At 47.6% G+C, this 121,896-nt stretch overlaps 1 protein-coding gene and 1 long non-coding RNA gene across 3 annotated transcripts; one reads left to right on the forward strand and one right to left on the reverse strand.

Moving 5' to 3' along the window:
• Nucleotides 1-60,349: 60,349 nt before the first annotated feature.
• On the reverse strand, nucleotides 60,350-69,943 carry LOC139083301 (uncharacterized). Of its 2 annotated transcripts, XR_011539918.1 has the most exons (3): nucleotides 69,693-69,909; nucleotides 66,262-66,568; nucleotides 60,350-60,548 (listed from the first exon to the last, which is right to left on the reverse strand). It is a non-coding gene; the product is annotated as an uncharacterized lncRNA (long non-coding RNA). The 2 variants fall into 2 exon arrangements; XR_011539917.1 differs by lacking the exon at nucleotides 60,350-60,548 and having other exon boundaries at nucleotides 66,194-66,568; nucleotides 69,693-69,943.
• Nucleotides 69,944-70,058: 115 nt separating this feature from the next.
• On the forward strand, nucleotides 70,059-121,619 carry TWIST2 (twist family bHLH transcription factor 2). The gene is made up of 2 exons (XM_070618793.1): nucleotides 70,059-70,755; nucleotides 120,882-121,619. Exon 1 carries the CDS (start codon nucleotides 70,238-70,240, stop codon nucleotides 70,718-70,720), a length of 483 nt encoding a protein of 160 aa, XP_070474894.1. The 5' UTR covers nucleotides 70,059-70,237; the 3' UTR covers nucleotides 70,721-70,755; nucleotides 120,882-121,619.
• The last annotated feature ends 277 nt before the right edge of the window (nucleotides 121,620-121,896 follow it).

A 121,896-nucleotide genomic window follows, 5' to 3' on the forward strand; every position in this document is an offset into this window, starting at 1 on the left:
TATAAGAGCTATTATAAAGGGTCAATACTCTGGTTACATTTATGCATACTCAAGTGACATTATAATAAAAATAATATGAGACCATCCCAGGCCTCCATAGACATTGTTTTTCCTTAAATGAATCCGTATATTCTTCAAGTTTGAGAAACCCTGATCATTATTTTTTTTAAAGATTGGCACCGGAGCTAATATCTGTTGCCAATCTTTTCTTTTTCTTCTTCTTCTTCTTCTCCCCAAAGCCCCCCAGTACATAGTTGTATATTCCTGGTTGTAGGTCCCTCTGGTTGTGTGATGTGGGATGCCGCCTCAGCGTGGCTTGATGAGCAGTGCCACGTCCGTGCCCAGGATCCGAACCAGCGAAACCCTGGGCTGCCAGAACAGAGTGTGCGAACTTAACCACTCGGCCACAGGGCCGGCTCCAGCCCTGATCATTTTACTTTTCTTTTTAAAAATAATTGCATCTATATACCATAACACTAATATGCCATAACATTTTGCTTTCTCCTTATTTTTTTCAGCGTTTAAAACTCTGCTTTTCATTATCAAAAAAGTCAGGCTCGTCTCTCCTCAGATCCACACTGTAAAATAGAGAACATAACATTCCGTTAAATTAGGCTTCATAAAATGTTGCAGCACAGTTTTTTTTAAAAAGATGATGAAAAATGGGAAAACATCAATGACTTTTTATCAGAGAAATTTCCTTCACCTCTGCAAAAGACTGGAATTAATTTACGGGGCCCTGAAAGTACAAAAGGGATACTGAACCGGCCAACTTGTTTTTCAAGGAGCAAAACTAAAACTCTTAACGGCGAATTTTTCTCATAGTTCTCATGCTGACAAAAGTAACCTCACAGACCCACACCGCACTCTCGAATCTGGATAAATCACGTAGCTGTCAGGTGAGCAATCAGTGGAGGTGGGCGTGTTTAAGAATCAGCTCACCCTGCGAATCGAGCGGGTTTCACTTAGAAGTCATTCTAGCTTTTCAAAAGGAGATTCTGTCCCTTTGAAAATTCCCGACAGAAGAAATGCCATCTCTGCTTTTCATTATACTATTGCATTAAGTCTTGTATTAGGATAAAAAGAAACATATTCTGTTCTTTAAACAATAGAAAAAGTCATTCTCCCCAGTCTCCTCTTTTTTTTGGGAATTCAAACGTGTTCGTATCCTCAAAGGCATTTTCATTCTTTGGGGGAGATTTGAGGGCCAGTTAATATTGGTCTCTTGGAAATAGAGTAAGAGTCTTCATTTCCACGCCTTAAAAACCACCCACACTTTTTCAGTTTTATTTTCATAAAGACACAGATGCCATTTAAGAAGCTTGGGATCCAAATGGACAGAGGCAAAGAATGTTGAGGCAGTTTTGTGTAGAATTGTCTGGAAGGAGAGAATGTGTGGCCCAGGGGGACCTGTCAGTCTCTGCTGCTATAAACCAGCCTGGGACTGAGGACACGGTGGCTGCCACAACGTCTCCTCAGTTTGATGGGGAGCCCTGATGGCCATTGTGGGCGTGGGGGATATGCAGGCAGGAAGCATATTCTGTTTTGGTTTGGGGTAAAAAGTTCTTACTAAGTCAATCCTCATGTGCCTAAGTGAGGACTGAAGCCTTCAGCATGGAGTCTTGATTATCGTTACAAGAATAAGCAAGAACTTTTTGAATTAGAAAACTAGTTTTGAATTAAAAGCTCAGAGAATGACTGTGAAGAAAAGTGGGTGATGTAACATTATTCCTCAGTCACTGTTTTACTGGCAGTAACACTCTCTTTTGCTTTTAAGTACACAGCTTTCTGTATATGTTTTCTAATCACGCTCTGCATTGCCATTACAGTTTCTAGAAATATTTGTACTGAACATCCAAAGCACAAGCTAAGCCATATCAATGTATTCTCTTATCTAGTATATTGTTTACTGTAAAAATTTGTAAGAATATGTCATAACTAATTTTTGAGAAATTCCGTCAGTATTATGATAGCCAGAAGCATTGATATTAGGTTCCCTATCAGAATAGCCCCGGATGGGATTACTGCATGGACTGAAATTTATTGATGAAAGTCTTCTTGTTGATCAACTGAGCTACTGAGATTTACCAGGCAATGACCTTCATAGATTACGATCTCATGATCAACTACATCTCATTATTGTGTCTGCCTGCCTTCCATATCAGATAGCACAAAAAGAGATGGTATGGATACGCTCTGCAAAATGTCACAGGTCTGTGAAACAGCAGCGACATTGCTGTCGTTATATTTATCTCCATCTTATCCTCATTCTCTTTTTTATTATTCAAAGGACAATGGGGAGAGTCTGTCTGACCAACTTTACTCTCCACTTTCACTTACTATGCCTACCAGCACCAGCCAAGTAATTTGTTGGTAAATAAGCCATATATCTGGCTTTTATTACAGTAGTACCTAGGTTTGATCCAATTTGCAAGAGAGTATGAAGCAATATAACTCTGAGAACTAAAAAGTACAATATCTGAAGTGAAAACTTAACTGGGTGGGATTAACAGCAGACTGGAGTTGGCAGAATAAAGATTGGTGAACGTGAAGAAAGATAAATAGAAAAGATTCAATCTGAAGAGTAAAGAGAAAAAACAGAAAAGAATGAACAGAGTCCGGTGACCCGTGGGGTGTAATAAATCTATGAATAACGGTTTCCAGTGCACACTGTCAATTCTTTTCTATCGCACCATCCTTAAATTGCACTCTTCTCTTTCTTCTACCTGCCCAAGGGCTCTATAAAGCCTGGATCCTCACTGCTCTTTTATTCCCAACACCAAGCACAGCATATACCATATATTCAACACTCAATAAATGCATAGCAATGGGTATTGTTTGCAGAATTACTTACAACTGTGAAGCAATCCAAATGCCCCAAAGTAGTGACATGGTTAAAGTATGTACACCTGTATAATGGAGCAGATCACAAACACTGAAAATTTTATTTTTGAGGAATATCTAATGACGTGAGAAAATTCTCCTGGTATGGTATTAAACGAAGATAGGAAAATCCACAATTTTATACACAACATGATCTAACATGATCTTGCTCTTCCTTACAAATTATATGTCTTTTTTCATTCATTCAACAGATGTTTATTTATTTCCGTTATTGCTGAGCATCACTGTTCTAGGTGCCATCTACATGTGTATGTACATTTGTGTATGTGTGTAGATGTATGTGGGTGGGGAAGGGTGTGTATATGTATATACAAAACAAGTCATGTCCTCGTGGAGTTTATATTAAAGACAGGGTAGACAGAAAACAAAATAAATTACATATTTAATTAGGTGACAAGTACTAGGGATAAAAACAAGACAGGAAAGGGATATAAGTGGTTACCAGGGGGACTTTTATAGGATTATCAGGATAATCATGCAAACTTTGAAACATGACTTGAAGGAGGTGAGAGACCAATCCATATGGATATCTGAGAGAAGACCATTCCAGAAAGAGTAGGAACCTTAAGAGCACTGAGCCAAGAGGAGACTGGTGTGTTTGAGGACCAGCAAGGAGGCGAGTGTGGCTGCAGCAAAGGGAATAAGGCAGAGCGGCAAGGGATGAGATCAGAGAGGCCCCGAGGGTCCAGCACATGGACGACTGGCAGGTCATTGGAAGGACTTAGGTTTTTTACTCTCAAATAGGACAGTTTTGAACAGAGAGGTGACATGATCTGACTTAAGTTTTGAAAGAATCATTCTGGCTGCTGTGTTGGGAAAAGACTCAAAGAGACCACGACTGGATAGGTGTGCGTGTGTGTGTGTGTGTGTGTACCTGTCCTGTGACTCTAGGCGAGGTGTGAGACACTCAGCTTCAAGAGGAAGTCTTGATCTCGTCATCTATGAAACGGGTATTTTAGCTTATAAATTTCTTCTGGGAAAAGAATTTGAGGAAGCCCACCGTGAATTGTAAAACAGTATACATTTTAAGAGGTTACAGAGTATCAGTTACCTATGTAGTTGAAGGGGAGCTATGCTGATACTTTCTGAAACATGCATTCTTCAGGTTTTTTTCCTGAGATTAAGACCAGGTAGTAGGGTAGAGGGTAGTTGGTGGTGGTTCAGAGTAACCCTATCTTAGGATCCAAACCACCCTGAAATATGGCAAATGGTTCAGAGAGCTTGTTAGAAACTATGCCCATGTCCACCATACATTATGGCTATAGATGCGTGTGCTTCCATAACATGTTCTGGGCTATATGTCGATATTTATTGAGTGTTCTCAGGTCTTGCACAGAGTGGGCACTTGATATGTTGTTTTTCAAGTCTGTAACCTCATTGCCAGGGGAAATGGCTTAAGGAAAAAATCTAACTGCCCATCACATGATTCTGACAGTTTGTTAATTGAATGCCGTTTCCCAGTCTACAGCAAATTGTATTTATTATCATTCCATGGTATTAAGAATGTTAAATTATTTTTTTCACTCCTCTCTCTCACCACTCTAAGCATGTAAACTTGTGAACATCTTCATGGAGTTCCTTCTGTGAATTTTAGCTTGAAATTAAACCTGACGTAGAGGTTTAGAGTGACTTCAATATTCCTCTCAATTGAAGGCTGATTAAGACTCAGTCCTTTCATTCTGTCCTCTGCCCTTCATTGAGCATCACTGCCGGTAAAGTGAGGAGCATGTGCTCTGATTACACGCGAATACACCCAGCATAACTGTGAGCTCCCTACTGCTGAGCAACGCCCAATTACTTAAGCCTGTGCACCTCTTGGTTTCATGGGTGGCTTTGCCTGATGCAGTCTCGACGATGCCAACCACAGTGACAGATTCTCTCCAACAAGGTAGACATTTAACTCATAGTCAGGAGGACCCTCTTGGAAGTCAATAAAGTAATTCATTATGGATAATTCATCTATGATTTGACCTCATTTGATTTTGATTTCTGGGGCTAGAGGGACCCAAACTCTGGACAGTGGCCATATCAGGGGAACTACTCTCCCTTTGATTGCCATTCTGGGGTGGATCAGCTGGATCCCTGGCCTGAACACCCTTGTCTGCCCATCTTTTCTGAAAGTCAAGCTGCGTTCCAGATCTGGGTACCCATGCCTTACTGCTGGAGAGTAGTGCTGAAGAGGACAGCTCCCCGTGGGCCCCTTTGTGGGATGGCAGTCCAAGCCATCAGAAGCTGGTGCCTCCCTCCCAAGGTGCAGAGGTGAGGAGCAGCCAACATCAGGGAGAGGAAGTGAGCACTCAGCATCAGCTCTGCCTTCCATGAGCTGAGAGGCCATGTTCTGACCTTTCCATATGAAAAATGGCCCTCTAAAATCAACACCCTCCATTGCATTGCTTTACTCAGTGACATCCTCATCTCAGGCTCTGATCCCGGATCACACATGGATGAGTGTGTGAAAGATGGGTACAAGTGTCAGAAGAATGCCATCTGGAACACGAGGGGTGAGTGTGTCAGTATTTCAGGACTGATCATGGTTCTGATGCTGGTTCACAAATGTCAGTCAAAGTCATGTAAATAAAGCTGCTATGGAGAAATTTAACCATTCAAGCTTAACGACGGTAACAGTTTAAGTGCTATTTCAAAATAATATCCCATGGAGGGAATAAATTGTATTAGGTGAAAGTACAAACCGATACATTTTATACATTATTAGAAAACGAGTATAAGTCATTGATTTGAGGGCTATAAAAAAATAACTCCTATTTGTCTTTGCTTTTTTATAGACTTTATAAACTTAGATTTAAAAGGTCTTTACAATTCAAATAGAAAATTAACAGGGTATATTTCAATGTAGATGGTCTGGAGGTTTTGTTCTTTGAATTTTCATCAGCTTTAGTGAAACAATGCCCTGCACTGGAATTAATGGGCTATTTATGCTTGTTAGCAGAGAACAAAAGTTGGAAAAGCCCAGTAGAAAGATTGACTAGGCTGATCGTTTGTGATACATTATTCCACTTCTGAAGATGCTGGCTGCCTGTACTTATTGGTTTTGTGACTAAAACAGTTTTCAGAACAACAAAAATGGGAGCTGATATCTCTTTCCGGCTAGACAGTAGTTACTGACTGTTTGTGGTCAGTTTGCACCGAGATGCCATTAATGCACTAAATTCTTCAGGCTGGTGGCCTTCAGAGGAGCGCTCAGTTGACTTGTTAAATTAGCACGGAAAACATTTAAATGAAGTCATTTTGTCTTTTCTCTGTTTAGTTAAGCTCCTCTTCCCTTTCTCCTCCGACTCCCTTCACTATGCAGATCTGACAACCCGCCTACCTGTCCTGGATCACAGTGGGATTAAAGAAACCGTGAAGAAACAAGATTCTGGGGCAGAGCAGCGGCTGTCAGTCTCACTTGCCCAGGGTGGGGCGGGGCCTCTGGGCAGAGGGAAGGTGGAAGGAAAGTACCCAGATCTGGGAAGAGACCCAATTCTGCCTTGGTGTGTTTTCTTGGCTTTTCATTTTTCAGGTTCCTTTCCTCTCTTGCTCTCCTGGATGGCCCTCATTTCCATAAGCTCACAAGGCAGCATCTTCTCTTTGTATTTGTATAGTTCCTTCATATTTGAACTATAATGTCAACCATAGTGTCTTTTAATTTAAACTTCCTCATAGGAATCCTGAGAGATAGATAATAAAACTGAAGCTGAGCATCTGAGGGTTACTGTAGATTCCCGATAAGAACATGTTTGCATTTTGACCTTGTTCCCAGCACAGACGTACATGGATCTTGTCAATTTGCTGTTTTCTGGTTTAACTTGAGGGATGACTCAGAGGTCTCGAGGACTGGTGAGTTTGTTTTGCAGAAGAAAGAGAAAGGCTTCAGGGAGGTTGTTGTCACCAGATGGCGGGCCCCCAGCAGCTGTTGAAACCCAGAAGTCAGACTGCTCAGGGGCTTATCGGGAATGGCCTCTTTGTTTCTCTGAAGCTCCTCCTGCCAAGCCCCTTAGCTTTATGAAAGCCCCCTGCTTTCTGTTCTTGGGGAGAGGGATTTGAGAGAACCCACTGTAGGGGAAGAAGAACATTTCCTCTACCCACTCTAGGTCCTTCTGGCCAGGCTGCGAATTAAATTCACATGAGACGGAATAACAGGAGAAAATCAAACAAAGCTTTATCACATGTATACATGGAAGAAACCTGGAAAACTGAGCAACTCACCAAAATGGTGGAGGTTTTCATCTTAAATACCATCTTCAGCTAAAGACAAAGAAGGATGTTGGGGGAGGGGGTGGTGGGGAGTCAGTTACGGGAGATGACCAGAAAAGCACAGTAAACCAGAGTCAGGTTATTATGCAGATTTAAGTCCTTGCCTTCCACATTGATAAGAGTTTCTAGAGATAAGGTCATCCCCTTCTTCCTGGTACAGAAAAGGAGACACATGTAGAGATGGAGATTTCCTTTATAAATGTAAGTGTCTCTCAGAAAGGGTAACTTCTACTTTTCAGAGCTTCTCCCATGTCTTCAGTTTTTAAAAGCAACCAGCCCAAAATAATCCTCATGCCAAAGAGACACATTTTGGGGTGGCCAGTTCTGATTGGTGTCTGGTCTGCTGTGCGTCGGGCTCACAAGCTTGAGATTAAGAGGTTCGGTATCAAAACCTTTATTTTACAGAAGTTGGGGAGGTTCAATAACTCAAGTTCTTGTCATCCCCCAAGTCATGATGTGCTTTCAGAACTTTCCCTGGTCCCTCCCCAGCCTCACTGTCACAGTTCATCACCGTCATCCTGCCTAACTCACTTCCTTTGCCCTTCTCGCCTGTCACTGTCTTCACTTGCAAAGCCCATTATCTTCACCCCCTCCCCTGGGCTGGCCACGATGCATGTGTCCAGAGAAAAACACACTGACTGGTCTCTCTATGTTTGTCCCCACCAATGCTAGGTGGGCCCCGAGGCTGCCCAACCATGCTGTTTCCTCCCTCCCATTGGTTGCTCACCTATTCCCTGAACTGCGACTTCACTGGTTACTTTCCTGTCTTCTCAGACTGTCACCACACCTCCTAGCCCCAGCACTCTCCACGAGGAGTGCAGACAGCCCGGAAGCTCCGCATGTCCTGGATAAGACTCCCCCTTCCTTGGCCTCTACACACTACCGGCGGGAGTGAAGAGGGGGCCCAGACTTTGGCAAGCCCCCAACCAGGCCCACGGCCTCATCCCTCCCCACCTTTCACCCTCCTTATACACTTTGTCACAGCTCTGACCACCTCTAGGGCTCGCCCCAGGATGCTCTGTCTGTTTCTTCAGCCATGCGAGGAGCCCAGGAGCCCAGGCCATCTGCAACCCCCAACTCTCCTTTCCACACCACTCTGCAGGGAGCGGGGCATGTCCCCCAGCACGCCTTGTCCCCTAGTCCAGCTTCCTTTGCCTTCACAGCACTTAATCACCGTGAACTTGTCACTGTTTGTCTGTCTAACTCCCTAGAATCTATGCTCAGAGGGGGCGAGGAATTTTGCCTGTGTTTCTCCTTGCTGTCTCCCCAGTCCTCAGATCAGAGCTTGCACGAGCCTGTGGTCATGGTATTTATGCAATGGGTGAACAAATGAATGCTCACTCTGCACTGATGACCTTGCTTCCTATTTCTTGAGAAAATAGAAGCAACTAGATGAGAACTTCCACACGTCCCACCTCCTCGACCACGATGTAGCTGTACCTGGCTTCTCTCCATCTATGTTGAATAGTATTCCATTTTATCTGCTTTGTTGCTCATTTGCCATAAATCTATGTTGTTATTTTAGGGTTTATAGTATGCATCATTCTTTGTAGGACATTTGGTCCTGTCTAAAATGTGCATAAGATATTTGGTCTATGCCAAAAGGTCCTTGACATTTGGTCCTATCCAAAATGTCCATGAGCATATCTGATCCATGCCAAATGATTTTGGACAGGACCAAATATCAAGGACGCTTTGCTTCCATGGATGTTTTGGATAGGACCAAATATGACTAGATATCAAGGACCTTTTGGCATGGCTTAAATGTCTGATGGATGTTTTGGACAGGACCAAATTTCGCAAATATCAAGGACCTTTTTGTGTAGACCAAATACCTCCATGGACGTTTTGGACAGGGCCAAATGTCTGGTAATGTACATTGTTGTATTATACTCTACCTAAGGTGATGTTATACCACTTCTTCACTAATCGAATAAGAACCTTACGTCAGTAGACTTCTATTTCTCCTTCTCAGTCTTTGTGCTGCTGTTGTCATGCATTTTACTTCTACATTTATTATAAACCCACTATACAGTGTCATTGATTTTAATGACATTAAAACACTTTAAAGACATCAAAATAAGAAAAGAGTATTTTATATTTACCCACATAGTTACCATTTTTGACATTCTCCATTCCTTTTCAAAGATTTTGATTTATATCTGGCATCATTTTCCTTCTGCCTGAAAATCTGAGACACTCTTTTTTTTAATTTAGAGTTAAAATTGGTCAGGAACAGAAATCAGCAATTCCAAGAGTCCCATGCACCCCTATGTTCATTTCAGCATTGTTTACAATAGCCGAGATGTGGAACCAACCTAAGTGCCCAGCAACTGATGATTGGATAAAGAAGATATGGTATATATACACAATGGAATACTACTCAGCCATAAAAAAGGACAAAATCGTTCCATTCACATCAACATGGATGGACCTTGAGGGTATTATGTTAAGTGAAATAAGCCAGACAGAGAAAGATGAACTCTATATGACTCCACTCATAGGTGGAAGTTAACATATAGACAAGGAGAACTGATCTGTGGTTACCAGGGAAAAGGGGGGGGGTGGGGGGAGGGCACAAAGGGTGAAGTGGTGTACCCACAACATGACTAACAATAATGTACAACTGAAATCTCACAAGGTTGTAATCTATCATAATCTTAATAAAAAAATTGGTCAGGAACAATAAGTTGTAAATCGATATGTATTCCATGTTTATAAATAATTACTTTGTGCTGGACCACTAGTATTTATACAAATTAGTTTGTTAGGAATTAAACCAAAATGGGTAATATAAAGACATCACACTTTTAAAATGTTCACATGTACAAAATACTCTTAAAATTCAACCATAAGAAAACAAACAACTGATTAGAAATGAGCCAACGACCTTAACAAACACCTCACCATAGAAGATATGCAGAAGGCAAATAAGCATGGGAAAAGATGCTCCACATCACACGTCCTCAAGGAAATCTAGATCATGAGATGCTACTACACACCCACTAGAAGGATCAAAATCCAAAACACTGACACCACCAAGTGCTGGTGAGGATGTGGAGCACCAGAAACTCTTACCCATTGCTGATGGGAGTGCAAAATGGTACAGCCACTTTGGAAGACAGTTGATGGTTTCTAACAAAACCAAACATTCTCTTACCAAACCATCTGATAATTGCACTCCTTGGTATTTACCCAAAGGAGATGAAAACCTATGTCTACACAAAAACCTGCACACGAATGTTTATAGTAGCTTTATCCATAATTGCAAAATTTGGAAGCAACCAAGATGTCCTTCAGTAGGTGAATGGATAAATAAACTGTGGTCTATACAGACAATGAAATATGATTCAGCGCTAAAAAGAAATGAACTATAAAGCCATGAAAAGACATGGAGTTACCTTAAAGGTACATTACTAAGTGTAAGAAGCAAATCTGAGAAGTGTGCATACTGTATGATTCCAACTATACGGTAGTTTGGAAAAGGCAAAACCATGGAAACAATAAGATCAGTGGCTGCCAGGGATGGGGTCAGGGAGGGGTGGATAGGCAGAAGACAGAGGAGTTTCAGAGCAATGAAACTACTCTGTATGATACTATAATGATGGATCTATGACATTATACATTTGTCTAAACCCATAGATCATACAAACACCACGAGTGAACCCTAATGTAAACTATGGACTTTGGGTGATGACAATGTGTTGATGTAGGTTCAGCCTTGGTAACAAATGTACCGCTCTAGTGACTGATGTTGGTAATGGCGAGGGTTGGGGGAAGCTATGCATGGGTAGGGGCAAGGGAGATGGGAAATCTCTGCACCTTCCTCTCAATTTTATTGTCAACCTAAAACTGCTCTCAAGAAACAGTCTTAAAAAAAGATCAGAAAAAAATGTTCATATGATTGCTTAATAATAATATTCTAACAGAACGATGATATGATTGAGTTGTAAATCAAGAATGAAGGCAATGATAAAATGGTACAGCCTCTGTGGAAAATAGTAAGGCATTTCCTCAAAAAATTAAACATCAGGGCAGGCCCAGTGGAATAATGGTTAAGTTCACGCACTCCACTTTGGCAGCCCTGGGTTTGCTGGTTCCTGGATCCTGGGCACAGACCTACACACCGCTCATGTAAGCCATGCTGTGACAGTGTCCCACATGCAAAAACAGCACAGATGTTAGCTCAGGGACAATTTTCCTCAAGCAGAAAGAGGAATATTGGCAACAGATGTTAGCTCAAGGCCAATCGCCCTCACAAAAAAAAAAAAAAGAAGAAAGAAAACTAGAATTACCATATAGTCCAGCAATGCCACTTCTTGGTATATGCCTGAAAGAATTGAAATCAGGGACTTGAACAGGTATTTGTACACCCATGTTCATAGCAGCGTCACTCACAATAGCAAAGGGTGGGAGTCACCCAAGGGTCCACCTGCAATGGAATATTACTCAGTCTCAAAAAGGTGGCTCTTCTGACAAGTGCTACAACATGGATGAGCCTTGGGGAATTTTATGCTAAGTGAAGAAAGCCAGTCACAAAACGACACATACTGTAGGATTCTACTTATATGAGGTATTCAGAGTGGTCGAGTTCACAGAAACAGAAAGCAGAAGGGTGGGTGCCAGGGGCTGGGGGAGGGGGCTGGGCAGTTAATGTTTAATGGGGACAGAGTTTCAGTTTGAGAAGATGAAAAGAGCAATGCAGTTGGATGGTGGTGATGGTTGCCCAACACTGTGAATGTACCTAATGCCGCTGAACTGTGCGCTTAAAAATGGTTAAGACGGTAAACTTTGTTATGTGTATTTTACCACAATTAAATTTTAAAAAGATAGATAACTCAAAATTTTTTAAAAAAAGAATTAAAGCAATGATTTTTCTGTTCTATTCCCGAGTCCCGAAGTCCCCGGGCAATGCATCCATTCTTGCCCACTTTGCATATTCTCTTGGCCACAGGCTCCCGGATGCTCACAGTTGTGGTGCACGCTGCTGTCTTTCTGCCCAGGGGTGGGTATGACGGATGCTGTACTGGAATTGAGGAAAGCAAAACTGGGCACCCAGCTTAGAGAGGGGGGACGTTTCTCATCGGCTTTGACCTCCACTGCCCTTCCCTTGGGTCTCTGGCATTCCCTTTAATTAAGGATGGGCGTCCAGGATAAGCATCATATCTTTTGTCATATCAGTTTTTTTTTGTGATGGTAAAGCTGAGGCCCTTCAAATTTTCCCTGTGAAATGCTGCACTTGCCCTTAAAAAAAAACCCAAAAAACCCACACAGGGTTATGAAAGCATGGCTCAGGAGCAGTATTGATCTTGGGGGACAGAAATGTTCTGAGGTCTTAGTTGATTCAGGCTCTGTCTCAGGCTCGGGAGTGGATCCCTCGGGAAGAAAAGGCAGCCTGGCCATCTGAGCACAGAGTGGATGGTGGTGTGGGGTGGGATGGAAGGCATCATGGTAGCCTCGCCAGGCTGGCACGGTGGCCTTGGGTGACATGCAGTGCCTAGGTCCAGCCATGGTTCCGGAGAGCAGGAACAGCAGGTGCTGCTGCTAAGCTGGTCAGCTCAGGTGACGAAACCCACTCCACTGGGCTTGCCTCCTCGACAGGGCTGTGGCCCTGCTGCTGTCTCTGTGGCCCGGGGCGGGTGAGTGGGGCTTGGCTAGACCGCAGCCAGGCGAGCCCTGCCACTTCTCCAGGAAGCCAATGTCAACACACACCCCCGAGCAGCCCTGTGCCTGGTCCTGTCCTCATCAGCTGGGGAGACCACGCAAGAGGAGTTTTCTCCTGGACACGGGCCTTTCATGGGGTGGACTAGCATCCTGGGCTGCTGTAACAAAGCACCACACAGTGCGTGGTGCACACAACAGAGATCTATGTCTCAGTCCTGGAGGCCAGACTTCCGAGATCGAGGTGTCGGCAGGGCTGGTTCCCTGAGGCTGTGCGGGAGGATCTGTTCCAGGCCTCTCTCCAGCTTCTGGGGGTTTGCTGCCATCCTGGCTTTCCTTTGCTTGGGGATGGCTCACCCTTATCTCTCCCTCTTCCATGACCTCATCCCTGTGTGGATGTCTGTGTCCAAATTTCCCCTTTTCATGAGGACACTGTCATATTGGACTAGGGCCTACCCTATTCCTGTACGACATCATGTTAACTTAACTAATTACATCTGCAACGACCCTGCTTCCAAATAAGGTCACATTCTGAGGTAGTGGTGGTTAAGGTTTTGACATATGAATTTTGGGGACACAATTCGACCCATAACGGGTGGTGTTTCTGGCACAGGAGCAAGTTGTTCTGGCATTTTCTTCTTTCGTGTCCCCACCTGGCTCCCCCAACAAAGCAGGCTGGAACAAAGGCTGTGGGTATGTTGCTAGGCAGCTGGGGACGGGGACATCGGGATGGGTCTGCCCCTCCACACCCTCGGAGCTTGCATCAGCACCAGTTCCGTCTGCGGAAAACAAGCTGTTCCGTGGTGTTATTGCCTGGAGATCTCTCCTCTCCCTTAAGCTCTTTAAAGAAAGGATAAATGGAGTGGAAACCTTTCCTGTGCATTAAAAAAGTACATTCCCTTTGCCCCACGATTTCCTCAAGCCACCTACCCTCTTCTGAGGGTATGAGGACAATATGACGAACGACCTCACACCTTTCTCCGGCGCTGGAGAACACCGGGCTGCTTGTCACCTGTGTGCACATAATACTTTTCATTCAGCCTCTTTCCACACCAGCCCCACCTCCGTCCTAACCACCCCCCCCCGCCCCAAGCCCGCTGCTTTCTCCGGTAACACAGAGCCCCGATCACTTCATTAGCCTTCATTACGGAACCAGTGGAATTTGACCTCTGGCCTTCAACTCCGCCCACCCCGGCTATCAGGCCAAATTCTAATTTCAGCCACGGAAACTGCTCAACACTGCCAAAAGGGAGTCCCTCGCCCTGGCCCCCTATACAATTATAAATACTTCAAAAGACCATAAATGTTTTCAGAAGAAATCACAGCCAATCAAGACGCCATATGGAGAGCCTTGAGTTAAAAGCATCACCCTTAAATGATCCTAGCAGCCAAGTTCACCCTCGGCTCCGTCCCCAGGACGTTGCAGCCTGGTGGGAGGTGGCACGCTACCCCTTCCCTGCCTCCAGGACTCCCGCCTTTGTGTCTTGGGTCCTCCAGAGCACCCCCACCCCAGACCCCCTTGGCACATGTTTCCAAGGTGTGGACTGCGTTGGGCATGACTCTGAGCACTCAGGAAGGCAAGTGTTCACTCTGCATCCTCAAGGACCGAGGCAGCCACAGCCCAAGAGAGGCTCATGGGGCCTTGCCCACCATCACCTCTGGCCTCCAAGACCTGGGAAATCTGCAGACCACCATCTTCCATGCAGTGGACGTTAACAAAGCGCTGGCATCTCAGCTGAAGGCTTCCCAGGCCCCAGACAGACGTGTTGCTGGATTCACCATCTTAGGAGCTGCCTCTCTGGTGGAAACTCAAAAAGCAAGAATTCTCATTTCCAGGGCTCAACAGAAGAGCAGGGAAAGCGATGAGAGAGGGCCATTGATGGATGACCAGGGGACAGCCTGGAAGACTTCCCAGGGGAGGTGATCTTTAAGAAGAATTCCAGGGGCCGCCCTGGTGGCGCAGCCGTTAAGTTCGCACATTCTGCTTCAGCAGCCCGGGTTTGCCAGTTCGGCTCCCCAGTGCAGACTTACATATTGCTCATCAAGCCATGCTATGGCAGGCGTCCTACATATAAAGTAGAGGAAGATAGGCATGGATGTTAGCTCAGGGCCAGGCTTCCTCAGCAAAAAAGAAGAGGATTGGTGGCAGATGTTAGCTCAGGGATAATCTTCCTCAAAAAAAAATTTAAAAATTTAAAAAAAGAATTCCAGTGGGCAGAGAATCACGGGAAGAGATTCGAATAAACATGAGCAAAATCGCAGGGTTTTAGACATAACAGACTATTTCAGGAATTCATTCATTTGGTCCATAAGTCTTTCTTGTGCCGAGTGCATGCAGCGCAGAAAGCTAGTGCTGGGGTAGAGGAAATAGACCAGCCCTGGCCTTGAGGGGTTCATAATCTTGTAAGAAGAGACCCAGTTAAGACTAGCGACTATGAAAGTAACTAGGAGTGATAAATTGCGAGGCGCTGCTGCCAAGAAACAGACAAATGGGACGTATAACAAGGAATAATGGGGTGGGAGCTCCTACTGAGATGGAGAGGTCACGGAGGCCATCTCGAGGAGCAGAGACCAAAAGTCTGGGGGCTGGAGGAGGGCGCCGGAGAAATCGAGTCATGGAGTCAGCGCTGGAGCCAAGAGGGAAGGGATGTGGGGAGCAGGGCTGTGTCTTTCAAACTCCTATCAGTCGAGGAAAACAGCGTGGACTTTGCCCTAAGAGTGCAGGGGCACCACTGGAGCGTCTTAAACACAGGAGCAATGTCACCCTGTCTGGGTGTTTAAGTCACACTGGCCGCAGTGGATGTGGACCAAGACGGACAGACGGACAGTCGGAAACTGTGGTTGTCCAAGGCCAGAGGGCCCCTGGACGTGGAGAGAAGCAAAGGGCACAGGTCTGCCATGGGTGAGAAGTGGACGGCACTGGCACTGATTGGATGTGGGGACGTGGGAGGAGGAGGAAGCGAGTTGCCCTCCCGGTTCTGTTCCAAGTGGCTGGATGGATGATGGACCATTTAAAGCGATGGATCACAGCGCATGGAGTTGGAGATGCATCTGGTCCAGCCAAGTGGAGATGCTAAACCAACAGAGGAACGTAGGAAACTGGAGCTGGGGGCCAGAGCCTCCCATCCAGGAGCTACCTGGGTGTATTTAACTCCACGGTGGAAAGAGGAGAAGGGGACTAGGACTGAGCCTGGGGATGGTGGGAATTTAGAAAGAAGAGCCTGCAGTTGGCTGACATGGAGCCACCAGAGAGCTGGGAGGGAAGCTGGGAGTGTGCAAGGTGAATTGTCCAGCGTGACTGAAATGATGGTTAAATGTCATGGCACCCCTGATCTGAATGTGGACTAGCCTATCCTCTGGGGTGCAGGAAGCCCTGTGGCTACCGAGTGCCACACCCGAAGCCTGCTTCCCTCCCTTGAGAGCTGAGACTCATTCTCAGCTTTTCTCCTGATGCTCGGGACACCTGAGGAGGTCCAGACCCTCCCAGGAAAGGTTCCCAAGAGACAGTGTCTGTCGGAGGCGTTATTCAATGGCACAGTACTTTGAAGCTCCTGGTGAGCTATAAAAGGCGCATCCGTGTGTGAAATCATGGTCATGATTCTCCTATTATGCTAATTTCTGAAAAGGCCAGCTTCCCCAGGTCTGTGTCCTGCAGCTCTTGGCTCCAACACAATGTCAACGGCACCACCAAAGACAGTGCTGAACACTCGGAGCCTCAGAACCTCTGAGCCAAGGCCGGCCTTTCCTCTCTCCAGCTCCAAGGCCTGTCCTGGGAGTGGGGTCAATGCAAGTCTGAGATGGCATAGAACATTCCAGAAAGTCGGACATGGTTCCTCACCCTTTCTCTAGACTCTAGTCTGTTTCAAGCATTTTCGCTTTTTGTAGTCACATGTCAGCAGGTTGCTTTCTTTTAGGATATTTGTTTCTTTTGCCAGCAACTTTGTGCAGAAGAGAGTCGGGGAGAACACAGGAAGCCCCCATGTGGGAAGTGACAGGCTCCTGGCTCCAGAACCCACCTGGGCCTCCGGGCAGCACAACATGATTAATGAAAAACACGCCCAGTGTTTCCGGCTAATTTGGTTTCCTGCCAAGACAAATTAGCCCGAGTCTCTCCCGCTTCCCTGGGGCCATGTGGCTGGCCCTTTGGTCTTCTTGAAGCCGTAAGCCCAGCTCAGCCATTAGGCCACAGCACATGAAGGGAGGCTGGTCCCGGCCGTGACCATACAGGGCAGCTCTCCTTTGATGATCAATCAGGGGTTTTGCTAAGTGGAGTGGTACAGAGGGAGTTAGCACCAGGGCTCCTGGCCCATACCTGGCCACCCCTCTGACACACTGGGGTGAGGAAGGGTCTAAGAGAGATGGAGTTGTGAATTAGCACCACCTCACAGGAGGGGAGTTCCACAGAAGACAGCGTGGCGTGGAATGACGATCTCCATCTTCCACTTCACCTGAGGCCCTCTTGTTTTCACTTGACCCCAGAAAACCCTTCATGTGCCCAAGACAGGGCAGAGCTGTACCCTAGGGCCGTGCCCTGCCACTCTGGCTCTACACACATGCTCTGCAGCAGAGAGCAGGGGAAGGTGGCCTACTCAGTCCAGCAAGTCCTGCGATCCCCATGTGGGGCTCCAGCCTGCAGCCCTAGCAGGGCTGTAGTGAATAACCCCTATGGCTCCTCTGAGGAGTCTGAGGCTCAGTACAGTCACTGTCCTCGCATAGAAGCCCGAAAAGAACTGAGTTCCAGTCTCCTGTTGAGCCAAGACCAGTTCAGAGCCTCGTTCATTTGCAAATACTGGTGTGGCATCATCTACCCCAGTGCCCTGCTGGGGCAGGAGGGCAAGTTCAGTGAGTCTCACAGTTGAACTCCATGGAACTCCATGGCTGCACCCGATGATTGCAGGTCTTTTTGTGAAGGACCCCCAGACCTGAGGGTGTGAGCTCAGGCTTCAGACTCAGACAGACAGATGCCCCTGAGCTTGGCTGCCAGCCCCAGCACGTGCAGCTGTGCGGCCTGACCCTGCCCCAAACCTCAGTTACACGTCTCAGAATGGAGACCCGAGTGCTGGCTGAGAGTACGGAGGATAAACTGATGTGACTCCATCCGTGCTGGCCTGGGCCTTTGAATGCCAGCAGACTAGTCAGGAGGTCACTGAAGGCAGAATAAATAGCCTGAACAAGAATAAAGAAGTGGAGATATACCTGGTGTGCCGGGGAACAATGAGGCCAGATGCAGGCGGTCCCAGCGACCAGTCTTTGATGACCACGGTTCGAACCAGGAGGAGACAACGCCATGGTCTGGGTGGACAGACCTGGCAGAACAGCACCGCAATTGGAGAAGACAAAGCTGAGGTCAGAGTTCAAGGTCGGGATAGAACACAGGACAAGATGAAGAGTTGACCTAGAGCCAGGAATGAATGAGCCACGTCTCTGGGCAGAGGGTGGCACAGGCAGAAAGGGCATTTTTTATTATCAACTTATTCACAGCCTTCTTTGTAGAAACTCTATTTTCCTGAATTATGTTGAGACTACAGAAGACACTTCCTAAAATTAGCTTCTTCATCCTAGAGTAAATAGTTTCCCAAAGTCTTTCTTTCACCACCTCTCGAGCAATCTTTTCTCCTTCTGTTCTCCTGGCAATTCTTTTCTGGACCGCCATGTCTACAAAGCCCTGGCAGTTTTGCATCAACAGATCCTCTGCGATCCGTGGCTGAGGCCTGGTGGGTGGATGGCAGCACCTTCCGAAAATATGGGCGCCTGGGAGGCCACGACCTGGGACAGTTTCTGGGCTGAGTGGAGACCTCTTGTTTCTGCAGCCTGGTTCTCTTACTTTGGGCAAAGGGTTTCATTTGCGGCTAATCCAGATTCCAGTGTATGTTATCTGTCGTCCCTTTTCCAGAAATAGTGAGCAAAAATCTTGAAACTCCAGACCCTTCTACCCAGGATCCTTCTCATTCCAGCCTCCACAGTTACAGAATCCATTTCTTGAGACGTAGGAAGCTTTCTCCTTTTACACTCGTCGTCTTTGTTGTTGGAAGAGAATTCTTGCATGACTCTTGATAGTTTGTGTCTTCCAAGGATTGATCCATTTCCTCTAAGCCGTGGAATAGATTGGCATAAAGTTGTTCATAATATTCCTTTATTCTTTTAGTATCTTTCATATTAAGGATTGCCATGTCCTCTTGATAAACAGACCCCTTTATCAACGTGAAACAATCTTCTTTATCCCTGGCACTATTCTTTGCTTTGAAATCTCCTTTGTCACATATTAATATCGCTGCTCTAACTTTATGTACATTAGCGTTAGCATAGCACGGTTTATCTTTTTTTCTATCCTTTTACCTTTAACCTATTTTTCCCTTACGTTTGAAGGGGTTTTTATGTAAGCAGCATAGAGTTTGGGTCTTGCTTTTTATCCACTATGGCAACAGCTGCTTTTTAATTGAGGCATTTAGACAGTTTACATTTAATGTGATATTGATACAGTTCAGTTTAAGTCGACCAACTTGTTATTTGTCCCATCTGTTCTTTATTCTCCCGTTTTGCCCTTTTTTGGATTAATTGAATAGTTTTTGTGACTCCATTTTATCCCCTTATAGGGCTTATTAGCTACAGTTCCCTGGTTTGTTACTTCACTGGTTGGTTGCCTCAGGGTTTACGGGATGCGTCTTTGATCATCACTGTCTACCTTCAAGCGATGCTGTCGAATAGTCTACTTCAATTTCTCCACTCTAGCCTTTATGTTCTCTTGAATGTTTCTTGTATTTTGGGTCTGCTGGTGATAAATTCTTTCAGCTTTTGTCTTCTGAAAAGAAAAAAGGTTTTGTTTTACCTTCATTTTTGGAAGATGTTGTAGTTGGGTATGGAATTTTTGGTTGACAGCTTTTATGTTTTTGTAATTTAAACATGTTGCTCTACCCTCTTCCCACTCTTGTTTCCGGTGAGAAACATGTTCTCCTCTTATCTTTGCTCCTCTGTGCATAAAGTGCCTTCTTTCTCTGGCCACTTTCAAGATTTTCCTCTCCATCACTGGCTTCGAGCCATCTGATGGCAATGTGACTTGGTGTAGCTTTCTTCACATGATTTCCTCATGATTAAAGCTCATTGACCTTCTTCAGTCTCAGTTTTCACGTCAAATGTGGAAAATTTTTTGACTATTATTTCCAATTTTTTTCCAAATATTTTTCTATCTTCCATGTCTTCAGTTAATCTTTTGAACATATGGAATACAGTTAGTATAACTTTTAATTTCTTTGTCTGCTAATTCTAACATCTGCATGAGTTCTGGGTCCATTTTGGTTTATTGATGATTTTTCTCCTCATTGTAGGTCCTATTCGTTTCTTTGCCTGCCTGGCAATCTTTGTTTGGATGCCAGATACAGTGAATTTCCTCTTGTAGGATGCTGGGTGTTTTTATATTCTTGTAAATATTCTTGAGCTTTCTTCTGGGATGTAGTTAAGTTTCTTGAAAACATTTTGATCCTCTTGAGACTTGCTTTTGGTGGGACCAGAGCCTCGTTTAAACCAGGGTACTTTCTCTCCATTACCGAGGCAGGTGCTGGTACCAACTCCAGGGCCCCATGAGGCCCCATCTGGCTGGCTGGAACTGTCGCTACTCCCAGATGTGTGAGTACCAGGCACTGTCCCTCTAACCATTCAGGAGATTCTTATCTCGGTCTTGGGTAGTTTCCCTCACACACATCTGCTGATCTGAAATCAGCTTAATACTTCAGGGTGAGCATCTCAGACCTTCAGCGTTCTCTCCTCCCTGGTATGATGCCCTGCACAATATGGCTGCATTAGTCCCCCAAAAACTCACCCTACCTTCTCAACTCTGTGAGTCTGCTGGGCCCTGACTGGGCTCCCCTCTCTATGCCAAAGCCGGAAAACTCAAGGCAGGAAACTGGTCTGTCGTGGGGCTCACCTCGTTTCTTCACCACCCCACAGGGATCCCTGTCCATCACTGCCCGATTCCAGTGTCTTGAAAACCAGTGTCTCCTCTATTTGGTCTGGTTTCTGTTTGTGTTTCTTTCACGGGGAAGGAAGCGGCTAGTAATACAATAAGACTTTTATTGTATTTCGACTCTCTCTATCCCCACTAGGTCTGTCTTTTTCCTCTTAACACCCGGGTGCCTGGAACAGTGCCTGGCTCTCCGTGGGAACTGAATACGTGTTGATTACATGAATAAATGAGTCTGTGACTTAACCCGGGAGTAACAAAGCAGGGAGCAGGCATTTTCACGATCATAGGAAGTAAACCACTATCTTGTGCACTTATTTGTATTTGGGTCTTCCTTCTTTTCCATGATACTCTCAGGGACAAGGAGCCTGCTGAATTTATCATTGTAACACCCCTAGGACTTAACAACTTTGTCTGGCCTACTTTAGGTTTTTGATAAATATTTGTTCAATGAATAAGTGAGCAGGAGACATTTGCGTGTGTATAAACAAATCTGGGTTGAGATATGAACACATCAACTTTGCCTTTAAGCCCAGCAGCTCTGTGTCTTTTTTCTGTGCCCCAGCACTGCGCCTGGCGGTGCCAGCCAGCAGCCAACCCAGCCAAACGGGGATTTGAAGGAGGAAGCGATCCATTGCAGCATTGACTTTCTTACGTGATGTCTTAGTCTTTTCAAGGCTGTCAGATTGTTTTTAGATGGCAAGAGTGAGGGACAGGGAGAGTTAAAGCAGAAACGCTGGCTGCCTTTGAAAATCGCAAGTAGAATTGTAAGAAAAGTCAACTGGAAAATAGAGTGAGTCTTCACGGATGCAAAACCCAGGACAGGGGCTGGCAGATAGGAGCTGCCCACAACATCATCCTGGTTCAATAATTAATCAGTCACTATGGGCACAGCCTCTTAGAAGGAACTCTCACCATAAGGACCTTCTTCTATGCAGATGTGGCAGAAAGATACGTGACCAGGCTGATGGCAGGGGTTTCAAAGCAGCTTGTAGGACACAGGACACATTCTCAGGCAGAAGCAGCTGTGCCTTTGATTTAGGGGATGGTAGGCTGAGACACAGGACACAAATAACCCCAATGGCTCCACCAAAGCAGAGACCAAGAAGACAGGAGAGTGGAATGTTTGGAGGAAGAACTTTTCCATTTTTACCCCCTTTCAGATGAATTTTGCCTGTGTGCAATCTGTAACAGAATCGGTTCACCAGCACAGCATCTCAGATGCAGCCTGTAGGTCACACTGGGATGAAACCAGGCTCCTGGCAGCACAGAGAGCCAGGGCACTCTGGGAGCCTGGCCACCCAGCCTGCCCCACTCCGAGGTTTTGAAACTCATCACCCCAAGCCTACTAGCCTGGGGTGCACGACATGTCACTTTTAAACTCTAGGAGATTCCTCGCCTAGACTGCTTTGCCGTGTAATCAATAGCTGATCCTAAAATATTTTATAGCTAGTTTTACTGTTAAATGGATTCTAACTATTTGGTGATTACAAGATATTCTATTTTTGAATAGTCTCAGTTCTTCAGCTTCCTCCGTATGTGTTCTTAGTCCCTTGAAGAAGCTCCAGGAGGCACTGAGCCCCCAGAGACTGACCCTGAAAAACTAGGAAAGAACAAATCCAAACCCGGGTCCACGTGCGGGGACCAAAATCCGCTGCGAGCAACGCCCTCTGGTGGTCATGCAGGGGATGAATAGCTTTAAAGGCAAGTTATAAGGAGACGACAGTCTTTGCACAACGGAAATATGTTCTCTGCTAGGAAAAACATTGTTGATCACTTCTTTTTCCATGTTCTGTGCACACGCACAACTGTAGGCAAGTGAGATGTTACATCAGGATTATTCTCCTCGGCCATAAGGAAATAGCATGACTACTAGATTTTTTTAAAAATTTCAGAACTATAGATCCTTTTGGATGTCCAAAATCACAGGATGTCCAAGGTGGAAGCAGTGTCTGAGATGATCTTGTTCAAATCCCCCTCTTGTAAAAGGGAGATTCAAGTCCAGAGAGGTGAGCAGCTTACCTAAGATCACACAGCAAATTGCTGACTGTTTTGGGAGCAGGGTCATAGGTACACGGCTTGTCAAGGGCTGGTAGTGGCTTTAGCAATCAGACAGCTCTGTCCCTTCATTTGACACAGCAGGGAAGGGAAGAGCAGAGAGGTCCAGAGACGAGGGCCGTGGAGGAGCCCTCAGAGCTGGGCTCTGGTGCTGTCCCAGCTCTGAGTGGTTCTGTGGCCAGATGAGTGGCTTCTGTCATCTGCATCCAACCCTCTTCCTGAGCTGGGACCATCTCTTCCCACAACCTGGCAGAAGGGCTTTGTGCCAGAAGCAGACAAGAGAGGCTCATGATGGGACAATGAGGCCCCGGGTGGGATTCAGGAAGAGCAGACTCAGGGCGCAGACACTGGTCTTGCTTGGATCTGTTTTCTCTTAGTTTCTTGGGCCACTTCTCTGCCATCACATGGGGCCAGAAGTAACTTCTTTGTGCCCTCATGAAGCAGTTCATGAATTTTGGTAGGTTTTTTTAGTTTAGTGTAAAAATTAAAATGTTATTTCTTTTTTAAAATTGTGGTAAAATATACATAACACAAAATTTACCACCTTAACCATTTTTAAGTGTATGGTTTGGTGGTAACAGTTGCCTTCACATTGTCGCACAACCATCACCACCATCCATCTCCAGAACTTTTTCATCTTCCCAAACTGAAACTCTGTCCCCATTAAACACTAACCCCCACCCGCCTCCCTCAGCCCCTGGCGCCCACCACTCTACTCTCTGTCTCTGAATCTGACTACTCTGGGACCTCATGTCTGTGGGACTATACAGTATTTGTCTTTCTGTGACAGGCTTATTTCAGATAGCATAATGTCTTGAAGATTCACCCATGTTGTAGCACGTGTCAGACTTTCCTTCCTTTTTAAGGCTGAATAATATTCTGTTAAGCGGAGGGACCACATGTTTATCCATTCATCTGTGGGTGGACACGTGGGTTGTCTCTACAGTTCATGTGGTTTTATTGAAGTCTGGCAGTGAGCGCTGCCATCTCACCTTCTGAGGGACAATGACCTCACAGCAAGGGGCAAGTAATGCAATCACACTCTCCGGGAGTAGGTGTGTGCCCCCTCGGAGCCAGGCGTCCAGGAGGCCCTCACTGGAGGTCACAGGCATTCTGGGCAACCCGAATTCCTTCCTGCCTGCTGCTGAGCTCTCCCGACCTGGGGCCCACCTTGGGCTGCAGGCCAGGATCAGGTGCTGTTTGAAATTTGGAATTTAAAAGATCCAGAGTCAGAAAAGAAATGTCCTTTCAGTTGATCTGAAAACACAGAAAGCTTGTTAGTAGCCACAAAGTTCGTTTCAAATGAGCAATTACCAAATGCATTGGACAGAAATATCGTCAGAGGGAGTGCAAATGATAATGATTTTGTTGCCACAAAGTTCCACACAGGAGTCAGTGTCGAGAAAGCCTGGTGAGTCCCTCAGAGTGTTAGTCTAAGTTAGTCTAAGTGGGCTCACCCCCCTCTCTCCAAGTATTTGTAATTCTCTTCAAAACAAAAACTATCTGTAACTCCTGCTTTCTCTTACCTCTCACTTCGTATTCTCCCTGAACGTAAATGCAATGGCCAGACAGGGACGGTGACAAATCTCCCCTGTTAACGTTTGTCCTCTATGTGTGTCTGCTGCCATCCTCGTTCAGAATCGCTGCTGATACTGAAGGGTATCTGCTGCGGCAGCATCCATACGAGCCAGGCTGCTTCCCGCACATCACAATTGCCACAGGAGGCCAAATTAAACATGACTGCACCCTCGCTGCAACTCTGTCACCATTTCTTGCTTAGGGAACTGCCTTTTTAAAATTCTGCAACAGGATCACCATTTTCTATTCAAACAGGCTTACTATTTCCTTCCAGATCCTTAAAAGATCAAGGAGTTATAGGGAAAGTTCACTTTTGCTTTGATTTCACTGGACATCCTTTGTCCAAACGAGGGCAGAAGCCCCAGGGAGACCTGCACTGGCTGGGAGCGCTTGCGGATGAGCACAGAGGCCGGCCGGCCCCAGGCAACTGGGACGGGAGCCCCAGAGTCCTCCACCCTCGGGCTGCAGACACCAGAAAGTTCCAGGTCCCTGAAACCCAACAGGCAAATCATTAGAGCGTTCCCTAAACTTCATCCAGCTCCTCGAATAGCAAATAAGTGCAATGAGAAAAAGTTATGGAGAGTTAAGGAAAATCCTCAACAATGAATGATGGAGCTATTACTCTCTCTTTATGAACTCCAGCAAATTGCTTCGGAAAATGAAAGTGCCGTGGAAGGAATATTTCCCTTGGGAAGGAGAGATGTCCTACATGAGATGGTCACTTAGAAATCTTCTGGAGGAAGAAGCTATTTTTGTGATTTTAAAGTTTTGAACCTGCTTTAAGCTACAGTCTTGGTTAATTATGACACGGTGTATTAAACAAACTTCCAGGCTTTCTACCTAAATGATATTCCACTTAAGTCTCCTAAAAACTAATTTTTTAAACTGAAAATGTGTTCTTGTAGCAATTCCTTAATTTCTAATAAGCTTCGTATAGACCCTTTGGTAGTTAATGGAATTCTTTTTAAAATTACTTTTTAATTTTCACTTATTTGAGCTCTTAGCCAGCTGCGGGTTGATAAATTAAAGCCTAAACGAATTTCTTCCTTATAACCAAGGCCTTAGCAAATTCAATTCAAATGGCAAATCTATTTGATTAAAACAAAAAGTAATTTAAAATTACACAGGAAAAGATACCATTTACATCACACAGCTTTCTTTTTTGCAGGAGTTGGGTGAGGTTTAAGCCTTCTGAACTCTCGAACTATTAAAATGAAGCAAAAGCTCCAAGTGAAATATTGGCAAACCCAATGTCAACCTGTGCGTAATTTCATTTTCATTACCTTCCCTTTTTTTTTTTTTTTTTTTAAATCTCTTGCTTTATTGAACATTCACTTTATGCTTCATATTTTGGTAGAAATATTGGTGTATTTTCCTGAAGGGATTTCCTCAGAGGAAAAAGGAGATGGTTTTAAATTCTCTCTTCCTATTTTCAAGGCAGCATTTCTGACACGGCAAGGTGATACTTTTGATAAAAATATCTATACCAAGCCTCTGGGTTTTCTGGAATTTGTCTAGATAAAAGAGAAGAACAAAAATATTTTCCATCTGTAATTTTTTAGTTATGACATTTTAAAAACCTGCATTAAATTAGCACGGGAAATGGTATTCTCTGTCTCCAAACATTTTCTGAATTGAGAGTTATTTCTCTTCTCTAATTCCGGAGCACAGATCATTCTTTGACAGCATCTACGCCCACATTTACACACGGACACGCAAACACCATCACAGCAAAGGAGAACACGTTTCTAAAACACATGCCCACAGTGTTCAAAAACGAATGTGTTTGATCCATCAACTTGTTGTATAATAAAGACTTCATTAAAAAAATCAGGTTTGGGATTATTGGTTCTTTACTGAGCCTGGTCATAAGAAGTGTATCTTATAATGATTAGAAAACAATACAATAGGAATGGAAAGTTTATTGAAGCTAATTTGGTGCAATATTCCAAATGACGTTCATTTCTTAGAGCTCAAATGCAAGTTTGACGACATCCAGCCTAAGTTCTGCCTTTAAGTAGTCCTGTTTGTTTGGAGAAGAATTGATTGTCCCTTTGTCCAGGCACGAGGAAGCCGGCTCTCCCTGCTCTGACTCGTGTGTATTATTCTATCTTTGCAATTTCCTGGAGCTGTCTTCTTAAAGCAGGCTATAGGGTCCTTTATTTCATCATGCAAGTGCTCTTAACAGATTTATGGCAGTGGCGGCACCTGCAAGGCCCCCCCCCCCCGCCCCCCTCCCCGCCCCAATACACATCTGAAAACCCTGCCACGGTATCTCTATCTTTAAGGGAAAACAACTTTGTGCGCTTTTTGCCAGTTTCATTACAGGAGTCGACTGCCCGAGTGAGATCCTGCTTGTAAAACTCTGCAGGTGTGTGGATTGTCATCCAGTCCGGCCAGAGAAACCGACGCCAAGGTTTCAACGTAATTAGCAGGGTTTCCTTTCACTCCTTTAATCAGTTGCTAGCACCTCGCTGTTTAAGATCACGGCGAACAGAGTTACAAACAACGAAGGATGGACTCCTGAAATTAAAAAAAAAAAAAAAAAATCTCTGCTTAGTAACAAACATCAAATCCATCATTATTCAATACAGAGGAATTTTGTTTTATTGTAACAAAACATCAGTTCTGCTCCTGATGCCTTATTTTGATTGTGGAAATTCCTTTTTTGACAAAGCCGTTTCTCTGTACAGAGAAACATTGTATCTTTTGTTTATTTTCATCCCTCTGCTCTGACACAAAATGGGGAACAATCTTTTCCTCGAGAGCAATTAGTCCTAGTCTTGTTTCAGAAAACAGTTGAACACAGAGGCTTCAAGAACAGAATATTCCTTCAAAAATTACTACCCATTAAGTCATAAAGACAACTTAGAGGTTATTTTCCTCTAGCAAATAACCATAATTTCCTTGAAATCTAGTTCTTCATGTAATTAAAGTTATTTATTTGAGGATTTAAATGTGCTCTAACATTTTAAATGGCCTGAGTGTCTGTGTAAAAGTCAGCATTTTGAGCCCAGCGTTGGGTCCGGCTGCATATATAATTTTACCACTGCTCTGTAATGCATGCTGCTGCTCCCGTAATAATAGTTTAAAATGCTCGAGCGCCCAGGGAAAGAGTCAGCAATTCGTGCTATCCGCGGGCTGCGGCTTTTATTATCCTGGACTCCTCAGAGACTCCCAAATGAGACTCCAAGCTTGATTTCTTACAGCAAAGCAGAGAGAGGGTCCCGGAGCGTGTTTATTGATACAGAATGTTCAAGACTGACAGACAGGCCTTTGCGTATGATCAAGCAACTTTCTGTGCAAATCTTATGGAATGTGGCATTCCAGACTTTAAAGGGAAGGGGAGATCGCCATGGCAACGACACAGGGGGCTGGAGATGGGGATCCCCTTGGGAGCTCGAAGGCCGGCAGAATTTTAAGCATTTGCAACTTGAAAAAGAAGAGGAGGAGAGCTCCGTAACCCTGCCAACGATGTCTACAGAAATGGAAGACGGTTAGAGGTTCCTCAGAAAGATCCAAATAAACAGCTCGAGCCTGCACGATATGTGCTGGAAAGGACAGTCGGCTAAAAAAAGAAGTACAGGTCCTGGCCTTTTCCACTGAAGAGGGAGAAGCTATTGCTGCCTAATATGCAAGAAGGAGCAGAGTTTGGGAAAGAGGCCAGTGACCGGCCAACAAGTGTCCTTGGCTGGGGGCTGCCCTACTCGTCGGCTCCTGACCACCCAGGCTCTCGTGTCTCCCAGCAGGAAAACACAGTACAATCCGAAGGCGGGCTGGAGACCCCGAGGCCTGAGGTCCCTGGCGGCCTAGGCCTAGCCGAGCGCACAGCTCAGAGACCCGAGGAGACCAGTCCGAAGCAGCCAGCAGTTGGTTTGTGGCTCCCAACGTTCTGGCAAGTCTGCATACGTAGAAAGAGCTTCAATTAGCACAGAAAGGTCCTAGGATCGAAACTAATATACGTAAATGAGTGGAGTATAAAAATGACTGCAAACGGATGTGATTTGTGGTTGTAGTATGTGTGAGCGGAAAGAAAGATAATAGATTTATGAATGGGGCTAATTCAAACACACTAGAGATGGGACCTGATTATAGTGCCCCCCCACCAGAAACAAGACCTTTCTGAAAGTGTACAGCAAGAGTCCAGTGGTAGTTGGTCAACTGAGTCAGCACATGCTGGCATCAGAGGGCCCACATGGTCTCGGGCAGCCCTCGCCCCGAGGCGGGACTCCAACATCTGGCCTCACGGATGGAGGCTGAGGGGTAGACCACAGTGGAGGCAAAATGCACCGAAGGCCTCCAGAAAATCACAAGCCAGCGGTGATCCTCAGGCACAGACCCCAGGTCCCCAACGTCTCATTCTAGCTTTGTCAACATTGTGGGAGGTGCGGGCTGGCCTGCGAGTTCTCTGGATAGCAAAGTCAGAAAAGTGATGCTGCTCTGGATGTTGGCCGCGGGCTTGGCACAACCCTGCTTGCCAGCGTGGTGGTGAGCCTGGCATGCACACGGCCACACCCTAGACATAACTACCACCACGCCTATTTCACAATGCCTCTGCTAGGCACAGGCTCCGGAAATTTAAAACAAAAATACTTCCAGGAGAGACGATGAATAGGGATTCAGGGGTCCGGCGATCCCAGCCTCCTGGAGGAAGGCAGGGCAGGGGGAAGACCTCATGCCCCCGGCAGGGCCTGGCTTGATGCTGGGATTTGTCACCTATCTGGTGACCTTGGGTGCCTCATTTTGCCTCTCAGAGTCTGTATTTTCCTGTCTGCAAAATGGTTCTAATAACATCTTTGCCACCTCCGGGGACAAGCAACCAAGGAAGAAAAAATCAGGCCCCAACAGAGTGAGGGACAGAGGTAGGAGGTAGGGGATGTCAATATGACCTTTGTTCTTTTCCTGATTGTAAAAATGACCTTTGGTTGTCGTGAAAGTACTCAAGAAAGTATGGAAAATTGTGAAGGAGAAAATAAGGGTAATTCCTAACTGACTCAGTGAGAACCAGAGAGAACATTCGATTCTCTCTCCCTCTGACACTGGAAGATGGGCTCAGGATATATAGTTTTTTATTTGATAAAATATAGATAACATTTTATACTTTTATTGCGATAAAATATGCATAACAAATATACATACCATTGTAAGCATGTTAAGCCTACATTTGAGTGGCGTTAAGTGCATGGACATTGTTCTGCAACCGTTGCCACTATCACCTCCAAAACTTTTTCATTACCGAAAACGGAAACTCTGCCCCCGTTAAACACTAAGTCCCCATTCTGTCCTCTCCTCCCAACCCCTGGCTTCCATCATTCTGCTTTCTGTTTCTATGATTTTGATTACTCTAAGTACCTCATATAAGTGGAATCACACAATATTTGTCTTTTTGTGACTTGCCTATGTCACTTATCACAATGTCTTCGAGGTTCATCCATGTTGCAGCATGTGTCAGAATTTCCTTCCTGTTTAAGACTGAATAATATTCCCTTGTATGGATAGACCACATTCTGTTTATCCAGTCCTCTCTCAACGAACACCTGTGTTGCTTCCAGCTCTTGGTTACTGTGAATAATGCCACTATGAATATGGGTGTATGCACATCTGTTTAAACCCCTGTTTTAAATTCTTTTGGTGTACACCTGTAAGTGGAATTGCTGTATCATATGGGAATTCTATGTTTAATTTTTTTTTTTAAAGATTGGCACCTGGGCTAACAACTGTTGCCAATCTTTTTTTTTTTCTGCTTTATCTCCCCAAACCCCCCTGTACACAGTTGTATATCTTAGTTGCACGTCCTTCTAGTTGTGGGATGTGGGACGCCAGCTCAACGTGGCCTGACTAGCGGTGCCATGTCCGCGCCCAGGATCCGAACCCTGGGCCGCCGCAGCAGAGCATGCGAACTTAACCACTCAGCCATGGAGCCGGCCCCTCTATGTTTAATTTTTTGAAGAACGGCCATATTGCTTTCTACAGCAGCTGTACCATTTTACATTCCCACCAGCAAGGCACGAGAGTTCCGATTTCTCTGCTTCCTTGCCATGCTTGTGTGTGTGTGTTTTTTAATAGCCATCCTACTGGGTGTGAAGTAGTATCTCATTGTGGTTTTGATTTGTGTCTCCCTAATGATTAATGATGTTGAACATCTTTTCATGTGCTTATTGGCCATTTGTATATCTTCTTCAGAGAAACATTTGTTTAAGTCCTTTGCCCATTTTTTAAGCTGCATTGTTTGTTTTTTGGTTGTTTGGTGAACACAGATGTGTAAAGGGTTCTTCTCACTTTATATATGGGGAACATCTTTCCCCGTAGACAAATGGATGTCTACACTCCTGGCTTCCAGCCTATATTCCTGCCTCCCCACCATGCCTCACTCTTGGAACAGATCACGTAGTGGTTAAAAACACAGACCCTGGCTCAGACCCCACTCCATCCCTTACCAACTGTGAATTCCTGGGCACATGGCCTTCTCTGTACGTCAGTTTTCTTGCCTATAGAATGGAGATTCAGTAATGTTGACTGCATACGCTGTGTGGATTAAATGAGTCAATCTATGTAAAATACTTGAAACCCAACTTGGAACACAAGAAATACCGTGGCAGAGTTAGCTATGTTGTTTGTTGCTTGTTTGTTGTTGTTCCTCTTTCCATGCAGTGAGTCTGGATTCTAGTTGAAGCACAAATCAGAGTCTTGGGGAGAAGCTTCTGGATGTGCTAACAGAGGAGCATCTCTGACATCCACCTCAACAGCTGACAGAGGCTGATGGCAACAGAGCTGCCTATGCTTGTCCTATCGACTCCTCTCATCCTTACACCACTACCTGTAGGCAGGTGATGTCATCATCTCCATCTGCGGCTGGGAAAAGTGAAACCTTCGAAAGATCAAGTCACTTATCCAAAGTCACTCAGCTGCAGGGGGCATAACCAAGAGCCATCAATATCAGAGCCACATCCTCAACCAACCCTGCGAGGATAATAGTTCATCCTGACCTGGGACTGACCCACGTGACGTACCAGAATTTATCTTGATTGTGGTGGTGATCACACAACCGTATACATTTGTCAAAAGCAAAAAGGACGAATTTTACTAAATGCAAACTAAGCCTTCCTAAAAAATAGGAACAATAGGTTACACAATTTCCCTGAGTTTGCGTGAACAGTTTTGTTTTGTTTTAGTTTGAAGGCATTTTAGTGATGGTTATTGGGCTGTTCACCTGATACCAGACTTTCACCTTGCAGATGTGGAAACAAGAGCGTCTACCCAACCAGCATCACCTTTCCTGGGAAGACGTGAGCCTGTTGGGGATTCCACATGCTGGTGGCAGAGATTATAGGCTGAGCTTTCCTGGGTCAAATGAGCCACGTCTGCAAGTCTGACTTGGGGTGAGCACCCGCCAGGGAGCCAAGAGGCTGCATTCTCCTGCCCGTCTTCATTCTGAGCGCTGTCCCTGATTCCAGAGACTTGGCTCTCTTCTAGCTTTAAATTCTACCCTTCTTTGAAAATAAAAATATTATCATCTGACTCTGGCTCTGTTTAAACAAACTGAACCTGAGAGGTCTCTGGTGCCACAGTTGAGTTCTGGAAGGATTTCTAATTGACTTTTGCTTTATGGGGAGGACGTTTGCTGGGGAAAGTCATACGTGTGTTGGAGAGAGACAAAACCAAGGTGTCACAGCGCTCTCCTGGTGCCCTGCCTTCCTCTCCAAGAGGCCTCACTGGGACATCCACACTATCCAGCTCTGCCTGAGCCGTGGGCTGATAGCTGGTCGCCGTGCCCACCCGCGTGGTGAAATCGTGGGTCCCTTGCCGCCAGCCCCATGCCTGCTGGCCCCCCCGCGTCGTCCGCCCTCCCTCTCGGTCTGGCCTAGCCCGCTCTGTGCCGGCTTCTCACCGAGCCCCTCCCAGTCCTCTCCCATCCCTCCGGGGCCTTTCTCCCGACGCCTTGTACCTTTCTCTCTGAGCATAAGCCCCACTCCCCTCTACTGTTTCCACTCTGCTGCTCTGGAAAGGGACTTTCTGCTCAGCCTGGGTGGGCATTTCAGACGTGGGACTGAGAAACGCACATTGGCAGGAGAGAGAATACTTGAGTGGCTTTTGAAGGCAGATTTGTTGAATTAGTGTTTCTGGCATTAAACACACACGCAGACACACACATTCTTTCCGTTATCCTCACGTTTCGAGCGAATTCCATGAAAATGTGATAGACGTTAACAGTAAGTATCTTTATATATAAAGTATTTTAAAACTAAATCTCATTTTCTGATGAACCACCGACTGTGTCTTCTTGATTCAAAAAACAGATCAGGAATTTTGGAAGGTGGAGGAATTGTTTTATATCTTGATTGTGCTGGTGGTTACACAGTTGTGTACATTTGTCAAAACCAAAAAGGACAAATTGTCCTGGATGTAAACTATGCCTTAATAAAAACCAGAAAAAGAACAGGTTACAAGAAGTCAGTAAATTTGACAGACATTTCAACCACATGACACCAACAGGCCATTAGCGATCTTTTTAAATTTAATTAAGTGACTCAGTGGTGATTCTGAAACCTCTCAAAGAAGCAGTGTCCAATTCTGAATATCGACCGGGCTGTGGAGCACACTCTTCTCGTCTTCTTAGGTCTCCTCTCTTTTCTAGGAGCCACACTCCCTTGTTTTGGGGACCTCATCCTCCTGGACATGAATTTGTGGTCCTAGAGGGGGCTGACCATCACAGCACTCTGCCCTCAGGCCATGAAGGCGCTCATAAGACCCAGAAGAGCCAATCAGGATGCTTCCCCAGGAGGAAGGAGGAGCTGGTCTTCTGGAAGGATGCAGACACCACTGTGAGCCGGCAGATTGCTGGTGGCCAATGCCAGGTGAAAGAAGAAAAGACGCAGCTGAGGGAGATGGAGCGCATGGACTGGGAAAAACAGGGACAAGAAAAGGAGAGTCCCAATAGTGCCCTGCCCTGGTCCTGCCTGGGTGCTCACGCAGGACCTCAGATCTGGTCCAAAGCATAGATCTGCTCCCCGGCATCTGTCCTCCGTGGTCAGGCAGCCCCTGACCCTCTCCGGAGAAGGATGTTCTAAGGAATGAGCCAGTCTTGTCTGTTTGGAAACAGTATTGACTTTCTAAAGTGTTCTTTCCAACTTGGCCTTAAAAAAACACACATACGCCATACAATTATCCATGCACTTTAATCCAGCAATTTCCTTCCAAAACATCACCCTAAGGAAATAATTATGAATCTGTGCAAATATTTAGCTGGAAGGATGTTCATTACAGCTTTGTTTATAAGAGTGAAAAGTCAGAAATAACCTGAATGTAAAGTAACGAGGGTGGAAATGAGCCATGGCACACCCCTACGGAGGAGCGCTGTGTGGCCTCGGGATGGCGTTGGAGGAGAAGATTTGATGAAATGGAAACATGTTAACAGTGTGGTTTTGAATTCACAAAGCGAGCTTGGAAGGAGCACCATCACCTTTCTGATGCACGGATGTGATGCACAGGGAGAGGCGAGGGAAGATGTTCTCTGAGATGCTGACAACGAGCACTCTGTGAGTGGGACTCTGAAGGAGTCTGATTTTGTCTTCTTTTTTTTTTTAAAAAACCCATATTTCCTGTATTTCCCACATTGAATATGTATTGCTTTTGTATTAAATAGAATTATGAAATTTATAATTAAAGAGAAATAAATCAAAATAATAGCCATCATTCCCTTTTCTAAAAATCTCATTGTACAGAGGAGGAAATCAAGGCCAAAGAAGACTGAGAAGCTTGCCCGAGCGCTGACTGCGGGGCCACTGAAGCCCCACCGGGCTCCTCCCAGGACACTGGCCGCAGAGCAGCTTGGAAGGAGAAGATGGCAGCCACCCTCTGGTTCTGTGCTCCCTGCTCCCTGGAGACAGGGTCCTGGCTGGGTCCTCAAGGTGACACTTTTGCTTTCAAGTCCTGTTAAGGGAAGGACCTGGATCAGGCTGGAGGAATTGCAGGCATACAAATTTGATTAATGTTAATAGCTGTTAAGACCACCCCAGTTCGTAAACATGCCGTCTTCACTGCTTCTTAAGTACACAGTTCAGTGGCAACATTTTGTAGTTTTCAGTGTACATGTCTTTCATCTCCTTGGTTAAATTTATCAGTAAGTATTTTATTCCTTTTGATACTGCTGTGAATGGAAATGTTTTCTTAATATCCTTTTTGGCTTGTTCATTGTTAGTGTATAGAAATGCATTTGAGTTTTGTGTGCTGATTTTGTACTCTGAAACTTTGCTGAATTAATTGATTAGTCCTAACAGGTTTTCTGTGGAATCTTAGGAAGAGGGAGGTGGGCAAGGACAGATAAGCAGGAACAGAGGGAAGCAGTTCAGAGAGAGGGAAATTCATGGAGGTCCACGCAGGCAACTCTAAGAACTAAAAGATGGCTCAACAAGAAAGGAAAGAAGCAGACCATCTCCTGGATACCAGGTGTCGGAGATAGCCTCATACTTTTCTTCCACGTTTTGGATTGTCCCTGTGGTCCTTTAGACACTGCGATGACAGTGCAGGTGCAATAGGGAGGGTACTCTGGAGCAAGGAGGAACTTCTACCAACTATGGTGCCAAAGAAGGTGGACTGAGCAGCAAGAATGGTGATCAAGGGCTGGTCTGGCGGCACAGTGGTTAAGTTCGTGCGCTCCACTTCGGTGGCACAGAGTTTGCCGGTTTGGACCGTGGGTGCAGACCAACACACCATTCATCAAGCCATGCTGTGGTAGCATCCCACAAAGAAGAACCAGAAGCACTTACAACTAGGATATACAACTATGTACTGGGTCTTTGGGAAGAAAAAAAGAGAGCATAATGATCAAAGTGCTCTTTCTCTCGGAAGAGAGTAGGTGTGATGAAGTTAGAGAGTGGAAAGCCATTCCATCCCCACCGTCCACTGTTCACTCCTAGCTCTGGGTCTACACCAGCCATGTGGAAGTGGAGCCTGGGGAAGGAGGGGGAGGTGACAAGACAACAGTCAGCTGCTGGGCGCGGTGGGAAGAGACCACATGGAAGCTGCCAGTTCCACACTCTGCGCTGGAGGCAGCGAAGACGGAGTTCACCTGCAGAAAACCGAATTTGTAGTGAAGAAGATAAACTTTTGAAACATGATCTCAAAATGCAGATAAAAATTTTTAAAATTATGAGAGAAAAAGATAGACAAAGAGGACAGAGAAAAAAGATTCAACCCATGAAATAAAAAAAGAGAAAACAGAAAGCAAGTCAAAGTTACAACAGAAGGAAACTTTTCTGAGCTATTGAAAGTTCCTGAGTGTGCAAGTCAAGAAGATTCCTCGACTCGTTACCCAGAATATTGTTCACATTCAAATTAACATTTTGAAGAAAAGAGAAAGAAAGAAAGATGGACATAAACGTTGAATTGATTACACATGTGTTTCTAGATCAGAAGACTAAATATCATAAAAACATAAATTCCTCCTAAATTAACTTCGATTCAAATTTCTGCAGGATTTCTCTAACTTCACAAAAATAAATAGGTGCATCTGGAAGAAGTCATGTGAAAATGGCTTCAACAAATAAGAGAAAGGAAAGAAAAGAATGGGAAGAGAAGGGAGGGGATGAGCCCAGCCAGATATTACAGCAATTTCAATCCACAATAATTAAGTAGATTTCCGGTCATTACAAAGGACCCAGCAGTCATGAGATTTATCTGTGCCTGCTCCAAACACTTAGAACTGCTGATTTAAGCTTAAAATATTGAGCCAAGATAAAAAGTAAGAGGCAAATCTCCAGTTCCCAGAAATAAAGGGGAAAATCTTAGCTAAAGCAGAGTGGCTGCAGTGGGGCCGGCGTCCTCGTAGCTGTGGAGGCTGCAAGTGACCATGGGCAGCAAGGATCTGGAATTACTCTTCTTATCAGACTCTAGGAGCTGAGAAAAGGGAAGGTTCTCCATAAGGGAACAGAGAGCAGAAAAATCTCTGTGCTCTGGTCCCAGCTCATGGCCTGGAAGAAACTTTCCTTAAAAAAGCTGTGAAATGAGAAGAAACAGCCTTCTGTGCTCATGTGTGAGGCCCCGACTCCCACTCCTGCTCTCAGGATGTGGAAACACCCCACTGAGCACCACACTCACAGAGAGGAGTCCGCTCCAGGTAAGTCCAGTGTTCACCAGGATGGATCGCAGAATCCACTCCCCCAAACAGGAGAATTCACACCCAGACAACTAGAGTTAATAGAATATAATCGGAATGAAACTCTAAACAAAAATTACTTCAAATATTCAAAGAGCCAAAGGAAGGGAAAGCATCTTTAAAAGAAGAATAAGCAATTATGAAACAAAAATAAACAAATTTGAAAAATAAAGTAGAAACCCACAGTTAGTGAATTTTTTTAAAAAGATCCAATTGCAGATATGATGTAGCTGAAGAGAGAAATAGTCATCTGGAGAAAAGTCTGAAGAGTCATCGGCGTGCAGCACGGAGAGATGAAGAAATGGAAATACCAAGAGAAATAAGAGACATGGAGAACAAAATAAGAAGCTTAAATATGCACCTGAGAGGAGTTCTGGAAAGAGGATGGTGAGACTTGGGACTTGGGAATAGCTCATGTTTGTAGAGATAATGCCTGAAATTTTTCCAGAATGGAAGGAAGACATGAGTGCTGTGACTTAAAAATATCCTCAAGTCCTAGACAGAATAAATAAAAACAAATTCACATGAAGACAGAACATAGCAAACTGCCAAATGTCAAGGATAAGGAAAAAACATCTTAAAAGTTTCCAGGGATAAAAAGACAGACACGCAATGAAGGAGGAACAGAGAGGCAGCTGTGCGAATCTCCTTGGTAGACCAGATGGCAGAACATGGCGAACTACCATCAGTAACATTGGTCGATACTGACCCAGGACGGACAGACTAAAGGGACAGAATGGATAACCCAGAAAGAGGGAAGTGAGGATTTGACAAAGAAAGCATGGCAAAGAAGTGAAGACTGGGAGAATTCGTCAATAAATGGTGTTCATATAATTAGTTAGCTATTTAGGAAAACACACACTACATCTACCTCATACAGCCACCAACATTAAGATTAAAATGTTAATTTTAAACATCATTTTACAAAATGTGGTATGAGTGCATTAAAAATGTGTTTAACATTGCTGATGGCCAAAGAAACGCAGATCAGAGCAGTAAGTTATCATCAGCAGAGGTTTCTTTAATTGTTAATGTCCGGCGCTGGAGGTGTGGCGAGCGTCTAGGTGATTCTCCTGGATCCTGTCAGGGGTCGGGGCACAAACTAAGAGAACACTTTTGGAAAGTGCTTTGGAAGTATGTATCAAAAAGGACCACATGTCCATTGTCTTTGACCCAGGAATGCCATGTTGAAGCATCTGCTTTAAAGAAATAATCAAAAATGGAGACAGTGATCCACCACGAAGATGTTCATCACCACCTCACTCATAGTAACGAAATCTGAAAATAGCCACAATGTCCATCATCAGGGGTCTATCTTCAAATAATGAAAACATAAGTGCTGAAACAATGTCCAGTCAGTATAAACTGTTGCCCAAGTGTTTTTACTAACAGAAAATGTATGTGGGATAATGTTAAGCACAAAAAAATCAGATGATGTTACTGCATAGAAAAAATGAACACCAGGCTCTTTTAAAGAGCGCATGGCTGCGTAACATTTTCGGTGGTAGTTGCTGGGTGGTAAATTAAGGAAAACTTCCATTCTCGTCTTTATACTTTTCTGTATTTTCCAAGTTTTCCATCCTAAGTGTGACTGCTTTATAAGCACAACAAAATAACGGATGTTAAAAAAAAAACCTAAAACCCGTGATAGAAAAAAAAAATCCTTTGATGTGAAGTTGCTCTGTGGTTTACAGAATGGCGAGAAACATTGCCCCAGGTTTCTGTGTTGCTGGGTGTCAGAAACTTTCCTCCTGGCAGGAAGGATGCCATGTGGAGTGGTTGTGAGCGAGACTTTGATGACAGCCTTTGTTCTGGCACCAGCCATGAAGTGAGAAGGTTCTAGAAGATTAAGTGCTCTTATTCCTTAGCTCTCTGCCCTTAAGCTGTGCTGCCTGTCACCTTCTCTCCTTTCCACAGAGGACTCAGCCTCAACTCAAAGATTTGCCTGGATTGCATGAGCCTGCCAAGAGGGGGACCAATTAGTACAAAGTAAATATTTCTCCACCAGGAAAATGGATGGAGGCCACCAGAGCACTCTTCTGAAGGCAGAAAACAGCAGGTTTCGTCCACCCTGGGCCAGCCACAGCCAGAGATGAAAGAGACAAGAGAACGTCCCACAGCCTCCTGGGCCAGGGCCGCCCGGGCAATTAGACCTCAACATTTATTTATGGAGCTAATTTTTCGTGTATTGCTCCCATTTCCGTCTGCAGATAAAAAGCAGAGATAATCAGCTGAGCGCTGGAAGTGGATGCTTCAGGAGCCCCGCGGGGAGGGTTTGAAAGCAGAAGGATTCCGGAGCGCCGGGTGCTGAGTTTAGGGTCAAGGAATTCCAATCCGCCACGAGCTGCTCTGACTCTCTCTCACCATTGCGTCTTCCTCCGTCCGATCTGAGGAGGGGCTATTTATAGGATTTCCACCCATAATGGGAGGCTCTTCTGAAAGGAATAATAGGACCGGCGTGATGTATTTTCCTACTGAAAGCTTACGGCTGCCATCATTTGGCCTCATTATCCCCAATACCTCTCCGCGGGGGCATCAAAGCCCCCCTCAGTCTTGGCTCCGCCTCGTTTTGATTCACCAACTACTTTCCTGAATTTGGCGGTCTCAGAGATCGTTAATAGTTAATCATGAGAAGCCCACCCCCCACGACCGTGCTAGCAATCGCTCCAGCAAATATGTGTTTCTTCAGGAGCGTTTGCAGGACTTTCCAGCGAATGGCTGAGCAGAACAGACACGCTGCCAGATCACGTTCGGGGACAAAGGGGAGTTTAAAAATTTACAGCGATTTGCTCTTACAGAATTTCTTCATCTGTCTTTGGACCTGTCATTATTAGCATTAGAATAGAAAATTTTTTTAAAAACCTCATACCTTAAAACCCACTGGGGTGGTAGCTGATGAAACAGGTAATTGTAAGATTCAAGTATTTTTGAGCTAATTGAAAAGAGAACAGTCTGGTTTTCTCCCCCTCAGCAATGACTACTCCCTCTTCAAACCTGAAATTAAAATACCAGAGAGAGAAATAGGTTACTGAATATGTTTTGAGATTTAAAGTTAACTTTGCTATTTTAAGAATTGAGAAGAGTGTTTTTCTGCTTCATCTATCAGCATTCTCTAGAAGTTTTTGAAAGTCCCGCATAGCAATTGTACTGCCATTTTCAATTTAAGCATATTTAGAGGGGCGTGAAATGATTAGTTAATTCAAACAGACTCTATTAATCCGGGCTGCCGTGAGGACTTTGATATTGATGAAAACATGCCTTGTGGGATAAACAGAGGTTCTCGGCTGCATCTCCCAGGGCGTGGGATCAGCTCCAATAACTTGAGAAAATAAATATGGCTTTACTCCTACAAACCTTAAAAGTTGGTTTCTGTTCGCTCTGTTTCATTAAAAAATAAAATAAGAAACGCTTCAAACGTACAGTAGCCTTGTTTTCAAAATGGGCAGGAAAATCTAAAAGTCCAAACGAATGAATGAGGATGGAAAGCTGGTAAATATTTAGTTTCCATTTTCAGGGGGACAAGCCAATTAGTTTAGGTGCTTGAAAAAGCATCACCTGGGTCGTGTTGAGGCATGCTCATCCCCAGGCCGAATAAGCCATGTTTGCAGGAGGAGACTTTATCTTTTACTTTTTCCCAATTTGCCTTCCAAAACGCACATGGATGTCTAGCTCATTTTCTGTACTATTAACTGTGTCTCTGAACAGCTGCTAATCATTTTGTAGTGGTTACTGTTATAAGCAGACTCTTATCTAAAAAATTGTAAAGGAACTAGAAGAAACAGCTGCTTGAAAATTTGGTTGTGAGCGTTCTGAAAGGAGAGTCTCCACTGAGATCAATCTCTCTCGGGTTCTCTCTTGTCTAGGGGAAGAGGAAGTATCTTTGAGCATCTGCTACCCATCCTGGGAGGCACACGTGCTTGGATGGGCGTGGCCTCTCTAAGCCCCGCCCACTGCTGTGGATGTGAATCCTCTGACCTGCAGAGTTTGGTATTGAGGTTCTGAAGCTACCCTAGGGGTCTGTGACCGTGGGCTTTCCTGGAGTGCCCAGGCAGGGTCAGGCAAGCTGCTCAGCAGAGGAGGGGGCTGCTGGCATCAGCAGGGCCTGACATCTTAACCTGCCCGGGGCTGCAGCCCTGAGGTCTCTTCTGAGCCCAGGACAGAAGGGAAATCTGGGAGACGCCAACTTTAACAGATTTATACATGACATTTGTTGTCAGTTGACAGATTGGTGGTATATAAGGCCCTTCCATCCCACTCCCACACCCCAATAAAAAATTTCCAAGAATCTAAGTCCAATGCACTTAATCGATGGAAGAGCCAAGTGCCAGCAGTGTTAAGATAAGGGATGACGCCAGCCTCTGGATGGGAGCTCCACATCCACTTCGTGGCCCTGCCTCCCCCCTTCCTCCCATCCTCCAACCTTCAGCTACTGACGGGGAGGAGACAGGGAGGTGAAGCCTGCAAGGTTGCTCTCTGTGCTATGCATGCTTTTGGCCAGGCTGCATTCTCAGCTGGAGTTCAGAGTCTCGTCTCAGCTCATTCAATTTGGCAGAATTCAGTTCCTTTTAGTCGTAGGACTGAGGCCCTCAGCTCCTGGAGGCAGCAGTTCACAAGATGGCCGTTTTCTTCTTCAAGGTCAGCAGAAGAATCTCTCTGACCTCTGGGCCATCTTTTTCAGGGCTCACCTGATTAGGTGAGGCCCATCCAGGATAATCTCACTTTTGACAGGCCCTGCTCATTCTCAGGAGGAGGGTGGATACCAGGGACTGGGACTCATGGGAGCCATCCTGGAGTTCTCCCTACCTCGTCTTCCCATCTCCACATAGTCTCTTCACATGGCAGTTTCAGAGTAGCTAGATTCCTACTGGGTGGCTCAGGGCTCCAAAGTAGCATGGTCCATATTTCTGTCTCTCCATGGTTCTTCCTTCCTTCCTGATGCTCCAAGAGTCTTTCACTTTCCTTCCATTTAGAGAACATCCTTAGCCTTTCCTTGGAGTAGGTTTGTTGGCAATAAATTACCTTAGTTTCCCTTCATCTGAGTACTTGTTTGTTTTGCCTTCATTCCTAAAGCACCATTTTGCCAGACATGAACCTAAAGCACCATTATGCCAAGTTCTTTTAATTTGGCACTTGAAAATGTTGTGTCATTTCCCGCTGGCTTCCATGATTTCTGTCGAGATACCTACTGTTATTCAAACTGTCTTTCCCCGGGGTAAGGTATCATTTCTCCCTCACTGATTTGAAGATTTTTGCTTTGTCTTTAGTTTTCTGAAGTTTGGTCATGATGTGTTTTGGCATGGGGTTCTTTGAGTTTTCCCTTTATGGGGTTTGCTCAGCTTCTTGAATCTGTAGGTTTATGTCTTTTGCCAAATTCGGGAAATTATCAGCTATTATTTCTCTGAATAATTTTCAGTCTCTCTTCTCTTCTCTCCTCCTGGGAGTTCAATGACATGAATGTTAGATCTTTTGTTATAGTCCCACAGATTCCTGAGGCTCTGTTGTGTTTTTTTTTTAATCTATTTTGTCTCTGTTGCTCAGATTGGGTCATTTTTATTGTCCTGTCTTTAAGTTCACTAATTCCTTCTTCTGCACCTTCCATCATGCTGTTAAGTCCACCCACTGAATCTTTTATTTTAGTATTTCAGTTATTGTAATTTTCAAGCATCAATTGACTTGGATCATGTCATTATTTTGAAATAGATTACACATGACTTTTAAACTGGTGTTTTTCTCAGCGTGTCTTTCTATCTCATATTACAAATCTCCCCTAAGGGAGAAATGCCTTTCAGTGACCATTGTGCAATTTTAAAGCCGCAAAATCAAACCTCCAGAAATACTGTAAATTCAGAATGGGTTGGCTCCACTTTTTAGAGATGAGGGCTGCAGTATCCAGAGCTTACTCAATTCATGACTTCCACCCAGTGAGCCTCTGGGGGTTCTGTTAGAAGACACAAGTCTTGCTGGGGCCAGCCTAGTGGCACAGCGGTTAAGTTCACATGTTCCACTTTGGCGGCCTGGGGTTCACCGATTCACATTCTGGGTGCAGACCTATACACCATTTATCAAGCCATGCTGTGGCAGGCGTCCCACATATAAAGTAGAGGAAGACGGGCATGGATGTTAGCTCAGGGTCAATCTTCCTCAGCAAAAAAGAGGAGGATTGGCAGCAGATGTCAGCCAAAGGCTAGTCTTCCTCAAAAAAGAAGACACAAGGGTCTGGCTCCATGGCCGAGTGGTTAAGTTTGAGCGCTCCACTGCAGCTGCCCAGGGTTCAGATCCTAGGCGCGGACCTGGCTCTGCTTGTCAGGCCATGTTGAGGTGGCATCCCACATCCCACAACTAGAAGGACCTGCAACTAAGATATACAACTGTGTATGGGGGGGGGGGGGGGGAGGCGTGGTTTGGGGAGATAAAGCAGGAAAAAAAAAAAAAAAAGAAGACACAAGTCTTGGGCCAGCCTGGTGGCATAATGGTTAAGTTCACACACTCTGCTTTGGCAGCCTGGGGTTCACAGGTTCTGATACCCAGCACAGACCTACACATCACTCATCAAGCCATGCTGTAGTGGCATCCCACATACAAAATAGAGGAAGATTGGCCCAGATGCTAGCTCAGGGCCAGTCTTCCTCACACACACACATGTATAAGACACACACACACGAGACACAGGTCTTCCCTCTGTGTGGCTTAGTGACGAGATTTGTATCATGGTGATGAGATCAGGCCTGAGGTCTTTGTCCTTACTGCTAGGATTGGTCCTGATTTAAAGATCACAAAGGTAGAGCCTAGAGTCCTGGGAAAACCCCCTTTTGAGGCCTGGGTTATGAGACAAATTTCTTCGGTTGTCAGACTCCCTACTTTAGTTGAAGCCTATGGGTCTTAAGTTAAAAATGGCTGATATGACTTGACTTGAGTGCAGGAACTTGAGTTCAGGCTCGAACATGACAATTTGAAATGTTAGAGTGTGATCTACCTTTAGCTATGTAGTTTTAAAGGGTCTGTAGGTCTTTTGTCCCTGGGAACAATCCAGAAGGCTCATTTGCTCTGGACAAGAATCCAGACCCAACTTCAGGGTCCATAAACGTGACAAACCTATGGCCTGCTCTCTGGGGCAGCTGAGGCCACAGGCCCACCTGGTCTAGGCTGTGAATGGGGCCTCGGCTGAGCCCTGCTGATGGACGTGCTGGTCCTTCTCCTCAGGGCCAGCGGGGCTGGTGGTCAGAACAGTCCTCCCCACTTCTCTGCCATCACAAAGCCCTGGACGCCGCCTGGAGCGATGAGAGGCTGCCACCGCCACTCCCCTCTATGCTCCAGCCCCTCCCTCTTCTCCTCAAGTGAGTCTTAGGAGACTGGAGGGTCCACCACCCTCTCCATCATCTTGTTCAACTGTGGTCTTGGTATTAGGGCCTGTATTAAGTTTCCTAGGGCTGCCATAACTAAGTGTCACACACTTGGTGGCTTCAAGCAACAGAAATGTGTTGTCTCACAGTTCTAGAGGCCAGAAGTCCAAAATCAAAATGTGAACAGGGCTGCATCCCTCTGAAGGCTCCTGGAGAGGATCCTTCCTCACCTCTTTTGGCTTCTGGTGACTCCAGATGCTCCTTGATTTGGGCTGCATCATTCTAATCTCTGTCCTCATCTCCACATGGCCTTCTTCTCTCTGTGTCTCTCCTCTTCTGTTTCTTATAAGGACATTTGTCATTGGATTTAGGGCCCACCTGAATAGTCCACAGTGATCTCCTCTTGACTTCCTTCACTTAATTTCATCTTCAAAGCCTCGTTTTCCAAATAAGGTCACATTCACAAGTTACAGGATTAGGATGTGGCCATATCTTTTTGGGGACCACCATTCACCCCACGACAAGGCCCAATCATTCAGAAGGGCTGAGCCTGCTCCAAGTCCACTTCTGGAACCAAAATGTTGGGCCTTAATCAGCTCCTTCTAGGACTGCCCTTTCTTCTCCAGAATTCCATGTTGATGGTCTCATTTGATCCAGGCCCATCCAAGAACAGTGCTGAGGCCCCCATGCAGCAGCAACAGCCTGCCTCGTCCTGACACTACCCCCGTGTAGCAGGAAGTTTTCGCCATCTCCTGAGGCTGATACCATGCACTCCAATGAGAAAAATGTTTTTTTTAAGTCATCTGGAAATCAGAACAAGAAAGTCCTCTGGTTAACTTTGCCACATCTGGGTGCTGGTGATTCATGAAGCAGCCTCGTTCTGGTTTTCATTTCCAGTGATGTTTACAAGGAGTTTACGCGGCTGCCCCTCAAAGAGTCCTCTTTAATATATGGCCACTCGCTTCTCACAGAGCCCAGCTTCTCCCTTTAAAAGCAGAATAACATTTTCCACAACCATATCTTAGGAAACATTGGAAGGATTAACAAAACTTCTATTTGCAAATCAATTTCAGATCTACTGGTCTGCAAGTATAAGATGTTGTTATTTTATTTGCTAATTAAAACCATTTCCCTAGAATTTTGCTTTCCTCCTTAATTTGAATAACAAAGAGAAACAGAGATAGAACCACATCTGTTGACTCTTCTCAAATATTTCTGAATATGGGGTGGAGGGAAAACATGAGACACCAAGAGCATGACGCACAGACACCGAGGAAACCGTGGATGTGCTGACTGGCAGATGGTCAGAGCCAAATGAGAAAATGTGTTTCTATTCCTGCTCGCAATTAAGTCTCAGCCCTCCAACCTCAAGTGCAGAACTGGACCTGTTTTCACTCTTCCTCTTTTCTGACAGGATTGAATCAGTGTTATCCTGGTCTATGTTCATTTTTTAACATACCTTCTTCCTTCTCTCCATCCTTAACTTCGGTTTCCAACTCAAAAAATGTTGATTACATTAGAATGTGCAAGGATCAAAAAGAAAAGGAAACAGATGGTTGTACAGCAAATTAATATTAAGTTAATATGAGGTTAAACCCAAATACTTAAATGGTCTTGTGAATACAGTTTTTTAAAGATTTTTAACTTAAACAATGCAAATTGTGATTCCATAAGCCAACGAATGGACTGTTTTCACTTCTTATTTCAGGCATTTGTCATCTTAGACACCAGTGCCCTTTCTGACTTTTGTCTTGTGTGTTGATCTTAGTCATGTCTGTCCGAACGCAGATAGAAAATACCACAGACCTGAGAGTGATTGCAATTTGTCAGTTCTGTACAAGGAACCACATTTCAGGAGACCAGGGACTCTGGTCTAACAGCCCTGGACAGAGGGTTCTGCTTGTAACTTGTTTGTCTGCATTTGAAAGCCTGAACAAGCAACCTCCAGAAGGAGACGGCCGGCTCTCTGGAGGGGCAGTTGTAGGCGCTGGAAGAGGCTGGCCCGTCCTCCGGGTCCTTTGGATTGTAGAGGAGTTGGAGCAGACGGGGAGAGTCGGACAATTGGGAGATCAAATGGCTGGCCTAGAGCACGCCTGTGTCTGGTGCCCAAAGGCTCTCTCCCTCCTTTGGGGGGCAGCAGGAACTCACACCTGTCCTGCACTCACCCTAGTGATGGGTGATGCGGGTGGGACTGACCCCACCTCGGTTTGTTCATCGTCTCACCCTTGGTCCTGGTAAACAGGGCTCATATCACACATCCATTGCTGACTCCTTCTCACAACTCCGCGGCCAACTACTCACAGGTCCTGCCAAGGCCTCCTGAATACTGACAACAGGGGTCATCACTGCCACTTCCTTTACTGCCAGGTGCCAGCTACCGTGCTGGGCTCTTTACCTACAACTTCCCATAAAGCCCCGAAACTCTTCTGTGTGGTAGATGAGGATGGGGATGAGGATAATGAGGATGAGGATATCCACGTGTTAAAGATTAGAAAATTGAGGCTTATGGCAGATGGATGATTTGTGTTAGAAAGTAGGTAGCGTCCAGGGTTTGGACCAAGCCTTCCCACCTCTTTCCTCTTCTTTCCTTCAGCTCATCCTTCTGTTTCTTTCCTCTGCCCCGCTTCCTGGTCTCATGTAGGCTCACCATCCTCACTCTCCCCCAGTAGCCTCCTGGCCAATACCTCTGTCCCCAGGATTTCCTAGTCTACATCCTCCATCCATCACCACCAGAAGCAATTCCTTCTTGAAATCTTGAAGCAATCAAGCTCAAAAGCCTTGACCGAGCATCCAACCCCTCCCCAGTCTGACCCCTTCCACACCCCAGCCACCGCCCCTCAGCTCCCGACACCAGCCCTCCTTTCTAGGGAGATTGTTCTACTCATTATCCCGCCCCTTCCATGTGCACCTGGTCTCATCTGAGAAACCACCACCTGCCCTTCTTCCTGGAGGACTTTCCCGTGTGCCCTCCTCCTGTTCACACCCTGCCTGCCCTGAGAGCTGGGGTATGCCCTTCTCCTGGAGGAGTCTTCTCTGACACAGGGGCTCTTGGCCTTCACCCCCACATCACGCCTGACACTTTCCAGTGTCTTGAGTGATGCTCTGTCTTCTTCCTCCACTTAGTCTGAGCAGTTGCTGAGGTCAGGGCGTGCATCCTCCTGCTCTGTCCCCCTCACATTCATTTCCTGGCCCTTTCTTTGACTAATTAAATGCTTCTCTCATCTTCTACCATCAGGGTCCTTAGCAGCACAGCTCGGGGTTGCTTCCCTTCATCGGTGTGCTCCCTGATGATGGGGACACACTCGTCTCTCTTTCTACCTATCCTAAGACTCTAAACTGTGCTTCCAGAGCCTTCTGTATTCTCCGGGGTTTCCCTGAGCAGGATGGATGAGACCCATGCTGATGGGGTCTGAGTCTTGACCCTCCACACCCTACCTCCAACCAGAGCAGGAAGTCTTATGTGTTCCGTGTTCTGAGCACTTACTAACCTCTCTGGGCAGACACCTAGTTCAAATCCTGGCTCTGCTTTACTCTCCACATGGTCCTTGGGTAACTTATGCAACCACACTGGAAAGACTACCAGCCTTCCTTGACAGATACTGTGAGAACAGAGGAAACAGTGCACCACAAGTTGAAGCTTCCTGGGATGGACAAGCCGTGGAGGCTGGCCTTGGTTCTTGCATCCCTCCTACTCTTGGAGCTCATAATCTCTGTGAGGTTACAGCACGTCCTTGGCAAGAGTTCTGAGCCAGCTGCAGGCCAAGTCAGCATTGTTTCCTCCTCTGTGGGGCTCCGATGATGTGTCCTCAGTCCCTGTGGAAATCAGAATCAGTGCTTCGTGCTAGGGCATTTAGCAGCGGTGAAATCTTATGACAGCAGAGTGGGCGATGATGGAGTGCTTAGTCTGTGCCTGGCACTCCACAAAGCTGGCCGCAGGCATCCCCTCATGAGCCCAGGTGGCCCCAGAGACCACAATCTCCATCTATGACGATGCTAAAGGCCACTGACACAGCACTAGAATTGGAGTGCTTTGCTCCTGGCCCATCTCTCCAGCTCAGCCACTGTCTGGATCACCACTGTCCCCAACTAGATGTAGGTTTGTCTTCCAAAGAGGTGAGTCAGAGAGATCCCACATGCCCTCAGCACCAGGGTCAGCTGGGAATAAGATGACATGAAGTCAAAACAAAGTTGGAAATATAAGAACGGGGGGAGGCAAGCAAGAACACATGTCTAACGGTGACTCTTTCTTGGAATTTAAGGAATAAGATTTGGACTTCAGTTAAAATTCCTTGGCAAAGTAAGCCAACCACCGAAAAAAGGAGGATTTGATCAAGTTTGGGGTTTAACTGAGAAACAGTGATGTTGAGTGGTTATCCAGAGGAGAAGGATCCAGAAGATGGCGGTGAGGATGGCAGCTCAGGCTGAGGTTGGACGGAGCAGGTGTCCTCATTCAGGAGAAACTGGTCCAGGACAACTCGATGAATCTTGGCTCTTGTTTGTTTGCTTGTTTATTTGTCATATTGTTGTATTTTCTCAGAGACTTTCTTGACTTTCATCTTCCAAATATTCTGTTGAAATGTTTATTTCAGAAATCATGTGTTGTTACCATTTAAAAAAAATTTTTCTAAGGGTTCACTTTCATTCTTGTTCCTTTTTCAAATCATCATGTTCTTGTTTCAAATGAAAATATCCTCTCACTCTGAAGACATAAATGATTTGTTAGGATGTCTTTCTTCCCTAAATCATTTCCACTTCTCCTAGTTGCTATGCTCCAAGTTGGGCTGGCATTTTATGCCTTTCTCCTTCTCTCCCCCATTTCTTGATCTTCCAGATAAAAAACCTGTAGTTAAAATCTGGGGCTTAGTTATTTTTGTATTCCATATGTAACTATATCTGGTTAAAAAAATGTACTGGTCTATACCATAGTTAATGGATTTGTTTCTGCTCTCTCTATATGTAGTTGACCTAGGCGTCAATGTAAACTGAATTGGGTCACAGTGGCTGGGTAGTTAAAAACTAATTTGGGATGAATGATGCTAAATACAATTCATGCTGTGACATGGTTCTGTTCATATCAACTGGAGTTTCATACAAAAGCCATCAACACATTGTGCCCGTGTCCCAACTGCCCCGATTTACAGCAGAGCCATCTCGCTCTCTTAGGTCAGGCCTGCCTGGAGGTCCGGCGCCTCCCACAGAGCTTGGGAAATGCTCTGTGACACTGGGCACCTGTCCTTATGCTGTTCAAGTCATGAGAGCTCTGTTCTGACCGTGTGACATACCTTCCAAGGAGAAACTGTGACCCAGAGAGAGGAGCAAAAGACAGGAGCTCTGCTGAGGGGACAAGGGGCAGAGTGATGTGTAACTCCAGTATTCAAATGTTCCCTTATTCCAAAGCTCAAGAGATCGATCCAGAAACATATATTTTTTCACTCAAAATGGTGGGAGAAGCTTGGTCGTTGGGAGACGGTTCAAACTGATTCCAGCTCTTACTGGCTACGTGAGGTGGGGAAGGTAACGTGATCTCTCGAGGCCTCTCAATAAAAGGATCAAGACCCGCTCTTCTGCTCTTGAATGGTAGGATGCTGAGTGGTGACTTGGGGAAGTGATGGAGTGAGAGAGGGACCCCGGGCAGCGTGCCTACCCTGGCCTCCTAGAACTCTTTTATTTCCAGGAATCCAGTCTTTCTGTCTACAAGGTGTCGTATGAGTAACCAATACTTCCACAAAAAGGGGGCTTACCATGAACTTCAGAAAGGAAGGTAGGAAGTCACAATTTACTGCAGATTCCATCTTCCTCTGCTATCAGACTCCCTCACTGGTTCTTCAAAGCAGACTTTGAAGAGAAAGTTTTTTTTGAACATCTTTATTTGCCCAAAATGGAAAGAATGATCTCATTAGGCCCAGAGCTGTGATTTCACTTTAGGTTCGATGGGAAGGACAAACCAGCTCCTTGGTAACAAAGCCCATTAAACACACACATATTCGCTAATAGCCAGCGGATGTTGGCAGAACCCCTGCCATGTAGTCCTACATAAACACTTTCTGTTCCATATTGCAGAGTTTTAAAAAAGAACATACATTGGACTCTATTTCAATTCAAGAAGAGTTTAATTAGCATCTATGTAGGCAGGGCGTTTAGGTATGTTCTGTTGGGTGTGGAGCACGTGTGTATATGCCGGTATGAGGTTTCCCCTCTTTAGGGAGCACGCAGCCTTGTTGTAGAGACAAGACTACCTCATGTTCCATAGTAATCATTATAATCTTAATAATAACAGTGGTTAACACTTATTGGGCACCTACTGTGTACCAGGCACTTTCTGGGGTTCACGTGGTGCTCGCACACAGTCTCCCCCAGCAAATGGTAGTGATCGTTCCATCAGACTTCACTCTCGTTCAGCGATCTTGGAAGGGGCCAGTCTTGATTTGACCAGTGACTGAAAAGTCCTCCAGTCGCATCTGAGCCCTGGAGAGGGGAGGAGGCAGCTCTAACATCGGGCCGAGGCTGACTCAGTGCTCTTGTCTCAGACGAGCTTTACCACCGTGCACATCTTAACTCCTTAGAGTGGGAACAACGGACGAACGCCCCAAAGTCAACCTCTGCATCCGAGCCTGTTCCCTCACCATCTTCACTTCAGCCTGCATCTGCCAGGCTGCCTGATATTTGTGTGTGCGTGTGTGTGAGGAAGATCGGCCCTGAGCTAACATCTGTCGCCAATCTTCCTCTATTGGTTTTCTCCCTGAAGCCCCAGTACATAGTTGTATATCCTATCCTAGTTGTAAGTCCTTTCAGTTCCTCTATGTGGGACGCCGCCACAGCATGGCCTGATGAGCAGTGTGTAGATCTGTGCCCGGGATCTGAACCGGTGAACCCTGGGCTGCCCAAGAGGAGCGCGCAAACCCAACCGTTACACCACTGGGCTGGCCTCTGCCTGATATTTTTGCAGCTTAAAGAGAGCTGGTCACGTGCTGGAAGGGCACGCAGCCTCTGCACAGAGATGAGGATCACACTGTCCTGGGGACACTGAGTTTCCCAAAGGCCTGTGCAGGTTGACCTTCACTGCCAAGGGGTCATGGAGACATGCCATCTCTTGCACCATGACTCCAAGTGAGACAGGTTTTCATGCTAAGTTGGTCTCCATTAGTATTCTAATTGAATTGTCAACTCCTCCTATTGGTAGCAAAGGTTATCCCTCAATTTTACGCATCAGACAGCAACTCTGAATGCCAAAGCGTGAACAGCACAAAGTGATTTTCAAGTTGATAACAAACCAGTTAGACTTTGCTGTGGCAGGAAATGCCACAGCAACCCTTACCCCAGGTCCTAAAATGTCCTGGTAACTATTTCCTAAATCAGTCCACTACTGTGCCTGGAGGTTGGTTTACTGTGTTTAGGAAATGGCTCGATAGCAAACACATAAACAGTCTCTGAAGGATGTGGAGCTGAGTTTCTCCGCATGCCTTGTGCCGAGCAGGACCACTGCTGATACAACTTGAGGGTATCAAGGATCAGCCCGACCGCATCTTTTTGGGGCGGATTTGGATAGTGAAAGAATAACTGTTGATCTCAATGAGGCTTCACTGCACATCCATCAAAGTCATTGTCATAGTTGGTCAGAGGCCTCATATGGGGTCCTGGCTAGGGTGACCCTTAGAAGGAAAATTAAGCAAATACACCAATTAAGTAAATCCATTTGCATGGGGGGACAGGAGCTCCACAAGCCAGACTTCAACCAGAAAAGGAAACAGCATCAATGGGGCTGCACGCACGGAACTACTCTGCCCCAGAGCTTTGGAACTACCCTAGGCGATTGGTCCAGAAGGGAGCTGTGTTAGTTTCCTATATTGCTGCTGTAACAAGTTACCACAAGCTTAACAGCTTAAAGGAACATGAATTTATGAAAAGCCTGCAATGGGTCTCACAGAGCTAAAATCAGTATGTCCAGGACTATGTTCCTTCTGGAGAGAAGAATCCACTTCCTTGTCTTTTCCAGTGTCTAGAGGCTGCCTGCATTCCTCGGCTTGTGGCCACATCACATCATCCAACCTCTGCTTCTGTTGCCCCATTTCCATCTCTCTGACTCAGGCCATCCTGCCTCCCTATTATAAGGAGCACTGTGATTACATTGGACCAACCCACATAATCCAGGCTCATCTCCCCATCACAGGACCCTTGACTTAATCACACCTGCGAAGTTCCTTTTGCTGTGTAAGGTAACATATTGCCTGGCTCTGAGATTAGGACGTGGACATCTTAGGGCACCATTTTTCTGCTTCCATAGGAACAAAGTTCTAAGTCAGAGGACAGTGGCCTTCCTTCTGGGAGGGGAATCATGGGAAGTGATATTCTGTATCAGTCATGGGGCCCACCCTGGGATCACTTGTGGAGAGGGAACAGGGTCATTAAAGGAATGGGGTGGAAAATTCAAGTAGTGAATGTGAGAATGAAAATGAGAACAATATCTAACACCCACATTGGGCTTCATTCTTTTGCACTCTTTGTCTTAACCATTACAACAGCTTATTGAGGTGCATACCATTATCCTCTCAATTTATAGAGAAAGAAATTGAGGCTACAGAAGTTTGAGTTACTTGCCCAAGATCACAACTCTGCATACATCTGTCATACGTGGTGGGGTCTGAATCCAAGTTGAGGCCTGAATGCCCATCTGTCTCTTTTATGGTGAGTTTAAATATTTCAGAATCATGAGGAAAAGTCCTAGCTAATGCAATAAGACAAGAAAAGGAAATAAAAGGTATACAGGTTGAGAGGGAAGAAATAAACCTGTCTTTGTGTGCAGACAACATGAATGTCAATGCAGAAAATCCAAAAGAATCTATAAAAAAATCTCCTGGGACTACTAAGTGATTATAGCAAGGTTGCAGGATACAAGGATAACATACAGAAGTCAAGCACTTTCCTATATCCCAGCAATGAACAAGTGGAATTTGCAATTAAAAACACAATACTATTTACATTAGCATCCAAAAATATGAAATAGCTAGGTATAAATCTAACAAAATATGAATGAGATCTATGTAAGGAAAATTACAAAATTTTGGTGAAAGAAATCAAAGAAGAACTACATAAGTAGAGAAATATTCCATGTTCATGGATAGGAAGACTCAATATTGTCAAGATGTCTGTTCTTTCCAAATTGATCTATAGATTCAATGCAACCCTAATCAGAATCTCAGGAAGTTATTTGGTCAATATTGACAAACTGATTTTAAGGTTTACATGGAGGGTCAAAAGGTCCAGAACAGCCAACACAATAATGAGGAAGGACAATTGGAGGACTGACACTACTCAACTTCAAGACTTAATATAAGGCTATTGTAATCAAGACAGTGTCTTACTAGTGAAAGAATAGACAAACAGATCAATGGAACAGAACGGAGAGCCCAGAAATGGACCCTCATAAAACACTTATCTGACCTTTGACAAAGGGGTAAAGGGAATACGATGGAGCAAAGGCAGTCTTTTCAATAAATTGTGCTAGAACAGCTGGACATCCTCATGCAAAAAACTGACTCTAGGTGCAAACCTTATACTTTTCACAAAAATTAACTCAAAATGGATCATAGACCTAAATGAACAATGTAAAACTATAAAACTCCTATAAGATAAAATAGGAGAAAACCTAGATGACGTTGGGTATGGTGATGACTTTTTAGGTGCAACATCAAAGGCACAATCCAGGAAAGAAAGAATTGATGTGCCAGACTTCATTAAAATTCAAAACATCTGCACTGCAAAAGACGATGTAAAGAGAATGAGATGAAAAGCTATAGACTGGGAGAAAATGCTTGCAAATGAAACATCTGATAAAGGACTGTTTACAAAATATAAGAAGAACTCTTAAAATTCAACACTGAGAAAACAGACACCCTGATTAAAAAATGGGCCAAAGACCTTAATAGACACTTCACTAAAGAAGATATACAGATGGCAAATAAATAAAGATGCTCTACATCATCTGTTATCAGGGAAATGCAAACTGAAACAATGAGATACCACAACACACGTATTAGAATGGCCAAAATCTAGAGCACTGACAACACCAAATGCTGACGTGGGTGTGGAGCAACAGGAACTCTCATTCATTACTGGTGGGAACACAGAAGGTACAGCCACTTAGGCAGGCAGTTCGGTGGTTTCTTACAAAACTAAACATACTACTACCATATGACGCAGCAATCATACTTCTTGGTATTTACCCAAAGGAGTTGAAACTGATGTCCACACAAAAACCTGCACATGGATGTTTATAGCAGCTTTATTCATCATTGTCAAAATTGGAAGTAGCCAAGATGTCCTTCAGTAAGGGAATGGATAAATAAACTGAGGTATGTACTACATACAGACAATGGAATATTATTCAGCATTAACAAGAAATGAGCTTTCAAGCCATGAAATGACATGGAAGAAACTTAAATGCATATTACTAAGTGAAAGAAGCCAATATGAAAAGACTGTATACTGTACAATTCCAACCATATGACATTCTGCAGAAAGCAAAACTAGGGAGACAGCAAAAAGATCAGTGGTTGCCAGGGGTTCAGGGGAGGAATGAATAGGAGGAGTACAGAGGATTTCTAGGATTTCTCTGTAGGACACTATGATGGTGGATACCTGCCATTATACATTTGTCCAAACCCATAGAACATACATCACCAAGAGTGAACCTTCTGTAAACTATGGACTTTGGGTGATTGTGACGTGCCACTGTAGTTTTTCGATTGTAACAAATGTCCTGCTCTGTGGAGGATGTTGATAATGGAGGAAGCCATGCATGTGTGAGGGCAGGGGGCATATGGGAACTCTCTTTCTCTCAATTTTGCTGTGAACCTAAAACAACTCTAAAAAAAGAAAGTCTTTAATAAAAAAAAAATCATGAAAGTGCCCTTTTCATGGAAAGGAGGCATTTTTCACGATCACTTTCCAACAGAAAGATCTTACTGGAAGGAACCATCACACTAAGACCCTCAGATACTGGAATGAAACATGCTGCCTGTGATGCAAAGATCTCTAGCCCATAATTCATGATGCCAACAATTTCCTGCTGATTCCTCTAAGCTTAAATCACTTTGACAATGTGCATTCTCTGTTTCATGTGTTCTTCAGATCCTGTCTCTTCACAGGACCATGCTTCATGATGTAAGCTACAGACAATCCAAGTTTGTGAAGTTGATTAATGGGCCATGTGTCAGCGAAAGGATCAAAGGTTGTGTGTGTGCATGCTCTAATGTGGTAGTGTGCCCTTCCAAAAGTTCAGGGCTCTGGGGCTCCCTTCTCTACAGAGAAAAGGAGGGGGAAACACAACCCCACTGAAGAAAAGGAGAAAAATCAAAGGAAAATTTACATGGTATGAAATAGTTTCATCCAAAAAGACAAGAAATGTCAGAATGAAGAGAAACAAAGAGCAAAAGGACAAGTGTGAGCTGCCGAGTGACCGGCACTGACCATGCCTCTCTCATCATCTGGAAAGAAGTGAAGACGCTGATGGCTCCTGGGCCAGTACAGAACCCCGACGCAGAGCTGCCCTGCAGCATCTGTGTACTTGACCTCGAACAAGTGCGGACTTCAGGATAAATCCACAAATGTGTGGGCCAGCTGTCCCACCATGCAGAGCCATGTAAAAGCCTGCCTCGCTGGGCTCTGGTTTCACTGTGGCAGTGCTGGGACAGCCTATGCACAGGCCCGGGAGAAGCTCTGGCCACATGAGCCAGTGCCAGGGAAGGGATCTGGAGACTGCATGGACCAAGTAGGAGGTGTCCCCAAGGCTGCTTCCAGGAGCAGAATCATGGCCGAGAAGAGTGAGGGTCAGTGCTCAAGACCTGAGCATTCAGTGCTCAGGGTGAGAGTAGGACCAAGCAGGAGGTCGGGGTGAGGAGAACACAGGAGCAGCTGAGGGGGCGAGGTGCACAGTTCCCCAAGAAGCTTTTGGCTGTGCTTGGGTACCTGATCCTCTAAAAGTTGGAAGGTCTGGCCCGGTGGCGCAGTGGTTAAATGTGCACGTTTTACTTCGGCGGCCCGGGATTCGTCGGTTCGGATCCTGGGTACGGACATGGCACCGCTTGGCACACCATGCTGTGGTAGGCGTCCCACATATAAAGTAGAGGAAGATGGGCATGGATGTTAGCTCAGGGCCAGTCTTCCTTGGCGAAAAGAGGAGGATTGGCAGCAGTTAGTTCAGGGCTAATCTTCCTCAAAAAAATAAAAATAAAAATAAATAAAAGTTGAGTGCCTGTTTAGTTTATTGCCCCAAAATGACACTTTTGAGATTGAAATGGAAAACTATAATATTCACACCAAGATGTGCAGTTCACGCTACCCATGAGGTGCTAGCCCTGTATTGGTGCTGTGGTTGGAAGGGCAAGAGCAAGGACACCACTGGGGATGTCTATGGGTGTGACTGCCTCACAGACATGGCCACACAGGATTCTGTCCACACTGGCCCTGAATGGGACGAATGGGGCACAGATAGGATGCACTTTATGGCATTAAGTTTTACAGGCGAAAGAGTTCACATCTGGAAAACCCCAGTTGTCCCACTTTTGAGAATTTACAAGCTGGTTCCCCTCAAGACTTGAAAGACTAGCAAAATTATTCAGACAAAGAGATTCATCTGATGCAAGTTGAATATAAGCGCTGGTAATGAATGATCTAAAAGACAATCTGAATGCTTCTGTGGACCATAGATGGTCATGAACTGGTGAGGCAACCAAGCCATATACCTTCACATGCCTGAAACAGTGACCAGCAGGGGACAGTGGCAATGAGACATCAGTGAGAAAGCCTTTCAAAATTCAAGATGAGGAGTTCTGTTTCTGCTTAGGCTGTAAAAAGCTGCAAGAGAACACTGCTCCTACTGTACCCATGAGAAGAAGCCAGATAATCTGCAATGTCATAATTTTTCTTGAGTCCCTTACAGAACCGAGGTCGCAAGGCAACAGGTAAACTAAATTCCAAAGGCTGACAAGCTCCCTGAGAAGAATCGGGACACGTGGATTATTTCATGTTTCATAGAGTGTAAAATCAGGTAGTTAGCATAAAAGCAGGCAAAAAAGAAACAGCTGAATTGCAACGAGTTCTTAAATGCTGAACACAGGTGTATTGGGTTGAATGGTGGCTTCCAAAAAGCTATGTCCATGTCCTAACCCCTGGGACTGCTAGCTTACTTGGAAAAAGGGTCTTTGCAGATGTAATTAAGAATCTTGAGATGAGAGATCATTCTGCTTTATTCAAATAAGCTCTAAATCCAATGACGTTTCCTTATAAGAGACACACAGAGAAGACAGGCAGAGGCAAAGGGGACGTGAAGACAGAGGCGGAGATTGGAGTGGTGCAGCCACAAACCAAGGATGCCAGCAATTGTCAGAAGCTAGAAGAAGCAAAGGAAGAAACTCTCCCCTAGGGTTCTGGAGGGAGTGTGGCCCTTCTGACATCTTGGTTTTGGACTTCCGCCCTCCAGAATTGTGAGAGAATAAATTTCTACTGCTTTAAACCACCAAGTGTGTGGTAATTTGTTATGGCAGCACTAATAAACCAATACAATGGGCTGACGTGACAGCTTAGAATTCTAGACACAAGGGGAGTCTGCATTCACTCATCAACTTTTTTCCATGGGCCTTTACCAAGTGCTTTCAAGAAAGACAGGGAAGGAGTCCTGGGAGAGTCTGTCTCACTGTGCACAGGCATGAAAACCTGCCTGCTTCATGGATCTTTCTCTATGATGGAGCAAAAGCCAACTGGGGGAGGAACAGCCCCGAGGGCCCAGGAAAAGATGCTCTGCCTCTGGGGAAGAGGGAGAAGCAAAAGCCATCTGTCCTGTAGGAGGGGCTGAACCCAGATCAAGCACAGCATCCCGCACTGGTCCAAAGCAGAAGTTGGCTTCTTCCTACTGAGGAGGATCAGGTAGCTCTCTCCCACTCAAACCCTCCCACACACTAACAAAGCAGAGTTTGGCTCTCATGAGAGAACAGCATAAACGCTGAGAAAGCCTCATTCCTGATACCTAGATGCATACGTAAGACTGAGGCTGGAGAAAGAGGATGAGAAACTTCTCCAAACCCTGCCATGAGGGTCTGTACCAAGGAACAAGAAATCACAGCCTACCACTGGGAGAGGGTCAAGAATGTGGAGAAACTCCTCTGTATGGTGCAGATGGATGAGAGCTGAGGGTATAGCAGGAACGTGCAGGAAAATCCTACAGTGTTCCAGGCCCACAGTAAACACTGGGAAACAGCAACCTAGAAGGCAACTTTAACAATAAAAACTTGACATTCAACTCAACTACTGCACAGACTTAGTCAGCTTCCACGCCAACAGCCTGTCCAAAGATGCCCATTTCCAGGCATGAATAATGTGTAGCTCAGCTTACTGTTTTTTTCACATGCAATGTCCCACACTTAATAAAAAGAAAAACTATGAGATTCACAGAAAGATTATCAGAGATGAGTCCTTGTCAAGAGATAAAGCAATCAGAAAAACCAGACCCAGAGATGATCTAGATGTTAGAACTATCAGACAGACAGAGGTTTAAAAGAACTATAATTGATCCAACAAGAGGTAGGGGATAAGATAGACCACGTGTACAAACACATGAGAAATTTCAGTACAGAAAGAAAAATGCCTATAAAACGAGTCAAATGAAAACGCTAGAAATAAGACTTACTATAAAACTACAGAAATCAAGACAGTGTGTTATTAATGTAAAGAAAGACACATGTATTAATGGAACAGAACAGGTAGTCTGGAAACAGTCTTACACATATTATGGTCAACTGCTTTTTGACAAATATGCAAAGAGAATTCAATAGGGAAAGAATATTCTTTTCAGTGGTTGGTGCTGGAATCCTTGGACATCAATATGCAAGAGAAACGAAACTCCACTATTACCTCACCCTGTATACAAGTAACTAGAGATGAATCACGCACCTCAATGAGTAACCGGCCCTGGGGTGATTTAGGACGGGGGAATGCGTTCCAGACTGCAGCAGTCTGATAAAATGAGGTGGGTGGGGGCATGGACTCAGGATTGGTTGGCTTGCACATCAAAGGCGTGCTCTCAGGCAAATTGTTTGCTCTCTCCAGGAATTAGCTAACGCTAGGAGGGGCAATCCCTCTCTGGGTCTGCAAGGCCCCAAGATGTCAGAGCATCATAAAATACAGAAAATAAAAAGCATGATTAATATACCCCTCCTCCTAACCCTTGGCAACCACTAATCTGCTTTCTGTCTCTACGGATTTGTCTATTCTGGACATTTTGTATAAATGGAACTATGTAATATGTGGCCTTTTTTCTGGCTTCTTTCATTGAGCATGACGTTTTCAAGGTCCATCCATATTATAGTATTTGTCACTGTTTCATTCTTTTATATGGCTAACATTCCATGGTATCGCTATACTGCATTTTGTTCACCCATTCACCCACCAATGGACATTTGAGTTGTTTCCATATTTCGACAATTGTGAATAATGCTGCTGTGAACACTAGTGTGCAAGTTTCTGACTGAACACCTGTTTTCAATTCTTTTGGGTATACACCCAAGAGTGGAATTGCTGGGTCATTCTACAATCATGCTATGGTTGTTCTATGTTTAACTTATTGACGAACCACCAAACTGTCATTCACAGTGGCTGCACTTTTTTGCATTCTCACCAGCAATGTCTGTGGGTTCCAATTTCTCTATATCCTTATCAACACTTCTTATTTTCTATTTTTTGATGATAGCCGTGTGCAGCTGAACTTTTATACATTACTGGTGTGAATGTAAATGGTCTAGCCGTTTTGGAAAATAGTTTGCCAGTTTCTTCCAAAGTTAAGCACACACTTCCATAGGAATCAGCAATCCTGCTCCCCGGTACTTACCTGAGAGAAAAGAAAACCTGTCTAAACAATGACCTGAATGAACCTTTACTCATAATCTCCCCAAACTGGACACAACCCAAATGTCCCTCAACTGACGGAGGGATAAACAAATTGTAGTGTCTCCATACAATGGAATAGTCTGCAATGAAGAGGACAAACTATAGATACATGGGACAATGTGCATGAATCTTAAAAGCATTATTCTAAGTGTAAAAAACCAGGCACAAAAGCCTATGTCCTGTACGACTTCATTTTTATGACTTTCTGGAAAAAGCACAGCAGGGACATAAATTAGATCAATGGTTGCTAGTGGCTGGGTAGTGGGAGGAGGTTGACTGCAAAGGGCCCTACTTTCTGGCGTGACGGAAATGTTCTTGATTGTGGAGGTGGTTCCACATTTGTCAAAAGGCATCAAATTTTAAACTTAAAATGGGTGCATTTTATTGTAGGTATATTATACCTTTAAAAAATGGTTGATTAAAAAAACCCCTAAGAATGAGAACCAGTTCCCCATGCCATACTTGGGGGGGGCATCCATTTTTCTGCTTTAGTATATGGAATATACTCACTGGCTAGCTGAGGATCTCGGTGTCTCAAGTTGTACAATAAGAGAGTTACAAGAAGATGCGATCATGTGGGAAGCTGGGCTGGCCCCCACCAACGTCAACAGGAAGTACTAAGAGGCTGGTTTTTGTTTCTCTGTTTTTTCCTAGGTGTTCAGCTTCTCTTCCTCCTTCCTCTTCATCGAGTTGATTGTTTTCCTCAAATCTGAGAATAAAGAAAATATCTGGTTATTTGAAGATTTCCACTACTTGCATTGTTATTGATTATATACCAAAACATTACCTGTGGAATTTTCCTAGAAGAAAACACAATATTCCACATTCCTTACATAAATCATTTAGAAAATGGAAAATTAGTGCAAATATTTTTTTTCCGTTTAAATTGCAAACCTCTATACAGCCCAAATACAAGAGGTTGTCATATAAGCTGCTCAGTTTTGAGCTACCTGGCCACGGGTTTCAAAATGGATTAACGGTGTAGGAGTAACGCTCATCCATCCTACAGCCCTGAAGATACAATACATTTTACATAGAAAATATTCCTGTTTGGTCCAGGGAAATAAATAAATAAAGGTGACACTTTCATCCTTTGATACTGGTGTTCATTAACTTTTCCTGGGGTAGGGGGAGAAAGGTCTTGGTCAAAAATATAAAATAAAGCTAGTTTCATCTTATTTTCAGAGTTCAGATAGCATCTCCTCAGAGGTTAGGCATGAGGGCCTTTTTGAAGAGGAGGAAGAAAAAGTCATGGGGCCAGAGAGGAAAAGGAAAGACAGAATTAGAGGGAGAAGCCTGGAGCAGGCAGCCCGTGAGCCCCTTATGGGCTCCCAGCCAGAGGCAACCCAGCCCCCTCCATTGTCATCCTTGAGGATGGGAAACGGGGGTACCCTGGGTTGTTACTTATTCATCTTCCCTCCTAGGGTATGAAGAAATAAAGTAGGAAAAGGAAGTCGAGTGGAATAATTAAAAACCTTTTTTAAAATATATAGCCTAGAGAAGTTACATGTCACCCCATAACCCTACATAAACATAAACACACACACACACACGCATTTTCTTCTTTAAACAAGGACGTCCAATCCTTCTTCCTCCAGCTCACTTGGGACAGCCCTGCAGCCCAGCTCCCCACTGCTCTGCTGACCTCCATAAAAGAGAAATTTGCCATACACCCAGAAGTGTTTCCCCCAGAAGACTTCTTTGATGCATTTTTTATATTCAAGTTATAATCAGAGTTTTAACACACAAGTTTAATTCCAGGTTTGTTCCTTAAAACATTTTAGGTTTAACCTGTGTGTTTATTTAGAAAGTGTTCAGGACTTTTTCAGTCAAATTTTCAACTCATGAATTTAAAGTTTCCTGAAGGGCATTTTAAAACATGTATCTAGTTTTAATTTAAGATCTGCTAAAGCTCAAAAGTGTCATGCAGAAGAGAGACCATAATTTCTAATTATAAAGTATGGGGGACGATAAATTCACATGACCTTTTCAGGAAAGTTTATGACCAGGCCACCACAGGGCAGGGACTTTATGAGGGGTCGGGGCCTGTGTGGTCACCAAAGACTCCCCTGCCCGTTATTTAGACAGATTAAAGAAAATCACACTCTCCACGTCCTGGGCAGTGGCCCTCCCCTTTCTAAAACGCCACCAAGCCTCAAAGTGTCACATGAAGCTTTAGTTCCCAAACAGGGATTTCATTTTCTGGAAGTAGAACCCAGAAACTGTCATGTTAAGAGAACTGTAGGGATCATGAACCCCAACCTGTTATTTCACAGAGGGGAAACTGAGTCCCATGTAGAGGAAGGGACTAACCCAACGTCACCTCCTAGTCAGTGACAGAACACAGAATCCTGAGTCCTCGCCATCCTGTTCTTTGTTTTCTTTCATTTTTTTTGTAGAGATATAATTGACATACAGCATTAGTACATTGTGTACAACACAATGATTTGATCTTTGTATTGGTTGTGAAGTGATCAGTGCAGTCTAATTAACACCCACCATCGCACATACTTATGAATTTTTTTCTCTGTGATGAGAACTCTTAAGATCTACTCTCTTAGCACCTTTCATATATACAATACAGTATTCTTAACTATAGCGACCATGCTATCTGTGACATCCCCGTCACTGTCCTGTTCTGTTTCTGCTCTTCTGCACAGCCTGGCACTGTGGCTGGGTTTCGTTAATTCTTTTTCTTGCATGATAAGGCAGTGTTTAAATTGCCTGTCTTCCTCTTCCCAACTAGCGTAACTAACGGTGAAAACACAATTACACGCAGCGAGAGGAGAAATGGGTAAATGTTACCTCCCTAGTTAATCCCAAGCCTGCCCCCAGGGGTTCACAGTTTCGCTAAGAGAACTCAAATCCTGCAGCTTCTCCCTCTTAGATAGCCCCTCGTTGCCTTCCTTGCTCCCCCCAGCTCTGCTGTTACCTGGTTCTGTGATTCCTACGTTCGGTGGTTCCACGGTTCCTTGGTTCCTAGGTTCCGTGTTTTCTAGGTTCCATGGTTCCTAGGTTCCATGTTTTCTAGGTTCCATGGTTCCTAGGTTCTGTGGTTCCATGGTTCCTTCGTTCTTAGGTTCCGTGGTTCCTAGGTTCTGTGGTTCTTAGATTCCTTGCTTCCTAGTTTCAGTGGTTCCTAGGTTCCTAGATTCCTTGGTTCCTAGATTCCTTGGTTCCTTGATTCCTAGGCTCCTTGGTTCCTAGGTTCCATGATTCCTAGGTTCTGTGATTTCTAGGTTCCTTGGTTACTAGGTCACACGGTTCCTAGGTTCTGTGGTTCCTAGGTTCCATGGTTCCTAGATTCCTTGGTTCCTAGATTCCTTGGTTCCTAGGTTCCTTGATTTTATGGATGATGTGGTTCCCAGTTCCTTGTTTCCCTGATTCCTTGGTTCCCTGGTTTGTGTTGTTCCATGGTTCCTTAGTTTTGTGTTCCCTGGCTCCCCAGTTCCTTGGTCCCTTGCCAAAGGAACCTTGATTCCTTGATTCCTTGGTCTGCTGGCCGAGCTTTTGCAACAGCCTGCTAGTCCCTTCCATCACCCCAGACCTGCTAGTCTCTCCCTCCTCAGTCTTCCCTTAGCCTGGGTTCACAGCTCCACTACCTCCCTCAACATGCACTGCTGTGCAGTGTCTGTTTATGTGGCTCCTTCCCCACTTTTTGGCACAGATTAGTCACACAGTGATAATTAACACTGTATTAATACTCCTCTGTCTTCAATTAATTTCTCCCCACAGTGTACAATAGAGGACGTGTTTTTATTAGAGTGCAACCACAGTATGTGGTGAGGAGGGATGTCCACTGTGAGTCCTATTCTCTCTCCACCAGTCAGTCAACAGCATCCGCTGGTTCCCTTTGAAAGCGCAAAGTTTGAAGAGGTTAAATGAGTAGGGGCTGGGGAGGGGTGGGAGAGGAACGGGCAGAAGGTGTGAATGACTGATTTGAAGATTAAAAACAAATAGGACTAGACAGTGACAACTTAAAGGAACTGTTTGAGCAAACATCTATTCAAATTATATTAAATTATATCAAATGGTATTAAACCATGGAAATGAGGTTTCCATTTGGGCAATCTGGACCTGCATTTATTCGTTGCATTTCTTGTAGGGGGGAGTGTGTTTGGGGGGAGAAAACAAGGCTTTCTGATTCACAAATTGAAGTTAAGCTAAATCAAATCCAGCCACTCCCAGAAGAACAGTGGATGATAACCTCACAACCCACTGAGGTTGGAAAGCGCCTGAGTGGTGAGGCCTTCCCAGCAGGACCAGGAGGCGGGCTTGTGGGGGACCCTGTACCACCTATCGCTGGACTAGAAAAAGGTGAGAGATGGGTTAATGCCTTCACAGCCTCAGTTTCCCAAGTCATGGTATGAGGTTTCACTTCTGGCCCCCGAGATCTCCCATCCTGAGGGATCGGTAGTGAGCGGCTGCCCATCAGAACTGTGGAGACGGAGGCAACAACAGGGCAGCCTGGCTCCCAAGTCTGCCTGGAGCCCTCCAAGGCAGGCAGGGGGAGCACCAAGCCACCTCCGAGGACAGGTGTTTCTGCACCTGCATCTTAGCTTGTTAACACTTTCTAAAGCATTTCAGGCAGTTTCCAACTAAAAATGGTGCACATATGCATTTATCTCCCCTGTCTCCCGTACATCCATCTAAAATTGGACCAAAGGAGCCTAAAAGGCAAAAACCGAGAGCTCGAAGAGAACCAGAGAGGATCCAACAGCAGGACATGCTTGGGGAGATGGGATGAGGCTGGAGGAGAGGTAACTGATTTAGTGGACGGGGGAGGACAGGGAAGCCAGAGCATAGGCCAGGGGGGCACCCCTGAGAAGCTAGTTGGCTGAAGCCTGTGCAGCAGCATCCCCAGCCCTCAGTCAATGTCAGGAGCAGTCACATCTCCAGATGCCCCCCCACCCCCACCCCAAGAGGCCAGGTGCAAGACCTCCCCCTAACCTTGGAAGGCCCTGGAAGTTAATCTGGAAAATTTGAGCCAGAGAGGCTTCAGATTGGGGGTAGCAGGCAGTGCTGAGAGGAAATGCGAGGGCCTGTACTGAAAACAGGGCTGACATGTGAAACTCCACGTTCTGAAGGGTGAGAACTCTGCCCAGGCATGTTCTCTCCCTGGGTGCCCAGGACCGTGGAACCCAGGCTGATGCTCCAGGGCAGGAGGTGGAAGAATTCCTCGCTGGAGAGGGTGGCCAGCCACAAGGAAAAGACTGATAAATGCTGATGACTGGGGGTCTCCCCCAAATATGAGTGGGCCTCCAGCTGATCATCCTAAAGGAAGTCTAGGAGTGACAACTGGTCCCCTTCACCGCCCCCCCCCACACACACACACAGCTGCCAATCAACTTTTTTAGTACCAAATTCTTGAATCTGGACTCAGCATTGTGACTTCTGTTGGCCCGTGGGATGTCAGCAAATATGAGAATACGGGCTTGCCCTCTTGGGGCTGTGGTCAGAGTCCTGAGACCACAGTGAAAATGAGCTTAAGCTAGCCTGCTGGAGAAGCCACATGGTGGAGAACTGAGGTGCCCCAGCTGACAGCCTACTGACCACCAGGTCTGTGATCGGAGCCAGGAGATGACCACAGGCCCAAGAGTGACACCAGGCAGGACTGACAAAACATCCACCCAGCTGAACACAATCCAAACTGCTGGCCTATGCAGGTGTGAGCACAGGAAATGGGTAGTGTTTTAAGGTGGCAAATGTGTGGGTGGTTGGTTCTGTGGCAATAGATATCCAAGACAGACTTGAAGGATGTGAGGGAGTCAGTTACATGGTTATCAGGGGGCAGGAAGCTCCAGGTAGGTTCAGGTATGGGTACATGGGCTGTGTGGGGAGGGGCTGCCAGGAGGCCAGCATGAAGGAAGCAGAGGGAGCTAGATCCCCAGGACAGGATGTCAGCAGTAATGGGGCATTAGCAGGGCCAGACTGGGCAGGCCTTACAGATCTTGGTAAAGGAGGGCTGTTATGCAAGGAGAACTGAGCCCTTTCAGGGTTCTGAGAAAAGGAGAGCCTAGATCTGACTGCATCCCCGTGGCTCCATTTCACCTGACTGAGTAGCATGCCCTGGATTTCCTGGAACTGGCTGCCGGATCCAGAGGTTAGGTGTTTTGGCAGGAACCCTTCATAGGTGCTGTAGGTCCTGACCCCAGAAGTCTGCCTCTAGCTGTGTGATGTTAGTTGGCATGGATGAGGTGTGCAAGAGGATTAATCCTATCATCTCACCTCCATTTATCATCTGGAGGACATCTGTAGAGCAATACATCTTCTCAGCAAATCATATGTTACTTTGAAGTATAATTTGATAAGAAAGGCTGATGTGATTTGAATCAAGAATCAATTGTGAGTCAATTTCCTATCCTCAACCAAAGGTGACCAATAAATATTTTATTTAACACTATAAACTCATGGATTTTTACCATTTGGTCTGTTTCCATCCATTGCAATTGCATTGTAATTATTCTTATTGATGCTTATCTTGCACCATCTTTGGCCCATGGAGGCATCTTCAGGTTCATTCCAGAGTCCTTCTGACATGACCGCAGGAGTCACTGATAGCTTCCTTGCTTTCTGGCATATTAAGATGCTCCAGGCTTATCATGCATGTTTCCCCCAGACCTTAAGTCAGCCATTTCTTCAAGGAGAGACCACAATCTGGGCACTAGTCATGCTCATTGCCGCTGGATCGGTCAACATTTCTAGGTCTTTTCAGGGCCAGGAAATGCACTGTTTAAGAGAAAATACGTTATGAGTTGATACTGATATTTCCAACAAATTTAGAATGACATGGTCTTACCTAACATTTCATTTTTTATTTGTATCTCTTTTCTTTTAGGCTGGAAATCTTGATTCCCAAAGACGTAAACATAATAACTTATTTGCTTTTGGCCTACAGTTTCAGAGCGACAATAGCAGTATTGTTACTAGAAATAGGAATACTGAAAACAGTTTAAGACTTCCTTGCAGTTCTTTTTTCTTTGCAGTATATGCCATTAGGGATGGACAGTCAAATTGCAGTGTTTAAAGCTATCATAAATTATTCCAGTCTGCATGGTTAAGCCACCAAGATGATACAAAATTAGATACATTCGTCTAATTTTGCTTTTGACTTTTTTAGCGATTTCTATTTTTTTCATTGTGGTTTAATTTTTTATAATTATGTAAAACATTCATACGATTCTGCAGTCAAATCTACAAAACAAAGTTTCTGCGGAGAAGCCTGGCTTCTGCTCCAGACCCGGTTCCCGCTCTCATTCTTACGTCACAGTTCATCTTTCCATTGTTGTTTTTTAATTGAAATTTGGTGTATATTCCAAGTGAAAAAAATTATGAGTTTGTTGCAAGAACAACTTTGATTAGATCTTAAAGACGTTTATAAATGTGTGCCAAAGGCCAATGTAAGTGAGTGTTAGTGATGTCAAGGAAACACGGGACCCTGGGGAGAACCCTAGTGTCCATCTTCCAGACCACAGCCCAGAGTGTGGGTGTCTCCGTCAGAGGTCCACGGTAGAGAACAGGGCCCACGCTGGCTGGTTTACGCAGGAAGCAACTTATTAGAGGATATGAGAGAATTGCTGTGGAGTCAAAGACACAGGCTCTGGGTAGAGCTTTCAGAACTGACTTCCAAACTGTACCACGAAACTACAGCTGCTGCATCACTGCACCAGGAGAACAGTGATGCCAGAACCGCCCTGGAATCAAGGGGCTGCTGCTACTGCCACTGCTGCCAGCTCCCAAGAGACGCCACTCCAGAAAATGGAGGCTCACACCCCACCTCTGGACATCCAGTGACCTGATGCTGTGCTGCCTGGAGAAACCAAACGTCTCCACCACTGGGCTTAAAAACGTGGCAGAGCCCGTGGTCCTGTTTCCCTTCCACCTGGCACAAGCATGCATCTTGCAGACCAGGCTGCCGAATTCTGAGAAGGGTCATTTTTACCGTTCCATCCCCTTGATTCAGAAAGGAAGAGTAGAAGAGAGTGGAAAGGAGATCAAGCACCCATCTACCATATAAATGGGGGGAACAGTGCTCTTATAAACACTGTTGAGGGAACAGATGTGATGGGAGAACCATTGTAAAGAAGGCTTGTCATTTGCCCTCCTGAGGCATTTTTCAAGGGGAAATTTTTAAGGGGGATTTTTAAAATGAGAATCTTACCTGTATGTGATGTGCGCCTTGGATCTTATGTTTGGCCCTTTCTAAGTACAACTCCACCCCAGTGGTGTTATTACTATAATTTAGGAAGATGATTGGCAGAAAGCGTTCAGATGCCCATCACGGGTAGGAGAGACAGAGGGGAGCTGGAGCAGGCTATAAGGCACGCTCCTCTCCTCCCCAGACGCTCTCAGGGTTTGGGGAGGAGGGATGTCCCTGGGCTCATTTAAGCTGGGCCAGAGCCTGGGGTCTGGGTCCTCGAGCTCCCCAACCTGAGTGACACACAGAGTCGGTAAAGGAGCATCGAATCGCTGCTGTCCTGCACTGAGTCGCGCTCACAGTGAAAGGCAAGTCGAGGAGGAGCAGGGCCGTCATGAGGCTCCGAACCCGGGCAGGGCTGCGCCCCAGCGCTGGCGACAGAACGAACGGCTGGGGACCAGGCTCCGCTCGCTCTCTTTTTTGTTCCTTAAATTTTTATTTTGGAATTTCAAAGAAACAGATACAGAAAGCTATGTTACTGCGCTGGATAAATCGAGGGCCTTCTACCAGAGCGGGGAAGGGGGCAGCCCGGCGGGTGGGCCCGGGGCGCGGCGACTCCGGAGGATCGAAGCCCGCGGGGCCGGGAGGAAGCTGTGGACAGTCAGCGCTGTCGCGTCGCCACGTCTGTGCGAGGGCCTGCTCTTCTGGAGCTGTGCCTGCGCTCGCCGGCTGCTCGGCAAACGTCCCCTTGAGCAGCCCGGGACCCGTGCGGGGCCACCCTCGGGTTTCCCACCGCGGTGGCCGCGGCCCGAGCGGCCGGCCCGGGAAGCAGCCGAGGCCGAGCGCTCCCCCGGCCCACAGTTCAACTTCAATAAAAGGGTCCAGTCCGCCCTTGATCACCCGTTTGCCTGACAGCCCCGCTCAGGCCCGGCCTAATTGAGCCCGGTCACCTGGGAATAGGTTCAAAGGCGTAAACCACCTCCAGGCCCCAAGCCAGGGCGGCCTGGCGAACAAAGAGCCCCCCGCCCCCCCCCAGAACCACTTCAAACGCGCCCGCGCTCGGCGCCCAGATGGCGCGGGCCGGGGTCTCCCCGGCCGCCGGCTGAGGACGGGCCCCGTGCTGTCGCCACCCCTCGCCTTCCCGCCCCGGGCAGCCCGCGGACGCCCAGTGCAGGGGAGGCCGCGCAGGCCCGGCCGCAGGCGGTTCTGCGCCGCTCCCCGGACCGCCCTGCATCCACGGCCGACTCGTGAAGCCAAGCGGGAGAGCAGAGGCCGGGCCTAGTGGGCATCCCCGGCCCGCATCCTGCATCCCGCATCCCGGGCAGGGCCGCGCAGGTGGGCGCGGCGGGCACCGGGCGCTCCCGCAGAGGCTCGCTGTGGCGCTGAAGGTATAAAGCGCTTAGAAGGAGTGTCTGCGAGAAACGTCGGGGCCAGGGCTCCCCAACAAGTAGTGGGGAGAAACGGTCCCCGATACACGGCCTAGGCAGAGCGGGCTGCGTCTCCACGGATCCCCGCAGTGCGTGCGTGGGGAGCGGTGTCTCTAAGGGCAGCCGATTGTCCGGACGCCTGGAGTCGGGGCCCCGGGGCCCCTGCCCGCGCAGGTCTCCCACCCCAGGGCAAGGGTGCGGGCCGCGGCGCGGACTCGCTGCGCGCCCGGAGGCAGCCAAGGCGCACCCAGGCCTGGGCTCCCCCGGGGGCTACCCGCCGCGTCCTCACCTCCTAGGAGCGCATCTAGGGTAGGACTCGCCTCCCGCGCCCCTCGCGCCCCGGGAGAGATCCTGCAGCCCGGCGGCGCCTGATCTCCACGTTAAGGAGTAGACAAAGCCAGGTCGGCTGAGCCCAGGGTGCGGGGCGGCCAGAGAGCGGCCAGATGCCGGGATGGAGGCGCGGGCGGGGCGCGAGGGCCCGGCCTCCAGGATGCCCGCCGCGGCCCGGGCCGAAGGGGGAGGCAAAACTGAAAGTGCCGCGCCGGGGGGCGGGGGCGGCCGGCGAAGGCCCCAGAATTTGTCCTGCCCCCAGCCGCAGCGGCCAATCAGCGCGCCGCCCTCGCTCCTGACAACTATTTAGCAACCCAGCCCGGCTAGAGTTTCCAAAAAAGTTAGAATAACTTCCTCTCCCGGAGACCTCGGTTTTGCACAAGCCGGCCTTGAAATCAGAGCCTTTCGAGCAACTCGGAAAGCGTGTGCTCGGCGACCGCGGGCTTGGCCAGCGGCGCGCTCGGCGCCCGGCGCACCCAGCCCCACGCGCGCCGGGCGGGCGCCATGGAGGAGGGCTCCAGCTCGCCCGTGTCCCCCGTGGACAGCCTGGGCACCAGCGAGGAGGAGCTCGAGCGGCAGCCCAAGCGCTTCGGCCGGAAGCGGCGCTACAGCAAGAAGTCCAGCGAAGATGGCAGCCCGACCCCGGGCAAGCGCGGCAAGAAGGGGAGCCCGAGCGCGCAGTCCTTCGAGGAGCTGCAGAGCCAGCGCATCCTGGCCAACGTGCGCGAGCGCCAGCGCACCCAGTCGCTCAACGAGGCCTTCGCGGCGCTGCGCAAGATCATCCCCACGCTGCCCTCGGACAAGCTCAGCAAGATCCAGACGCTCAAGCTGGCCGCCAGGTACATAGACTTCCTCTACCAGGTCCTGCAGAGCGACGAGATGGACAATAAGATGACCAGCTGCAGCTACGTGGCCCACGAGCGCCTCAGCTACGCCTTCTCCGTGTGGCGCATGGAGGGCGCGTGGTCCATGTCCGCCTCCCACTAGCGCCGCGCCACCCACGTCCGGACCGGCGCGCCAGGGTAGGTGCTGCGCGCGCGATGGGCGGTCTCCGCTGCCGGGGACGGGCGGCCCGGCCTGCGCACCCCTCCTCGAGGAGGCCCCGCGGGCTGCGGCGGCGTGGATGGGATGCGCTTTTCCTCCTAGCAACAAATGGGGGTCGGTTGGGAAGCTCCCATGTCCAGGGGGCACCCCTGGGGCCTTTTGCAATCTTCCATGCAGGGTGTCAGTCGGCAACGGGCGGACTGGTGACTGTCGTATTTTCCCTCCTTGGTGCTGTGTGGGGGTCTGTGGGTGACTGTCGGAGGAGTGGGCATCAGAAGAACGGCCTGGGGCCGGCTAGGGCCAGGGAGATAGGAACCAACCTCCCTTTGCGTCCCTAGGAGCGGAGGCCGCCCGGGAAGCTGCCCGAGCCGGGTAGTGCCTGGCTGTGGCTTCGCCCTCTTCCCGGGGTGCGGCAGAGCGCGTGGGTCGTGCCGAGACTCACTTCTCCCAGGCCCAGTTCCCTGGGGCTCAGCCGTCGGCGCCGTGATCGGCCAGGTGCTCGCAGAGGTTCAGGCGGGCGCCTAGGTTTGCCTGGAGAGGGCAGGAGGAAGCTGCCCTGCGGTGGCGACTCCAGGACCAGTGCCGCCGGAGAGCCGGGGACGGCCCTGCGCCGGGAGCGTGGGACACAGGGCCGAGGCTGAGGCGCGGAGACCGGAGCGCGGAGGCCGGGGTAGACACCCGCAGGCAGGTGGAGCGGACCTCTGAACTGGGAGCCTCTGGTCCCAGCCTTGAACCTGGAGAGTCTGGGAGGGGGCTCTGCCCGCGCCGAGTCCAGGCGTTCGACCCAGCAGGGGAGCGCCAGGGATCCAGGCTGGGAAACAGGTTTGCGGGGAAAGGGAGGCGGTGCGCGAGCCCTGAGCGGGCGAAGGCAAGGGGGCCACAGCTGCTGAGAACATTGGAAGCTCTGGTTTTCTCTGGAAGAGCACTCAGGGCGTCCTGCGCTGGCTCCTTTCACCAGACACCTTGGAAATCCCTTTAGACAAGCTCTAACTGCGGAGGCGCCCTCCCTTCCAGAAGGCTCTGTGAGACAAGTGGGCATCTTCCTTCCAAAGGTCTTTGTGTCTATGGAAGAATGCAAGATTTGGGGGCCTGTGGGGGGGGGGGGAGCCGGGTTAAAAATCTTTCCTATTTAATGTGCTTTAGCTTCTTGCTCTTCTTGCAATGTGTTTATGAAAGTCTCTACTTCACACAGAAGGAATTTAGATTAATCAAGAGCGTGCAGCCGCCCCTTCTCCCAAACATATCTATTTCTTTTTTATGTGGTTCTATAATATCTGCGAATGTTTTTGCTGGGACCACGAAAAGCTGATCCAGCACAGGTGGATTTTAATTTTTTTCTTTAGTTTTTGTTTCTGTGCCACTGGAAATTCTTTTGATGAAATAGCCTCCTCAGATAATGATCGTTTTATAGGTTTTTTAAAAAGAGTTTTTAGCGGAGAATAACGTATGGGAATCTTCTGCTATCTTTGTCAAAAACAGATGGAAAGTGTCTCAATCACATATTTCTCTAGGAAAGAAAGTTTGGACTGGCTGAGTACTAAAATGCTACAGTGGGATAATACATTAATTCTGTTTTTCGCTGCCTAAATGATGAACTTCCATTAGTTAATTCCATTTACCCTCTATCCCATCCATAGTTTACAGCACATCTGAAATAAGAACAAACAAATGAGGAATGTCATCTTTTAAAAATGTACACATATAGCTTTGTTTAAGGAAAACGTCAACAGAATTATCATCAAGACTTCCCTCCAGAAAATTATTGAAGGCAAATACCAGGAGATATTACCTTAGTGAAAATTTAGTAGGATTATTTAAAATTCATTGAAAAATAATCAGATTCCTAAAATTTAGAGAATCAGACATCACAATGAAAGATTATATAAAAATAAAAGGCAGTACTTGTAATAAGTAAATGAAAAGTGTTGAGTTTATTTGGGGAAAAAACCTTCAAATATAAGAGAGAACACATTCAGCTGGAGAACAAATGATCTATATGGGGTCACATTTATTTTTCATCTTCTATACTGGAATATAACTGACTTGTTCCAAGAAACCAGTTTCTTTAGATACATAGATACTCATTCTCTACAAGAAGAGAAGGGAAATATGGAAAGTCTTGATACACTAATGATTGTGGATACACTGTTTTTATTTATCGGGTATGTTAGACAAACATTGTTGTATCCTTTTTGTTTTTAACCTGTTAGTCTCTGTGAGTATAGATACAATCATAATTGATTTGATTTCCTGAAAATGTTGCTAAATGGCATTCATTTGTAACATTTAAGAGAAGCGTTAGTTATATGTATCAGCAAAGAATTTCCAGACCTTTCAGGAAATTGTATGTGATTTTAATGTCTAATGTGAGATGTTTTCACATATATGAAAAAAGCTGTGTCCAGGCAAACGGCAAGAACAATAAAAAGCCTAAATTATTGCTTGATATAAAGAGAAACACAGGAAATAGTGGAGGACGGCTGGTGCTAATATTTATCCTGACTTTCTTTTTGGTCTGGCAGTTAGGAACGTGAATAGACGATAAATCAGATGTCTTCGGACAGTCAGCTGGTTCACCTAATCAGAAAATCTCAAAAGGAGTTTTCAGTATTCTCATTAAATGCCTGAGAATTAGGAACAGGGTCAGAAGCACCTGGCTCAGAGAGTGGAAGAAGGTGACAATTGCTTACTGGACATTTTTGCTTTTTTCTACTTTGTGGTTAAAAAAAATCTCTAACGTCTGCAATATGCGCAGATTTTCAGTAGGTTACTGTACTCAAGAAACTTTTTTTCTAAGAACTTTTTAGTTACTTTGGAGAACAAAGTACGACCCTCTCACCATCCAATATTTGTAAGCCTTTTCCTCCCTCCTGAAAATTTACTTCTTGGAGGTGTTTGTCGACTGCTACATTTGGGATGATAGCTGGTCTCATAAGAAAATTAATTCCCTGTGGAGAATGGAAATGCAGAATCCCAGGAGAGCTTTCGATTGGTCAGAAGAAGTAGAATGAAAGACTGAGCTACCTGGAATATAAGTCATGTTTTGTTATAAAGTACTCATCGATAAGATCCAATGCAGAGGGCTGACCTCCGTTATGTGAACATTGTTCCCTTAAATGTCTGTAGCTGTTCCGTCAATCTTGAATGAAGGAAGTCTTGCTACCCATCTGGCCAGAGTTGGGGCTGGAAGGATGGGTCTTTGCAAGTGGCTGTTTGAGGTCATTTGAAATATAGTAACTTATTGAGGTTTTCTGAAAAATCTACTCTTTTCAGACAAGACTTGAGCCTGAAAGAATTGACTTTTCATCATCCTTGCTTCACTATACTCTGGGTAGACGGCACAGATGCCAGATTCTTTTTGCCTGGCAAAAAGATCATAAACCCTTTCTGAACAGAGCACTCTAACTCATAACTTTCGTTTAAATCTGGGCTTTAAAAAAAACAAATATTTTAATAAGCCAATTTTAAAGGCTGAACTTTTATGACAGTTTTTAAGCTTAGTATTTATATTAATCTATTCTCCCTGGTGTCTTTAAAAACCCTGTGAATGCACGATGGAATGTCTGTTTATGTTTGTGTCTTTTCCTGGGAAAGGATAAATGTGCTGCAAAAAGCAAACCAAATATAAAGCTCTCCACTAGCAAAGAGTTCACGAACGAGGCAATAAAATTCAAAGAAGAGATGAATAAGTTACTGTAGCCAAGAAACAGAAAGCCATGAAGAAGAAATAGACTCTAAGAGATACAGACATGCACGCATTCAGAAGGAAAGCCAAGATGAAACACTAAAAACAGAAACTGCCTAAAAAGATATTCCACATGGTCACCTGAGTCTACACATGCGATGAAATTGTATAGATCGAAACACACACACACACACACACACACGCACAAGTGCATGTAAAGCTGGTGAAATCTGAATAAGATCTGGAGCTTGTATCAATGTCAGTTTCCTGGTCGGGATACTGTATTATAGTTCTGCAATATGTTACCATGGGGAGAAACTTAGTGAAGAGTGTAAAGTAATCTGTCTGTGTTATTTCTTACAACTTCATGTGAATCTACATTATCTCAAAATAAAAAGTTTAAAAGCAAAGATATTCCACAAGAATTTTTTAAAAATTTTCTGTATTCAAGTGAGCAAATTATATAAGGAATCATTATCATGTCTTATCTCAGAGTAAAAAGCTAAAAATGTGCTTTGAGCAAAAATCCATTTTTTCCTGATATCATTTGCATTGTTGCACTTCTTTCCAGAATATGAGGAATCTCAACATATCTCCGATATGTAATTAATTAGAGGTGGTTCCTTATAATTCTTAAACAAAGAGCAGAATCCCATAAATCTGACAGAGAAACACCAATCAGTACATTTATTCCTAAACTAATAAAGAAAATATTTTTCAAAGAAATTTTAGGAAATACTTACCTGAAACTGACACGACATTTGCTTTTAAGAGACTAAGTCTGCATTGGCTTGCATGAAACCCCCAGCCACACACACACAATTCTAAAGTTTAGATTTATAAAAGTTATTCACCAAAAAGTATAGAGATTAAGGTTTTAGTATTTACAGCCATACACACTTGAGGGGTGCACAGTGGGTTGGGGGGAGAAACACAGAGAGAGAGAGAGACAGAAAGACCAAGAGAGAGAAAGAAGGGGAGAAAGAGAAAGATATCAAATCCTAAACTCAGTCATGGTTATTTTAAATTAATATTTGTTTGCCCTGGGAACATATTTTGTATTTTGGTTCAGTAGTAAACCTTTGAATATTATTTAGTTGTATGAAATGGGCCCTAATTTAATTTTTATTTTGGAATGAGATATAGTGACATTAACGATGTGATTTTCACGCTGATGTAAACTAAGGCACAATAGGATTTTTCTTCAGTGATTACTAATGGTTGTCACGTTAAAAGGAGAAATGAATCAGAAACTGGAAAAGCCAGCACGTAACTTTATTCTATCATGAGGGAAATTTTTAGTGGTTAGTTGAAAATAGAGTAATTTTGAACGCAAACAGTGTTTTACATGCTTCGAATATCTGTATTATTTTATCCGCAACTCTATTGTTTAGAACAGTATGAGCCTGTGATTATGTGTAAGAAAGAACACGATTGAGAGAGCTGAGTGCATGGTGTCTATTGAGGCTGGCAGGGATCACCCAACTTCGCATCGTAATATGGGTTTCCTCTGTTATTAGACCAGGGAACCATTTAGATGACCCGGCTTCTCTTGGGGTCTCCTGTAGAGCTGGAATTTTACTTCTCAAATCTTAAGAGCAATGCCTTTGAAATTGGGCAAACCCCTCCTTTAGATCAGAACTTCCCCATCAAATAAATGAAGAATAGAGTTGAACCCAAAGAGCTTTCAGTTATCGAATTCAGATATTCTGAAAAATACTGCTTTCTTTTTAGCTCACATTCAGCCTTTAAAAAAGTAACCATCAGGCTTTTTTGGGGGGGAGGGGGGAATTGTAAATGTAGTTAGATTCATATTTCTCACTGTCTAATTTGATGGAGAATTCACATTTGTTTTTCTGGAAATACAGATCTGCTGTGTGACTGACAGGAAGGATTTGAGCAGGAACCTTGGTTTTCTTAACCCTTTGATGGTGACCCAACCCCACGGCTGAGGTTTGTGGTGTGGTCACAGTCAGAGCCTTTCCAGGGCACCGGGCAGAGCAACTCGGAACAGGAAACCCGAGGGCAGGTTTTCAACCTTTTGCTCCAAGAGCGAAGGAGTAAGGATCCTTTATCTAACTTCCCCATGGAGATGCCCACACTTCTGTCGTTAGCGCTGTTTTTCTATTGCTATACAAATAAAATGCCACACTAGCCTTTCTGTTAAATTCTCCACGACTGTGTCCCTCTTTCTAAGAGATTCAGGAGATTTTTGCCTGCTTCAGAGGCAATGGGGGCTCCGGGAGGTACAGCTTGTAAAATAAACAAACTCTCTAAAAGAAAACACAGGCCAATAGTTTATAGTCTCTGACTCGACTGCCACGGTGGATTTCTTTGTGTGTTCTTTGATTTAACATTCTGTAAGTCAAGATGCAAGCAGGCGGCGTGTTCTTTCACTCACGAGAGATCTAGAAATAAATGTTGAGTTGCTATTTCCTTTCATTAATCTCCGTTCTTTAAGTAGATTTGATTTACAGGCAGCACAGAAGGGATCAGAAGTCAAAAGCCATTCGCCTTGTTTGACTTTCTGGACCTGGGAGTATGAAAGTGCCTGTTACCTAGCCGCCTGCTTCCATAAGTCTGACTTTTAGCTCTGCGGAGGGATAACCAGGCCAGCTAGCCTGCAGGGCTAGCAAGATCTATATGGGTTGGGTCACTTCCGGAAAGCTTGTGTGAATTTAAAATCCCATTCTTAATGAAATTGCCATGATAAGGACACGGTAAGATGTTTATCATTTCTTTAGAAAATGCCTAAATCACTGCAAATTTGGAAAGGAAAGGAGGGAGGAAAAGGCGTTATTTTCTTTCTCAAATTGAGCATTAGCATGTCTCTGTTCACACAATTGGGTTCGATTGAAGAACAACGTCATCACTGAAGAATTATTTTCCTGAATTTAAAAAGTTCAGGATTTCCTGAATTTAAATAATTTCCTGAATTAAATAATTGCAAATTATGGACTACGATATATATTGGTTCCTAACTATTCAAAATCTTCAGAATACACCCAGCCAACTGATTTTTCTTTTTCTGTGATGTCTGTGTGCTGTGCGTATCTGAGGTGGGAACCTAAGAGAAAGATTTGGTTCTCTGAGTGTTTTTTCTGTCTGGTGGGCATTTCTTCTCCAGGCGCTCGCCCTCCCACCCCACCCCACGCCCAGCATACACTCTTGTACTTACTCTTCAGCTGAGATCTCCTCTTTTTATTATTATTAACTGAAGTCCGTGTAAAGTTTCATCTTACAATAAAGGATGAACAAAAACCCACCACCAGGCTCCAATAATAATACATTTATACGTGGGGAGTGACCACCTCATCTCGGGATTCTCCGAGTGGCGCATTTCTGGGGGGTCCCAGAAGTACAGTGCAACTCAGTAACAGACGAGCGCCCACATTCCCTCCCCACCTAATGGGCTTGGTGACTCCCTCTCCTTGGTTGCCCAACATTGCTATTTTCAAAAAAAAATTGTTCGGTTGATACCAGAACAAAAATGCCCCAAATAGATATCTGTACTTTGGGAAACCTGATGTGTCCTGTTTTTGTTGATTTCTCTTGAGCAAGGTGAACTGTTTCAACCACCCCAAAACTGCATGGGGACCATGTAGTGACTCCACACGTGGGCGCTTCCAGGGCCGGTGGTTTCTGGCGTGTTCGGGAGAGCTGAGGTAGATCTCCACACACGCAGGCTTGTCTCGAGCATCCTTCTGGTGTGATCGCTAAGAAGTGATAAAGAATGCACACAGCGAAGTATTTTAAAGGCAGAATTAACTTAAGGCTATTTTGCCAGATGTTAAATTACTGCCAATTCCAAAACTCTCTTTTAGACTATTTTTTTTGAGGATAGCGATTTTCTTTTAACCAAACAATACACAAAAGGCTGGGATTATGATATATTTATCCGCTCATTTCAAATATCGCTATTATCCTCCATGCATTTTTATTTTATTGCATTTCAAAAGCAATTTCGTCTAATTTCAGTGTTGAGCAATTTAAACTCCTTGTGTGTCTCCAGCGACTCTGTAAACAGTCTGTCATTTACGATTTGTAATATGAAAAGGGTAACTTTTTCAGGAATGACAAAGTAAGAGAGAAAACGAGGGTATGAACAGGGAAAGCGATGTGTGGAGAATGGGGCAGTTGAGGGATTGGGGCTGCTTCATAAGAAATCAGAAGTGTCTAGGCTCATGTGCAGCATCTCCTCCCCTGCCCTGCTCTTGCTGCAGATCAGTCACCTCTCCCTTAGGGTCCCTCAGAAACCTGGAAGACAGTGGCTTATCCGAACAAGCGCCCTGCCTGCCTTCCCAGAAGAACGACACTGTAAAAGTTCAGTGTCATTTTAACGCTGCCACACTAAGGTCGCAGGTGGGAGGCCACCCGCACCAAGGCAACTTCACAAGGACCTAGAGCGCCTTTACCTCCCATTTCCTCCCACGCATCAACATTGCCCTGCAAGGGGCATCAGAGAAGTGCCAGAGGGGACCTCTGCCTTGGAGGAGCCTGCTACAGTCACTGGCTGCTTCAGGTGCCAGAGAAAGCAGAGGGTCCCCGAGAGTGGGGTGGTCAGGAGTGGTCACCTGCTCTACACTGTGGTAGGGACCCCCGGAGGAGGGTGTTCAGCTGACTTGGGATGCTCAGTGCCCCTGTGTGACTAGAGGGACCCTCCGATGACAGCAGAGGGAAGAAAGACCAAAGACCCTTCTGGCCGTTTGCACACAGCTGCACAGCACCCTGCGGCTTCCCAGGAACTCCAGGCTACGTGGGCCTTGGAAGCACTGTCCGCTCCACCCTCCAGGTCACGCTGACGAATGTCCTTGCGTGAGCCCAGCACGGCTCAGTGTTTGCCAAACTTCATGAAAGGAAGTGGACACTCAGCATTTATTTCCTCCTCCTGGATTTCCTAGCTGTAGATTCGACCCTACAGTCAAATTCCACTTTAAAAGCCTCGGCTCATCTGAAAATGCCTTCCAGGAGAAGATCATGCCTGCCCACTTCCGAGGTTTGCAGGAGAAACAGAACCAGCCTGGCTCTGCTGAGAGAAGCCGAACAACCATATTGCCCGTCTCGTAAAGCATCCTACTGCTGGCACAGCACAGCTCTGAACAGTGATAAAACGTTACTTTCACAGATGACGCACTTCATCCTCCTGGCTCACTCCTCAGAGGTGTGTCAATGCGGAGGTTCTCGGAAGCAATCTCTTGGACAATCAGCTTGTGGTGTCCATTTTTTGAAAGCTACTTTTAAGGATCCTTTAATGTTAATTACATAATTTCACTTTTTCTACCCAGAAAGAAGGAAAGAGAAAATGAGGACAAAAAAAAGCAATGTTGGCATGTGTTTCTGGCTCCCTGGCTGTGCCCACTGTGCTTTCTCTGCTTGATTCTTCACAACGTGAAGCAGTAATTGATGAATTCAGAAGGCTTTTAAATGTCCGAGACTGTGTAATTAATGTGACTCCTCGTGAAGGTTTTGCGATTTATTGAAATCACTGTTTCCAGAATAAATCACATGTAATTCTTTTTCTTAGCGAATTTCTCTTACACGGTATTTTTCTATTTCTGGAGGTTTTAATTAGACAGAAAACAAAGGCTGTTGCCTTTGTAGGAGCAGGCTAGGTTCCCAAATTAATATATTGGGCAAAACCCATCTCCTGGTGTCTGGGGAATCCGCGGTCTTGAGTAAGATGTCACTGAAGCTGAACATGGAGTGGAGAACTTTTCTGCTCTCAGCCATTCTCTGTGGCCTGAGGCAAGTTCTGGCCTCTCTGGGACTCAGTTTCCCTATCCATAAAATGATGGAGTGAGTTTCTCATAGCCCTCCAGCTATCAAAATTCTAAAAGCCAATAAGACCCAGCCATTCCCTCCTGGGTATATACCCCAAAGAATTGAAAACAGGTGCTCCAGTGAAAACTGGTACGCTCCTGTTTACAGCAGCACTGTTCACAATAGCCAAAAGGCGAAAGCAAAACAGATGTCCATCAGCTGAGGAGGAGGTAAGTAAAATGTGGTTTACCCACACAGTGGAATATTACTCAGCCCTCAGAAGAAATGAAGTTCTGATTCATGTTACAACATGGATGAACCTTGAAAACATGCTAAGTTAAAGAAGTAAGACACAAAAGACCAAATCTTGTATGGCTCCATTTTACATGAAGTATGCAGAATAGACAAAAGCAGAGTAGTGATTGCCAGGGACTAGGGGGAGGGAACAGGGACATGATTGCTTAAGGGGTGCGGGATTTCTGTAGGGGATGATGAAAAAGTTCTGGAACTAGATAGCAATGATGTTTGCACAACAATGTGAATGTCTTGCACTGAATTCCACTGAGTTTTATACGGTAAAGTGGCTAAAATGATAAGTTTGATGTGTATTTTACCACCAAAGGAAAAAAAATCCTATGACTCAGACCATGGGCCTCTCTGGTGACCAACAGGACTTGGGGGCGGAGGTATGCCAAGGCTTTATCTTTTCTCCACTTTCCAGAGGCCTTATCCAGTTTATCCACATGATTCAACGCTTATCAGATGATTCTCATCTAGTCGAGTTGTGCCTGCCTGTGCATTTTCCTTTCGAAATCTATTTCCTAATGGGTTCATTAAAAAAAAAAATTCCTCAAACGGTTCTGATGAACACCTTGCTTCTTTTGCCCACCTTCGGGTTTCAGCAGCTTGTTGATTGTATCTCTGGAATCCTCTCTATGGTAGACTGCGTTATCACACTTTGGGGGACGGGGACAGGGGAGAGAGTGGCCCAAGATTCTGCACTGCTTGTGATCGACCCGTCAGATGAGAGTGGGGAGCGTCTTCCACGTCTGTTGTGGGAGTGGCCCGTGAGCACTTGACAAACCAACACATCCAGCAATGGGCTCCCCGAAGCTCCGGGTTTCATCAGACCCTGTCCTGCTCACAGAGACCCTCAGACAGTTGATACCACCATCAGGGACATGATAATTCCTAAAAAATGGGGCCTCTGGTTCTGGGCCACTCTCCTGAGTGCATCCCTCTATTTCTCCACTATCAGTTTCCGGAGGGCTGGGAACAGAGCAAAGCATAGTGAATGGGCTTGTGACCAGCATCGTGGGTGCTGCCCCCAGAGAGAGGGATTTGGGAGGAGGGTGGCATGAAATCATTCAGGGCCAGTTGGGTGGTTTTTTCTTTCTCTCCTTCTCCCTGATCTGTTGGCTCTCTGCATGCTTCCTGAGTCACCTGTGTTCTCGGGACCCTCCCAAGAGAGATGTGCAGGAGAGTGGCTCTCCCAGTGTTTCCTCAACCGTGACTCAGTTCTGCTTCTTTTTAAAACAACATCACCTTCGTAGTACTATGCAGTCAGCATTTAGAGACACTTACAGAAACCCCAAAGACAGTGCTGGGCTCACCGATTGTGTGTGTTTTGAGAACCCAGACAGAAAGGCTCGGGAGAACCTGGAGCACACCCCAAAGCATCTGAGCAGGAGGGCGGGTTGCTGAACGTCAAGGAAAACTGCTCAGGGGAGGGAAGGAGGAGACAGAGTCCCAAAAGCTGGTGTGAGAGAGGGGACTCCAGATGGAGACAGAAGGACAGGACTCGGATTCCCTACCCAATGCCTTGTGAAATTGTGCAGTCGGTCTGACAAGAACCTCGGTCACCCACACACGGCAGACACGTCGTGTCTCAGGGCCCCCATCCATCACCGCCGTGTGGTTCTGCCTGCAGCTGGAGGCATGGAGCCCAGCTGCAGAGTAGACACTGATTCATTAGCATCTTCACATTTGTGGCATACACGCTTCTCCCGGGGACACTCTGCTCTTCTCTCCGGCCTTATCTACTTCTTAGTAACTGAACTTCAGGCTCAGCCGTGTCCACTGTGTGCTGCAGGCAGTGGGGCACTGGGGCCAGCACTCCAGTCAGGGTACGTATATAGGAGGGCATCGCTGTCCTTTAACCATCCAGCTGGTTTTCAGAAATACCATCCAGGTGACTGAACTAAGTTCGCATGTACCCTTGGGTGCACAAGGCACTCTGTGACCCCCCGTCTACTCCCCTGTCCTTCTCACTGTCCCCAAAGCTGGTTAGGTGTGGGTGTCCCAATGTCCACCCACTCAGCTTCTCCCTTAGAACATCCCCTGTCAAAGTGAGAAAATCAGACTTCCCGGTGAATTCCAGTAGAATGCATTAATTTGGACCCATGGAGGTCCCAAGGATTGGTCTGGCCAGGACCAGCTACACTGTGTGGCCCCATCCTGGATGGAATGCAGCAGGAACGCCCAGGTCACGGTCCCAATGAACCCAACAGTGAACATTCAGGGAGCTGAAGTGATATTTACTAATGTGGACCCTTCACAGCCTCTGGTTTCTAAAGCTGATCGTTCGAAGTACGCAAGCACAGATCATAAAGAAAAAGAATAACTCAGAGTAAACTAAAATTTTAAACTTCTACATAGCGAGAAAACACGATAATCAAAATTTTTAAATTAACTGGGAAGGAAAAACTTACAAGCTATTGTACAGTGGATCAATATCCTTACTGGACAAAGAGCCCTTAAAAGTCAAAAGAAAAAAAGACAGGCAGTTACTTAGTGGAAAACAAGGGCAAAAAATATGAATTTACAAAAGAAGAAATTCAGTTGGCCAGCAAACATATGAAAAGTGTTGAACTTCAACAATAATCCAAGAAATTCAAAATAAAATAGGAAGATACTAATTTTTTTATTAAAGTGGAAAAAAAGCGATGATAATCCCCAGTATTGAGGAAAACGTGAGGAACCAGGCCATCTTGTGCCTGCCAGTGAGAAGATAAATTGTAAAATCTTTGCAAAGAGATATTGATACTAGGTTAAAAAAAGATTTAAAAATTGGAAATACCGTTTGAGCGAGCAATTCCACTTTTAGGAATTATTGTAAGTGAATAATGGCGGATCTGCCTAGCAACAGAGAAATTCCTCACAGCTTTGCTAATATTAGTGAAACATTCAAAATGTCCTGGGAACTTGGGTGAATAAATTGTGGTTAATGCCTATACTGGAACACTATACAGTCAGCAAATTTTGTGTCGTAAACAAATGCTTAATAATGTGAGGGAAATGGTTGGACAATGGAACAGATCATATGATCCCGGGTTGAAAATTCGCAGTGTGTGTGCTAGCATGGGTGTGTCTGTCTAGAGAGAGAGAGAGAGGCAGGAACGAATGTCTCTAGACCAAAATGTTAATGAAAGATCTTCCTTTCCTTTTTATTATTCTTATTGCTTTTCTTTATTTCCAAAATTTTCCCCAAATGCTGTGCATCATTACTTTTGCAATTTGAGAAAACAAACCAGTGCTTCTGAACGATAGAGTGGAGGAAACATACCAACCATCGCTTCCTCTGGACTCTGATTGACCTTGTCCCTTAGTCCCACGATCATCAGGTGGTGTTCCTACAAGTCAGCCTTTTGCCACCGGGCAGGAGTGCTCTCCTTTTAACTGTCACTCAATGTTACAACTTTGGTTCCTACTGAATTAATATAAGAAAGTGGCCTTACAAAATATATTTTTGTATCTTCTGCAATCTACCACTCAAGACCCAGTCCATTATTATTTTGCAGGGCCTTTAATGTTAGGATAATTTGATACATTCTTCCAGAATGTATCAACATGGTCCAGCCTGGCTCCCTGAGGGACTCACCCGCTTGCTTTGGGCAGTGGGGGCTGTGTGTCTTTCACTCTCCTGCCTTACATCCTAGGCAGTTCTGCATACGGTGCTTGCTTACAAGAATTAGCTCATCCTTCTTCCCTGCACAGTCACTTCCACCCTCTGTGGGTTTCTGTGTCCTCATTTGTCTTTACTTTCTTATTCTTCTCTGTGTATTTGGGGAGACATGTTCTTAAGCATAAACCACTTCAGATTTGTGGAAGCCAGTGGAGAAAATACAACGAACTCACTAACTGTTCCCCTAACCTGAGCTGGGAAGAGGAACAAGAACCTCTCCTTACCTTCTGGAAGCTCTGTATCCACTAGTCACTGGAACCCCAAATTAAAATCACTCATCCCCTCTAGCTCCTGGCCATCTGTGATGAATGGTGAATGTCCAGGACTGAAGGGGAAGTCGGCAATGCCAGTGGATTTTCACCCCCCACCTATCCCTGTGGGTTAGGTCTCCAGAACCCTGGAGCCCAGCTGTTTGCAGGCTCGTGTAATGTCTGAATCACACCTGCACCTCCCTGGGGGCCTGGGACCAACCCAGTGTCCCCAGGCAAAGCCCAGGCTCTGAGTCACATTTTTTTTCAGATTCTTAACCATAATCTAATTTGCGCCAGGCCTGTCTTCTTTCCCACCCTGCACTGCATTTGATGCATACTTCTGGCAATTCTGGGACCACACTCGCCAGATGATTAAATCCTTTTCAGAAAGATGACTGAAATATTTGTAAGTTTCCATCACCACTGGTGGCTCTGAGGTTTCCAGGAGGGAAAGCCCTGGGCGAGCACCTTCCTCCAGGTCCTCTCTTCTCTGCATGACACCCGTGAGCCCACGGAGCAGCAAGCTGTGCTTTCATTCTCAGTCTGAAACCACAGATGCCTTTTGCTGTAGAGACATAAAGAAACCAAGAGGTTAACGGCCGGGTTAGTCCCCACCGTGGGCCTCCCGCATGAATCAGAGCCGACTGGGGAGCAGGAGTGACTCAGAGCCGTGGCTTTTTGTCTTCTGGCTGTGCAAATAAACAGAGCAGAAGGGCTTGAATGGGACGCCAGGAGCGCAGGGCAGGAGGCAGCTCCCAGCTCCTCAGTCGGCCGAGAGTGCGCGAAGTCAGGACCCAGGCCGGGACCAAGACCCGATGGGACCAGGGCAGAGAGGCTGGCACTCACAGGGCACAGCAGGGCCGAGAGGGGTCGGGGGTGGGGGATGCAGGCCTTGGCATGCTTTGCAGAGATGTTGGGCCAGGGCCCACCCTGCGCCCGGCCCACATGGGCACATGAAGAGTGTGCCCTGCACCCCACTCCCTCAGAAATGCCTGTTGGGGACACCTCTGCAAGCAGCCACCCTTCTCTGAGCTCCTGTGTCTAAGAAGGGGGGTCCTTGGGGTTTTCCCCCCTCAAGACCCTCTGCAAGGTCCAGAGTGCAAGGCTTGGGGCAGGGACCCGGTCTTAACATCTGCAGAGGGGCGGAGGGTTCTGGAAGGCCCAGAGCATGCAGCTTGGGTGGGGTGGTGGGCTCCCCCATCAGGTCTGGCTGCAAAGTGGTCGGAGGGGCCTCCTCTGTCCTCCTCCAAATGAGGGTGAAACTTAGAGAATTGGCGCAAAGCCACCCTGCCCAGAAAAAGCATCCAGGGCAGAGAAGATGGGCAAAGATGCTGAGCGCTGATGCCTGAGGCTCTGACGCAGATCCATCACCCATCCTCACACTCAGCCAGTATGGTTATTCTAATCTGGAAGAGGGCCCAACGAGGGTGGTGCCCTTACTCCCAGATGGGGAAACTGAGGGCCCTGGGTGCTGAGCTAAGGGCGGCCAGCTAGCAGTAGGAAAAGCCAGGAACTGAACCCAGGTGATCTGGGCCTTCCAGAAGATTGTCTAAAACATGAGATTTTCCCTCTGTGTCAAATGTGGCGCAGCTCCTATTCCTGGGACATGTTGTCGCACGGGAGGGCTCTATTTCAGACGAGTTAGTGGTCCCCAGATGCAGCAGGCAGTTCCCTGCAGAGAGAGCGAGGTGGGACCTGGATCCTGGCTGGGCACCTGAGGCATTTTTCCTCCTCCACCAGCACCACTGCTGCTGGTGGGCAGCCCGGCCAGTTCACCTCCAGGTTGGGGCTGACCCTGCCTCCCGACCGCGCCACACACCTGTGCGTTTCTGTGTGGTCAGGATTTAGGGAGGCAGACTTGGAAATGCATTCCTCCTAACCCAGACAACTCTCACTCTCCTTTAAAATGTATTGTGTAAATAAATAAGCAGATTTAAATGCTCTCGGTCAGTGCGAAATACTCCCCACCGTCTACACAACGCCTGCGTGTGATCAAATGTGTTTCCCAATCATAGAACACTTCCTGTCACTCCACAGTGCCCAGCTGGGGACAGGTGGGGCCCTTCTTCCTGTGCCTGTCCTTGAGACTCGTGGTCCCGTTTCTCCAGGACATCCTTCTTGGAATTTTATTTTATTGTATTTTTTTAGTTAAGTCTTTATTTTTTAGAGCAGTTTTAGGTTCACAGCAAACTTGAGAGGAAGGTACAGAGATTTCCTGTATATACCGTCCTCCTCCATACACAGCCCCTCCCAATTATTAACATCCCCCACCAGCAGCGCAATCCGCTTGTGACAACTGATGGACCTATACTGACCCGGCATCATCACCCAGGGTCCATAGTCTACTTTTGCGTTTGCTCCTGGTGTTGTGCCTTCTATGGGCTTGGATAAATAGATAATGACTGTATCTCTTTAGAATATCATACAGAGTAGTTTCACTGCCCCGAGAATCCTCTGTGCTCTGCCTGTTCCTTCTTCTTTCCCACCTAACCCCTGGCACCCACTAAATTTTTACTGTCTCCATAGTTTTCTCTTTTCCAGGATGTCAGACAGTTGGAATCACACAGCATCTCGCCTTTTCAGATTGACTTCTTGTACTTAGTCATATGCATGTGAGTTTCCTCCCTGTCTTCTCCCGGCTTGATAGCTCATTTATCTTTAGCACTGAATATCCCGTTGTCTGGATGGACCACAGTTTATTTATCCATCCACCTACTGAAGGACATCTTGCTTGCTTCCAAGTTTTGGCAACTATGATAAAAGCTGCTATAAACTTCCCTGTGTAGGTTTTTGTGGGGACCTGAGTTTTCAACCCCTTTGAGGAAATACTGATTGTGATTGGGGCACATATGTTGAGAGTGTGTTTAGTTTTGTAAGAAATGTTCAACTGCCTTCCCACGCGGCTGTACCATTTTGGCTTCCCACCAGCAAGGAGCGAGAATTCGGTGGCTCCACATCCTTGCCAGCATTTGGTGTTGTCAGTGTTCCAGATTTTGGCGTTTCTAATAAGTGTGTGGTGTTATCTCATGGCTATTCAGGTCGTTCTTCACATTTCCAGCCTGGGGCACCTTTCCAAGTCCCGGATCTCATCTCATCACTTAAACAGTTGATGGAAGAATATTCGTAACGTACCCCACAAAGTGTCTGGCATTCCCTGGGCCCTGTCGAACGTCAGTTCCTTCGTGCCTTCCTCATGTGCATGCTGCCCTGGGTCCCCTTGGCTGTGGGCCCTGCCTGCTCTTCTCGCTGACCTGTACCTTGGAGCCCTGGGCATCTTCCACCATGAGCTCCACAGGGCTCGAGCGAGTTTCTCCCTCCACACTGTGCCCAGCGCCTGCATCAGGGGCTGACGGAGCTCCATAAGGGGCTCCATAAGAATGAGTGGAGTGAATGAGCAAACCCAAGTGTCTGCCTTCCTAAAAAACCCTCCTCTTCGTGCTCTGTGCTGCTCGCTCTCTGCTGCTGTGCCCCCCACCTCCACCCCTTCCTCCAGTACCCTCCCCTCAGGGAGAGGCCTGTGGCTGTCCCTCCTGTGGCATTTATGGTGACACCCTCCTGTGCTCTGCTGGTCCTTGTATACCCCTCGCAGTGGCTCTCTTGCTGTAACTGTCTCCAGACACATCTATCTGCCCATTATCTCCTGAGCAGCTTCAGGACCACATCTTGGTTATGTATACATGGGCCTGGCCCAGCCCCCGACCAGACACATGACTTGTATGTAGGGTGTGTTTGTACAAAGCAAAAATGCTGGAGTGGGGATCCAGGGATGACCCTCTGTTTTCCTACCAAGTACACAAAGAAATTATGTTGTCTCTGTGCTACAAAAGCACATTTTGTCTTGTGACAGGAAAAAGTATTCATGATTTTGAATTCCCTGGCTGCGTCTGAGGAGGACGCCCCTGGCAGCTCGGGGATCTCGGGTTTGCTGAGAACAGGGTCAGCCTCAGCCTCTAAGGCCTTTTCCATTCTAGGAGCCAGCGGCAGCTTGCAGGAAGGGGGCTGTGAAATTGGAGGGAACACAACCGTAAAGTGCTCTCTGCAGAAGAAAGAGGGGGAGAGAGAGAGCGAGACAGACAGAAGAGAGAGAAAGAGAGAGCTGCCGTATACACCCTAGCAAGGGAGATATTGAGGGGAAGAGAGACATATGGATCTGGGCGGGGGGTACTGTGACTTTGGGGAGTAAAAGGGTGTACACTGTATGATGTTATCTCTCGTGCCCTCAGCGTGCACGCGCCCGCGCGCACACACACACACACACACATACTCTCCTCAGTAAAACATCCATCTCTCACCAGGCTTTATGTAGTGGCTTTTGAGGCACAATAAAGAGAGTTCCAGCCTGGCTCCTGGGCCTGTGTGGACTGTGATGGGAGAGAGCCATGCCTGGGGACCCTTAAATAAAGCAGAAAAGAGCATTCTACCCTGCGGCTGCAGAAGGCCTGGCCTGCCTGCCGTGCGCCCAGGTGCCTGGGGCTGGCAGTGAGCGGGCTGTCAGCAAACATCCAAAGACCCAGTGCAGGGAGGGGCAGCGGGGAGCACAGGTGTGGGCTCGCCGCCAGGTGTGGGCTCCACAGAATCCTGCGTTATATGTGAAGTGCCTCAAAACCACAAACTGAAATGCAACACCCTCCTCATGGGAAAGAAGCTGAATGGGAGGCCAGGGTAGAAGCAGCCCTCTCAGAGGTCTCTGGGCACATCCCCAAGGGCCTAGGTGATGCAGGAAGGGGGACAAGTGGGTAGCCAGAGGGTGGGTATGTGTCAGATGGTGCCAGAACCGGGCAGAAGCAGGAGCCAAGGGCTGAAGGGAGCCTCAGCTCAGAGATGACCGCTGGCAGGAATAAGGTACAAGAGAGACTTGCCCCTGCCAGAGGGAGGCTCGGCAGCATGTACAATGAATGGGTGGTTGACTGAAGGGACGAAGGGTCATGGAGGTCCTGGGAAGGTGGCTGGCATTCCTGGATCACCTCCCCTGACAAATGCAGACTAACAAAGACCGTGTCCCTCAGACATAAGCCTGAGCCACTGAGGCTCCTCTGGGTGCACCTCCCCGTGGCTCCTGGAGGATTAGGAGGCCCTTGGACATCACCTGGTATGGCTGGTTAGAAAGAAAGCCTCTGGGCCTTCTCTGGTGTGGAGGCTACAAGCCTCAAACCCAAGAGAAAGGGTTGGGGCTGGAGCTGGTGGGCTTCAAGCTTCGACTAGCCATCTGCCCGGAGCCGACCCCTCACTCGGGTCCATGTTGGGCTTCCAGCGATTCTGCAGCCAAGCAGGACTTAAAAAACAAACAGCCAAATGAGAAACTTGAGGCTGTGGGCTTTGGTTCAGAGGTCAGGCAGCGAGTCCCAGCAAGGAAGGTGCCGTCCAAGTCACGCAGCGCTGGGGGACCCTGGGTCTCCTTCTCTTGGTGTCACTCCATCATGCCATCACTCAGCTGGACCACAGGAGCCCGGGCTTCCCCTCATGAGACAGAAGATGCCCAGGGTGGGCAGCTGAACAGCCAGCATGCGACCATCTGTGAGACAAGCCTTGTTCCAGGTTTGACAATTCTCGGGGACCAGGGCCTTCACTCCGTCCTCTGTTGCCCACACGGGCAGACATGGCTAGCTGGGCTCGGCATGGTGGAGGGAGGGCTGAGTGGTCAGCACAGCGTGGATGGGACATATTCTAATGGCTCAACAGCTATTGAGGGAGCTCCCTGCACACCAGCACAGTGCAAGGGCTTGCATCCATCAAAGCCCCGAGACAGTCCAGTGACGGGGGTGGGGACACTCACTGCATTTTCTAGAGGCAGGTGTGGGTTTCGAGTAGTATTATACTCGGGCTCAGTTCACGTGCTGGCTGAGGGCTGGACCAGGATTGAAAGTACACCCTCCTTTTTTCCGGTCTCCAGGGTCCCATGATCTTGAGGAGAGAACAGTGCACTGTCCTGTGCTCCCAGGGGAGTCTGATGTTTGCATGGGACCGGTTGTTTTGGAGATGTGGGGGATAAAGAAGGAACAAATGCCGGGGCTCAGCACAGCCGCAGCTGGACGCTCTGTGCTTCAGGCCCTGCCCGCTGGGAGCAGCTGCTGCCGGCACTGACACTGGTGCCGGAGGGAAAGCCGTGTGATAAGGCAGTGATGGACCGTGCTGTCTGTAAACAGTGTCAGACTGCGTGGAGTGGGTGTGGGGGATGCAAATGCCTGACAGTTTAACCCGTTTCCTGCAAAGGACGAGGCCAGGGAGGGCTCCACAGAGAGACATCGATGTGGGCAAAGCGCGCTTGAAAAGTGAGCGACGTGGACTTGTTTGCACAGAATGGGGAATCGTGTCAAGTGCTGCGAGGAGTACTTTTAAAGAGGGATTTCACAAGAAGCCCTGGCACGGGCTCCTGCTGCAGCTTGTTTACCGCCATGGAGATGGAATTTTATACTTTCAAAAAGAACAATCTGGGCTCTCTCAGTAAAACTTTCAGGAGATGGCAACAAAAGCAAAACCAGACCAATGGGACCGCATCAACTTTAAGCACTGATCTGATTCTGTGCATCAAAGGACACAAGGGGCAGAGTGAAAAAGGCAGTCTCCAGAATGGGAGAAACTATTTGCAAGTCATCTATCTGAGATGAGGTTAATATCCAGAATCTATAAAGAACTTCTAAGCTTAACAACAACAACAAAATAGTCTCATTAAAAAATGGTCAAAGGATTTGAATAGGCACTTCTCCAAAGATGATATACGAATGGCCAACAAGTACATGAAAAGATACTCAGCATCGCTAATCATTAGAGAAATGAAAATCAAAAACCACAATGAGTTATCTCCTCCTTTAGGATGGCTGCTACCATGAAACAGAAAACAGCAAGTGTTGAGGAGGATGTGGAGAAATTGGAACCCTTGTGCACTGATGGTGGGAATGCAAAATGGTACAGCCACTGTGGATAGCAGAATGGCTGTTCCTCAAAAAGGTGAAAATAGAATTCCCATATGATCCAGCAATCTCACTTCTGGGTATATACCCAAAAGAGTTGAAAGCAGAGTCTTTCAAGAGATATTCGTATACAAATGTTCACAGCAGCATCGTTCATGACAGCCAAAAGGTGAAAGCAATCCAAGTGTCCATTGGGGGATGAATGGATAAACGAAATGTGGTCTATCCATATACAGGAATACTATGCAGCCCTAAAGAGGGAGAAAATTCTGCCACATACTGCGACGCAGATGAACCTTGAGGACATTGTGCTGAGTGAAATAAGCCAGACACAGAGAGGCAAATCCTCTATGATTTCACTTATGTGGGGGACCTAGATTAGTCAGATTCATAGAGGTGGAGACTCGGCAGAGGAAGAAACCTGGAAATTGCTGGTTAATGGATGTAGGGACGCAGTTTTGCAGATCAAAGTGTTTTGGAGATTGGTTGCACAACAATGTGGATATTCTTAACACTGCTGAACCAGACACTTAAAAATGGTGAAGATGGTCAATTTTATGCATATGCTTTTTACTACAATTAACAAAACTTCCAGGAGGTGTTCTGTCATATTAACTGGAAGAGGAACAAGTGTTCCTCTTCAGGTATTGCCACCACGGGTCCTGTCTGTCCCCATGCCCTCCACAAGCTGGTGGTATCGCATCCTTCTGAGGGTCCGTGGCTGGGGTCCTGGGTCAGTTCTGAGTCTTCAGGGCTGACTTCTGGCCCCTTAGACTTGGAGGCTGGCCCAGGCCAGGGCCATTTTCTTTGCTCATTTGACCCTTACCCCTGGTGGGTGGGAGTTCTGGCTGCCATGATGAGATTCGGGCTGGCGGGGCCCTGAGCTTTAGGATCAGGACTCTGGCCAAACCAATGGAGGGGGCTTGATGGGTCAGAGGAGTGGGCTCAGGTGCATGGCCCTCAGTATGTCAGGGCTTCCAGCACCTTCCAACTGGAAGCGATACTCACAAATTTCAAAGACAAGGTTGAGTCCAAACCCTTGCAGACATTAGAGTGTCTTTTTATTTGTCTTCATTTAGATTTAGTAACTTTCTGGCCAACCCTGTGGAACGAAGGGTGATGCTTTTTCTTTCCTCAGAACTGGATTAAATGGCTGTTAATTTGGTACAGACACATGTCTTCAAGGTCATTCAAACAAAAAGCTTCAGATGTTTTCCGAGCTGTGAATCATGAAATCACACAAGCCAAGGGGAGAGGTGGGTCTAGCCAGGGAGGTGGGCACGTTGCACCCATCAGCTGCCCCATTCAACCTTTGGCACCTCGGCAGCTTGCTGGACAGAGGACCAGTGTGTCCCTTTTCCGCAGACGGAAAATCTGAAGATCACGGACATACGGCTGAGAAGTGCACGCTCTGTGGGGTGGTTCAGAATAGCTTCAGAGCCCTTCCTTCACATTGCACATGCATTTATTGAGCACTGACTGTCTGCACTCCTTATGCTCGGTGCTGGGGACATACAAGTGATTATGATTTTCTCTCTCCCTGTGGAAGATTCACAATCCAGCCAGGGAGACAGACATGAGAGCCGCCAACTAGGATACTGCATGTCAGTGTTGTGTGATGGTGGTCTGTGAACAAAGAAGAGATGGATTCGTCTCCCGGACACAGTGGGGGAGGTCAGACAAAGGCGTGGCACTTCTGTGAATTCGGTCATTCGTTCAACAAATACTTGCGCCTCTCCTGCGTGCTGGGCTACGTATTAGAGGCTGGGATTCAGGGAGGGGAAAGATGATTCTGGCCAGACAGAGCTTGCCCTGGTGGGGAGGGAACACCAGACAGGAAGCCCACCAAGAAGGAGACATGGGGTCTGTAGTCACAGGAGCCATGAAGGAAAATAGAGCAGAGAAGTAGGATGGCGAATCACGGAGGCTGTGTCACCGCGGCCACTTACGGCTTCTCTGAAGAGGCGACTCTTGAGTGGAGTACTAATGGAGAGGGGGCACCTGCAGGATCGAGGATCAGCAGGGCTGTGCCAGGAGTGGTGGGCGAGGAGGCCTGGTGGAAGGGATAGCAAGTGTCGGGGTGAGAGTGCCCGGAGCGTGGGGTGTGCACGGGGGTCAGGGGTGGGTGGGGGATGGAAGAGGGAGCGGGAGTGGGGAGCTGTGAAGGGAGCTTGACATCCACATGTGCACATTCCCAAACCCAACTTAGTGTCCTGCTAAGGCACCCTGCCAGGGGCGGACAGAAGCAACACATGACCAACAGGCACATTTATCTTTGAGAGATTTGTCAGTGAGCCTGTAAGGAATGTTCTGGAACATCTCGGGGTCATAAACAAAACAATGAAATGTGTTTGTTCAGGTCTCGCTCAAGAGAAGCTGGAAGCCTGTGCTTCTCCTCCTGGTCTACTGTCCTTGTCCCCAGACCCTTCCTGGGAATGGGGACTCTGTTGTGCGTTGGTTCAAAACTGTGTTGGTAGTCCCCTATAAACTTGCTGATCAGTATTTCTTCAAGAAAATAATGATTCGCGTGTAGTTCCATACCTCCCTGGGACACGACTCTGGTCTTGGGGAAATTAGGAACCCACCTGGAAGACACGGGGCCTGAAGCAGGATGGTGAGGGGTGGGGACCATCTTCCCAAGTTGTGAGGTCCTGAGGAATCTCGGACTGAGGCTGGTAACTTGGGGGGTCAGTGGCCAGCATTTTTCAAGGGAAACATAACCCCTTGGGGAGCACAACTATCCAGAGGCTTTCATTAAATCCTGCTGTGTTACTCAGTCCAGAAAATGGAAACCTAATTTGCGTAAAAACCCGGCCTTTCCTGCTGTGGCTGTTTTAATTGCATATGCAGTATCCCTCTTCAGTCCCACACATTACTGGGGCTTCAAATGTCCAATTTAGTTATTCAGTGTTCTTCTTTTGCAAAAGAATGAGAAAAAAAAAAAAAACGTGAGGATGCAGGTCTGAGCCGTCACAATGTCCTTGTGGTTCTACAATGAAAGGCTAGACTTTTGCAGTGAGGTGTATTGTGGTTGGACAGTGGGCCGCTGACTTTCTCCCTGCTGGACGTCAGTCTGCACCAACTCCAAGGCCAGTCCATTTCCAACTGCCATCAGGTATTTTTCTAAAGACACAAATCTTGGCCTTTTGCTGGTCTCCTGGAGAACATGCAGAGGCTCCCTTCCTTGAAAGGGTTGAGGTGAGTGTCCCTTGGATGTCCCCCATGATTCAGGTCGGGGGGCTGCCTGTTCTGGGCTCCCCACAGCACCTGATCCCTCCAGATGCAAGTGAGCCTGTGTGAGTGGGGTTCTGTCCGTCTCTCGGCCACACTGGACCCCTCCCCGTGGAGCACCCGTACTCATCTAGGCTCTGTCAATGACTTCGTATAGAATGCATGAAAGAAGAAAAGCGAATAAAGGATGGCAGAGCACACACAACTTGAATGGATTTATTTTCTCTTGCTAGACTCAGGAAGTAATGCAGAAAATACAAAATCGCGTCATTGGCTTTCCCGCCTCTTAAATGGTTTGACTCAAGTGGGCAAACCCTGGCTGAGAAGATGGGACATCTGGAGGCCAGCGCTGTCTCAGGCTGCAGTGGACCCAGCTCTGCCTCTTGGCTCTGGGGTGGGGCACGGTGGACACTTGACCCTTCAAGGAGCCCTGGTGACATGATGGACAAGGGCCAGCTGCAGGTCTTAGCCGAGGATAAGCAGGCCACTTCCGGGTCTCCTCCAACAGTGCAGCTCACAGGATAGACTCCTCACTGTGCCTCCAGCAGCCTCCTCCATGGGGGAAAATGAGCTTACCTAAAATATCAAAGAAGAGAAAATTAAAAGTCTATGCAACCCTGGCCAGCATTTTAATCAAGGGTGCATCTGCTGTTGCTTTATTTCTCATGTGGCTGGCGTTTGTTGGTTATTACGGAAACTGCAGAACTGTGCATCACCTTAAAACAGGATTTGGCACCCAGCGAACTGGACATTTAGGAATAGATGGGAGCCAAGAAAATGCTGTGAACTTCAGCTCCCTGACCAGGGTCACAGGAAGGCCATAAATCAGGCCTGAGAAATTCCCATGATGTCAGTCACTCGGCCCAGTTTCTGGGGGTCATGGGTCTCTGAGCATTTCTCCCCTGTCCCCAAGTACCAAAAAAAATAAATTAATAGATGGAAAGGTTACCTCACAGATCCTTGGCAAAGACCCCTGGAATAGCACAGCTCGGTCCCAAGTGAAGATTTACTTCGGAAGATTCTGATGCAATAGAGACAAAATAAATAAAAGACAAGGGAACCAGTTTCTTGGGGGGCTTCCCCATCTGGCAGGAGTCGGGGGAGGGCACCAGGATGCAGGCGTGGAGCCCAAGGCCCGCAGGCCGGGGTTCACGTCCTCGCCCACTTACTGTCTGTGGGCGTGGGGGCCTGGCAGAACTCAGTCCTTGAGGCTGACCCTGCCTCTGCCCCGCAGGTGGGTGTGGGAGGGTGACCAGCGGCCACCTGGGAGATGCAGCAGCTGCCGGGCCCTGGCCAGGAGGAAATAAATTGGTCATCCAGGCGGGTGTACTGTGGGAACCAAGGGGCTCTCAGTGGCTCATAACGTTCTTTACTCCTAAGAATTTCGAAATTGGGAAGAGCAAAACCTAGGAAAAAATGACTCTGAAATGTTTCTCGTCTGCCTCCCAAAGAGATGTCAGGCTCAAAGTGTGTTCTGTCTGGGTGACTCCTACTTTCAAGGATGGGTCAGGCAGGAATGGGGCACCTCTGGTGTGTCAGCTCCTCCTGGGGACTGGGGAAAAGCCCCTCCCTTCGGAGACAGTGCCCAGCACGCAGAAACTAGTTCAGAAAAAAGAAAATGTCTCAGCATACTTGTCATAACTATGATACCAAAACCTATCGAAGATTTAAAAACCCCAAAACAAAAAGACCTATCTCATTAGGAACTTAGATCAAATTCTAGGTAAAGTATAAGAAGAATAAATTCAGCGGTGTTTCAAAAGAATAAGACATATGACAAGAGGTTTTATGAAAATAAATGTAGCTGAAACTTCAGGGACTTTTGCCGGGTTTCTGACACTCCGTCAATATGTGTCAAATGTGTTGAAATCGTTCGTAATCTTCTCCTCAGTTTTGTCATCCAGCACATCCACAGCCAAAAAAGAAAAGAAATATAATCATCTCAATAGATGCTGGAAGTGCATTTGAGAAAATTTAATGTATTTCTGATATTAAAATCTCTTTTTCTGGTATTTCAAATCTCCATAACCTATGATAAAAAGATTCTTCCTCCGCTTTTCAGAGACGATCTATTTCAGAAGCCCAGGGGGATGAGGCAGTCACGTCATCGACGTGAACGTCATGAGTCCTCACCGCCCTCCTGTGTTGTAACGTTGCCTCGAACATTTAAAATGATTCTATAGAACAAGAAAAAGAAGTAGGGACAAGATGGCTAGCAAGAAGAACAGAAAACAAGATCATTATTCGAAACGATACAACCATCTACCAGGAGACTTGCCTCCCACCCTATCATCAAAAAAAGAAATCAGGGGCCAGCCTCTTGGCACAGTGGTTAAATGCACACATTCTGCTTTGGCGGCCCGGGGTTCGGATCCCGGGTGCGGACATGGCACCGCTTGTCAAGCCATGCTGTGGTAGGCGTCCCACATATAAAGTAGAGGAAGATGGGCACAATGTTAGCTCAGGGCCAGTCTTCCTCAGCAAAAAGAGGAGGATTGGCAGCCGCTAGCTCAGGGGTAATCTTCCTCAAAAAAAACAAAACAAAACAAAAACGAAAACAAAAGAAATCAATTCAAAACCATTAGAACTAGTGAAACCATTTAGAACACTAAGTGAAGATAATTTTTAAAACCACTCTCATACGTGCTATCAATAACCGATTACACCGTATAATGAAACATAAAGATTCTGTTCAAAAAACCAAAAAAATAGTTAATAACTTGCGTGTGCTTAATGAGAAAAGAGGAGGGCTTGAGGGGAGGGAGATCTCTTAGCCGGGGAATCCAGCAGATTTTTTTTGAATGAGAAGCTCTGCTTACAATGAGGCTGTTTGGAAATACCTATTAGTGTGGACTTGCCATTTCTTTCCCAAATTGATTCATATATTTAATATAATTTTTAATTCAGCAAGATTATTCTCAGGCAGACATGGGAGACTAAGACAGCAGACGTATCCAAGAAAAGCGTGAGAGAGGAAAGTAGGAGGAAGGGCTGGTGCTGGTAGATATGGTATTTTAGAGCCCCGATGTTGAAATCGCTGAGGGCAGGTTGAGGATCAGAAGAAAGTGGAATGGAATAGAGCCATCGAGAGCTCAGGAATAGCGCGAGTATGTGTCATACTCAGGTGCAGGCAAACGGGGCGGTTATCATGACTGGGGACATATTGAGACTCTATTCCAAAAAGGCTGGGGTCCAGCAGGTCTCACAAGAACAGCCATGGCTCTTGTGAGGCCTGAAGTTGTCTGTGAGCAGCTGTGGCGCTTTCCTCTCTGGCTGCACCCCCTTGTCCACCAGCCCCCATCCAATAGCCAGTGCCTGGATCTCTCTGCCGTCAGTGGGGATGCAGGACCTGGGCCCCACAGCCCAGTGGGTCATGTCCCTTTGTCAGAGCCCGTCAGGAACACATGTAGATCCCACTCCTGCCTTTCGGAGTTATGGTTACACTTACTTTTTCCTACAATGTCCTAATCTAGAGTTAAATGCAACCACGGACTATGAACTCCAGAGCAGCATGAGGAAAAAGAAGTGGGGGCTGCTGGCCCCTAACCCCAGAGTTGGTTAAGGCCATGGGAATCCACAGACCCGCTCACTCCAGCTGCTGTCCTGGGGTCCTGGCCATTGTCAGAGACCAGCAGTAGGGTCACGGGCGATCCTCCCCACTGGCCCTCGGACACAGACACAGTGCAGGTGGCAGGACTGGCTGGATCTGTTTTCCGGGTGAAGTCGCGATCCCCGGTTGAATGTGGAGTCTGTTCCTTCAGGAGATAACACAGAATGGAAACATTTCCCCAAGACATTGGTGACTGCACAGGTTTCATCTTAGACACGGGCCAATGGCCATCGGTGGCTGGAGGGGCACATTTAGTGGTGAGAACAGGACACTAGTCCGGCAGCGTGGGGTCTATGCTTCCAGCTGGAAGGTCGAGGTACCCCCTCCTTACAGCCAACCACCTTTAGGAGCTGACTTTCCTTTTTGCTGTTTCATTAAATGTTAACGTTGGAGGCTGCGGTAAGAATTCGTCTATCAAACATACCGAGTGAGGGCGTGTAGTCGTATAGGAGGACCGAGACACCCAAGTAATGAAAAGTGAGACCGTAAGTTAAAAAAGAATCCTGATTGTACAACATCAAGTATGTGCTTTACGCAGAGGAGGAATCCAGCAGGCACAAAAACGCGGGCAGGGGTCTCCATTGAGGGTGGACACGCATTCGTTCCCAACTCTGCCCCCGCTGAGGTGATCGTCCCTGCCCATCTCCGTGGGACTGTCTCAGTTGATTCCTGTTCTCTGAGCCTGATTATTAACAGTGCCCCTTTCACTCTCAAAAGCATCTCCCTTTGCATCATATGGTCATTCTGTCCAGCAGCCATGCACACACACCTGTGCACGTGTGCAAACACATGCTCACACACACACACACACACACACACACCCCATTCTGCAATGCTCTGCCTCTCCCTAGGGGAACGGTGTGCATTAGAACCACTCACGGAGTTTTCCTCTCTCTGCTCTGCCACGCCCTCCCCATTCCAACAGGCCCGGCTAGAGAGGCACGTGCTGAACAACATTTCCCATGATCCTGATGTGCTGTCCCCCGACCCCACCCCCCGAGTCGAGGGCCTGGTGTGAAGCCGTGCGGGGTTAGCAGGAGCCACTGGCTGTCCTGAATCAAGCACCAGTCCCTGGGCTGTGGACATCACAGCCCTGTCAGCCCCGGCCCCGATCAAACAGTGCCTGTAGGAAGCGAGCTGGACACAGAGAGGTGAGGCCGGGCATCTGGTGTGGTGGGGGTCAGAAAGGCTTCCTGGGGGAGACGGAGCTCCACCGGGCGCTCAGAGGGGGAGGGAGCATTCCCCAGAAGCAGGAGCAGCGGCCGTTCATGTGGCTCCTGTTTGTGGAGGGCCTGCTAACAGCAGCGAGGTCTCCACATTGGAAGTAAAGAGTAGGGCCAAGGAGGGAGGGGCTCAAGGCCCCAAGGGAATGAAGTCCTCAGGGAGGGCAGAGAAGGAGCTTGGACAGAGCCCTGGAGACACCAACTTGTTAGGGCTTAGGAAGAAACTGGGCATTACTGTTATTATTATTGTTGTTAAATGAGCAGTGGGTGCCCCTGTCAAGACTGGTGAACTCTATGGGGCTGACATCTTACCAGTGGGTCTAGTTCAGTGTGTTTATGTCACGTCATCTAATGTGGGGGTCATGGACAGCAGAGTTAGTGCCCCCTTCATCTTGGTGCCCCTCACGGCCGCCCTGCTCACTCCTTCATTCATTCACTCATTCATTTATTCCTTCATTCCTGCCCTCAGCCTGCCAGGCACAGGGACCAGTGTCCTCGTAGCAGGGAGAATTCCTGGTGGCTCCAACCTGGGCGGGGTTCAGAGGACCCTGCACCACCTGGTGCAAGGCCTCTACCCCTGAGCTAGGCTGGGCCTGCTTTCCTGATGGTGACCTCTCGTATCCCCATCTCCGATCGGTTCCTTCAGCAACCGGGGCTGGAGTGTCGCCCGTGTCCACCGTCCTGTGCACGTTGCAGTGGGAGTTCTGTGTCTATACCTATTTATGTAGGGAAATGCTTTCTAGGAAGTCCCTGGGCCTTCACATGAAATACTGGGACTCACAGGGGCTGGAGGGAAAGGGACCCACCCACCGTGTGCCTGGGCTGCCCATCTGTGTGAGCCATCCCGTCTTACAGCAACTCCATGAATGAGGTGAATAAGGCGTTGGCCCATCTCTCTCTCTGTCTCTTTCACACACACACACACACACACACACACACTGTCTTGCTTACCGGGCACACAGTGAGTCAGGATTTAACTCCGGGCCCCTCTGGCTCCGGGACCCTGCGCAAACACCAAGCCTCACTCTTCTCCTCTCTCCTTCCTCTCCCAGCAGAAGCCCGGGTCCCTCAGGCTGCGGGGTGGGGGTTGGGGGGGGCACGTTGTTGAACAAACTCTCCCGCCTTGCGCCTTGCGTTCTCTGGAGAACGTGGGAGCCCCAGGCCTGTCTCTCCATCCCTCACTGCTGCCTACCTGCGTTCACCGGCTCCCTCCCAACCCAGGGACCATTAAATAACATGGCGGCTGGAAAACAGATCAGCATTTTTTTTCCACTTTTGTGCTGCAGCCCAAACAGAAATGCAGAAGCCGTGTTTCCTTCGCCGTGCCAGTGTGCCCTGCCTTGCAAAACAGACAGCTCTCTGGAAGCATGTGTGAATTTAATTTGGGCGAATGTTGACTCATGTTATTATAATCTCAGAGCCTCTCTGCCTTGCCTCCGACTGGTCTTCTGAGCACCAGCCACCAGCATCCGTCTAGCTTCCTCCCTGCTCTGGCCTCTCGACCAAGGAGTTAATGATCTGTAAAAACACTTAAATTCATGAGGAAAGCTCCTTGAAAGGAGCAAATTTGTTTGTACCTTACGGATTCATTTTGTTCCGCGGCAAGGGCACGCACTGGGAGCGGATCTCTTTGGAATACTGTGAAGTGATAACTCAATTTTAAGAGTTCTCCAAGAGCAAAGCTTCTTTTAGCAAATTAGAAGGATGCTTTCTGAGGAGCTCCTCAGAAACCCAGGACAGTCCTGGCTGCTCAGAACTGGGGCAGGTGACCGCAGCTGAGGGACAGGTAGATTTGCTCCAGGACTGCACCCGGGATGGGCAGGGCTCCGGGGAGAGCCAAGCTCTGGGGAGACAAACGTCTGAGCCCCTTTGGGTTTGGCAGCAACGCTGACATCTTTCCCTCATGTGCTGCTGGGCCAGAGCAGTGGGGCGGCTCATCCAGTGTGGCCCAAGGAACAGAACCCGAGGTGGCACGAGGGAAATATCCATTGGTCAGAGCTGCCCCCGGTGCGAATGGTTGCCCCATCCTGAGAGCTTGAACTCCAAGGGTGTTCATATAGAGCTGGACAACCTCTGGTGAGCGTGGCCCTGGAGAAGTTTTGGATGAGATGGATGTGAACGTTTCTTCGATGATTCTTTCCCTCCAGCTCTGTTTTTCTGCTAATTATTCTAGAGACCCGAGCAAAGCTTTTGCATTCTGGACCTCCGCTCTCTGCTCTGTTATTTACTCCTGTGGTGCCTGAAGTACCTCAGGGAGACAGCTGCGGCATTTGCAAGAATCCTGTTTCATTTCCAGCATGGGCTGGGGTCTGCTTCCCCCGCCCACCGAAGCCGCCCCTTGCGGACTGTCCGTCCTCTCAAGGAGCCCAGACCCGCGAGCTCCCGTGGGGGCCGGCAGAGCCTGGCCGCGGCAGAGACGGGTCCCTTCACCACATTACTCATTTTGAAAATTCTCTGCTGATTTAAAATCCACTCCTGCTCACTTCTGCAGCTGCTCGTCTCCGAGGAGCTGCACTGGCTTACTTGACATTAAACAGGAAAAATAAGGAGAGGAAAAACAGAGCGTGAAGGGAGAAGGGACAGGAGATACCGGAGAGGCAAAGGAGGTGGAGACGGCCATCCTTGATGGCTCCCAATCCTTTAATTCCAACAGAACGAAAGGGATTGGGATTTTGAAGACAGAACAGGGGAGACATTCAGCGTTGGGGCAGAAGAGTTTTCTAGAAGCCTGGCCAGGGAGAAACTCTGAGCACACGGAGGGAGGGAGAGGATTAAGATATATCCCAGGTTCCCCGGAGGTCCAGAGTGGGGAGGACATGTGGACTCTGTGCCTTGTGGGGAGGGAAGCAGCTCGCAGGAATGAAGAGCTGAGAGGGGTCCATTTTTACTGGTTTCCCAGCTGTAAGATGTACATAACTGTGGCTTTTCTCTCCGTTTGCATCTGCAAGACTTCAGTAGTTGATGACCGATAAGAGTGGCTCTGCGAAGGCAGGAGGGTCTGGTTTCAGTCCGTCCTTACCCGCAGCATTAAAGGCGATCGGTCCTTCCCCAGGAGGTTTATCTGGATTCCTTCTAGCCTTCTTCTTCCCTTCAGAAATCTTCCCGTTAAGCCAGCCCCACACCCCAGGAAGGCACTGTGAGGACTCACAATGCTGAACATCTTCTGGGGAAAATAGAGGCCACCACACCTTTAACCAGTTCTCTGAAACTGATACATCAGATGCCAGCTGTGCCTCCGGATGGAACGAATGAGTGAGCGCTCAAATCTCCCTTGAGATTCTAACAAATCATGAGAGCCCCCAGGGCCACGGAGGCTCCTGAGCCAGGTCCCCCCATGGCCACCTGGGTGAAGCAAGGTCCAGCTTGGGGACGGGATATAACCAAGGTCCCGCGGATAGCAGATAGCAAAGGGAAGACGGGAGGGCTTAGCATGGCCTGACCGAACCTTCTTTTGCAAAGTGGCCTTACGCCCCAGGGCAATAACTAAAACTGGAGTTACGAAACTCACGCCAGTGCCTGCAGAGCTGGGCCAAGGTGGGCCTCCTCCCAGGGCTGGGGGTGGTGGGGAGCCTGTTGGAGGGGTTGGGGGAAATGCCTGCTCCCTGCAGGCAGTCTCTGCTCCTGGAAGAAGATTCCAGGGCCTGGGCTGAGCACACTCAGTTCTCTTTTCCCAAATCAACCCATCCTCGGCCACTCCAGCTCCCCTTGAGTGGCACGAATATGGACGCAGAGGGAGGCCAAGGGTTTCAACAGTTGGGCTTCCTGACATGGAAGAAAACATTGCAGTGTAGAATACACACAAGGACACGTACCCGTGAGAAGCTTGGAGAAGTCTTGGGTCAGTCCTGGCCCATCAGAACCTTCTTCAGCTTCTCCTTCCTCTCAGTTCTCAGATTCCTCCCAGACAGTGGAGATGGCGGGGAAGCTGTGCCACTGCAGGCACGCCACCTCCCTCTCAGGGTCCCTGTCGCTTGGTCTTCAAAACGATCCGCCTCACTCCCAGGCTGTCAGAGGGCACTGCATGGTGCTGCCCAGCCCCTGATAAATTCTGCCTGGTCTGGCCAGTTTTATTTAGTCCAGGCAAAGAGGTACAAAATGAAATACTGGCCTCTTGCAGGCTTATTGTGCAGATTTGACCAAGGGAAGAATGTAGCCTAGAAATTTTATTTATGACTCTGCTCCTTATGGGTACTAGTGTTCTTAATGTCCACTGCATCAGCCCGTAGCCCAGCAGAAGATGTCTGGGTCTGGGCACGGTGCCTTGCCCATGTCTTGTGGGTTGATGCCAGTCAGCAGAGCCAGTAAGATTCCGTTTGATGATACTGGGAGTGGTGGTAAGAATTCACCGTCGAGATCTCCCCAAATCCTGCGAACCATATTATAAATGCCCTTCTCCGCCCTGGAGAGAGGAGGGGAAGATTATTGGAACACTTTAGGATCATTTCCTACAGGGAACCGAGGTGGTTTTTGCATTTTTAAAGTATGTTTGTAATCTTAGCTTACAATCATATTACTAATGATTTTCCCGCTAAGACGTAAAACCCAGGCTGAGCGTTATTGTAAAGACCAATAGAACAGCTCCGTGTTTTACTGCCTGCCAAGACCCTCCCTGGGGTCTGAGTCCCCAGCTGCTAGTGAAATGACATTAAACCCCAAACCTCTGTAAATATTCAAGGTCACAGCTTTACTTAGTGTTAATTATGTCTTCAACTGAACAATTAAAATAACTGAAACTCAAGCTAGCCTGTGTTGGGGGGGGGGGTGGGTGGTTTCTTTCTACATCCTTTCAGTTCACTAAAAAATTTTCATGTAGGGGCCAGTCCTGTGACCAAGTGGTTAAGTTCGTGTGCTCCGCTTCGGAGGCCCAGAGTTTTGCTGGTTTGGATCCTGGGTGAGGACATGGCACCGCTCATCAAGCCCTACTGAGGCAGCATCCCACATAGCACAACCAGAAGGACCTACAAGTAGAATATACAACTATGTCCTGTGGGGCTTTGGGGAGAAGAAGAAGAAGAAGAAGAAGAAAACAATTTTCATGTATGTTGTTGACAGTACAGATGTGAGGGAGAATTCAAATTCCTTCTCAGAAGACGCTGTAGGGTGCTGGTGCTAAGCACACGGTACATGGTAACCTCTCATCCAACCTTGGCTTCACCTTGCTAAGAATTTGAGAAAGTGTACTTCCGGGCTGTTTCCTGGAGCCACAGGATGTTGGACGTGTGTGGCACTCCAGGCCGCCATCTTGGTGCACAACTCTGGGTGACACCTATGAACTAAACAGGGGAAGCGGGTTGGGAGGCATGGCAGGGATGGGGGTGACATGGGAAGAGTCATGTGTTTGGCTGGTGGGAGCTCTATTTTCAGCACAGATTCCCAGCAGCAAGAGAAGCTTCCCAATGAAGTTTCAAGTGAGCTTCCCGTTGCCACACCTTCTTATCATGGTAGAAATGGAGTTACCAAGACAGAACCAGGAAAGAGAAGGAGGGGCAGCCCTTGAAGACGGAACTTGGAGTAAACTCGTTCACTATGTCCAAGAACGCACTTGAACAGTGTACAGCACCCCAGGGCAGAGGGGCCAAGAGAACTTCAGTGAAAGGTGGTCTGTTTGCACACCTTAGAGCTTTCTTCCAAGGACAGCGCGGTAGCCTTCACAAAGCCTCAGGGCCACTGAGCAGTGACACTGCAGCTCGCTCCACAAGGAGCCTCCTGAAGTCACTGGTCTCAATGGAACCTTCACACCAAGGACGGCATGCTGCTGTCCTGAGACCCAGGTGGCCCGTCACTCAGAGGAGGGAGGGGAGAGCGCAGGGGTGGCACTTCACAGCCCAGTGACAACCCACCTTCCCTTAGCCTGCCACATCACCTCAATGAAACAGGATGTAAGTTAGTGACGAGGACCCTATTCTTACCAATTTAACGTAGAATACATGTCATTGCATTCATCTTTGTGTTGTGTTGGTTTTAATGAATATTTTTTAAAAAGTTAAGTTCTTTCACTGGTACATTCAGTATCTTGCTCTCTGCTCCTTTTTCTCCATAGTACTCAACTTCCCCAGCCATGATTCTGCTACCTGTGACGTTTCTAATGTCTGATCCAAGCATTCAGCAGAGATAAGTCTCATTAAATTATCTGTTTCTCGAGGGACCATCTACAAATTACTTTTTGTGTTTTGGACAATCCTTTGTTTAAAAACTCTGCTTTGACCCTTGAAGCAGACTCAGTGGTACACCCAAACGTTGACTCTCCCTCACACTCCTCAAGACCCCTGACAGGCAGGGCCATGTGACCACTCCAGCCAATGACCTTTGAGAGGAAGTGACAACAACATTTCTAGGCTGAAGTCTAGAAGTGGAGAGACACCCCAGTCTGTCCTCCACTGCCCCAGGTGACTGGAATGGAATGTCCCAAATGGTGCAGCTGCAAGCCCGTGGAGAGTCTGCCAGCCTGAATCCTCAGTGACTGCATGGAGAGGAGCCCCAGCCAACCTGAATGAGCAGGAAGCACGAACAAGATGCAAACAACTGTTGCGTTACATCATGGAGATGTTGGGGCTTGTTTGTTGTTGCGACCAAATCTCACTGGCTCAGACTGAAACAGCCCTGAAATGAGAAGGAAGACAATCTAATAACACTTGGATGGCTCTCATCTTGTCCTGGAGCCTCAGACATACACACTTGGCTTTGTGAAATGGGTATTTGCTTGAGAAAATGGTCTAAAGGGAGTCCTTTCGGCTTCATTTTTAGAGGAGCTCAATTTCTAACAGCACTATTCACCAAAGTTTTTTTATAAACCATCAAACCTTTCCAGGGTGTAACCATGGATTCATTTATTTGCTTACTAATGTGGATCTGGGCATAGCAGATATCCTTAAAGTAACTCCTATTGGATGTTGAAATGGTTTAGTCATTTTGCGTGTTCCCAACCCATTATTTGAATCCTTGTCTTTGGTTCAAGGTGTATTAGCTTATTTTCAGCATCCTGCCTCTGTTTCTGGTTTTGTTGAAGCTTTCTTCTCTCTACTGACTTTCCTCGTCTGTTTTTGCTTGAAGGGTAGTGTTTTATTTTAAACTGTATTCAACCTGAGTTCTTCAAAACTACACAGAACGTCTGCATCATATCTATTTATTGACAAAGCTTGATTAAAGAGTCTGGAAGAGAAGGTAGATTTCTGGATCTCAGATTATAATAGACGGCTGAATTCCCTCGGAAACATTGACACTGACCCTGTCGTATATTCATGGGGTCGGTCTTAGCAAAAAAAGAATGACTATAGGCTATTAATAAGCTGGAGTTCAAATGGTCGTTAAATGTATTACAATGGGCGGAGAAGGCAGGGGGTCGGGGGGATTCCCACTTAAAGAGCAAGAACTCTTGATTTCACCAGAAATATCAGAGCAAATATTTGGAGACTTCATTTACTCAGCTTTGATAATAACTCCAAAGTCTTGTTCCCTATCTGTGGGTCTTAGCTCTGCAATCTTTCAAATAAAAGTAGTCCTTTCTGGCTTCCAAACTCAGGAATATTGTTGCAATCAATGAAAACAATGCGTGGGAAAACACACAACTCTGCATACCACACGTGCTCTGTGATTCCCACCAGTGACCGCCCAGGCTGATTCTACCGGAAAAGAAGAAACCGGAAGTGTCCTTTGACACGTGAGCCATCAATGACGTCCTTTTAAGAAGAGGGATTCCAGTGTCCTCCTTGGGCAGCTCCCAAGGCTGCAGCAGGTTCCAGGGGGCAAAGAGACTCCTTCTCCATCTGCTGCCCAGTCTTTGACATCCCCAGAGATCCTGGATTCTGCAGAGGCATCGAGGGGGGAAACTGAGAAGTCACCGCTACAGGAGAAGCCGGGTCAGACTGAGCTGTCGTCTCAGTGCCCTCAGGTTACACTGATTTCTGTGTGATGGGCCAGTTAGAAACAATGTGAGTATATAATTCTACCCTCAAACCATGGATTCAGTAGATAATGACTTGAGCAAACTTGGGACAAAGGTGACCCTTCTTGTGTGTGTGTCTATATATGGTATATATATATAGATGTATGCACCATATATATATATATATGTATATATATAGTATATGATGGTCCGATATACACACACATATATAAATGCTATATATTACCAAATATATAAATACCAAATATGTATAAATACCAAAGGCACCAAAGCCACTGCCGACCTCCTCTGCCCCTCCCCTCCCTGTGTTTCCTGGTCTAGACCCGAGCTCCACGCATGGTAGAGATTTGTCATCGAGTGGTTGCACTTCAAAGAAAACTCTATTTGCATTTATCCCACAAAATTAGGCTACTTGAATTATTTAACCCGCAGTGTATAGTCATCCCCAGTCCCAGTGAAGTCAGTACGTACAGCACAGAGCAGGATTCTAGTCCTCACACGTCAGTGGCCTCATTTGTTAATGACTGCTCTGAACCTGAATGTGTTCACTCCAGAGTTCTTACACTAAGTGAGCAGCTACTATGTGCCAGGTGTACACCCAGGCTGTACGCTCACAGCCACAGACCACAGATCTCTGCGGGACGTCGCAGCTCAGGCCTGGGTTGCCCGTGCAGCAGCAGAGCGGGTGCGCGTGGGAGCCAGGCAGAAGTCAGCGCTTCCCCATCGTGACACCCAGGGAGCATTTTTGTTTGTTTTCAAATGTTTTGCTCCCCCAGGCCTCAGCCTAGGAGGAGCTGATTACCAGCCTCCGATTTCATGGAACCTGCAAAGAAGAGGGAACACATTCTATACGCCAAACAGTCTAGGAAATGGTTCCCACTCAGCGTTTTTTCCAGAAATGTACGTACACGTGCAGTCATTTCTCATTCATGTCATTTTTTGTAAAAACTCACTGTTTAGGAAAATGCAGCATAATTCAGGGTTCTTTTCCCTACTCAAACATATTTGGAAAACAAAATAAATTCCATAAGATTTATTTGAGTATGCAGTAATTTATAAATGTAGGATTTCAATCTAGGAATATTGAATTTTTAAAAATTGAGCAATAATGAGCATATTTCTGAATTTCTTTACTTGACCCTAAGGGTCTAGAGCCTTCTGGGACGAGGGCATTACTCTAAATTCTCACATCAAGGTCAAAGCCGGGAAGGCTCAGGCGAGAATCTGTCCCCCAGGACCTGCCCCTCCCCGGTCAGAACCACTTGTGGGCCCCCGAGGCTTGTGGGCTCCAGGTGTTCAGGGTCAGCTCTGAGACACACTGGAGCGTGAGAGGAGTGGTCTGTCAAAGTCCTTCCCCTGGCAGATCTACGAGGCGTGAGAGCAAGGGAGACCACTTCAGCCTGAAAGAAGGAGGCCGGGTCGTGAAAGGCACGTGGAGGCCCAGAGATGAGATAAAGGGGAAGTTCAAAGGCGGGGGGGGGGGGGGTCACCCTCAACTGGCTGACAGCACCCTCCCTCTGGGAGCCTGGGCGAAGGTGTGCGAGTTGGATGCCGGAGGACAGGGGCTGGCACATTTTCTAGGCAGAACGGCCAGTCCCAAAACCCCCGCTGTTCTTGGCGTCTTTGCTGCCGCTCCCACTCTCCGTTTGCCTTTGGAGACACTGAGCCCCTGTTCTGCGGAGCTCACCAAGAGGTCTTTCTGTCTGGATTAGCAACCACCGAGTGCGGGAGAATCGGGCTGTGCAGAAAAAGCTGTCATTAATGCAAGTGCGAGAGTTGAGCCTGCTGAAGTGTAACAGTGGGATTTTTCATGGACCGTTTATCCATCCTTCTTCCACTTGGCCATAAGTTGACCATGTATCTAATCTTCTTCAGCTCTTGGTGGCCATTAAAATGTGCGCATTCTGTTTTATTTCGTCATGTGGTGAGGTGTTTCTGGGTACCCGTGGAACCCATCCTGCAGCAGCCACACACAACTTCCCTTGGGACCCAGAGTCTTGGCTCCAAACGGGCAGTTGCCTGGCCACCAGCAGGATAGTCGGTCCCAGCAGCAACACGGCCTGTCCGGCCTGGGGTCACTCGCTCATCCTGACCTGCTTCTCCAGCTGATTTTACCTGAACTTGGGCGAAGTCTTCAACACTTGTGTTCTAGTTGGTTTCTAAATATGATGTGTTTCCCGAACAGAGATCAGTTTTATTCATACGGGGCCAAAGTTGTGAGAATATGGAATGGGCTAAAAGTAACTGAATCCAGAGTTTGGGAAGGAAAGGGCTTGTCTTTGCTGCCAAAGGGGTGGGTTAGCCAAGCCCCCAACCACTCTCCCGACAGCTGGGCTATCCATAGCGCCTAGAAGTACATCCTCCACGCCAGGCCCCCCTGTGTGCTGTTGGTTTTTCCAGATCAATCACACTTCACCAGCCTCTGCCAAAACCTGGCTTCCCAGAGATTTGTGGGACTGGGCTTTGGTTCACAGTGGGTGTCTTCGCATTTCTTGGTGAGGTTTCCGCATTCTTCTGAATATGCGTGCATATATGCATAATATTTTTAAAGCAGCATATTTTCTCTGGGTCGTTCAAAGAAAGAGTGCCCAGTAAAATAGATTTAGGTGTAGTGATTTCTGTAAATCGTTTTGCATTTTAAAAATTGCCTACTTTTCTGAAATTAATTTCGGGAACTAAAAGCTGGCAGTAGTTATGGAGAGCTCGTAGTTAGAGCCGATTCATTACTGGAAACAGTTTTCTATCCTCCATTTTTCGCTGTTCATGAGAAACAGTCTCAGACATGTTCTTTCACGCTTTCCCGACTCTGTGCTCCCCCTAAGAGGTGGGGCAGCACACTCTTCCGACAGCAAGCGCCTGGGTTTGCTTCCCAGCTCTTCCTTCTTCAGCTGTGTGACCTGAGCAGTTTGCCACCTCTCTGAGCCCCGGTGGGTTTGTGTTGAAATGTGGATGGGAAGGCTTCTCCTTCAGGAGACTGTTGAGAGCCTTCAGCAGATTCCCGTATATAAAGCCAGCCGTCATTCCCAGCTCCTGGCACCCCACTGTCGCTCCAAATGTGTGGAAGACTGTTCTTAATAAGCCCAGTCCGCACTCTACTGGACCTGCCCTCCCCGAGGTCACCTGGTGACCCCCAATTGCCAAGCCCAGGGTCCTAGTTCGCCTCGGCCAGGGCGGTCCTCCCTCCAGCAGGGGGTGCTGCTAGCCGGCTCCACCTGGTGCTTCTTACAGACTGGCTGTGCTCCGGCCCCACCTCCTCTCCCTCCGTGTGCCCCCAAATGTCTGTATCCCCCAGTTCTGTCATGGCCAGGAAGCACAGAGCTGCAGAATGAGCCCTGGACTTGGGATCCAGTGGCCTGCGTTCAAATCCTTGCAAAGCAAGTTGCCTGTTTCCTCAAACCTTCAAAGGGGAGGGTGATGTTGGCCTTGCTCATAAGCTGGGTCCGAAGTCCCCAGCCCAGTTCTGGGGTCCCTGCTGTGTGAACTTAACCTTCAGGTTGTCCCGAAAACCCTACCACTCAGCCCTACTAGGTCTAGTCTTATTATTTCCCCCCGAAGTGCCTTCTCTCACGCTCCTTATTTAGTTCCTGGGGTCACAGCCCTTTCTATTGTTCAAGTTGGACCCCTAGGTCCCCCCTCGCCTTTGCTGATTCTCCAGCACTGCCGTTGTCTTCCCTTGGTCTTCGGCCTCTTCCTCCTAGACCGCTGCAGGGGTGCCCCACCCAAGGCCCTGCCATGGGGGTCTTTCCCCTTCTCGCCAGCCTTGGGCCTCACCAACAGTTATCTCTGCAAGCAGATCTGATCCTACCAGGGCCCCATGAGGCTTGTCACTGCCTCCCCGTTGCCCTGTGGGGTCCTGCCAATCTCTGGCCCCTCCCCAGAGTCACCACTCACCATTGCCCCCAAATCCTCGCCTTCCTCAGCCCACCTCTCATGGGCGCGTGAGCCCTCACCTATGCCAAGAGGGCCTGCTCACCCCTCCCGCCCTGGGATCATCCTTGAAGACCCGCTCCAGCCCCTGAGTCTGTGAAGAGCTCCCCAAACCCCCCAGAAACTTAATTGTTGCCTTCTCTCTGCTTTTATTAGGAATCTTTTTATACCACTATTATAGCACGTATATTTTGCTCTAATCATTTATATTTCTAATATATTTATATATATAGGTCTTTATGTCCCTTTACTGTACCTTCCTTAGAACCCATTACACTTCTGTGATAGTCACTTGTTTTGTTGTCTGTCCCCAAATGAACTATGAACTGGTGGAGGACGGTGCCTCAGGGTTCTCATCACATGCCAGCATCCCGCAGAGCGCCCAACAGAAGCAGAACTTCGATTAATGTTCTCTTGAGCTGATGCTACTGTCACGGGAGGGTTGCGTCTTCAGATCCTCATTTGTCAAATGTGTAAACATTTAGTAAGTCACTGCCCCTGGTTTGCCATGTGACAGGTGGTATGGGAGTGAAGTCAGTCATATGAGAGGAGGGATGTCAGGCCCGGGGCTGGCAGACCTGTGTTCTGGTGGTGATTCTGCACCCGCCCGGTGACTTGGGATGTCACCCCCAACCCCAGCCGCCCTCTCTTCATCTCTGGAATGACTTCGCTGGATGGATTCTCTCTGTAGGCACTTCCTGCCCCACCAGCCTGAAATAGGGCCCTGCTGGGTGATTTTTCATTCCGCCCTCTTCCACTGGTGAGTTTTATTTGGAAGCTGAGTTTAGTGACATCTGGAGAAGCCATAATTCACCGGGTGAAGTCGTTCCTAGATTTGGAGCCCCCACGTCCCGGGAAGAGGCCGCATCCTCTCCTGTTATCTGGTTCCTCAGGACCGCTAGCCCTCATTATCTTGGAACTTGGGAGTGCCCTTCACAGCGTCCTGTGACTCATGGAGAAGAAATGGGCCGGCCTCCCTCCGAGGAGAGCTGGACCGGCTGTACACGGAGGAGCGTCAGCGGGAACACTGGGCCTTCCTGCCTTGGCTCCCCAGGGAACGGAGTGGAGTGGGCTGGGAAGGCCTTGGGGTGCTGGGGTGGGCTCTGCAGGATGGGTCTCTCCAATGCCATGACACGGGGAGGCCCCAAGTAGAAGGGACCTGAAGCAGAGGCAAGCGTGCCCTCTCCCCAGGCTGTTCTCAGGCTGACTTCTCCTTGGCAGACAGGCCATTCCAGACACAGTCAGCCTGAATCCCTGAAGCCAAGCCCGAGGAGAGAGAGAGAGACAGAGAGGGAGAGGGCTGCTTCCAAATTGGCGTGAAGTTCTCACTCCCCTGGAGGAGCAAAGCCAGCAACTCCACTGCGAGCCACCAGGGAGCTGTGGAAAACGAGCCCTGGCATCGTAAAGACGGTCATTGCAAACAGGATTCCTCTTTCTCACGCAGGCAGGCGAGCCCGGGGTCAGACGCCTGAGTCACGGTGCTCGGAGAGAGGGGCAGCCTGTCCTGGCCTACCTCCATCCTACCACCTGCCCCCAGACCCCCAGATCCTGAATGCAGGTGCCTCATGCAAGTGGTGTCCACAAGCACGCAAGCAGAGGGGGACCAGAGGGCACGGGAAGTGTCAGTGGCACTGGCCACAAACAGGCACAGTCCCTCCAGAACACACAGCCCCGTGCTGGTGTCAGAGCAGCCTTCTCAAACATCGGGCTCCTATCTGAATGCACCCGAGCCGCTGGTCCTGGAAGGCCGTGAGGTGACCTCAGAGCTTTGCAGACCGGGCAGCACCCTGCGCATTTCTCTGCAGGGCCAGCAGAAGCCCATCAACGCGCTGGGAGTGCTAGGGGCTTTGTGGCTACCACGGGGGCCTCCTATGCACCCACCCATTCCCGGGAAAGCTGGACTCACCAGAGGGGAATGGGCCAGGCCCCACTCAGCAGAGAGGTCCTGGATCTTAACTCTGACCTGCTTTGCAGAGCGCCATGGTTTCCTTGCTGCTCACTGGCCTAATGAGAATCACATGGCTATGGCCTCTGTCCGACTCTTTGACAAAGGGCCCAGGGGCCAGCAAAGAGACACAGAGTGTCCTGCCTATAACAGCCACTGCTTGGTTCAGGGACCACTTACAGATAGTCCCTTAAAGGTAGCAACATCCTCGGGGGCGGGAGGGACCAGACAAGGGAACAAGGTGGCCAGGGCACAGCGGTCCAGAGGAATGTGGCAAAAACAAATTGATGTCACCCGTCCAAGGGCTTCTTGACTTTTGTTTGCCTGAGAGAGAGAACAGAGTTTGCCTTTTGTCCGATCCTCCTCAGCCCCAGCATCATCCCGTAGGAATGTTCCCAAGATCTTTAAACCTCTTTAAAAATCAAGTTGTCATGAACAGCGTCCGCCCTACGGAGGCGGCTTCAGCACCGTCTGCCGTTCTGGGTTTTACAGTGGATTCGCAAACACTCATCGGTGGGGGGGTATGTTTTGTCTGGCACTTCGATTTCTCTATCCAGCCCCCCGCTCTGGGCTTCCAGGCCCAGCTCGCAGACAGGAGAGGTGCACAGAGGTTGGCGGGGGGGGGAGGGAGCCTGGACTGTGAGCACATCTGCCTTTGTCCCTCAGGAGGCCCCCACGTGCCGTCCTCATCCTGCCCAGCACCCAGCAAGGACAGCTGGACACCCCTTGTCCCCGATCTGCCAGGGAGTGTGGCACCTGTCCCTGGGCAGGCGTGCCTCTGCCCACTAAGGGGCAGTCCTGTCTGCAGCCTATCGCTCTCCCAGTTACCCTGGCCTGACTGAAGCTCGCTGCGCCCAGGTCTGGTCTGGAAGGAAGCTTCCCGTTCTCTCCTCTGAAAGCAAAACCTTCATTTCCTTTCACCCCTGGACAACGCATTTGTCACAGAGACAACCCTTGGGGCAAGGCAGCTCTAGGGGAGCAAGCTTTATGCCAGCTGCCTGCTGGCACTGCCCATCCTGGCCGGGCCAGCAGTGGGTGGGGAGGCTGCCCAGAGCTGGCCTGCATTCAGTGCCCAGTGGTCTCTTCAAAGCCCTTACCCAGATGGAAGAAAATCTGATCGGCTGGGCGGGTGACCCTTCTCAGAGTCCCCAGGGGCCCATCGTTAGCACCCCTGCTCCCCGCCCGTTTGGGTGAGTTATCACCGAGGTGCAGCCAGACCAGCTGGACACAGGCTGGCAGCACAGCTGTGCCCACTGCGTGTCCCGCTCTCCCCTAAGGCTCCCTTTCTGCTTGAGGCTTTTCCCAGCGGGACCTGGGGCCTGTGTGTCTGGGGTTCCCAGGCAGAACTATAGCCGGATGGTACAGCCTCAGAGCCTGGCTGCCAGCGGTGGAACCAACCCCCAAAAGGGAGCATCAAGATGCCCCAGTTCTTGTTCCAGCCTTGTCTCTCGACAGTCGTGTGTCCCTGGAAAGTCATAGCGCGTCTCAGCGGCAGTTTACCTCTCTGAACAGGGACGTGAGTATACAGGCTGGGTGCGCTCGCCCAGTTCTTTCTGCTCCAGCAGCATCTTAGAAGAGCTGGGACCAGATGTTGATTCCTCGGTTCAGGGCGATCCCTGCGGTACTTCCCACAAGCTCCCGTGTGACGCTGACACTGCTGGTCCGGGACCACTGTTTGGGTACCAGAAACTCAGGATGCAGGTGAATCAGAGAGTGCATTGTGGAGGGAGCGATTCTGGAGGGAGTCTGGCCCTTCCCTCCTGGGTGACCATTGCCACTGGTGTCCAAGCTCTTCTTTGCAGTCCCTCTTGCCACAGGTATTTATTGAGCATCTACTGTGTGCCAGGTGCTGTTCTAGACTCTGGGGACCCCGCTGGAGAGGAAACAGCATCCTGCCCTCTAGGCAAGGCCCCTAGCCTTCCTTGTGATGTGGTTTATGGAACCCTCACAGCACTGAGGCAGTAGGTCCTAGTGTGACCCACATTCAGTGTTTCTTCAGATGAGGAAACTGAGGCCCAGAGGGGTGAGCCACTTTTCCAAGACTGCCCTTCTTGTAAGTGGCAGCGCTGGGATTCAGCCCAAGGCCTGTCCCCTCGGTTCCTGTCTTACCAAGAGCTTGCACAGATGGCTCGGGGAATTGCGCTGCCCGCTCAGTATCTACTGAGATGTGTATTCATAGCCCTTCTTGGACCAGATTTCCAAATGTCGACTGTTCAGCCTTCCTGGAATAAACCTACTTGATTATATGGGATCGATTCTTTAAACACAGGATCTGACTTGATTTGCTAACGTCATCCTTAGCATCTTTGCGTTTAGAGTCCCAGGCGACAACATTCCAGCTTTTGGTTCCTATGCCATTTGGCCGGGAGTCAGAGTCATGTCCGAACTTTATGGGGGCAGCTGTGCGTGTGTGGGGGCAGTGGGTCTGTGGAATTTATCGGTGCATTTCTAGAGACTTTGCTGTGAACCTAAAACTGCTCTGAAAAACAAAGTCTTCAAAAAATAAATAAGTAAAAAAATAAAAATAAATAAAATAAGATGGGAAATGTTTCCTCATCTGTACATTCTGGAATAGCTTAAGTAACATAGATAGGAATGATCCATTCCCAGAGGGTTCTAGTTAGTGCTCTTATAAGACAATCTGGTTTGCTATTCTTTGTGGGGTAGATGTAGATCTTTGATAATCAGGTCATTTTATCCCATAGTTATTGATACATTCAGATTTCCTAGTTTTTCTGGGGTGAGTTTGGTAAATTGGACAGCACAGTGACCAAGAGGACCGCCCACGGATGGGACTGCCCTTCTCCAACTTTGCTCCCAGCACTTACTCTCCCTGCGGCTTCGGGCAGGTGGGAGCTTGGGGCTCCTGGGGACCCACAGGGGTGCCGCCACTTTACTTTCAGCCTCCAAGGAGTCCCCTTCCTGTTCTTGTTTTTTCCCCCGCGTTCCTACTGGTTTGTTCGTTCCGCAGTGGGAAGGTTGTTGGATTTTTTGCTGCCATACTGCAGAGATAGAAGCCCTGGTCCCTTTTTGTCTGGATGCAAGACTTTTTCCAGGAGTGTTTCCCCAGAAGTGGCACCTGGGAGGTGCATTTTCTGAGGCCTTAAAGGCCTATCGTGTTTCTTCACTCCCCCGACGCGGTCGATGGATGGGCGGTGTGTAGCCTTTGAGGGATGCTATTCTTTTCCATGGAAACTCTAGATGTCCTGGGACTGTCAGTTAGCTGGTGGCCCTGGCAGGTGGTCAGCCACCCCAATTTGGTTCATTTTGCGTCCGGAAGCCTGCAGGAGATTTTTCTCTCCCCTTGGAATCCGGAACTTTCTGTGTGATGTGGCTCGGTTGCCATCTTGTGGGTTTTCCTTCCCAGAACTCAGTGTTCCCTTTTCTTCTGATGCCATCTGTCTTTCTAGAGTGTGGGGACAGTTCCTCCTTGCCTCCCTCGGGGCTGCGTCTGCTCCCTCCCCTCCACGTCTTTTGTCCTTTGCTCAGAAGCTGGGAGACCTCCAAAAGTCAGCCCCTGATTGATTAATTTTTTCATCAGTGTCTGTTTGCTTCCATAATTGTTTAAAATTTCCACTTCCATACTTTTTGCTAAAAGAGTTCCATACTTTTCTCTTGCAAAGCAGACTATTCCTATTTTTCCACGCACATTCCTCTGGCCTCTCCCCAGACGACAGAGTCCGCTGTTTTGAAGGTTTGATGCCTGTTCTCAGGCTGTTTTCGAGGCACTGGGCCTGGCGATTTCCCCTGCCTGGTCCTCTGTCGCCTGATATGAATCATAGTTTATTGTTGACTCATATTTACAGGATGTTTGATTGATGATATGAAGTTGGTTCTGTCCCTCCAGCCAACTCCTGGGAGCCACGTTCAAATGGTCAGGAGGCTGTGTCCATGCGTGGGAGGAGATGGAGGCCCCGGTTGAAGGACAGTGCTCACAAATGCCCAAGAGGGAGGGGGTCTGATCTGTAGGGGATGGGCAGGACCCACCAGGGCAGGGGGCAGCTGTCAGCTTCTCCACCACTGTGCTCATTACCATTCTTCTCTATCTGGCTCATCCCCCGACCTCAGCCTGCCCAGGAGCCCAGGAATTGAGGGGTCTTTCTTTTAAGGAAGGAAGGAAGGATGTGTGGACAGATGGATGGACGGTGGATGGATGGATGGAAGGACAGAAACAAGGAAGAAGGAAGGAAGGAGAAAGGGTAGATGCGTGGATGGGTGGAAGGATGGGTGGGTGGGTGAGTGGGTGGGTGGATGGATCATGGATGGAAAGAGGGAAGGAAGGAAGAAAGGAAGGAAGGAAGAGTAGATGGATGGATGGAAGGAGTGAGGAAAGAAGGAAGGATGGATGCACGGGTGGATAGATGGAAGGACGAGTGGGTGAGTGAGTGGGTGGGTAGATGTGTGGACGGTAGGTGGGTGGTTGGATGTGTGGGTGGATGAATGGGTGGACAGTTGGAAAGCCTTATAATAAAGCCTTCCCCCTTCAGCTCACCCTGCCTCACTTTCTGGAGATTTTTCGTTGATGTTTCTTTCACTCCCTGTGTTGGGACTATGGGATATGGAGTCAGATAAGCCCCTTTGCTGCATAGCACTGACAGCCTGGTGTGGGAGAGAGCAGGAAAGGCCTCCCTCCGTCCAGCTGCTGCTCTGCAGCTCCGCCTGCCCCCCTCCCCAACTAGGCAGGCCGAGGTAGAGAGCAAACCACAGGCAGAACCCACGCATGCACAGGCTTTCAGGTGGCTCCTCTAGGCGGGAGGCAGTCCTGGGCCCCAGCTGTTTTACATTTGTTGCCGAGAAGGCTGCCCATGTCAGCAGACATGGCTGGGGTCAGGGTGACATCAAGGGGGCTGGGGCCCTGAGGCTCTCGGTCAAGAAGACTAATGAACCTGCCACTCTTTTCTACCAGAGCCCTGGGCCCCCGTGGGCGTGCAAAGCTAACCCTGAAACGCACCACGACGGGGGGACGGCCCCTGGCGTTCTCGGCTTTTCAGGGACGATACTGTATTTCCCCTCGGAGGGTTGGCGCAGCTCGTATATCAAAAACTGGAGTAATTATTTCCTCCCACTGAGGAAGGCTTCCATTTAGCTTTCTCTAGCTGCCCCCCCTTATTAATTATCTAATTACAACCACATTCTCCGAGAGAGCAGCCTTTGACTTTCTGCCCAGGACCACTTAGAATGGCTGACATATTTGGAGCACTCTGAACTTGAAAAAAAAGAAGTGTGTGTGTGTGTGTGTGTTTCCGTGCATGTGAGTTTTAGGGAAAATGTGTGTTAGCCTTTTCAGGTCTTTGTCTTGATGCAGCAAAGGTTTCTAGAGTTCCCTGAGGAGCTAGGTTCAATGTGGAGGGAGCCGGGGCCATGGGCAACGGAAACACACGCCGCCTGCTGCCCACTGCTGAGCAGCTCCAGGCTCACCACCCACACTGACACACACACACACACACACAGACACACTCTGCTGAGGATGTCACCCAGCGCCCTGTCAGAAATCCTTCTGGGCCTTTCCTCATCCCATCTCATGACCTGGGGCGCCTCTCCTTGACCTCTTTCCCCAGCAGCAAATTCCTCACGGTGCCCCATCCAGCAGCTTCCTCCTGGGTGAAGCCATTCCTGACTCCCTCCTCCCTCCCCCAGCCCTTGTTGCAGACCTCGACTGTCTCAGCACTTAGTCCACAGCCAAGAGAGCCTTTCCAGCAGCTGCCCTGCCCCCCGGGGCACCTCTAGGGTGAGGACACGTCTCCCCCACATCAGTTTAGCCCCGGTGGCAGGGTGGGCCTGGCACACAGCGGGCCCTTAGGGGATTCTCCATGAACGGACTTGCCTCCTTTGTGTTCTGAAGGTTGTCTGGTTATTGACGTGTTTGTTCACCAGACGTGGAAGTGAGTGCCACGTGCATCAGGCCCTGGGATGGGCACTAAAAATACCAAGGGACCCAAGGCACCCACTGGCCCGTCTTGGAGAATCTGCAATAAAGTTCAGAGTTTCCTGGGAGGATAATGCCGTAAATTTGGGATTGGTTGCAAGCTGGCCGGGTGTGCTGTAGGACGGGGGTCCTGCAGGGCTGGGCAGTCAGCAACCTGCAGCCCCAGAACAGTAGGTGATAGGCCAGAAGTTGCCCTAGCCATGAGTTGCCGCCTTGGAGCAAGGTGGGGGGCCCCCCTGTCCTCACCCTCAGTACCTTCAGCCTCCAGGTGGAGGACCTGTCCAGCACGTCTAGAAGCCCTTGACCAGCTATTCATGCCCAGCGACGTTTTCCCTGTATCCCTGTGGTCCCCACCACCGTGACTTACGACCTTGGGCTAGCATAGCAGAGTCACTTTCAAGTCTGGCGATCAGACACCCAGGCCTGAGCTTCTTTCCAGCATGTCTTCTCTAGCGAGCCTTGTGGGCACAGACGGCAGCTCGTGAGGTCTGGGAGGCCCCACCTGCTGGATCCCTCCTGCACGTGCCCAGCATCCCTCCACCAGGTCTGCTGTCTTAAACCCCTCCCTTTCGGCAACAAGCTTCAGTCCCAACCACACCTTCAGTATGTGGGAAGGCAGGGGTATTTCAGGCAGAGCACCTGGCCCTTGTCAATCAAATTGACTCCAGACCTTCTGGCGGAGTCCCATGGCGCGAGGCGGTGGAGGTGCGAGGTGGTGAAGGTGGGACGAGAGGCTGTAAGTAACCCCTGGGAAGGGTCTTTCACCAGGCTGCTCTGCAGAACGAAGACGGCAAACTGGGGGCCGGAGGCAGGTCTGGCCACAGCCACATCTTGATTGATGCGCGTGTGCTTTACAGATCAATTACATGAGCTCGGGGGCCTTGTGGTGACGGGACAGCTGTGCATCTTGATGGTGACACAGGATGCTGGGATCGACACGTGATGAAATGGCCTGGACCTGCACACAACACACATACTACACACACACACCACACACATCACTACACACACCACACACACACCACACACACACACCACACACACACACATGCGCACACACACGAACACACGAGTGAAATGCGATGAGCTCTGGACTATACCGCTGTCGATTTGCTGGCTATGATACTGCACTAGACTTGTGCGGGATAGCACCACTGGGGGAGTTGGGGTGAAATGTACATGGGATCTCCCTGTACGTTTTTTTCCAACAACTTCCTATGAATCTACAATTATTTCAAAAGCACAAGTTAAAAAAACAAAAATCCCCCCTTGACAGCTCGTGCCCCAGCGGACGCCCCATTTCTCTGCATCCTCACCTCCCACCCCTCTCATCCCTCCACAGGTGGGCTTTGCTTTCCCCCGCCCAAAGTCCCAGCGGCCGCCTCACTGACACTCCTTCACCTCAATGGTCAGGGCTGGTCCTCTCTACGGGACCTGCCCAGGGAGCCGCTCACCCCCACGGTCAGCACGCAGGGGTCTGCAGAGACCACTGGGGAGAGGCCATTGGCGGGCGCTTAAGGCAGGAGATTGGGGTCCTTGGGGGCTGCGAGCAGCAGGAGAGGGCCCCTGGGGGCAGTGGCTTGCAGACTCCTGTGGCCCTGGCACCTGTTTCTGGGGGGAGGACAGGGAAGATGCATGCATAAGATCCTGCCTGCTGTCTGCCAGCACCTGTGCCGTCAGCCTCAGGGGTCCCTCGATGAGAGAGGCCCCGTGCCCCCCGGATGCCCAGGGACGCAGCGGCGTCTCAACCTCCCTCTTCCTTGTCTTCCAGACTGTCCCGCGGGGCTGAGGCGCAAGTGGACTTGGGATGCGTCCAAGTCTGTAACTTCTGCAACCTGAACAACCTCAAGGCAGCCTCCCACCTCTGCTCTCCAGCAAAACGTTCAGATGAGGGGACAGCGGCAGCCTCGAACGGAAGACCCGGCCTGCGCAAACTCCTCCCCCAGAGACGGTCCCCACAGAGCAAGTGGCACTTACGGTCCGTCTTGCCGGTGACATGCTCATTGTCCTTCTCGCCACTGTTTGGATTTTTCTTCTGAGTTTTATTTGTTTGTTTTTTTTTTGTGGGGGGGGGGGGAATTATTCTTTCTGAAAAATCTCTAGATTCAGGAACCCATTTAAGAGGATTGGGATTTTGGGTTTGTATTTCCCTCTACGTGCCTTTTTTAATGTATATTTTTTTAATAAAACAGAGATGCATTCCTGTACAATTCTGTTTAAACTGGACCAAGGCTCTCAGATAAAGAACCTCACAGTCCCTTGCTGCCCCCAAACCTCTGCATGATCGTTTCAAGTCAGCCTGGAATTCTGCTCACACCTCTGCCCTTTCTCTTTCTCCGTGATTCGCTCAGCTAACCTTTTTTTTATATATATATATTTTCTGTTTCAGTGTATATGTTGCTTATTTGTTTTATTTATTGAGATATTTTTAACAAGCTCAGTGACTGCAATGTGGCTATGTATACTGCTCCCCCTCCCAGAAACAATAAAGATGTGCGTGCAGCCCCGATCTCCCATCTCTTCTCTTCTCTACTTCACGGCATGAGAAACGGCCCGAGAAAGTTGGAAACGGTCACAAAAATGACTATCGTTTCACTTTAAAGGGGATGAGAAAGGATGTGAGACATTTTATGCCACACATAAACTTTCTAGAAGTTTCTAGAACTTTCTAGAAGCTACCAACTCTAATGTGGTTGAGAGTGTTAACAGACCCAGGCCTGGAAAGCAGGTGAGGTTGGCCTTAGCCCCTTCTATGGGCCCATCTTCTCAACTACTGCCTCCTCCTA

This window comes from Equus przewalskii, chromosome 5 (assembly GCF_037783145.1).
Source record: "Equus przewalskii isolate Varuska chromosome 5, EquPr2, whole genome shotgun sequence".
Lineage (NCBI taxonomy): Eukaryota > Metazoa > Chordata > Mammalia > Perissodactyla > Equidae > Equus > Equus przewalskii.

Coding starts and splice junctions, on each gene's coding strand:
- TWIST2 (XM_070618793.1), top strand. CDS start 70,238: ATGGAGGAGGGCTCCAGCTCGCCCGTGTCCCCCGTGGACAGCCTGGGC.